The 131261-nt window shown below is 38.7% G+C and overlaps 2 protein-coding genes across 5 annotated transcripts; both read right to left on the bottom strand.

Annotated features, from left to right (window-relative positions):
• Positions 1-4111: 4111 nt before the first annotated feature.
• On the bottom strand, positions 4112-16011 carry LOC142398251 (noelin-3-like). Its single transcript, XM_075482210.1, has 6 exons — positions 15535-16011; positions 12891-13034; positions 11497-11652; positions 8839-9058; positions 7757-7863; positions 4112-5762 (listed from the first exon to the last, which is right to left on the bottom strand). The coding sequence occupies exons 1-6, from the start codon at positions 15601-15603 to the stop codon at positions 5085-5087; spliced, it is 1374 nt and encodes a 457-aa protein (XP_075338325.1). The 5' UTR covers positions 15604-16011; the 3' UTR covers positions 4112-5084.
• A 10586-nt stretch (positions 16012-26597) lies between these two features.
• Positions 26598-103796, bottom strand: col11a1b (collagen, type XI, alpha 1b). 4 transcript variants are annotated; one of them, XM_075482955.1, is made up of 68 exons: positions 103406-103796; positions 96968-97132; positions 93779-93992; positions 92430-92592; positions 83057-83185; positions 77852-77941; positions 76913-77011; positions 74114-74401; positions 72968-73033; positions 71620-71661; positions 71199-71261; positions 68780-68854; positions 68257-68340; positions 66975-67031; positions 66368-66421; positions 66201-66254; positions 65748-65801; positions 65577-65630; positions 64799-64852; positions 64648-64692; positions 63853-63906; positions 63711-63755; positions 62668-62721; positions 61655-61699; positions 61295-61348; positions 61165-61209; positions 60781-60834; positions 60642-60686; positions 59742-59795; positions 59557-59664; positions 59206-59259; positions 56709-56762; positions 55806-55850; positions 55553-55606; positions 55286-55330; positions 54891-54944; positions 54720-54773; positions 53240-53293; positions 53017-53124; positions 52372-52461; positions 49451-49504; positions 45955-46062; positions 45769-45876; positions 44882-44935; positions 44409-44462; positions 41095-41202; positions 38336-38389; positions 36950-37003; positions 36759-36812; positions 36446-36499; positions 35268-35375; positions 35051-35104; positions 34814-34867; positions 34364-34417; positions 32764-32817; positions 31599-31706; positions 31380-31433; positions 31081-31134; positions 30471-30578; positions 30181-30234; positions 30057-30092; positions 29905-29958; positions 29433-29694; positions 29175-29287; positions 28902-28970; positions 28312-28545; positions 27143-27328; positions 26598-27050 (listed from the first exon to the last, which is right to left on the bottom strand). In XM_075482955.1, the coding sequence occupies exons 1-67, from the start codon at positions 103518-103520 to the stop codon at positions 27182-27184; spliced, it is 5454 nt and encodes a 1817-aa protein (XP_075339070.1). In that variant the 5' UTR covers positions 103521-103796; the 3' UTR covers positions 26598-27050; positions 27143-27181. The 4 variants fall into 4 exon arrangements, with proteins under 4 accessions (XP_075339070.1, XP_075339069.1, XP_075339068.1 ...); XM_075482954.1 differs by having other exon boundaries at positions 26598-27053; XM_075482953.1 differs by having other exon boundaries at positions 26598-27328.
• Positions 103797-131261: the final 27465 nt, after the last annotated feature.

Consider the following 131261-nt stretch of genomic DNA (forward strand, 5'->3'; position numbering starts at 1 on the left):
AAGAAGGCTGGTTCTGTTCTGGGGACGGCTGTGGAACCTCTGGAGACAATAATGCAAAGAAGGATTTTGCATAAAATCAAGAGAATTATGGACAACCCTGAACATCCTCTCCATGAGACTGTTATCGGAAAACAGAGTCTCTTCAGTCAAAGGCTTCTTCAGTTTGGATGCAAAACTGACCGCTACAGGAAATCTTTCCTGCCCACAGCCATCAGCATCTATAATAACTCCTTGATTTAATTGAGCTACATCAACATTTAATTTCCCTCTGGGATAAATAAAGTATTTTTGAATTGAATATAGTTCATCATGTTAAATTAATATATAAACAAAAATGTAAGGACATTGAGGTGTTGTTTACCAGGAGGGCTGTGACATGAGATATGTGACATTAACAGCTTTGTTAAAACGTTTGTTTCTAATGATGGCATTCAAGCATTCAGACACTGGTCACTTTAACACGGTTTCATTCAAGTATTCCTGCGAAAGTGATGAAAATACCCACGGTGTGAAAGGCAATATTTGCCATTGAAGCATGAATAAAAACATTTTTGGTACGGCACTGGTTTGAAATGCAACTTTCAGGATTGATTTGTGTTTTATTTCAGCCGAACATCATCACCGATAGGAAAAAAAAGACCAGAAAAAAAAGTAGTTTATTGAATACTGCATTCATCTGTAAATCTACATAAAAAATGTGCAGTATTTGTCAGTGAGAGAAGTTTGAGCTCTTGAGAAAACTAAAGCAAGCACTCAGCTTTAGAAAAAAGTAAAAACTGGAGGAACATAAACTTCACTGAATCAAGCACATTACTGATCGAGAGAAAAAAGTTTTGGACCAGAGTAAAAGTAGGTTGGTTTGTAAAGTCTATATTTTTCATTGAATCTCATATAGTATACCACACAGTATTGGGAAAAAAGTACAGCCTAAAACCTAATCAGATGATAAAAACCTCAGAAGAACAACAACATGACATATTATAATGTTTTAGCATGTATTTAATCAAAGCTAACCTGAAAAGCCAACACTTTTTGAGAAGAAGTAAGTACACCCTCTTTGCATGAACAGTTAAGAGTTAAGTAGCAGCCAGGTTCTTCTAGTCAAATGTGCTTAATTCATTGATCATCAGTATGAGCACTTCCATAAAATCAAGTTATGTGCAATGATCTTAGAGAAGCAGTTGATGCCACCCATGAATCCATAAGAGTCAATCAATCTACAGTAAGATTATTCACAAGTGGAAAAGGTTCTTAGACAGCTGCCAATTTCCTAGGCCACAGTTAGCATGTTAAACATTACCCAGCCTGTATTTAGGAACAGCCTCTGTTTGTTTTTGTCAACCCCAGCCCCGGCTTTCAGTTGAATCCTGATTTTCATTTGAGTTCATTTTCAAAAATTGTAACCCAAACTGTGAAATCTTAGAATTTCGTACAGTACTCAATTCATCACACGATAGGATTTAACTCCGACACCTGCAAGTTGATTCACTGGGAACTGCTTGACATCGGTGCACTCATGGGATCAATATCTCTTGAGATCTTTACTGTGTTTGTGAGATATAGACTTTGTGCCTGCATTTTGACCTTTTAGATACTTCCAGCCTGGCGGGCCTGCATTGATCTGATATGGAGAAGAGTTTCTGCACAAAACCTGGCAGAGATTGAGGTGTTTGCGTCAGCACTCTCATTGTGGTTGTTACTATGACATTGATGTGGGCACGGATACTTGTGTGTACATTGTGTACCTTTGCATCAGAGGATGACTGAAAAAGTCCACAAGGTCATCAGACACGCTCACACACTGTGCTATCACACCTCCTCAATGATGGAAGGTTCCCTAAGGAGGGAACCGACCTTTTCTGCAAGAGGGTGAAGTTTCCCACTTTATTTAGGATTCAGACTATATGTAAAATTTCCAGCAAGTGTTGTACAGTGAAAAAAGTATTTTTCATTAATCTTAAAAGCTTTATTGTGAATTGTGTTAATGATGAACATAATATTGGATTTTACTGCATAAAATGCTATTTGTAGTTACTCGTTAAAAACAAAGTTCTTGTTTCGTTCTAATCTTGATACTATCCTCGTTGTGTGTCATGTTTACTGTTGGAAAAGGAAATTCTGTTTGGACAGAGGATAATGGTGAGAGGATTCGTAATTCCTGACACGGGTTTGCATCTGTTGTCCTTCATTCGACAAACAAGGAATTGTTTTTTATATTGTCTGACCTTCAAGAGCAGGAACTGCCTTTCATCCCTATTCAGCCTTCCCGCCACCAACATTTTTACCAACGTTAATATGCATACAACACACTTAGCAAACAAAGCGTGCATCTCATCAGTGGTGTGGTTCTTGCTTGTGAAATAGAAAACTACGATAACATCAAATGTTGTAACTGAGAACTTTCATATATTTTTTTGTTGTACTAGTTTAATGTTCACTGTATCAAATGGTGTTTTTTCACAGAATAATAAACAATTCTGGATGTATAGGTTGGAAAGAGGCCAGTTAAATCCCCAGAATCTTACACCGTAATGTTATGTTGTGTGTGTGTGTTATGTGGTTTGGCATTGTCTAGATGAAATATACACAGACCAAAATAAGCAGTTGCTATGTTTCTGTAACCTTTTAATATATCTTCGCATTAACGGTGCCTTCAAAGATAAATAAGTTACCCATGCTTTGCGCTCCCTTACCATTGAGAGCTGATAACACAGGACCTGTCCAAGATGTGCAAAAGGAAATGAAATGTTCATTCATCAACTGACAGGACAGCTTTCCATTTCACCTCTTTAATATGTAGGGCAGGATGAGCACCAGAATGTACTTTGGGCATAGTCAATACATGTTGTAGAAGGGTGAGGATGAGGACAGACAGACTAGCAAAGGGATGGCTGAGCATCCGGTCAATCTGTCTTTTTTGCTACGAGCCAGACGACTGTGTGAACTGACCCAGAAGAGTCGAAGTGATAGCTGTGGTAAAAGTTGGACATAATTCTAAGATGCAATAAAAGAAGCTTCTATACTTTCTCTTTTATGTCCTTCAGCATAGGAACTCTGGACTATTCTAAATTACCGAAAAGGACATAGAGTTGTCCCAGAATTCCTTAAGGCTGCAACATCCAGATTACTGATTAGTTCTTTTTATTTTTTATTTACCTCCACCAATCTGGATTTATGTAGAGATGAATATGAAGACAGGAGGATGAGTAATCATCGACATTATTATGTTAAAACAATGTGGTTGCCTGTGTTTTTTATTACCCTGTCTGAATGAAACAACATGGTAAAAACACTCGAGTGTCTCGCTGAAAGAGATTCTAGAGAATTGTCATACATTTGTTATAATTTGGATTCATAGATAAATATGAGGGCAGGAGGGTGAGCAACCAAGCTCATTTTATGTCATTTTTCCATCTTTTTCTTAATAATTACGTTGATAATTACGTAATATTTCATGTTGTACTTTACATTGCCCGATGTAAAATAGCCTACTTGAAATAACACAAAGCACATGCATTAACCAAAGTACCCAATGTGCTCCTAATAAGTGACCTAATAAAAGCTGTAGTTTAACTAACGCAGACCACAGTCAGTGCAGTCTGATTCTCTGCAGTGCAGACGTCTTTTCCCAAGTTCTTATTAATTCCTTCCAACAACTCTCCCCTTAACCTCTTGATATTTACCATCAAATCCAAAGAGAGGTACACAGGAGAAGACGAGAGTATTATTATTTATTTTTATCTTCACCATTCGACCATACCCGAGGGAATTTTTTTACTATTGAACTGTACTCACAGAGACTACACATTATGAACATAGAGACAAACTAAAGCTGAACCCAGTGAAATGATTAAAAGGGTGCGGAAAGACCAAGGTGATCTACAGTAGTACTGCAAGAAAAGAAGAAAAAGCAAAATAATCAAATCATTTCCAGAAGAAATACATGGATTCTTATTTTTTGTTGCCACTGTCACAATAAACTGTCAGTATCCTAAACAGGCTAATTAAACTCTGGTAATGAAGATACAAACAGACGATTTCTTAATTAAAACAAGACTTTTATTTTTGTTATGAATAACATCTTATTAACACAAACAAATACATATCAAACTTATCTACTGCCATGTGTATAAATGGATTTTTATCTCAAGAATAGCAAGAATGGAGTAGAATGGGATGCTGTGCAAATACAAAATACGGAGATATACAGTTACAGAAAAAAATGCCCTTAGGATAGCCAACATTCATGCACATGAGCTGTTATCCTTGGGCTTACGGAACACACGGCACTGAATAAGGCATACAAACTGTTGCTGAAATGACAAAAAAGTCAATATCTTAGAGTACTAAGTTAAAGGCAGCCAGATTCGGATGTTTGCTAAGTACTTTGACTTGGTACTTCAAGATATCCTTAACCACGATGGCTGAGAATCTCGACAGACAACAAAAGCCAAGTACATTAACTATACAGGTGCATTATGGTTCACCACATATCTCATTGTCTTGTATAAGGTCAAGTGCGAAACTTTTGAAAGGAAAAGTCCAAAGATAAATTGAAAGCTAAATGCAGGCAGTGAGAAGCAGGAATAAATGAGCAGATCATGATGAATTGATGGCAAGGAAAGAAGGAAAATAAAACAATTAATGAACACAGTCAAAACGTGAATAAATTAGGGAGCATGAATAGATGAGTAACTGAACGGGAAAACCATTATGAATATGAAATTCACATTCTTGGACAAGCCTTTATATAGAGTGAAAAAGGAGCTTCAGAAATTACTCAAAGTTTGTTTGTAGGTGTCAGGCAAAAGCGTCATTATTCAGTCTAGAATGAGTTTGCAGTAAGTTTTTGTTTTTTTTGTAGTGTGGTCATTTATTTCAATGATAGAGTGTTGTTCCGGGTCAGTTAACGTTTCCTAGTAAATGAGTTAAACTGATGTTAGTGAAATGTGAAAAAAAAAGTGCCAAAGTAGTAAGAAAGCTTATATAAATAAACAGTTAAAAAAAAAATCATGAGAATGTTCAGGCACAACCTTATATTTTTCCATGTTTTCTTTCTTACTTTCATAGTGGATGTTTCTCCTTTAAGAGTCGTCCTCTGTTTTAATTATGTGGAAAAGTGTAACATTAAACAGGACCTGGTGACCGTTATTCCAGCCATAGAGGGTACGGTCCCTGGCATTGTAGTCCAACATAGACATGTGAAAGTACTGGTTATGAAAAGGAATGTCTGTATACTCGTAGGTGGATGTTTTGGTGGAGTAGGCGTAGTACACCTTGGCGCCCGTCAAGTGCGAGTTAGTGATGTAGAGAGTTCCACATATCATAAAAGACTCACCGGCGTTCCTCTTTGAGTATTCTGTGTTCCACGTGTTGACAATCTGGAGCGTGTCCGGGTTCAGCTGACTGATGACGATGTTCCCCGCATTCTGGTTGGTTGCATACACAGCCCACAGGCCCAGCTCATCTGCCATCAGGTCGATGTCTGAAAAGCCTCCCCAGGTGTATGGGTACACATTATGGAAGCCTGCCAACTCCAGCGCCCTCTGCGTAACCACACGTCCCGTCTCAAAGCTGTACCTCACGAGGATGTTACTCTGCATCTTGTTGTAGTACAGAGAGCCATTGTACACCACATGGTTGGTTCCAGCCCATTTGAAAGGCAGATTGTAGGTTCTGGATTCCACTCCTGCCACAAAGTCAGCAATGGATTTGTACTCTTTTACTATCTTGTTGTTGGTATAGCTGTCCATATACCAAACCTGGGAACAAATACATACAAACAAAATTCCTGTAATGCTCAGTTCCAAGAAACTGTGCCAACTGTAAGTCTACATGAAGGACTGGTGTCTCACATCCTCAGACCATTGTAAGCAACACATTGAACCAAATATATTAGTTTCCGTATACAACAATATGACCTTGAAATTATAAGAGAATAAAGTTGCTACAGAGATCATGAACCACCAGATGAAAGCAGCATCCTTAAGGATTTGTAAACCTCAAGGACCCCTAGATTTGGTGTTGTCCATCATGACCATAATATGATACCATAGGAATGGCTTCTTCCTCATCAATAAGGCCAAAGGCAACCCAGTGACACATTACAAATTAGACAAATGTAAGGCCTTTGAATATGTCACTATGCATTACATTAACATAATAGAAAAGATTATAACACTTCTTTAAGAACATAGTTAATGTCTTGGATTTTGGCAAAAGGTATTAGTTGTTAATAAGGTAGCTGTGAATAAAATTTGAAGCAAGTGCAAGGAAGTAAAACCAAGTTGGACATCAAAATATCAGGACAGAAAACTAAAAGCAAAATGCCTTGAAAATAGGAAAAAATGCACAAGAAAAGAAATGAAAAACAAATGGGCAGAAACAGGAGTCAAAGTTTGTGACCAAACTGTAAGAAACCAGGTAAAGGAAATGGGATTTACACCTAGAAAAGTCAAACATAAACCAATACTAACACCTCAACAGAAGAAATAAGGTTACAGTGAAATAAAGTAAAGCTGTCATGGACTGTGGATGATTGCATGAAAGTGATATTGAGTGATGAATCACCCACAGTCTACACTGGACAAGGAGCTGATGCTGGAACTTTTACTTGGTGCAGGTCCAATGAAACATATAAAGATGACTGCCTAAAGACAACAAGCAAATTTCCACAATTATGAATGATAAATGGGTTGATCTCAGGTAAAGGACGAGAGAATATGGTCGTCATAACCTTTACAGTAAATGCACACGTGGAGTTTGCAATTCTGCACTCGCCTCATTACGCAATTCAAAAGGAGGTTTGGTGATGCTGAGGTAGTTTTTCAGAGTGATAATACATCTTGCCATTGAGCAAAGAGAGTTCAAACTTCTCTTCATGAAAGAGATATCCCCATGTCACTCAATTTTAAATTTTAAACACGCAGCAACCTTTACATGCTAGTCATTGATGTGTCAAGCAGTCCCTGAATAATTGGTCAAGTTGAAAGGCATCTTGTGCCGGCTTTGGTGTATTTGCTTTTATCAGTTCTGTGAAACAAGTGAATGACAGATCAGTAGTAGTCACACTATGAACTCCTCCAGTGAGTCTTTTTGTTTGTTTGTTTCCCCAAATTCAGTTAAAAGCAACCGCCGTCTAAACTGCTTCATGTATGTTGACATCAATTGTACGTCTGAGCTCAGCTGTCAAGTGTGCAAAGAGGCATTATATGATATAATTTTATCGAACATCTCTCCCCTCTGAAGAGGATTTCAAAACAGTTTTATATGAATTAAAAACCACTCAGTGTGGCTTTGAAGACTTCTATCGAAATGAGCAACAGATGCAGATAGACATGCGGATGTGTTTTTTGACACATCGAGGTTGACTTAACACTAAACATCACCCAATTTTGAACAGAAAGAAACTTTCATAATCATATTCACATTCAGGTGCTGTACACTGGGGTGTGTACTTAATTATTAAGATTCCATTATATGCCACATACAGTATACCTGTGGTCTGCATTAATGAGTAAGAAAGACTGATCCCTGTGGAAGTGAAGTTTAATTCTTTCCTCCTTACAAATTTCTACTTTCAATCCCTACTAGATCAACTTCTAAGAGAAGACCGGACAACCTTTGATTTTTCAATATTACGTAGATAGCCTTATTCTAGAATAAATGTAAAAAAAAAAAAAGTATAATACACCTCTCCTAAACAAACTTTTCAATGTCTAATTGCTCCGAGGAAATGTTGTGCCCATTAACTCACCCTGTTATTTCTGGGGGGTGCTTGTGGATCAGTCATCCAGGCTCCAAATCTGGTTCCAGAGGTCTTCACAGTCAGCGGCCCAGTGATCTTCATCAGCTTGCCACATGCTGAAAACACGCACAGTCCTGGTCAAGTATCTTCTGATGTCATAACTGGAATACATCTTAAGGCTTCTTGGTGTTTAAATCTGGTAGAAACAAGTTTAACTTCTGGATGGTTTGTGTGCAGCATGCTGGCACCACTGTGTTTCAATCATGTGTTTCCCTCAAGGACAGGATACCAAACAAGCACCAAAATACAACCTCATCCCATATGTTAAAACTAGGGAAGCATTTAACCTACAAGCTTTGACATGTGAGGTACTAGAGTTGCACATAATTAATCTTATCGGACACGTTTTATGTGCTAAATGACAGTAAGGGTATCACTTCCACTCAAGTTTACAAGTCCCTTGTTAAGCATTGAGACCAATCAAAGCCTCTGCACTATGAATGCTTAAGCAACCTTCTCAAGTCATAACATATTTCAAGCCATGTCCTATTAGCATGCACATACTAGTTATTTTTGTTAACATTTTGACAGACATTATCACTACTGATAACTGAGCAGCTTCAAACTGGAAGTTTAATCATGCACACATTTAACATAGGCAAGACCGCTCTGAAGACAAATTAATCTCATGAGCTTCGTTAAACCTCAGAGGGTGGAGTAACGCCCTCACAGCTTTTCTGTGCTAAAGTGCAAATGCCAAAGACTAAAAAAGAATGAATCAAAGAAAACCTCTAAGCTATACCTATAACTGAATGATTTGAATAAGCCTGAAATGCACTGTTCACTCCTAAAGCCACAGTACAAAGCTTCACAATTTTATCATATTATAGACCTTATTATACCCAAATAATACCCAAATCATCTAAACAATGATGAGTAACTCTGCAAATGCTGCTCTTCTCAGTCCAGTAACATTATTTTTAGGCTGTGGTAGAAGTTCTGCCATGCTTCTTGCTCCGTTTCTACAATACCAATCTGCCAGTGGCTGCAGTAAATGTGCTTATTATCCCATTGCTGGTGGAGGGACTCACTGAGTTTGCTCATGCATTTGTGCAGCCTATTCTCCAGGTTTAGCACCCTCTGTTGTAGCTCCTCATAGTCATAGGCTCCCATCTCCTCCTGGATACCCATCAACACGCTGGAGAGGTTTCTGATCTCTTCTTTGAACAGGGAAATGAGCCTGGCATCCGTCTTATACTGCTCCAGGACGGGGATCAGGGGCTGCAAGGATTCCATCTTTCCCTTCAGCTCCTAGAAGAAACAAAGAGGCGGTGTGCTGTAGAAGTAACAGTTTCATTTTGGTAATATAGAATTAGTGCAATACCTGCATCATCTCTTGTGTAACAGTTGATACTTGGTAAATACAAGAGATTATCTGCCTACTTTGTTTTGCATAAAATGCAGGTTCTTCTTTCACTAATTTCAGATTGATTTGCACAAATAGCATTGTTTACTGAAGCAAAGAAGGGTATTTGAGTCATTTTAACAAAATAAAAACAACAGCAAAAACAGAAATTATATTTGCAGATCAGATTCTCCATCGCAAAGCATGCGAAAAATGTAAAAATACATCCAATAGATTTGCCTGTGAAAACGATTGGAATTAACTTATCAGGTTCAAAGTTGGAGTTAGTATAAGTATCAGAAGCTACAGTGGCAATATAATCAGTCCACAAAATAAAATCCCCAAAGTATATACACAGAGCACAATTCAAACATAATAAAACAATAAAAAAAAAAAAAAAAAATTGGTAAATATGTTCCTTCAGCACCTGGTGTCACATCTTTGTGCAACATACACTGCAACTCAACTCTTCCAGTTGCCAATCAGATGATTGAGATTCAACTCACAGAAAGGTTTTCTCCCACCTTTCGCTGGTACAGCATTATTCATCAATCATGACAAGCCTATTAATGCCTGGCTCTTTAAGTGATCTTTGTTGACCCCTTCAGGGAATAAATGTCTTGAATTTTCTTCAATTGTACTAAATCCGTCTTAATGTGGACCGGTGGAGTCCAAACACGTCCACAAGCAGCTCATCAAGATAAAGCAGTGATTAAAAATAATAATTTAAGAAAAGAAAGTATGCATGGATTCAAACTGTTTCAATCATAACTGCTTTGTGTTGCTCAGGTGAGCTGGTCTAACAGTGGTGCCCGCTGGAAAAAACTTAAATGACTAAGCTTTATGTGTACACAGATTTCAGCTGGTGTGATCCGTTGTTATGATCGGAGACCTCTCGTTCCAAGTTTCGAAGCAGTGTTTCTTTATTGTGTGTCTTCATTTAGGGATGACTGATGGAGTGTGGCAAATATAGAGCTTGATCGCTCACAGAGCATTCAGTGTTGTTTTTTTTGTCAGAGCTAATTTAAGTCAGCTTAATTCTGTGCTTTTCAATACAGTAGAATTCCAATATGTACGTTGGAATGAAAGGAATTATTTTGCTTTCAGCGAGCATGAATGGGATCACCAGCATCATGGTGACCTTAGATTCTCTGAGTTATGAAGAAGAGAAATTTTAAAAAAGTCAGTCTGCTGTCAGTGAAAGACATTTGCAGTGATAATCTATCAGGTCTTAATTTCTCTCAACCACTACAAGTGAAAATATATATAATATCTGGAAAATTGTATTTGAGTTAATACATGTACAACAAAAACTTTCCCATACACATTACACACATAAACTTTAGATTTCTATAATTAGAAAATGCTGCATTTCATGAAATAAAATATGTGTTCCAATGTTTCAACTGAGAGCAAAAGTAACTAATTTATAATTAAAAATGCAGGGCTTTGAAATCCATTTGAAAACTTGCTTGAATATTTATAATGAGACAGACAATTTCAAACATTGCTTTGCATTATATTTAATTTGAACAAAGTTGAATGTGTTTATGCAGTATTTACTGGCCTTGCATTAACCTCAATTTTGTAATCTACTGCAGTACTTGAGAAATGTTTTTCAGATATATTCCATTGGTGTAATGTGTGAGATCTTTATTCAAATGCTATTTTTTAATTTTTGGCCTCATATTTTATCTATACCACCACCACCAGCTACTGAGGTGCCCAAAAACGTCCTTGTTCAACCTCACTATTCACTTTAAAGAGAGCAGGCTGAACACTTGCACTGACTGTCATCCTGAATTCACCTGCTCAAAATTCAACTTTCAATTTATTTGCTAATTTCACCGGTTGACACACTTTTCCCACTATCATATTTGTAACATATACAAAACATTATACACTTGTTTCATGTGTTCCACCTCAATGTCATAAATCTACTTCAAGGACATGTAAGAATTCCTGTGTAAGAATCTGATGTTTGGCTTCATATTAAGATTTCACAAACTTTGAAGCATCACTTTATCCATTTGCTGATGTCTCAAGTCCCAGAAAAGCAAGGAAGAAGAACTAGTAAACAGGCGAGCACATTTAATTGTAATGAGCTGTAACTGCATTGTTTGTGAGGAGGACATCTATGAAATAATTCTGTCCCATAAAAGTGTTCTCGTTGGTCTCTGCAGTCTCGACTTTAAACAACCTTCTCCCTAGTCGACCAGCGGCAGACCTGCAATAGTTTTATATGGAATGAAGGTTTATCATTTAGCATGCTTCTCAGGTACCTTTGGAAGAGATCCCTTGCCAGGTTTCTTGTGATGTTTCTCAACATCAGACAAAAACATACCTGAAAGTTTCTGTTGACGAGCGTCTTCCTGTCCGACTCGATCTGACGGAACTTTGACCGCAGTGCTTTGATCTGGCTCTCCATCCTCATGATATACTGAAAGTCTCTCTGCGTCCGCAGGTTCAGCACCTCAATTGACTGCGACATGTTCTGCACCTTTTGAAAAGAATAAAAAAAAAAAAAAGGCACAGCATTGATTTTTTTCCCCCCGTCCACCATCAGATTAAAATGTCCTTCTTGTTCAGTCGCTCAGTTGCCTGCCGTGCTGATGTCCCATGGAACAAATCAACATTTGACCTCCAACATGATTGCCTTTCACCAAACGAGCAGGATATAGCTTCAAATGAATCTGTTCCCCAGCAGATTATTTTTGTCGTTTTCTCTTGGTTCTTAAACCTATTTTCCACTTAAAAGCGATTTTTCTGATGTCACGGATAAACAGTTTCATATGTTGGTTTTAAAAACGTATTTCTGAGCAAAGACTGGATGCAGAGACCATACAATGCCTTTATGTGACATAACAAAAGTGCATTGGTTTTATGGAGCATGCGAACAAGAAGAAATGTTGACCTTTCACTCCTCTCCTCTCCTCTCCTCTCTCTGGCTCTAATTGTAACAAACCAGCATTATTGGAGCCCATCAGTGGCAAAGTAACAACACTCATACATTGTGTTCTTTTCTGGCTCTGGCAGAGGGAACCTGAAATGGCCTCACTGATGCCCTGAGGCAGCTTAGTACATTAGTGTCAGAGGCCCCTGTGAATGATAGAGCGCATGCATTGGCATGCAACATAAACATGTATAGCTCCACTATTGTTGCCTTAAAGTAAACGTCATCCATATTGAGGAAAGTGACAACCGTGCTCTGCTATTTATGTGTGTGTAGATGATGTGTTAGATCACCGCTGTCATGGGGGAAGCATGATATTATGGTTGATGGTTCCACGTCAATTCACAATGTTGTCAGTTGTGTCTAAAAGTGATTTGATGTTACACTTATTTTAAAAACAATGATAACGTTACTTGAAAAGCTCCATTTCTGATGATGGTCTAAACATTAAACAACATTTTCGTGAATTAGTTAACCCTTAAAAACATAAACAATTGCATTTGTAGTAAAAATGAAAGAACTCCAGATGTGTAAAGATAATAAAGGCAGTCTTGTTTTCACAAGCTGCCAGTCAGCTGTCATTCATGTAATATATGCAGAAGAGAAAAATAGTGTTATGGCCCAGGCTGGTGCAATCTCTCTGAGGATTACAGCAGCAGAGAGCCATAATGATTGAAAATCGATGTGGTGTCCATATGAATTCAGGTGTGCTGGTTGCTTAAGAGTGCACACGTGTGCTAGAAAATGGGTGTGCCTTCGTGTTTGTGTGTGTATGTTGCACATGCCTTCTCCAGGAGCTGGCGGAGCTGCCTGCCTTTGGCATCTCTGGAGCACAGATTCTGTTCAGGTGCGACCACAGTGCAGATACAACGCCCGTCTGCATCCTGAGCTGAGCTGTACACCTGCCACCCCTCCTTTGGCCTGATGGTCTGCACACAACAACTCATGAACAATCATGAATACACATCAGACATTTCTATGGACACACAATTTCATTCCACTGTTATGAAACTGCAGCATGCTGCTTGTGTTACTTTATTCCTCATTGCTTCTCGCCTCCAGAGCTTTGACACCAACTAACTCAACTGACTAAAAAAAAGTTTAAACTTTGAAAGAAGAAAGTGCTTTTCCTGTAAAATATCCCTGTGCTCTTGTTACACAATCTTCAATTATAAATAGCCTTTTTCTGTCTTGATGAATACCCCCCCTCCCACAAGCCTTAAAACTGAAAATCCTGCAGAGAGAGAGAGAGAGGGAGAGACAGACAAACCTGATTTGTTGGGAATTTGTCCTGCTCTTGATAACAATGCATGTGCTCCCCAGTGCAAAGATAAAAAGCCTAAAGCATGCATCATAAGATAGTCGAGCACCATCAACCAATACTCGTTCCAAATCTATTGATCAAAATGTGGTGAAGTGCTGAAAAACCTGAACTCTATCAGGCCTACAAACAGCATCAGTTTTTGAAGTATACTGCAGTTTACTGTCAGCATGGGAAATTAAAACAAGCCTCCAGCCAAATTCTGCCCACCTTTGATTGTGGATGGCAAATTTGTCTGTGCTGTCAGCCTCTTTGGCAGACAACCAGTTATTATTTTGACTTTGTTTAAATCCTAAAACTAAATCTTGGGGGAGGATAGCCTGTGAACTTTGGAATCCACTAGCTTTAAAAGCCAATGGATGGAAAAGGGTAGTATCCTGTTTTCATAGTGCAGGCATCCTTTAAATCTCTCATTCATCCTTGCCTAACAGTCTGAGCACTTTAAAGAGTGTTTGGCACCAGCCATGAAAGATCATGTCTCTTATGAGCAGGCGAAAAAGCACCACACCAGGGACACAGCTCAGCCTTTGACTCATCATTTTCACCCGGCGGTAGGCTGCTTTTTGCCACTTTATACTCCAATGCTGCCATAAAACATTTTAAGAAATAAATGATAGCCAAAACTATATCCGCCTCATTACTATTTTGTTTTTGTACTTTCTTGAACACTTCCACCCTGACTCCTTGATCAGTTCTTGGAATATATAAATACCACATCCAATGTCTCATATCTCATTTTGACAGAATGTATCACCTCTCCATTTTCATTTTCTTTTCATATAAATTAATACCACTGAAAAGCAGCAGGAGAAAAGATGACATTGCAGTGAAATATCTGGAAGTCATGGGAGTTCATTGCTGTGGTCTAAGGAATTATTTAAAAAATGTGGTGCCGTACATAATAAGTGCAGCAGAAATCTGCATCTTTTTTATGATACCATAGCTGAATGGGATAAAAGTGGGAGGGCTCTTCTTTTCCTTACTTTGCTTTGAAAGGCTTTCATTAATCTGTTTAAAGTGGTCTTTCTCCTGTCTCTTTGGTGACACACATCCTTTCTCCTTTTCTCATTCTCACATTTCCTCATCAAAATGATTCTGTCACCCAGCCAAGCCAGATGCACTCCCCACTTTGGCTTTTCTTTGTGAAGATCTCCGTAAAAAAAAAAAAAAAAAAAGAGTTTCTCTCTCATTAAAAAATTCAGACAGCTGGTTTCTCTTTTGTTTGGAGCTTTCGTGTCGACTTTTTCATGGATCTGAAGGCTTATTTCCTCCACTTGAAAACATTTCCTGCCTTTCTGAGCATACAAGCAATGCTCTTTCTGCACCCCACTTCTAGCCATTGCAAGGTGAGAAAACTGCTTTGCAATCAAGGCGCTGGCAAAGAAACTGTACTCTGCATGGGTGGGATGAACCTAATCGACCATTGTTCTTCTACGAATGGTTTGCAAGCTGCTCCTTCTACTTTCCGACAATGCTCCCAAACACGTACCCATTCAAAGGCTTAAACAGATATTTTCATTTATAAGAAAAAATAGCAAGTCTGATGATTAAAAATGAAGAAATAATTTGTAGGTGTGAAATTGTTTAACACAGCTACTTCTGTTAGGGAATTTTGGCAAAACTCACAGTTTAACATTGAATTATATATATATATATTTCACATTTATCAATTTAGAGGAAACTCTCCCTTAAAAGTGAGTTATATATCCGGCAATGCTCCAGAATCAATACCTCTGTTATGATGTAAGCAATAAACAAAGTGCTGAGAGGGTGGCTCTACCCCAACCACTATCAAATACATTGTTTCTACTTCAAATCATTTGTGTGCATACATTTTTGCATGTTTGTTTAAATTCTAGCCAATACTGGAGTGTGTACAGGTGACAGTAGCCTGTATAGCAATGAGTCCGCCAAATGTGCAATAATCCAAGGAAACTACTTATCCCTGTCTTAATTGGCAAATGTGAACCCTTAAGAAATGTGCTCCACCCAAAGTACAAACACCTAAATTAACAGTACTTACAGCACATAACAAAACCGAGCAAACGCTTAAGTTTATACTGCTCTTTCTGATGGAAACAAGAGGCAGTTTGTTGAGGGAAACTCACCACTGTTGGGCAGTATCCGAACAGTAGTAGAAACAGCAGCGGGTTAAGGACCACGGACAGCGGCCACATTCTGTCGGCTGCAACAGTGTTTCCCTCTTCCACCTCCTTTGCAACACCAGAAAAAAAAAGGAAAAAAATAACTAAAAAAAAAAAATAAAAAAAAAATAAATCACGCAAGTTTTTGTCCGTGAGCTCGCGCCACCACGTCCACTACGCTCTGGGAAAAACTGCGACTTCCTGGCAAGGAGGGGACAACATCCATCCACTCGTCCCCGTCACGCCTGCCATTCGGGCAACGGGGAGAAAGCTCGTCACTGCAAGGAGGACAAAAGTTTGTGGGCATGTATGCAGCAAAAATTCGGGCTGCGCTTAGGAACACTTCTTTACGGATATGACATCATCCAGCTGCCTCTCTTGACTTTAAATGAAGCCAGTTTATGTGTGAAGAGGAACAACCAGCAGCTGTGCGCTGACAAAAGTTGCAGCTGGCAGTATTCACGACAAAATGAGAAGCCAGGGGCGCGAGCTCTGAGACGCTGCTGCGTTTTTTGTGAGCGAGCAAAGGGAGAAAAACGAAGGGATTGGCTGCTGTAACAGCAGCGTGCCAAACATGCCAATTTTGTTTACTTTTTAAAATCCAATGAATGGAAAATCGTTACTGAAGCGTTGACTTTAATGTTTTAATTCAAAATATCAGCATCACATTTACGGTTTGGTGTTATTACTAAGATGGAAACCTATTAATGTCAAGACAGGGGTAACATAGGGGGTGGGGGTTAATTGTGTTAATGACATTACATGGGATGAGTGTTAAATAAATGAATACACACATTTCTAAAAAAAAAAAAAAAAAAAAAAAGTGCACCCTACATCAGCTGCAAGTAGTCAATCTAAAATCAGGCTGTCTTACAAAATATTGGAATGACATACGACTTACATTACTTTAAGTTTCCGCAATCGCAAAATAGATGGTTAATATAAATTAATCTAATTGTAATATTTATTAACATTTCGATGAGTAATTTTTAATTTGTATTTATTTTCCCTAAAAAACAATCAATAAACCCATCAATTCATCATGGGAAGGTGATGAAACTGAATGAAAGGGAAAAGGCAACGGAAAGTGTCTTATGTCTCTGTCCCACAGAGTGAAAAAAAAATTGATATTAAAAAATAAAATGGAGAGGGACACTGTATCTTCAGAGGGAATATAATTAGCTGGTCTTTCTTTAAATTACTGTGTGGGCATTTATTGTTTCAGCACCATCAGCAGTGCTGGAAGCATGACACCCGGATGGACAGACTCATTTTTGAGTGTGTGACCCTCAGAGCTGCACGAGTCCGAGACAAGTTTTAAAAACGTGTTCCTCAGGCAGAAGCTGTACACATAGGTTCTAAAAGTGGCAGACGCACAGGAGAAATGACAGTTTCACCAGGCAGGAAACTCATTTTCAGTTTGACTGTGTAGGACTTGTTCGCACAGTCCACTAAAGAACTGCAAGTTATTCTCTCCAAAAAGCTGCACTTGTCATCCGCTACAGCCTGTAGGATGAGTGATTGTTTTCTCTTATTGTTGTAATGATGCAGTGGAGCGACGGAAACTATGATGAATATAGCAGTGGCAATGTAGTCAATCACACCATTGTTTAAAAAAATAAAAAGGAACAACAAAGATCCGTGAGGTGAAGGTTCATCATGTGACGTGAGTAGCATCAATACTCTCTTTTCATTGCGAAAAAAAAGAAGTGAAACAAATTCAAAGTCGATCTTGACAAAACCTGACATGAAACAACATAAGTGACGATGAGGACCTGAATATGAGCAAGGACAAACCGGGAGACTAAATACTGTGGAAGGTGATTGGTGATTGAGTGCAGCTGATGAGAATGAACACAGGCGAAGGGAGGGAGTCGGATGGCAGGGAGGAAAAAAGTGGCACAACATGGCAAAACTAAAGACAGAAACATAAAATGCAGAACATACAAAAAGAAAACGAGCTTTTAGTAACTTGAGTTACTGACCTGAGTAAAACACAAGAAACATTGCTGATTACTCGGATCTCATTATCACATAAATGGATTTAAAAGCTGTCATATTACTGAAACTAATGACACAAAGCTTTCTGTAGCGCAGCGCAGTTACAATGTCCCTGTCTGGCCAGAGCCATTCATCACATTCTCCAATATGACACATTGTTTTCAAATAACTGAGGCAAGGTATTAATAATGTGTGAAGCACTCATTGTGCATGCAAATAGTGCTGCAGTTGTTCTTCCAGCTTCTGTTAAAGCTTTTTTACCTCAGTTAATATATGAGGTCCCTGGAAACTTGTTTGTCAGAACCAGAATTGTGTTTTAGAAATTAAAGTGGGCCTTGGGGCTTCTTTTGTTTGACATTTATCTTTTTTTCGAGAGTGTGCAGCAACATGATAGCAGCGGGCCGTATCAGTTCTGATATATTGTGTTGAGTTTGTTGGGTTTTTTTCCACTGACCCTTTTTTCAGGAAAAATATTGATTTTTGAGAGATTTTCTGCACTGGTTCATAAGTTGTGCTGCATGATTGGTTTCTCCTTTTACTTCTAACAATTTTTTTAACATCTGTTTTGCTGGGTTACCATGCCAACAGAAGAGTTGTTTTCAAACAGCAATTCTTTGAAGAGTTTGAGAGTAAATGCAATGGATATTGGGCAATAGCAAGACTGTGAAATAGGTGGAGGAAGTTTAAACTGCCTCATCATAGGGAAAGTGAGATCGCTGACAAATACAGTGGATGAGCTTGGACCGCTCAGGAAGACACAGCAGGAATACCAAGAAAGCTGCAATATGTGCATCACCAAGGCATGAGGGCAGAAGTATATGTCCAATGCTTTTCCAACTGGCTTTTAGAATATACTAGCAGACAGAGGCATCATAAAACGTTGCAAAAGCAAAGGCCGAGCTATATTAGTGCATGTTGACAACATCTGATGTAATCTTGAGCATGTCACCATGCAGGAAAGGATCTGTGCCCCAGACACTGAACTGTTAGTGATTTTGCATCCATATTATCTGCTAATATACATCTTACTCTGCGCTGCTGTTGATGCTGTCTGTGACGTCATTTGGTTCAGTCAGTGCCAGGTCATGAATACAGCATTTCAATGAATGGATCTCTGGAGATACCAACCATGTCTTTGTCTCTGCTACACTTTCAACTTTCCGACAATTTGCCAACTGATCCATCAGAGTGACATAAAAGAGTGACATTTATTCTATGCAAATGAAAGAGAAGCATACAGCTCCTTTGCCTGCCCTTCATTTAAAAGAAATGCCCTTCATTGTCCAGTTGCAACCAGTAATCCAGTAGAGTTTGACGAGATGCTCTCAGTAAGATGACCATCCTGTAGGTGCACCTTTCAGTTTGTAAACTCCTTAATATACTGTAATACTAACATATATCTTCACTAACATTTATCTTTGTTTCTGTTTAATATGCCTGGAGCATTTTTATTGAATTAGAAAAAGACTTGGATCTGAGCCATGGCTACTGTGCTTGGATTTAAATTCAGACCAGAGACAGTAAGAAGGGCACATCCTTCTCAGCAAGAGTCACCTTCACCCTTCCAAGAACTTGTTTCCCTCTTTTACAGAAAACGAACACATTGTTTCTGAAAGAAACGAGAGGATGCAAAGCTCTGTCAGGCTGAATGAGCTGGTACCCATTTTTGGTTTCAGAAACGACTTAAGCATAAATCTTTTCCACTGGTGGCAATGCCAATGAAATAAAGGGTAGCTAAAACAAGATATCTGAGGAACAGGGGTGTCTCCAGACCACTCAGCAGCAGGGATGAGTTGATGGGTTGGGTGATAAAGCCCAGTACAGTGCAGATCGAATGTGTCCCAATGAAACTGTTTGAATGAAGAATGCTTCAGTGTCTTTGATAGGAGACGGAGATACACTCAAACAAAGGGGTTTTGTACAGTGAGACATGACCTGCATTCTGATTGAGTTTCCCTCTAGTCTTAAAAGTGGCTTTGTGCTAGCTTTGTGGCTCAATCCAGTTCAAATTCATTGTGGCTTATGATGAGCTCAATGTATCTTTTGTAGCTAAAACATACTTTCAAAACAGGTATAAATAATTAATTTGCAGGAGTAGTGAAAAAAAGGAGAATATCACCAGAGAGAACAAGCAATTATCTTCCAACAAAAGACACATAAGTCGATAAAGACTGTTTCTGGTGAATAACTGGAAATTACACACAGTTAGCCACTCTAAACAAGCCATCTTTATCCTCCTTTCTCTTGTAAAATGTGCACTTGCTGAATTTGTTACAATGTTACAAACTTTTTTACACCCAGCAGCGTTCCAGTACAACAAATGTTTTCTTCTCTTATTCAAAAAGCTGTTCAGTGGAGGAAACTGGAAGGTACTTGTCTTTGTCAGGAGCAGCAGCAGCAGGAGATTCCCAACAGTTACCTGTCCAGATGTTTGCACCATATCTCCAGGGCTACAAGCCAATGTAACACACAGTGAGTGGTGTTTTGCTGTAAGGTGAACTAAGTGTAAAAAATAAACAAAGTGAGGAAATTTTGAATTTCCACAAATCTATTTGAATCAACAGGAAATAAGCTCTTCTCTTCACATTTATGGGCACAGATAAATGTAACATGGGAATTATCATTTCATGTTACTGAGATCCAAGAGAAAAGGTTTAGAGGTAATTTTCTTACTGCCACGTGTTGCCAGATGCTACACTGTCCTATTGCATTTGAAGGGAAATTATTGCACTTTCAAAATCCTGATTTCATTGTGCCACCAAATGCTATATTAGAAAATCGCAACAAAAGGTCTGTAAGAAAAAGCCAAATAACATTCAGTGTATTAAGAGATATGGATATCCAGAAGGCTTGGATGGTAAAAAACATAGCAATGCCTGAGGGCGACATTATGTTATGTTAATTAAACTGTGCTCTGCAACATGTAGATGGGAATTTCAATGGACTATTCAATATGCAATTTATGTAACTACATGATAAAAAACACAATAATAGCTACAGTATTGCTAAACTTTGGATTTGGAAAGTAGGGTTGTCTGTCTTGGTGTCCTACTGGATCACCATTGTTTAATCATGAAAAACAGAGCACTACAACATTACCAGAAAAAAGTATTCATGATTGCTGTTTAAAACATATTTAGTGTCAAAGAAAAACATTGGAAATCAGCAGGGATAACCAATCTATGGTCTGTGCTTTTAGCTCCAATAAACACCCAAACAGTTCCTCACTGTCCTTCCACTTCCAGGATCTGTGTGTTGTTTTTCTATAGTGGTGGCAGCGGTTTGTGTGGCCGACTGAAATCGGTTTCCAAGGTGGATAAAGCCTTAAGTGCAGACCCTAAAGTTCCCCAAAAATGAGGTCAACAGGTGGACTCTTCTCAACATTGTCACTCAGTATCTCTATGAATTATACACCCATGCTCTACACCTGCCAGAGGTGAGGTAAAACAATGATCAGTGGGCACAAACTACTGAGTGTATCATATGTAGAAGCCAACAGAAACCAACAGACTAAACATGGAGAAGCAGCATTTAGCTGTTATGCTGCTAACAAGTGGAACAAACTGCCAGTGGAGATTAAACTTTCAGCAAATGTAGACATTTTTAAATCCAGGTTAAAGACATTTCTGTTCTCATGTGTCTATGCATGAAATATCTTTTAACTTATCTAGACTGTTGCCTGTTTTTAAATTCATTTAAATGATTTTATTTGTTTCTTTTTATATTCTTTTATGTATTTTTAATGCTTCTTGCACTCCCTGCTGCAATGCTTTTATTTTATGTAAAGCACTTTGAACTGTTTGTACATGAAATGTGCTATATAAATAAATTTGATTTGATTTGATTTTGATTTGAACATTAGCTCATTGGTTTATAAAAAAACTAAATCTATTCCCTTGAGTATTTTTAGATATTTGAAATGTAATACTTATAGTGTAGAGCAAAAAGTACATATGGACACTACTGCTCATAGTGATATTTTGGTGTGATGTGAGATAAGAAGACACATATCCGCAACTGTGAAGATAATAAATGCAATCTAATACTGAGATAGTATAGGAGATGATATAGGAGAGAATCGAGGAGGATATGGAGGATACAAAAAGGGAAAACACTAGGAACAGTAATAAGGGTGTTTAGGTGGCTGAGGCTTTCTTCTCTGTGTGTGTGGGTTGCGTTTGTCTCATTTGAAAGCCCCCAGGAGAGGAGCCCTTAAATTGTCAATTTCCTTAAATGTGATTGTATGTCTCTCAACTTTAGCCCTTAGACAGAACATTCTTTTTTTTTCTCATTGGTTTAATTCAAGCTTAGATGGAGTTCAATTGTATAGGTGTAAAAATAATGGATAGAGAAACAAAGAAATGAAAAATAATCACATATTCTTGGAAAAAAATTCTTATCTAATGTGACTCTTGCAACCCTGGTGATGTGATGGGAACAGTCCAACAGAGTTTGGAGGGGTTTTGTTTAGTGCAACCGGCAACTTACCCCAGCAACAGCCTTTGACATTGATCTGCAGCTTTAATTCCTTTTCCCTGTTTTGATCCTGTCACCGTTTATACTGAACAGAAAAAGCATCTTTTTTGCCCTCCAAGATGAGAAACAGCCAGCCTCGTATCAATCTAAAGAAATTGGAAAAATTATGACCGTCCATCAGCTACCGCAAAATTGTCACACACACAAACTTAATGATTACTCATCGCCATATGTGCTTTCACTGACCGCAACATGATGACAGTGTTCAGGTGTGAGAAGTACACAGAGAGCTGAACTAACAGATGCAATGATTCATCCGGCAGAGTGAAAACGGGTTCAAAAGAGTCAGCCAAAAGTTCGGTATCTTTTTCATCATAAAGTCAATTTAGAGCAATAATAAGGCATTTCAAGCTGTGAGGCGGAGGTTTGTACAATACGTGTGTTGCTTATAAATGAGGACAAACAGAAATTTGTATTCAACAACCAAGATCTTGAATGCATAACTGGTCAAACAGCCAAATTTCAACCAGGAGACCAACACAGCTTTTGAAGATGTGTCAAATGGTGGTATTATAGTGCATTAAAAAATATCAACAATGTGTGCGTGCTTATGAGAAAATATTGAGTCTCCAGCATGGATCTGTCTTAACAGCATGATATTCGCCATGGGGACAAAAATACAAAGACAAGCAACAGCATGCTGCTACTTTTGACACTTTAATAACACCATATTACACAATATAAAGCCAGCCTGGCCTGACATGTTTGTAAAGATTTCATGACAGTGATGCCTCGAGGGGGCATCAATGACTTTGTCAAACAAGCAAACAGTGGCTGGCCAGAAACAGGTTTAGTCATAGTTGTGTCATTGGTGCTGCTATGTCAAACAATTATATAACTGTATATCTGCCAAACATTTTATCATGAGAGCGTTCTGATGTTTGCCTCTTTATCACAGAGTATCGCAACAATCAAAACCTGAAACTGCGCAGACCTGTGCCACTATCAAAATGAGTCTTTTCCCTTTTCCTGCGGGAAACTTAAACAAGAAATGCATGGATTGTTTTTGTTGTTTTCAGTTTTTCTTGTGATGAGAGCAATAATTGGTTTTCTTTCACATCTATTTTGTAACATATTACCAGTGGTTGACATGTTTCATTTCCACAGATTTTCGTACCTGCAGTGTAATACTGCTAAAATCACAAACTCCCTGGAAAGAAAAGATAATTACTGTCGATTTGCATTTTCTGTGGACACTTGAGCGGCTCACATAAAAGCTGTGAGCTATTATCATGCCAACATTATGCAGATCATGCTGTAAATTACACTTTGTGTGATCTTTGTATGCATTTCATTCACAGTTAAGAGCAAAATAAAAAAAAAATGAGACATATCAAGAAAAGCACAGAGGCCATTTCTGCAGTTAGTTTTAGTGTGGATGGATGTGACCAAACTCTGAAATGACACAGTATCCTGTTATATGTAAGTGAACTGATGGCATAGCCTCAGAGGGTTGAATGTTTTTAGCTTTTTTTGTGGATTAAAATAGCTACAGATTAATCAAATCCAAAATTTGAACAAGAACAATAATTAGGACAAATGGTTTTGACATGTGGATTTAGTGGATCAAAATGGCTGAAAATATAATGTAACACTGAAAATGAGAAAAAAAGTGATGTAGTAAAGAAAATCACGATGGAGACAACATGGAGGAAAGTACTTGGACAAACTACTTGGCATTTAATTCATTGTGTCAGGGTGTGAGTTTTGTGTTTTGCCTTTGACTCTGTATTTGGTTTCTTGGTTTTCCCTTTTTTTTTTATCTTCCTGCACTTTAATTTCCTTGTTTTTCTTTTCTTTTATTATTTTGTTGCTCTCACCTCTCACCTGTTGTCCATTCCCCCATGACTCCCAATTTTTTTTTTTTTTGCTTCTTGTTGGATCATTTCATGTTTCATGTTGCTTGTTGTTCTGTTCCCAGTGGATTCTTCCTCAGAGACCGTTGCCTGTCTTTTATCACTTCCTTTTCAGTCCTGCTTTTGGGTTTGCTTCTCCACACACTGTTCTGAGTTTGTTACAGTTTTATATCGGAAATTCATTGTAGTAAATAAACTCTCAGAAAATCTACAAGGCAGTGAATGTAAATATATAAGAAAAAAAACGTTTGAATTTAAGGACATTAAAGCCAAGAGGAAAGTTCTTATTGCATACAATAAGTGGACTTTTATCAAAACAAAGATGAACAAGTTATGAGATAAACAAAAACTGTCAAGCTTTTAAAGCTAAATATTTGTTTAATTCTTCTGATTTGCATTTAATTTACTAGAAAAACACATTGTGCTATGGTTTTGCATCTCTCTATACACATTAGAATTGCCATCTGAGTACATCTTTGAACTATCTGAAGACTGCATGGATCGCGTGACGATCGAGCGTTTTGAGCTGCCGTTGTCAGTAGTCAACTCGTCTCAAGTGCTGGTTGTTTAACTCAAAATTAACACAAAGGACAAAACTGGACCATTATGAGAAGATAGCAGATCATACACATGTTCATTTATGTGTGTAAGTGTATGTGAACACGTGTATGTGTGCAGTGCATAAATGTGTGTTCGTATTCGAGTCGTCTCAAAATCCATTCATTCCTCTGGAAATCCCCATTATCCTTGTGTTGTGTGGACTTCTACCTTCTTCTTTTTCCACTCTGCTATTTGAAATACTTTAACTGGTGTGGTGGATAAACAGGTCGCGATTGGGATACTATTAACAAACTACTAGCTTTAAAGTCAAACACAGTTCATGTGTATTTTAATGTTCTTCATATAAGCAATCGCCAGACAAACATAGCTCTTTTGAATTACCACTCTCCTTGTATTATTTTTGTAGATCTGTTTGGTTAAATCATTTGCATATTTGATAACGTTGGATGGAAAGACTTGCATTTCCTTACATCTAACACTAGGGGGCAAAGTTCATAAATATTAGATAGAGTTATGGACTGAAAACCGGTGGAAATGATGCATAAGGCCTTTGCAAATCATATCCGTTGTGCATGCTTTTTAAAATCCACCATACGACAAACAGGTGGAGCCTGTCCTGGACAGGTCACCAGTCCATCACAGGACCACACAGAGACGCAAACATACATTCCACTAATGCTCACTATTTGGGTCAATTCAGAACCACCAATTAACGTGACATGCATGTTTTTGGACTGTGGGAGGAAGTCGGAGTACCAACAGAGATCCCACGCTGGCACGTGAGAACATTGAATCTCTACATGAAAGATCTCAGCTGAGATTCAAACCGGGAACCTTCTCGCTGTGAAGGGACAGCGCTAAGCAGTGCTGTGCAGCACAAAATCAGATGACATTTTAGATAGATATTTTTGCATGCATCTTGCTACGTGGGAGAGTAATAAAATTGGTTATTATACCATATTATAAGTGTTTTTGTTAGTAAAACCACATTTTGGCCAGTGGTGTAACTAAATGCCATTATAAGTATCAAGTGTGGTTAGATCTCATTATGCATTGTGGAAGCAAGCTCCTTAGTAATGTAAACCCGTCATATGGAGTTTGCTATCATACAGTTTAATCTGCAAGTGAATGCAAATGATTTCCATGTGCACTTAGCAAAGCACCAAATATTTATTTCAGTTGTACATAGGTTGTAAACATACTATAATTACACAGGTTTGAAAGCGGCTCTAAAGTTTTGGCTATCATAGCTTTAAGCTAAGGAAGTGAAGATGCAAACAGATCTTGAGCAAAGTCAAATCTGAGTCAGAGAAAAAGACTGAAAAGGTCAATCAAGTGAACTCAAATGCGAGGAACCAGTTGTTCTCATTTAATAATCGCAACAAAGAAAGGTCATATGCAGCGCAGAATCACAAAAAAGAGCACTACTAGTTTCTGCCCTCGAATAGCCAACAATACAGACATCCAACTAAACATTTTTAGAACCCAGTTTTTAATAGTTTTGAATGAACAATTCAAGGCACATGAAAACGTCTAGTTCACTGTTACAAAGAAAATATCCACAGGGCCTCTCTGTGATCTGCTATTTTTCTTTTCTGTTTTTTTTTAAACAACTGAACAAATTTGAATGACATAAAACAGTTTTTTGTAAGTTAAAAAACTACAAAAAATTTAAATTTAACTGTGTTATGAAGATCATTGTTGTAGAGACAAATACGTCCACCTTTTTAAAAGAAACTGAGGTATATCAGCTAGCCGGAAGAATAAGCCCTGTCTTAAAATATTTATATTACTGTCTCATTTAATTATGGCTTAATTTCCCGATGGATATTCTATCTGGTTTGTCACGTCAAAACATACAAAATGCTTTATTGCTTTTGGTGTTTGTGTTCAAGTTTTTTGTTTAAGCTCATAAAAGTCAAATGATGATAGTGATATTATTTACAAAAGGATTATTTCAGACAAACATTTGGCTTTTGTCAAATGTCAGCTATGGATGTTTACAAAAGACATATTTCTAATCAAATGTGTTCTTGAGAGACATTAAATATATTCATAGGATTTATTCTAGGATAGTTTACCAAATATTTATTCAAACTTTAAGAGCTGGCACATGCAGGTTTTTAGAGTGGATTCGAACAATATTGTACAAAATAATTATAATAATAATTACAGTTTTTATCAAAAAGCACTTTTGTAGCACCTTGAGTGTTTTGTGATTCTGCACAAAAGCACCTCTGTGGTTGTATTCAGAGCAGCACCTGGAGCATCCAGAGAGGGAGGTGTGGTGGGAGGATGCTGGAGGGGGGCTGGGGCTTGGGGTGAGTGGATTCTCTCTCTGTTGCTGAAAGTGTGCAACTGTCCGCCACGGCATCAAATGTCCTTTTCCTGATGTCACTCCCATTACAAGTTAAAGTCATGTGATTCTGGCCCTACAAGGGCAAGGAGTAGTTTCCCCTGGGCAGCGCTTACATGACAGGGCCTGGGGGCAGATGTCTTCTTTTTCTTCTCCAGAAATGAGTGGATCTTCTTGGCAACAAAAGAAAACACAGGTTTTTGCTTTGCGTTGAGAGAAGGTGATGGTTGTCAGAACTCAGCATGTGGGTGTTAATATGTACCCTCTGACCCTGTCCTTCAGCGGGGGTCTAGGGGCGCGTCTAGCCGAGGAAACACACGGGGCCGACCTCGAAGCCAAACCTCTGGTTGGACTCCCCAAAGTCATTCAGCATGACGTCAATGATGGGCAACTGGTCGATGCGGGGAGTGTTGATCTCCATCACTGACTTTGAATAGCCCTGCTTCATCTGCAAACAGAGAAGGTGCAAAAAAGCAGATTGTTAGACAGTTCCAACAGTGTTTTAACAGCAGATACATACATATATATTCATTTATATATCAATGGTAAGATCTTGTTTTTACTATCGTTTTTATCAACTTGCTTTTATACAAGAAGAGTAGCCAATTGACTATTCATTGAAGTTTAAATCAGATTAAAAAAAGTCCTCTCCATGTAATTTATATGCGTTACAGTGCTGGTGCTGTGCAGATAGATCCACAGCTCCATGTTTTTTTTTTTATATATAGGATAGGTGAAAGTAGAAATAGACACAGTTTCATATAAACATTTTCTTGGAAAAATGCAAAATTTAATTGTATTTAGTCTCCAATTCCAGTAGCTTTACCAGTTGATATTGTCATTAAATCTGTGTCATACAAATGAAAAAGAAAAACAGGCAGCCACTCATACGTACTGTTGACAAAAACATACATACAGGTTTTATAAATACCAAAATACTCATGTTAATGATCTCCTTTTCTTTCTTTGAATGGTTTTTCTTCTTTGACAATAATAATGCAGCTTGTGGTGCTGCATTGACTTCCGATATACAAATGTATTGGTTTTTAATTGGATGGTGTTACCACTGTTTCTCAGCAGTTAGGTTGCCCATTTGAGGTTGGACATTTCTTATGTTGCAACGCGATTTAGAGAATGACCATTTGAAACAGGTTATTCTGTGCCACAGTTCCAAAAGGACTTGGCAATGACTTCACAAAAAAGATTAATATAAAAGCAAAAGCTGCCGCCCAGACATGGTCTGTACCTACTTTTCAGAGTGCCCACTCCAACTACTGACCTGCGCTTGATTGCACCATTGCTGTTACGTCAACTATAGACAATTGCCGACACTTTTCTGAAACTGTCTACATATTTGTGAGGATTAGTTGGGATTTCATGGGATTTAGAAAAGTTTAATTGCAAACTCAGAGCTTGAAAATGAATGTTTACCGAGCAGCCGTCCATCAACGGCTTGATGAAGGGATTATTGTCATAAGACATTTCCTCATCATTGGAACCCAGGAAGCGCAACGCCTTGTCGTAGTTGTCAGCCTTGGCGTCGTACCAGGCCACAGACTGATGGCAGATGTAGGTGAAGTTCTGCCGTGCCGAGGAGCTCAGCAGCTTCAGGAAGGTCATCTGTACTGTGTTGATGGTGTTTTCTGCCACATCAACATAGTTCAGCTGGGGATGAGTGGAGAGAAAGGGTTAGAGAAGGAGAAAAGAAAAGCAAAATAGGGTGGTAAGGAATAAAGTAAGGTGAGCGTAGTTTAATGAAAGGGCGGAGACAGGAAAAAAGAGGATGGTAAGAGAAGAGAAGCAATGGGAGAGAAGAAAGGATGTGGATGATACAGGAGGTACATGTATGACAGGAAGGCAGGGATCAAATGAAGGAGATTAGTGAGAAAAAATTATTGGAATGCCATGCCATTGAGATGCCATGATAATGGAGCAAAACTGAAAAAGTTACATAAAAAGTGTGTGAATGCTGACTTTAAGGTAAGAGAAAACAAAATAAGAGGTTGTGTGGGTAGACTCACGATTTTGCCCCGTTTAAATTCACTGAACCATGAACCTGGAGCCTCCTTGGGCCAGTTAGATATTCTAACCTTCAATGAAGAAAAACATTTTATTTAAATTGAATTAATAAGAGAAATGATGAACCTGGCAATGTTTCAAAAGTAGACTAAATTTACTTTAACCTCAGTCAATAATCCCATTCCCGTTTGCAATTTTGTCAAAACATTACATTACCACACTCATTTAAGGCTGTATAAAATGCTGGCAAAGTGTTTACATTGCTGATTACTTACTCCTGTGGATTTCTTGTCTGGGTGGATGCATGTTTCTCCACCTGCTGTGAAGTTGCAAAACACTTTGATGGAGTCTCCAATGCAGCCTTGGTTTGGATCGATCCAGTATTCACCTGAGCAAGATACAGATCCATGAGACACGGCCAAGGCAACAGGGTTAAGAACGTAAAACAAGTTTCTGTAATGTTCAACTAGTTCTTGGTATAAACTTTTGGTACCACATTGTTAATACTATGATAAACATTCTCTCCATTGTACCATCTGGGTAGTCAGGCTGGCTGAGGTGCAGGTCGTTGCAGGTCCTGGCAGGGTTGTCTTGGGTGCCCATGGGGAACTTCATGCGCTCAATGTCCTGTTTAAGGTTATTTAGAGAACCAAAGACATCCTCCATTCCCTCCATGCCCACACCAGCTATGCCGTAGTCTGCCAACGCCTCATCTTCCTGCATATCAGCCTGCCGCCTGGTCTTTCTGGAAGCTTGCTGGATGGGCAGAGGCTGGATAATATCACCAGGAGGACCCTGCAAAAAAGATTAAAAATGAAGCATATGATCTCTGTTTTCTCTGTATTTTACATGCAGACTCTTCTGTCCAAGAGTGGAAGAGTCTGCATGATCAATAGTTAGTCAGCAACCACAGCCATTATTTTGCTGATTGTTTTTTTTTTTCTGAAGTATTTAAAACAACCAAAATATTCAAATGGAAATAAACACAATAAACGGGTAGCTTACAGGTGGTCCAGGTGGCCCAATCAATCCAGGGTCTCCCTTCTGGCCAGTTGAACCCTGATAGAAATCAATATATCATAGCCATGTCAAAAACTGAAACAATTAGTGGTAAGTGAATGCCATTGGAATTCTGAGAGATATACAAAATAACTTACAGTTGATCCCTTAGATCCCTTCTGTCCTTGAGCACCCTGATGACAAAGAAGGCAATATTAGGAGATGAATAACAGCTGTGTACAGATAAAGTGTCGCATTTGTTCACCAAGAAAAACAACTTACTGAAATTCCAGGGGGACCAGGAGGGCCGAGAGGACCTTGTCCACCTCCAAGGCCCTGGTGACACACAAGAGGTGAAATTAAACAGCATGTATTGTACGAGGGTCAACAATAAGACAACATTTTATCGATTCATTTCTTCCGTCAAATCATTGTTTGAATATTTATTTTACTCCTCATTTATCGCAGCATGGAAAATGGATGCAGAATCACATTTACATCAAATTGATTGGGTTTCATGCAAGTAAAAGAATACTTGAAAAAATCGTTTAAAGACTCTATAGGATACTTACAGAATCACCCTTGCCACCTGCTAAACCCTGAGGTCCAGGCAGACCTCTGTCTCCTTTCTCTCCGTGTTCACCGGGAGGTCCGATCAGACCGATTAGACCAGGATGACCCTGGAGCAGTCACAGAAGCATAGAAATACTAATAAATACAAAGTAAGCAGCAAAAGTTTCAATTTGGTCTCTTCATCACTAGGTGAAAATGAAGATCCTCTTTAAAGTGAAACAAATATGCAAATTCACCTGCAATTATATAAAAAAAAAAAAAATAGATGGCCAGATGAACGTTCCTACATCCGCCTATAAATAATTAGTATTTAGTGTTTATTGTGGTCGTCATATTTAACAATGGTGGTGTGTCTCAGCACCTGCTGTTAGACAGAGTTATGATCATCTGGCCCTGACTGCTGCATGCTGGCATTAAACCAACCGCCATTAGAAAGATGATATAATTGGACTTATACATATTCATTCAGTGCATTAAATCACTGGGTGAAAAAAAAAAGTGAATAGGCCAAGTTGTTTGCTTGGTTCGGATGCCTCAGATAAGGAGCATAATCAGACATGAGAAATACACTACAAAGCAATTTGAGATTAGGGTCTAATGATGTCTTGCCTTCTCTCCTTTGTGTCCAGAGTCACCTTTCATGCCTAGAAGTCCAGGGGGTCCCTGAGCAGGGAAGATAAGTTTGTCAAGCACAGCTGACAGCACCATTAATTCACTTTATTTTACAGTGAAAGCTAAAACGGATGTCTATGCTATTAGCTAACAGAGATACTAAAACAAGTATAATGAGTATGACAAACAACAACAAAAAAAAACATTTCTGTGTTACCAACAATAACAATCCTAAAAATAACACTTTTTAACAGCAGTACAGAAAAGTCCAAGAAACATGGAAAGAAATGCCTTACAATAGGTCCAGGAGGGCCATCTTGACCAGAAGCACCAGGGAGTCCTTGCTCACCCTGAAAATAAGAAAAAAACATCACAGTTTTTGGCTGATACGGTATGGTCCTGTGATTACTACAGACAGGACTTCACTCTAAAAGAATAAATCTCTGGGATGTGTCACTGGCATCTAGTTATTCGTTGGATTTAGAAAAAATTAGATATTGATCTTGAAGACTCACAACAGGGCCAGGGATTCCCCGCAGACCCTCAGCACCAGATTTTCCAGGGGGGCCCTGAGGTCCCACAGGTCCAGTTTTCCCAACAGGTCCCTCTGCTCCAGCTTCTCCCTGAAAAACAAGTGGACATTAGCAAGCTATTCTAATTTCATGGTCTACATTCAAGCTGTGTGTAACCTAAATGCATTAAAGCAAAGCAAAGCATAACAAATTACATTGTGTAAATCATTTTCTAGATCTAATGTACAAGTGAACTGAGCAGCAGATTAGCCGAAGGAACACAACTGACAACAGTCAAAACACTATCTTGAGAAATTAAATAATCACCATAACACCATACAATGTTTTTTTTCTTAGGCTAAAATCAGGATTCAGGGATCTGCAACATTTAAAAGATCAAATGTCAGAGCAGGAACAGCTAGTTTTTATGTATTGAAGCGCCAAAGTTGCCATATGGACTGGGATGGTAAAAGTCAGGGATTAAACTGTTCTGACAACCAATTAGGTCTGGAGTGTGTGCACGTGAAGGCAAGAAATATCACCACAACAAAGGAAAGAAGGTACAAGGGTAGAGCGAGGCTATCGCTGAAATTTGTCAGAGTTTCTACATGTGCATATCACGGAACCATCCGAGTGAAAGTTTCACGACTTCCTTAAGGCTTAAACAGATATTCTTCCTCTTTTATGCTCCTTGATTGTGCAAACACACGCAAGTTATAGATTTTTAACAACGCAGTCAAATGTGTCGGCAGCCTTGAGGGACCTTATTGCTTCTCATGTGAAACTAATTTCCCTATTCTTACAGGGATATGGAAGAGCGGAGCAGAATACCAGGGGAATAAGGCTGAATGTGTGCGCCACTGGAGATTTGTGTTTCCAGACTTTCATTCATCTTTTCTTGTAATGCCTTTTTGTATGATTGTCTTTTTGATGGAGTTTTGGAGTGTTTTCAATAAATAGGCCGATCCCTGTCGCTAAAAGCAATCCTCAAAGCAGTTAGAGTGAATCATGGTACTGCTAAAAGAAGAACCTGAAAGTTGCCATAGAGTAATGTAGAACTGAGGGGGCTGCAGATTCGCAAACCACAAGCCTCTCAGCCCAAAACTCAGAAAGAATGATGTCAACTCTTAAAAACTTGATTGTAATTTATAAAGTTAGTAGAACTTACTTTGGATCCTTTCTCTCCTTGCCTGCCCTCCTGACCTGCTAGTCCAAGAGGCCCCTAAGAAAAACAAACAACCAAACACAATTCGAATTTTAAAAATCATTCCACTCCATCACGTTAACATTTTGTAGACACCGATTAAAAAATAGCATCACTGAGTTTCTCTAAAGTGAATTTGTCCAATATGTACTTACTTCAAATACAAACAAATCATTCAGCAGCAGAATGCTCTGACCTTGAGAGAGGGATGGTTATGCAGCACCAGGCGGCATCAGTGTGAGCAAACTGTCCTACATTCCAAATATACTGTGATAAAAATGCATCAGCATTTTCAGCAAACAGCCTCTGGTCAAAACCTTATGAGTGGGCTGACATGTACCATTAGAAACCATAATCAAACAGACCAAACAAAAGCCACGGGCGCTCAGTGTTGGTTTTTAGCCCTGGCAAATGTGTGTGTGTAGATTTGTGTCAAAGTGCACTTGTGCGTGTATGCATGCTGATGTAGTCAAGCAGCCACATGCATCAATAAACACCAAATCTGACACATTTCTATGGACATATTGCGAAAGGGAATATATCAGAATTACCTTGGTGAGGGATGAAAAATTATTTCGCAGGGTCTATTAACATGGACATAGAACTGGGGTCTAATATGTTCTAAATCCTCAGTGACCTGCATATCATCCAATGGAATTGCAAATTCTGGGAATAAAAAGTGACCACCATACCAGTGTTTTTTTAAAACATATGATCCTCTATCCTGTCCTTCATTCTAATTGCACTGAAAACGTGCAAACTACTGTGCATGATGTCTAAACGCTGTCATGAAAAGGCCCTCAAGTAGATGTTTTTTTAGATGCGGGGCCCTATATCCCAGACAATGTTACTGTAAAGTATCTGCAGTATGCAGTGATCATTTTCTATCCAGCAACCACCAGGACTAACTACTATCCCTAAACCTAACCCATGATAAGCTTGTGCTTTCGTCCTTCTTCTTTGTGTACATTGACTGTTTTAATATGCAGGGACTGAGGAAGAGTTTGACTTTCATGAGCAGCATCCCTGCTACAGCAAACAGAAAATGAGTCCATTCATGAAAGTGTCCTTCCTCACTTGCAATACTGTGTCAGCCTACATTGATTGCATGCTTCATTGCTCACGGCAAAATATTATCAATGTATTTCAAAAGCAACATAAAAATGCTTTGCTAGTGAAACGAAATAATCTCAGCTCAGGACACTTAATGCCAGAGATTAGATCGACAAGTTAATTTCCTGACATTAGGAGCTGGACCAGCAGCCATAGTGCTTTCACATTACTGCCAGTCATAATATCACAATATGTTGATATTCCCTTACAGAGTAAGAGTGGTCTCTGCGATCATTGGTTACTCTCGTTACTCGGGTTCTACTAATGGAAATAGTTTCCTATCAAACAGATGCAGATCAATTCATAATGTAGCCTATGATCATAAATATGTATCACCCTACAGTGGGTAATGAAGTAGCTTGGGGCTTGTTAAGAGCACTCTGAATCTAAAAATAGAGAACGTCTCAAGAACCGAACAGAAGTATCATCTCATGCATCACTCTGTACTCACCCTTTTGCCAGGAGGTCCTGGTACTCCAGCTTCACCAGATGGACCCGGAGGACCCTAAATTAGAGCAGATAGAACACTTAACTCCACTTCATGGAAATTAGGTAGTGTGTTACAGGGAGATATCCCGGCATTGCAAAAAGGGCTATGTTATTTCACAGGATGGATATGAAACATTAAATAAGACAGTGTTTTAAGTCTCTGATGTTCTGACAACCCTTTACTATATTTGAAAAACTGGAAAGTGTTGTCAGATGACCCTGACACGAGTTTAATTACAATTTTCCTCTGAAAGAAGTTTTTACATATTTAAGAAACGTCAGAATAAAATGACTATTTATATTAAGTTTTCCTCTATTTTTCCTCACAAGAATCAATCTTAGCAACAAAATTTGATTAGATGATGTATTTCTTGTTTCTTAACCAACAGTTTATAGATTATGTTTGACTTACTGGTTGTCCAGCATCTCCATCATCGCCTTTATCACCGGATAAACCATCAACACCCTAAACATGACACGCAAATCGAACAGAGATGAAAATGTCAATTAAATGTCAAAGTAAATGCATTTTTGACTATCATAAATATTTACTCACACTCATATCAGTAATTTTTGTAATGCATATTTATTGCACTGTATAATGACTTAAACATAAACCCATTAACTGATAGGTAAATCCAGCACTTACAGCAGCACCAGGCTCACCAGGGGGACCAGGGTCTCCTGGGAAGCCAACAGGACCCTGTAGACACAGAGAAGATTGAGCTTCACTCGCATATTTGACATTGTGTCAACAACAGCTCTCACAGCGGACAACTCGACTGAGAAATATGACACAATGATGCTGTCGCTAACAGCTTTAGTAATGCATCAGTCATGGCTGTATGTGTCTCCTGCTGACGTACAGGGTTACCCTTGGGACCATCATCTCCAGGTGGTCCTCGGCCACCGGCTGGTCCAGCAGCTCCAGGGGGGCCGGTTTCTCCTTTCTCACCAATCTCTCCTCGAGGGCCCTGAGGAAAAATGCATCATAGTGCTGTAATCACAAAGAGCGCATAAGGGCCATCCACACTACTTTGAGAATAGGAGAGTAAATACAGCACAAGACAAGTATGTTATAAAATCTGTCACCACAGCTGGCATTAAAACATGCTCAAAAATGAAGAGGAGATAACTGACATAAAGACTGAGCTTTAAGCACAAGTTTCAGATCATCTGCTACAGTTTGACATGAAAATATCATTTCCGTCCACTGAAATGATAATACTAAACACTGCAGCCTAATTTATCACTCTAGAAATAGCACTGACAGTATCTTAAAGCATTGCATATGACTTAGAGCAGCAGCTGAAACATAATTATGAGCTCAAAATCATTAGTTGGCCCATTAGAGCTGAGCGCTTCTCTAGTCAATACAAGCACAACACCTTTATTATTGACCTCGATTTGATGTGCAACACTGGGTCCATCTATCATTGTAAACAGATATTAGGCACCAAACGGATAGGTCAATATATTCTGATGGACTCAGACTCAGGAGGACTCACGCCCATAACTATGGTGAGACATCCCTGGTCTTATACAAGCAGTGGCCACTGCTCAGCCTAGATTTATAACACTGCTCTGATCTGAGATATTCGTGATCAGGAAGCATTCTGTAAATACTTATACATTCGTTTATGCAAGTGAAAAGTGAAAACCACAGAAACTATTGCAGGAAAACTCAGGATGAATAAAATTATTATGCCATTAATATTAAAGGGCTGGATGCAAGTGATGCTTATATATATCATTCACCTACAAAATGTTATTTTACAAAGTTGACTGCTGGTTGTGATGCTTTTGAGACCAAAAAACAGCTTTTGGGATAATCAGGTTTTTGTCTGATACAAGAGGTTTCAGCAGACGGATTCTCTTCTAACCTATCTATAGACTTTTTGAATAATCACATGTACATTTGGGAGGTATTTTAAGTGCATGAGGCTAGTGTGTGACTGTAATTGTATTCTATGTACAGTTTTTAAAGTGTATAAATGGTTGGATGTTTTGTTTCTGATTATAAAAATCCAAAATTTGAACTTACTCCGATACCAGGCTCTCCATGTGGTCCTGGGTTGCCAGCTTCACCATTTTCTCCCTGTGAATTCACAGTGAAAAGTTTAATTAAAAACCCAGAAATAGCATCGAATGAATTGGTCTGACAAGCACCTCCTCAGTGTTCTTTGCGCCTGTCATACCGTGACAGCGTCCTTTAAATGTGGAAGGAATAACTCCTTCCAGGAGTAACTTCTTTTTGGGCAAAATAAATTGAAGGCAATAAAATAAATTTATTTTTCTCTACTACAGAAGCTGAAAGGTATGCATCAGCATCCTTCTGTTTTTTTTTTTGTTCTTACCTTCTCACCAACAGCTCCCATTCCACCAATACCTCCAGGAGGACCTGGTGCACCCTGCAGATGAATCACAAAGGCACTTATCAGATTAAGAGAATCATGTGAAATAAATGCATTTTTAAGAATATTAATTTTGAAATAGTAAGTATGGCAGAAGCTTAACAGAAAGGTAATTGAAGCAAGTAAAAACTTACATCAGCTCCGCTGGAACCCTGCGGACCTCTGGGGCCGGGAGGACCAGGTGGACCCTGTCAGGAAGAGTGTTCAGAATTGTTTTCTCTTACTTAACTTGTTACCACATTTGTACTCTACCTAATACAGTCATTTGTAAAAGCAAAATAATTACTTGGCAGTATGTATTTTATTTGGATATGACAGTGCAGCACTTTAAGATGTATCTTTATGCAACTTTAGCAAGGGAAAAAGCATGGTAGCTAACACAGTAGTAGCATTTAAGTCATATCTAATTCACTGATTTACTAAATATCTAATCGTATCTTTCTTTTGCAATAGTATTATATCAAAACATACCAACAATACAAGGAGGAACAGAAACAATTATTAAATGCTTTTGATTGGATTGCTTTTGGAAATTTATCTGAAAACATTTCATAACTGGTCACTTAACCTGTATATTACCTGGGCATATAGTGACTTGGTAGTGATAAGTAGGGAGAAATTCAAGCTAAAAGCTAATCAGAATGGGTACAGGAGAAGAATGATTTTTTTGGCTGATAAAGATGAATCAAACCTCTAAATTTCACAGCTGTTCTTGGACTATTACTCAATGCCACTTTTGAAACATATATTCACAGGGGCTAGGTCTGCATAACATAGACAGTAAAAAGCTGTCTCATTAAAAAAGTATGCAGTTTAAAAATTAGAATGTTTTACTGTTTGCTCAAACTGAAATTACATTTTTTAGGTTTTACTTGTTGAAAAAATCACTCTTCCCATGTCCCCACTCTAAGCCACTATTCGCTTAGCTGCCATGTCAGAATTAGTCCTTGCTTCTAGTCCAAAGTAAGTTACCAAATTCCATCAAAAAACATAAAAAAAAAATGTAAAAAAAGGCCTGAGCCCAGTGTGTATATTTGGATACAGGGAAGGTATTGTGACTAAATCTAAATGGAAATATTTTTATATGGAGAGAAAAATTGTCAGAGTCAAAGTATATAGATAGAAGATTAAAAAAAACAACACAAGAAAATGATACAGACTGCACCATGCCTTTGTTTGCGGTGATTGAGTGCTAGCATGAACTTCTTGCATCAAATAAATTTCCCATACAAAAGACAACTTTTTTGTCCTTAGAGTTCAACTCGTTCCGTAGTAATGCTAAAAGAAGAAAACATACAGCATAGAAACAGAGCTTGCAGAGTTTTCACAAGTTGCTCTATTTGTGTCAACACATATCCCACAAACGAAACCATCTGCTATGTAGCTGGTAGAGTTGCTAAAACTCAGCCACCAGCCAAAACTTTCAAACAACCAGCACAACATTCCACTTCATAGGGTTGTATGTGAAGACAATGTGAATTCCTGTAACAGAGAAAATTCACAGAAAGAGCTGCACTCACCATTGGTCCGACGTCTCCATTCTCGCCTTTGTCACCGGGAGGGCCGGGCAAACCCTGTGAAGTAAACAAATATTCTTCAGAACGCACAAACAAAGGTCATCTGACGCAGCACCTGAGATAAAACTCCATTAGAAAATCCACAGACAGGAACATGTATACATTCTTGCTGCTCATTTGCAGGTACTTTCAGATGACATGCTTTAAATGGTGGGCTGGAGGATGCAAAGTGATCGAGAATGCATTAATACAAGCAGAAGCCCTGAGTGTAAACACACAATTAGTCAAAAAAGACACCTATTGTAATTAAAGGGTATGGGAGGTTTGGGTGTAATCAGCCTCTGTAAATTGCAGGCTGGAAACTCCATCCATCTACGTCCACAGCAGCACGGAAACAAAGGCGAGTGTGCAGGCGGTGTGTATTATCCAGTTTTAGGATTCACTCATGCTTAACTAAAACAGGTTGTGTACACTTTGGGATGGTGTGTCTGTAATGAAAATGAAGAGGCTGTCACTTGTTATTGTACCTTATTGTCTATCTGCATAATTGCAGTTATTATGTGTTGCGTTAGCTTTACCGTGATGATGGAGCATGCATAATCAATAGCTGTATAAGAAGCAGCAGTAATGATAAGTTACTGTAAAACAACAATGACATGGATATTGCACAGACATATGTAGTTTCAGGCCATTTTCTTGATTTACTGTACCATTGTAATGACAGAAGGCTAATTTATAACAAGTTAGTACTGGGCTTCGGGGCACAGTAATAAAACATGAAGGTTGTAAGAAAAGGGGGGGGGGGTAAACTAAGCATCAACTCATTGCATATTTAATGATTGGAAGTAACGGAATTGACTTCCTGTATGACTTGTCATGCTTCTTTGTAAAAATGCATGTACTGATGGATAAGACATGTTAAAAGAGGTGCATTGGTAGTTATATTAGCAAATGCCACACACACATAAACTTCTCCAAGCATATATATGAGAAGAAATACATAAGTCTTACGACTTGGCATTCCCCTCTATTTTCTAAACTAGCCTTGAATTATAAGGACACTTTGAAGTGAGCAAATCTGATATTTACTCTTTACTCTCTACGTCCCCATCTTAACCTCTTAGCGAGGACTTCACTATTCCTCAGCAAACACAGCACCAACTGATGGAAGGCTTTCAGACTGAAGCCATTCATTCCCCCTGGTCAAAAATCATTAATGCTACAGATAATTGCATAGAAGAGCTGAGCTTGCAGCTGCTGCTGCCATGTATTGAAGGGCAGCTTAGCCAAACATAATTAAAAGAGTGGAGATGGAGTGCATTATGCCCAATTAAAAGCCAATTGCATTCAATAACAACGTTATCTAGACCTATTGACCAGTGGGGCTTCACTCTAATTTCATCCTCAGCGAGTCTTTGGATAATTGACTTTGAGATATTCTGATGTGTGCCGTTTCTTTCTTCATTGCCACCAAAAGAAGTTTCCTGAACTTCTGCTTAAATTAGCTTGTCAACTGCCTTTCTTCTCTTCTCTCATATTTGGCCACTTTTAGGGAAAAGGAGCTGAAGAGAGCAAAGCAGAGCAGTGCAGCGGCAAAATAAAGCTAACTGTGAAAAACAGTGATGCAAATAGTAGTTAATGGAACCAGTCTTTTAAAGTCTAAAGTCTATTTATCCTTTGCTAAAACATGTATATGTGGTCTCATTAGAAAACTGTGATTGTGCAATATAAGTATGTACAATATATATTATATATATCATTATATAAAATATATTGCACAAGAGTAAGCTGAGCGAGTACAATAAGGTTGTATCAGCAATACCCCTGAGAGGATGGAATTAAGGAAGAGTGCATATTGTGGTTAATTTATGATGCTTTTATCTGCAGATGGACAAATGTGTTATTGTTTCTTTGATTGTTCAAAGTAAAATCAATGAACTACTACCATTAAAAATAAGAGAAATACAGATCAATGTGTGCTGAGCTGGAAAACAAATATGTGGATCAATCATTGATAAAAGCCCTCACATGTCACTCAACATTATATTCCCCATGCAAAGCCCATGTTTCTGATAACAGGGAGTTATAGTGGACTTTTGAAGGGTGACGTGCTGGATAGGTGTGCTTCTAACCTATTATCCAAATCAGACTGAACAAAACCCTGACTCACTAGGTCCTCTTGATAATGAAACCTGTATCTCCTTTTGAATATCTCTCATATGAAAAATACTTGGAAAAAGATCAATGGATTTATACGAAACATTGATTATAATATATGATCAAATACACGTCCCTTATTTGAGACTGAGGGGAACTGCAGGTTTGTGGTGTACTGCAGGATATCGATGTAGTCTGAGGAGAAAACCCAATGGCAGCCCCCCCTCTACCATTAACGTCACAGCAAAGTGCAAAATGCAAAATGAAAATAATGTTGATGGATTTTAAGCACTGTCTATACTAGAGAAAGTCCTTGAGGGGGAAAAGCATTATTTGCCCAGGAGCTCATCAGAGTGCTATTAAGAGCCAAGGCAGCATTAATAAATGATGGTTTGTTTTGATGTAATGTAAATGATGTAAAGGGAGATGAAATGTTATAGGCTGAAGTTGTGTGGATGAAATCATTCTGCTCTGGATGGTTCTGACAGGAGGAAAGTTATGTGCATACCCACGAGGCGACGTTCAACGTGACCTGCTTGTCATGTGCTTACAGACTGCGAGATAGCTAATCAACACATGCATTTAAAGATTTGATGTAGACTTGCCTGCAATCCGATGGGTCCCGGTAGCCCTGGGAACCCTCTGGCTCCTTCGTCTCCTTTCTGGCCAAACATACCCTGCTGTCCTCTTGGCCCTGACTCACCATCACTGCCCTGTGGGAGGTCAGGGTTCACAAAATCTCATTAGCTGAAGCTCTGGCAAATGTGATTCCACAAAAAATTGTATCTACTTTTTCCCTCTTTTCCCTTTCATTTTTAATCATTTTCAAGGTTGTAGAGTATCTCCAAGCTCACATGATAGAGCTTGAGTCGAAGGGCACTTTTGAATGGGCTTGGATGGTCAGTCTGAGGGTCATTTTATAGCAATTATATCAACTCATTAATGTTCTACAACCTTGTGCTCTTCCTCAGGGTTGTGAAAGGAGAAGAGTTTTTCCAAGGGTTACCCAGTACTTATCCTGGATAGGTCAACAGTCCATCTCGAGGTTAACTAATGAGGAAAAATTTGCTTTCATTGGCCATTTAGAGAGTAGAAACAAGCTGCATGGTGAAACCTATCATATTATTTTGGAGACACTTGAACCTGAAGTAAAAATGGACAACGATGAGGCAACAGCTGAAGCCAATGATAAACCCTCCTGCTGGGCTGCCATGGGGAAACAGTAGCATTCCTCCATGAAACTCTCATCAGAGAAGACAGGATATAGTACCGAATAGCCACAGGGTTATGATAAACTGTATATGAAAGATGCTGAGTTCTGTGAAGTGAGAGGTGTATGAAGCTACAGAGAGCAGAAAGGAGAGACTATTGGCAAAGAGTGAAGTGCTGACAGACTGAGAGTTTTTTAAGTTCAAACAGGCATCAGCACTTGAAAGGGCTTGAGGAGCTCTGGCTGAGCCCTGGGACATGTAGGCAGCCTCAAGCGCTAGTACAGAATTTAGAACAGTTTAGATGGAAATAATAGTTGATTACAGGTAACATGAGTATAGCTTTGGAAAAAAAATGTCACAACCAATGTGAACTTAAGCTTGGAGACACTCTTACAAAGTAATATAAATTATACTTTCACTCGATTATGTCGTTTTATAACGAGTTTAATGAATATTCATACATACACCTGATCCAATGGCAAGAAGTTTTTAACAGCCACAGGAGGCTCTATGGCAGTTATTGTTCATCACTTATCCTTAAAATGATCTGCTGTTGGTGTCCATTAATCAGTATTGTTTATGCTCAACAAGTCACAAAATGCCATTTAAATTTTTTGAATGTACAGTGAAGTATTTTCTGCAGAATTAATAAACATTTTTCTCTGAAAACTGCATCCCAGTGCTCTTGAGACAATCTTAAGACACTTGAAATATCGTTCAACTGATGCTGAAGTTCAAATGAGAAAATGCTTTGTTGAGAGCTAATATCATAACAGGTCAGTGTGTAGTGTCTTGCACTAAAACTTGCTAAATGGGTTGTTTATCACACAATTATGAGGATCAACACTGCCCTGCCATAGACTGTATGCGTGCCTCCTGGAGACAACATTGCTTCTGGCTGATCGGCTGTAAATCTTTTCTAAGTTGTCTCGGCTGAAAAGGAAATTAAATCATTCAGTTTCTCCTCAAACTCTAACATTTTCATATATTGAGGTTCATTTATAAGAACTTGCACTAATAAAAATCGAGCAGATAATGTTGAAACTACACAGCACGAGTCGAGATTCAGCAGTGACGACATGACTGCACATAAGCAGACTGGCTCTCCAGGACAAACAACTGTTAAATCCTTTGTTATTCACCTTGGGTGCACTACCTGCTCATGGCAATCCATCTCACCAGGTCTATTCTAGCCCCCACAGAGCCCTGCAGATGCTGAATTTTTGCTAGTGCTTGTACGGCCTTATAATTTACAGCAATGAGCTGTTAGTAGCCCTCAGGCCATTAGCTATTGCAGAAACAGGACTTTCCCTGTTGTGTCAATGAGATGGATGAGTGCAGGATGCTCTGCAGCGTTTTCATTTAGGACTTAGATGTGCAATTCAAGCTTATTCGAGGAAATGATTGGCAGCTGGCCGGTGCATCATTTTGGTTAGTGACACAGTTTTCTAAACAAAGGGTTAAAAATTTAATCTGTCATGTCTGTGGGTTTTTTTGCCATGTTTTTAGTTTCTGTTTAAGTTCTTAGTTTTGCCATGTTTTAGTTTTTCATCTTAGTTTAGTTAGGTTTTAGGTTCAGGTCTTGTTTTTAGTTTTGCCTTGCCATGCCACCTTTTTTCTCAGTCTTTCTCCTAACCTGCCATCAGCTTCACTTCCTTCACCTGTGTTTTCTCCATCAGCTTCACTCACTCACCAATCACCCTCCTCAGTATGTAGTTTCCAGATTTCCCCATACACTTTGTCAGATGCTTGCACCTTCATGCCACGTCTTCATGCCAAACCTAGATCTCTGAGTCCGCATCCGTGTCCTACCACCCCACCCAACCTGACATAATCCAAATTTCTATTTGGAGTGTAATCGACGACTGGATGCAAAATATGTTTTACTAACTTATATTGACAAAAGTCTGTCCGAGGTAATACAGTATTTATATAAAACCTGAAGTAAAAGCAGTGACTAAAATCAAAGTTGTGCATAATGATGAAAGGATGGTGATTTAAAAATGAAAAAGGACTACAGCCAAAGCTTTTTGGACGGCAGAAAATACTGTAAAAAGCAATGCTGCCCTTGGCTATAACGTGTCCCCAACTTGGCTGGGATCTGACTTAATATGTGCTGATCAGGGAAATGATGCACATTATCTAAATAAAGTCATCTTTTTTTTATGGGGATCTCCAAACAAAAACCTTCAAGAGCCACGTTTTTCTAAATTTATCTAATCAGCATTTTTAAGACACAACATCAGCCAGATCACATAATCACACATAATTATGAGCTGCGAGTTTGAAGAAGCTGGTTTAAAAATGTGTGCAGCCTTTTCCTCCTTTTTATAATATGGAGGAAAAAGCTGCACCTTGAATGGAGTAAACATTTCAAATCTGACAAACGTACTGTTTTTACCCGGCGGCCACTATTATAAGCAGGGGCTGATATTTGCAGCACAGCAATGATATTTTTATAGAATAAAAAAAGTTGTAAAAAAGTCGTATTTAAAAATTCAGCATCAACCAAAAAACAAAAACATTATTTGGAGTGAATACTGATGTACTGAAGGATGCCAAGTGGGTATTTGCAGCGTTCTTAAAATCTAAAGTTTGTTTCCTGAATGTGAGATCTCCACAAGTGAAAAGTTTAAGTAAAGTAAAAGTGCATGGTGATGTATTTCATGGGCAAATTTTGACATCCTAGTGTAGGAGGTGATACTTACAGCTGGACCGGGAGGCCCAACCACACCCTGGAGACCGCTTGGGCCAGGAGGACCCTAAAAGCAAATTGAACAATGTTATGTAGTCTGACTTTTAGAAAACATATGACATACCAGCAGTTTGGGTTGAGCTGGGGAATTTTGTATAAGCTATTGCATGCTAAAGCTGGTCATTATGACCCAAAATGTCTGACTGAAAGGATTGAAATACCATTTCAGGTATCTGGTGTTATCCATTCAGCTAATATTCTAATATAATGTATATAATATTCAATGTAAGCTACAGACCATTTAAGGCAGCTGAGTTTATTGTCAAGTGCTTTTTTTATACATGTATGTTCAGCTCACAAAGGAAATCAGCTTCTACCATTAATGGTCTTTGTTCAATTAACCTGGATCATAATTAAAAATGTATCACTTGAAATTAAACTGTATTATGAAATGTAAGTGAAGGAGGCAGGGAGGGAAAGACTCACAAGTTCACCCTTGTCTCCTTTGCTTCCCTTCTGTCCAGGTCCGCCAACTTCTCCCTGTGGTGCGACACACACAGCAGCTGTCACATCCCCCCATCTTAAAAAGCTCTTGCCTCCCATGTTTAGTTAAAGTCCGCAGTCTTAAAGTGTCACCTTTTGCATGATTGGGGCAGTAAATATTTTTCAACAGATTCTAATTTGATTGGCCCAGAAAGACCTTGGGTGAGTGTTTGCAATTAATTGATTAGCTCCCTTTCTCACCCCGTTGGCACTATGATTGACAAAAAGGGATGATAGAAGACGTGACTGGGATTGCAGAGGTGTGATGATTGCAAATGTAAATATGCAGATCTGTGGCTCAGTGTTTCAGCTGTTGTTGTGGAGTAATTGGTGGCTTAAGGGTAAACGGGGTATGTGGACAATTGGCTGGACAATTGGTTGACAACTGGCACTTGTAAAAATCTTTATGCTTATTTTGTTAACAAAACATAAACAACATTCGCTTCTATCGAGGATACAAATTTCTGCCATAGCAATCTTTGAGTCTAAGCAGAAAAATTTAAAAAACAAATGGGTTTATAAGTGGAATGAGGTGTAATTTCTGTTTGTGTATTGTATGTTAAGTATTGCAAAATGTTGTTGTGGCAAAAGGGCAACAGTCTGATCTTGAATATGGTGTTTCATGGGTAATGAGGATGCTCATCAGAAATAGCATACTAATCTAAGAACTTTTGAAACTTTTCGAAATGATTTCTATTTTCCTATGTTATCAAACTTTTTTTTTTTTTTTTTTATATAAAGAGGACTCTATTGGTTCTCAGATCTCTTTAAGTAGGAAATAAAAGAATCAAATGTTTCTTCAAAAATCAAGTGTTGTACTTTTACTCTACCTTGTCGCCGTCCTCTCCAGGGGGACCCTGAGGACCAGCTGGACCAGGAAGACCAACAGGGCCTTGAATGCCATCACGGCCAGCGGGACCCATGGGACCTTTCTCTCCCTTCAAATAACATTGATCACAATTATTTGACGACACAGCAATAACTTGAGCCTAAATTATTCAGCCAGAAAAACTCACAGGAGCTCCTTTTTCTCCAGCAGGGCCAGGTGGTCCTTGTGGACCGTTCCGTCCCGTCAGGCCAATGGGACCTCCAGGGCCAGCTGGGCCTCTTTCACCGGGGGAACCCTGTCACCAAAGACCCATCAGTTGTTGATTAAGTGAAACTTAGAAGAGTCAAATTCCTGAAGTAAATGTAAGAGGTCAAACTGCTTTCTGAATCACATAAAGTCTGACTACATTACACAGGCTGCTTCGGGAAATCATTCAAGTTTCCACAGAATACGGCCACAATGATTTGCAGTGTCCTAAATACATGGAAAGGAGAAGAGCTTCATATACAGTCAGGAAAATGAATTATTTTGTTCCTACACAACTAGAACAGATTCCTTTAACATCACACCATACACTTAAGTGTACATGCATTGATTTGCAACAAGCACACATATGAAAATAAGGAAATTAAACTTTTAATTTGTTTAGCTTTCATGCGATTTCTGTTTGGAGCCAGACAACAATAATGTAAACTGTGACATAACAGCATATCTGCATATTTAGGTTGACAAAAAGTGAAAAGAGAATTTACGCAAAGTATTTTATTATAAATGTGACATTGGGAAGTTGTTGTTGTTTAAGTTAAAGTAGCCCTTAATGTGGCTAATACAGGCTATTCTTGGGCTACAAAACTAATCAAATCTATCCAAGGTAGCATGAACATCAGCTAAACCAAGAGTTTGATAAGTTTTAAGGGGGAAACACTGCTTAACTCAGAAACATAAAAAGAGCCTGGTTGTCTGAAGAAGACAGCCGCAGTGGAACATGGCAGGATTCTTTCTGTAATTAAAGAAAAATCTCTTCACAACTTCCAGCCAAGTAAAGAACACTTTGCAGGAGGTATGCATGTAATTATCCAAGTCTTCTACAAAGAGCAGACTTGAATACAGAAGGTCCCCCACAAGCATCAAAGCATTTAGAAATTGTACAAATCAGACGGGCCAAATTAGACTTTGAAAGACAAATTAATAGCCAGTTCTGGAGCAGCATTCATTGGACAGATGAAAGTACAACATACCTGTACCAGAATGGTAAAAACTCAGGATATAAGGCATGCAGGAAAAACTCAGGAAGTTTTTGAGGGGTGATTAATGGACCAGGCTGCAGTGGCTGAATTAATAACCTTATCTAATCTCATCTAATCTAATCTTAAAAGATTAACATTTTAAGGTGGGGATAAATTCTCAACTTAAATAGATACAATATCTGTCTTGTTAAAAAGCCTAAATGTGTTGTACGATATTTTTTTCAACACCTTGAATAAATGTTTTTAGTTTCCTAATCAATGACATTTTGTTTTTATTTGAAATCAACTGAAAAACATGGACAAAATGATCAAAATTGCACCTAATATTTCAGGATATAACTGTATATTGGCGGTGCTGACAGCATCACAGCCGGCAGATGCTTCTCTGATGAGAAAACCATTTTCTGACTAACAGAAGTGAGCTGACTTTCTCTGTCAAGGCCTTATGTAAGGTCAGACCATCCTTCTTTCTTCCATTCTTTACTATTCCAAGAGGGATGCTCTTCACTCTGTAGGAGACCTGATCAGAAGGTTATTATGGCATCCACATACCCAGGGAAGGTCTAAGGCTTCTTCCAAGCAAAATCAAATATGCATTTGTTAAGGCCAAAGTTTTGACCTGATTTGCTCTCACACACACAGAGATTCAGCTGCTGATGTGAGCTGCCACCTGGCACTCATATGCCTGGCCTATTTCATGACCAACATTGCTGGTGACACACTCACAGCGCTCCAAACTGTCGTCCAAGCTGCCCACTAGGACAAAAACACACACACAGGCCTACACACAAATTCGTTTGACTCAAATAACTCCTTATTTTCTCGTTTTCCTTCCCCTTGTTTTACTGATGTTTTTCTCCCACACATTTAATTCTCTGGTAAGAAACAGAACACAAAAATATTCAGACACACAACCCGCAGCATTCATTCTTTCTGTTATTTTTTTTGTGTTTTTCTTTTTTGGTGTGTCTCTTTCAGACATGCCCAGGCCTCTAAAAAGACAACGAAAAAGCATCGCACACACACACACACACACACACACACACACACACACACACACACACACACACACACACACACAGCACTCAGACTTTCCCACAGCACAACAGCAGCTCGATCTCTGGCAGGAAATCGATGGAGGAAAATATCAGATCTCTTGTGTGCGTGGGCACAGCAAACAGGCTTCTTTTTTTTTTTTTTGCCATTTTCGTTTTTCAATCACTAGCAAAACAGTTTATCACCTGTATTCCAGCAATGGCTCACTTTCAAGCCAATTTAAGAAAACTATCTCACTTTGCAATGGAAATGGGTTCACTCGATCAGAGGACGTCCCTCTTCCCACTTTCATCATCTTTTCATCCCTGCTCTGCATATCCGCTGTCATCCAATCGGGTGTTGCTCTGTCACTGGTGAGCATGGGGCAATTATGGGGAGATTGCGTTTACCGCTTGAACAAAATGTCAGACAGTTCAAAGCTCCCTGTCAGTCAGCTTTCAGCACACAATCTCCACCAGAGCTCCTGAGGCTTTTCACTGCATATATTGCTAACAGAGGGGCTAGAGACAAAGGCATGGAAAAAAGTGTCCCCCTTTTTTGTGGATTGCCCTGCCACGCCTGCTCCTTTTCTGGGAGGAGAGGAGGTCTCATTTGACACATTGCATTATACAGTATAATTACAGCTATGCAAGAGGGCTTCCTTGTACTTTGATTCATGGCAAATTATAAGATGTTAGATTCAAATACCTGACTATAATCAGAAAACAACAAATTCTTATTGCATTCAACGGGATTATCAGTATGTAAAATATTTTTCTAAAAGTAATAGTCACCTAGAAAGAGCGGCAAACGAGATGCAAACTACCTCCATCTATGCCACAACGGTTGCTATAGCAACTGTTAAGAGTGAGAGGAGAGCACCTACAGCCAATCAAGCATCAGGGATGGCACTGGTTGTTCTTCGATTTGGTAATTAAGCAGTGATTAGGCCATGTTTCACAGCGATGTTGGGTGAAAACACAATAAATCAAGCAGCACATGCCTTTTATCAAACTGTAGTTAAATGTTGCAATAAATTTCAATATAAGGTGGTGGCTTAAAACAAATGTCAGTTGACCTCTTAGGACTTCAAGATCCAAACTGCGGACAATCAGTTTAAACAAAACGTTTTGCAGCATGGGAGAACTAATATAGTAAACGATACAAAGTTTTGAGAGTTAATATTGCTGAGTTAATGTAAAGTTTTATACTTTTGATTGACTTCAGTCACTCTGTCGTGTCACTTTCTAAACTGCAGTTTGCGTAGCATGTGCTGCTAAATGACCAGAGAGCGGAGCTGTGCACAGCATGTGCAGCTCCATTTTCCAAACGCACAAGTCACTTTTCGTTGAAATCTCTGTAGATAGAGAGATGAGGTTGCCATAGTAACAGGCTACTTACAACGGGGCCAGGCGGACCCTGAGGTCCTTCTCCTCCCTTTAAGCCAGCTGGACCCTGAAAGCAGAGAACAGGAGATTATTAGATATCCCCCACTGTGGGCCGCCACTCAATGCTATTCAAAGAGCAGCTGTCAAATGGCCCTTGCTAGTACATGCGCATGCCCATACATGATTATGTGTAGATATGTGTGTACACCTGTGTGTGAGGGTGTATATGTGGAGGGTTTGGATCCAGAAAGGCAAAGTGTGGTAAAATATAATTCATATATGATGGGATGAAATTTTTTTGCAATAAAATTTTTTGGTTTGCTTCATGCAAATTAGACAAAGAAAAAGAAATTTTAATAAAAGGATAAATGACAATGTATTATCTAAATACTATGAATGTGTCAGACATAGTTCTTTACATTTGTTCAGCTCATACAGCGCATTGATCAACTGTGGTTGTTTAAATGCCCCCCCCCCCCAAAAAAAACAAAACTATTGAATTGACTTGATTTCACAAAACATTATCCATGTTTAGGTCATTCGCCCATCTTCTGAAATGTCTGTCTTTGGGGCATCTGTTGCCATGGCAAAACAATGGAAGGGAAAGGAATGTCATTGATAGCATCACGACACTAAAAGACTATATTTATTTCGATTTATTTATCCTATTCATCATAATGAAGGAGCTGGAGCTTATCCCAGCTTAAAAAAAAGATCAAAAATCCAATTTCTATGCAATGAGTAGACAAGATCGAAACTATTCTGAGAAATTGCTGGATAATAATTTCAAAGTGGGGTTATGTGTGGTACTTATGAGCAGTTAGTGTCTTACGTCGTGGAGATAGTGGTCAGAGTGCTCTCTGTTAGGAGAAACAGATGGTTTCCTTTTGAATTAGCAAGCACCAAAGGCAACTCAAATGGGGGACACAAAAAAAGCAAAATTTCATCATCTAAAGCACCCCAAGGAAGCTATGAATTCTATAGCAGTTGAGAAAGTATAAACAACTGTCTTTTCAGAAGTGGCATAGTATAAACATCCACAATGTATGTTTTGCTTGAAGCACGATTAAGTTTTTTAGGTTTGAGTTATTGTAGATTGTGAAAAAATTTGCTCTTCTGGTGCCCCCGTTCTGGGTAGATTTTAGTTTTGGCTCACCTGACAGTAAAGCTTCTGACTCACCAAAGCAAGAGCAGTTTGACTACTGTTGGTAAGACCCTGACTACTCGTCCTTTGATAATGTCAAGGGAAATGGTTAAGACATGAGATGAAATTTGATTGTCTGATCTATTTCAAGAGCAGCTTGATGTCTCCTGAGAATCTGATTCCAACTACACAACTCCACTTTGGAAGTGACATCGCTGTGTGTCAAAATGGGCAATACTGCTTTACTCTGTTTAAAAATGTTAATGTCGTAACAAAAAAAATGAATGCTCATTCATGAAAATGCAGGTTTTCAAAACATTTAATTAGTCTGCAGCTAAGTTCTCCATCCAAGAAAAGAAAGTCTGCAACTTAATAAGTTATGATTTGGACTAATCTGTAGGCGTATTTATATTATTAATGCAATGTGAGTCATTAAATGAGCTTCAAAGGAAATGAAAAGAGTGAAGAGATGGCAAGGTTCTGAAGCCCACTGTGAGTTACAAGCTAAGGTATTGTCCATCCATCTCTGGCCCCTTGTCATCTCCTCAAGTTCCCAATCCTTGAATGGCAACGACTGCACTAAATCACAGGATGAAGAGGCCGAGACTGGATATGGAAAACACAGCTCACCAGAGGCGGTAAAGACTTTTATTATAATAACTAATTTACAGATTCCAACAGAGCCAGGGGGTGCGGAGGCTGCCAAGCAGACTCTCCACCTCTCTGGCTTTCACATTTCTCTACAGTGTTAAGAGACTAGAATCATCTTTCTTTGCTGGACACACAAAAAGTTGTGTGTTGGCTCATACATAGCCACTGTATCTTTCCTCAAGACTGAGATAAAGAGTGTGTGTGTCTGTGTGTGTGTGGGGGGGTATGTCTAAAAAGAGAACATTAAACTGCATTTGCAGTTACACTCTTTAAACATTGAAATTTCTACTTGTTTTCACTCCTACAACAGGTGCCTAGGCTTAAATATTGTATCAACTGTGTTGATCACTTCAACAGAGAGTGGGAACATGTGCGTGTTTGGTCACATATATTATGTGTGCTTCCGTTATGAAAGGAAAACCATCCCTCTGTACACATGGGACACACACAATGGTGGTAATAAGTCTGGCCAGTGCTGTCGTGTGCTCTCCTAATGGCCAGCCTTGAAATGAGTTTTAGCCACATTCCCTCAAGCTAATCCTCAGTCAGCCTCTCGCCATCCGCTCTCACCTTGAACTTTTTCTAAACTTACACCCACTCCTTCTGAGAAATAACACAGGCCTCTCAGCAGGCCAGTGTGCATGTAATGTAGTCACAACGTTGTGGGTTTGAATTGGAATCAAGAGACTCTGACTCATTCTTTGTTTGAAAGCAAAAACAAGTCTCCCTAAAAGAAAGGATCATTCACCAGAATAACTTTAAATGAGGGAAAAAAAAAAAAAAACACGGGTCAAAAATGCAGGCAGCTGACTGGAGTGATATTTTAATGACAGAAATGCTTTCTCAAATACATATTAGCAACAACTTACCCGAAAACTGCTGATGTTAATGAGAAAAACGTGTCAATATTGCATCTGGCTTAGTTCTCTATTAGTGCTATGTAAGCCAATCCTGCACCTCTTACTCCAGTCCATTGCCAAGCCTGACATTTGGTTTAACAGCAGGTTGTTAGCCTGGTAATTGGGGTATGGAGCTAAAATCAGCTGGGTGCATGCTCAGGATGTGGGATAACACACTTCTGTGGGCATATGTGAGGATGTTTGCACAAGTATTTGTCATGAAGGTGGTAAGTGTGTTACCATAGCCCCTGGAAGACCTCTCGCTCCTTGGAAACCCCTCAGGCCAGCTGGTCCCACCTTGCCAGAGGGACCCTGAAGACCTGGATCGCCCTACAGAGGAAGAGAGAATAATCCTAATTAAATCAGCTACTCATCACCATGAATCTGTGAGAACAGAGTGAAATAATAACATTCTTTTGCTTGATATTAGTTAAAATACTTGGAAACAATGGCAATTGATTAAGGGGAAATAACAAAATAAAAAGTAAATACCTCAGATATTAAACCAAAGCAACATAGGTAAATATTATTTTTCCTAAACTGTCTGACACTGGTATGTCACAAAGAATTGTCTTCTTTTGATCACGTTCACCCTCAACATTAATGTGGAATTTTGTTAAAACTGAGATAAAAAATATTCAAATCACTTAAAAAACAATTATGTACTCTGGTGTAAGGTACATTATACAAATCAGATCTATCAAGTGTACAAGGGCAGAGAAAACAATTAGAGCTACGTACAAAGACAAAAACCAAAATACCTTCATGAAATTATAGCATGAAAATAAGCTACATGAGCAAGACACAAGACAACAGGGTAGAGTAAATACTTCACTCATGACTGGATTTTGATTAAATCAACATTGAACATGCATTTTACTTCACCTTTCCGCCCTCTTTTCCAGCTGCTCCAGGTAGACCTTGCTCTCCTGGTGGACCAGGGGATCCTGGATGTCCCCGCTCTCCACTTGGTCCTGTCTCTCCAGTTGGTCCCTAAAAAAAACAAAAAAACATCAACCTGTAAACTTCCAAAATTTTAAGTCTTTTCAAGACCATTAGATGTGCTTTGGACACAAATTTTGGATGAAGTATATCTGTGTATGTGTACCTGAGGGCCAACCACCCCTCCAGGTCCTGGAGGTCCAGTCTTTCCTTGGAAGCCCTGAAGAGGAAAACAGAGATTTGGTTGACTGCGACATAGGTCTTTATTGTAAGCTGTAAAATATGTACAAAGCACAACATGTACAGCTGATTTCACTCGCCAAAATGGTTGCCATGACAGTTGGGGAGGGTCTATAACTCTACAGTCAGTGAATGCATAAATGTTCATTTTTGTTTGCTGCATTTGTGGTAACAGAGTGGTAAGTATGGTGAGTTCTTCCAGGATAATGGGAAGTTGTGAAAACAACAAACAATAATTACAAATTCAAACAAACCCACAGAATTCTGAATCATCTTGCAATTTTGTGAAAATATTCCAGCTTTCCTGCAAATTTGATAAATCACTGAATTACACACAACGCAAATAAACCTTTTCAGTATAACGAGGTCAATAAAAAGGGACAAATGGCCTTTTCCTGCATTTACTTTCTAATTTGCCATTGCTGTTAGAATCTGTCAGTTTTCTATTCAATTACGTTTTCAATTTGATGCTTGCTGTTTTGGTTTTGGTTTGAGCTGCAAAAAACTATTTCTCCACATTGTGGAATTATTTACCTATCTATCTGCTTTTGATTACTTTGCTGTAATTTCATTGAAATGAAAGCTTTACTTTTTCCAGTTATCTATTCATTCATTTTTTAGAAATCCTGTGGCAAAAGGAAACATTTTAGGCTGAAACTATCAGTCCAATTCTCATCTCTCTGCTTCGGCCAGCAGCTGTTTAAAAATATGCAGACAGGAATGTAAAGCAATCGATTATCACAAAAACACAACTTTGCTGTTTTACATTACTTAACTTGCAATCTGGATTTAGTGACATTGAATCGTTAACTTAAATTACTGTTATTCTCGCCTCCATACATTTTTAATTGTCATAGCAAGCAACTTATTCTGGTAACTGGTAACTAACTCCTAATAAAAGGTTACAGAACATGTAATGCAGAGAAAAAACTCATGCTTCAAGTCTGTATTTAGGTAGGTTGATATACTGGAAGGTAACAGAATACAGAATAATCTTTGATAAAAATCTGTGGCCATTAACAACATTGTCATGTCCACAGAGCATTTTCTAATCCTCTACTTCAATTTTGCCAAAAGAGCACAATTTCATGCTGCTTCACTTGTCCTCTTCAATCATTCAGCATTTCTGCTGTTTAATAGAGACACTGACTGGATAAGTGTTTGCAGCAAAAAAATTATAAAAAAAACACTTAGACAATATCATCTCATCTGACAGTTTTGTTGCAAACGAGTCCTTATAAAAACACAAAGCATAAAAAGCAAAATTCCTCTGAGTAAAATACTATTTTTGTTGTTGAAATGCCGTTACAACTCGATGTTGTAACGTCTCTGAGAGACCAAAACAAATGATGTCCAGGGTCAAGATGGCATGACAATGTAGTTTCTGCACAAAGGTATCCACTCACCGTCTCCCCCCTTTGTCCAGGATGACCAGGCAGCCCATCTTTCCCTGGTGGGCCCTGAGGGTGAACAGATGGAAGGAGAAAAGAAAACAAGATATCAGGTGTGTATGAATATTTGAAAAGAGTACGAATACGTGGATGGGACCAGCTCACAGTTTGACAGCAGCCACTTACATTAGGTCCTTTGGGTCCAGGGAAACCAACAGGTCCCTGTGGTCCTTGAGGTCCCTTAAATGGAAAGCACAGAAAGAAGAGAGGATAAGAGGCGTAACATATAATCGGAATTCAGAGTGAAATAAGATGGCAAATTCCCCTTTATTACCGTTGTGATTAAAAAATAATGTTGGGTTTTCTAAACAACATAAGCTATCTTAAAGAAAATTAAACCAATCATTTACGACTGGTGATCAGAGACTCGTTGACTGATGGGACCAGCAGCTGGTACAATTTGACAAAAAGCTGAAAATTCGCTTTGAGCTCAGATTAAAGAGCAACAATCCTACCATGCTTTTGCCATCACTAAAAAAAAAAAACAACACAAAACTGATCAAAGAAAATCCAACACTGACCCGCTCTCCTGGTGGGCCGGGAGGTCCATCATTGCCTGAGGTGCCCTGAGGAGAAAGCACGGAGAAACGGCGTGAGCTTTGTCACAACTGTCAGACTAGGAAACGTGATTGAAATTAATGCAAAGCTCTGATACTCAGGTTACACAGCAAGTCACATGCACGTTTATATTTGTACATGATGTGAAAAAAATGTGACTACTATGATAATAAACATGAAGACACATTCTTAATGACTGGTCCCAGAATATAATCGGCCTTGGCTCTCACCTTTGCACCTGGTTTTCCTGTTGGTCCTCTTGCGCCTCGTCCTCCTCGTGGACCCTTTATTAAATTAATATATGGCAATAAAGTAAAACATAGTAGCAACAGAGGACGTAGCTGTATAAAGGCTCAATAATCAGTGTCTTCTGTCATCAAACTTCCCACGCGGTACACACTTCTTCAAAAAAGACGAAAAGCCCTTAAACAAACTCACAAGGAATGATATTTTCATTTAAAAACTAAAAGTTTTTTTTCTTACCGTTGGGCCGCGTTGCCCTCTCGGGCCTGATTTGCCAGCAATTCCCTGAGAAAAAAAAATACAAAAAAAGCTTTGATTTAGGACAAAAACACACTTTGTACTACCACCCAGTGTGAGCACTTTCTGAATTCTCTTTCCAGAAGTTACAGTCGAGCAAGTTTTAGAATTCCAAATATACTTCGAAATCAGACAACAGCAAGTGCAGAGGGAGTCAGTGTCAGGAATGAAATTGAACCATCTGAGCGTTTTTTGGGCACAAATAAATAATCAAATTGCTGTGGTAAGTGGTTACCCGCAGGCACCTGACAGATACAACTACCTGTCAGTTCTGAAGCCAGGCGTGTCTGCTTCTCAATGTCTGAGAGCACAGATGAGCTTGTCTTGTCAATAACAACCCCCATCATTCAACAGCCCTCACTCTCCTCATCTGTAACCCTTTTTCCCCAGGCCACTCAAGTCAGTTCGCAGTCCTCCCTCAAAAGCTACATATATATAAATACACACAGACACAATATGTATCGAAAAAAAATCTTCCTTGATTTTGAAGAGAAAAATTCTGCAAATGCATAATTTTGGTGTTTGTTTGTTCATGTACTTCTGTTGTGTATTTAATTCACAAACAAGGTTTGAAAATAGTGATCTCCACAATGTCACTCACCTGTTTGCAAACACAGTAAAGCACATTGAATTATGCATATTGTAACTTTGCACAAAGCACATTTTAGAAGAACACTTAAAATGATTTTTCTCTGTCAAAGTTGAGTTTCGCGTCTCTAAGACCTCTCCGTGGCACTGAACAAGCTGTGTTTTGACATTTTGAAACCATCTAATTTGACTTCTCTTTGATCAGTTGTAAAGCTCTCAGTGATTGAATGTGTTTGCTGTTCAAAGAAACTTGCTCACCCTTGCTCCTTTTTCGCCGTTTGCCCCGGGGAATCCATTGAAACCGTTGGAGCCCTGCAAGACAAGTAAAGAAAAATTGGATCGGGAAGACATAAGTGAAAAATACATTAAAAGTAGTGAAATATAGGTAGTGGGAGTATAAAATAATAGATGACAACGGTCCACATGTCACTGAGACTCAGGAGGAAATAGTAGGATTCCTTTTGAACTGTCAGGAAAAAAGGCTCATTAATGGAGACAATGTGAAGGCTTTACAAAGAAAAGACTGCCATGCAAGTTGGGGGGCATTGTTATCATAGGGCTACAGGTTATGATTTGTGGTTTCCCTTAGAAAAATGAGCACCTACAGGCCAAAGGGAAAGTCTTTTTGTCTCTTCGTGATACAGACTGATACAAGTGTTAGGTTGTTAGCACAGGGAAGAGCCAAAAAGGGAAGATAAAAAAAGACATTGAGAGTAAATAGAGACAAAGGACAGAAAAACAGTGGATCCCCTTTGATACCCATCAGCAATTTAGTTACTGGGCTTTTACAGACTGTGCTCTCTGATAGTGGTGATGGTGCCAGTCAAACAAATACTGGGAGGGTAATCACTGTTGGCTAAGAGTACCAAGAGTTACAAATACAGCCTGACTTTATGCAGAATTGGGTAGCATCAACCATTCTAAGTTAAACATGTCTGTGCCTTGTCTGCAAACCAAGGTCATGTGCAACCCTTAAACATTTTCTGACGCAGGGCCCATCCATATTGCTCATTACTCTTCATGTGCATATGCATATTAACCATAATGCTGCGCAGCATAAGCAAGGACACCACCACAAAGTGGTGTGAGCAGAATTACAAGAGGCAAACAGCCAAACAATGTGCAGACAACAGGAAAGGGAGATCTATGCTGCTGGATTTGTTTTTCGCAGAGGTGCAGTTACCATAAACTGAAAGGAGAGTTGGTACTGGACAAGCATGACTTGTGCCACAGAGATAAGACAGTCTGCTGAAGCTTTGTGCAAATGGCACTGAGAATTAACGGTGTGGGAAAGCTGTTAACAGAGAGTGATGGGGTGCGGCAACCAAAAACAGTCAATGGAGGGATATGTGGGCAGGCTGATTGAGGGGGATAACGGCCGATGCCGGGCCAAAACTTTGACCCTGAAGCAACACATGAGGACATTGTGACATTTTAAAACATTGATGGTACTTTGAAGTTGAACCATATAGGCTTTGTTTGGTCCTATTTTGCATAGCAAAAAGTTAATATGCCTTATATCTACAAAGGTTTTTGACTCAGGGTGATAAAACCATCCGAGTTAAAAAAAAAAAAAAATGCTGCATATGTTCTTTGAAGTTAGATAGGATGTCACAATTTTCAAATTCAGGAAATTTCTTACATGTTTTTTCTTTGTATTGAGAACATGTAGAACTCTTTATACTTGCCTTTGCAGTCTCTCCAAAAACATGTTTTTGGAAGCATATAAATTGTAAAAGGAAGTGTTTGGTCTTGGATGAGTCCACTGGGGAACCGCTGAGGGCAACTTTTCCTTCCGTTTTCCAAACGAACAGTTCTTACAGCATTACTTTTAATGAATATCTGGTATACAGACTAAATTTATTATTAAATCTATTCAAAAAATAAGTATACAGTAAAGGAAAGGAAAGGGAAAGGGAAAGGGAAATTAAAAAAAACCCCACAATAAACAATTTAGAACAAATCAATGGGATTACTGGAACAAAAACACAGCCGATCTTTTTTAATCTCCCCGACTTAATAATTTGTAGGACAGCCTCAACTTAGGTTTTGCTGACATTGACAGGCAGAGCGGGAGCCTATCTGGTTGTTGTGAGAGTAGGTTATATCGGTGCCAAGATGTCAGTGCTGACAGCAGCAGAGAGGAACCAGCTGCAGCAGCACATCCTGATAGTGGAGCAGAGGCAAAATGGACAGCACTACAGCAAAAGGACGCCAGACACTTAGATAATGCCTGGAGTGTAAGAGGGAAGACATCTGATGACTACAGCAGATGGCGATGCCAGTCATGCTTCCTGGTAGAGTCATGGAGTGTGTGCATTGGGTATCTGCTGGGGTTAGTGTTTGTGGGTCTAAGGGTTAGTCAGCAGACCCTAGAAAGGGGTATTAGTGTAAATTTAGAATTAAGTGGATATTGATCTATACAATTTTGATAAAACTTTATAAAGTTACTGAGGAGGCAATATAGACATAGAGTCACGTGTAAATACGTGCAATGTTGCAGAACAAGACCCTCACATGCAAATGCACAAATATAAACAAACGGAGTATGGAGTGAAATCAGAAAGATTTCATTTGCCACACTGCTGTGTTTCCAAAGATTTTCTAAGCCAGTGGTCCTAACGTTACTGATAAATAAGGATTGTTCAGGCCTTCAAAGAAGGTATGCAAGAAAACAAATTTCCCTTGACTAAGACAGCTGGCTCAGATATTACATTGCATCGTCAGGAGACAAGATTAAACTCTCATCACACACCTTGGGGCCTTGTCTCCCAGGGTACCCAGGCAATCCAGGGACTCCAAGTTTTCCCTAAATGGAAAAAAAGGTATTAAAAATTGTATTTAAAAAAAACAACCAAGGAGGAGCGTTAAATTCATCTCGTGCCACCAGGAACATTGCAAGAGACTACAAATAAAGTTTACAACGACTTTACAAAAACCAATAAACTTATAACCATGAAGTCACAAGTATTCTGCTTTGGGAAAATTTGTAATACCGTATTTATATCTCTTTATTTTTATTTCCACGAAACTGTGATGTCACGGTGATGCCACGAAAAATGAGGTCCATTTTGGTCAATTCAGATGATGTATGGTCTTTACTTACCTTCTCTCCTGCTGAACCTAAGGGACCAGCTTCTCCATTGGGTCCTGACTTGCCCTTGGGACCCTCTGGACCGTCCTCTCCTCTATGTCCTTGAACGCCGCCCTCACCCTGCATGCAGAGAAACAAATGTGATATCGCTCTGCAACTGAAAACCTCAGCTTTCTCTTTAAAGGAGGATGACCCACCTTGTCACCTTTGATGCCCATGTCACCTTTGAAGCCAGGGAATCCATCTTCTCCCTGCAGTTGAAAGCACCATTATTTTTTAGCTGAGAGCATGAAATACAAAACTGACAAATTTCTGAAATATGTTTCACATCTATCTCTGTTATTATATCTGAACTTGGTCTCACTGACAGAGTTTATCATGGAGGTCTTGGTGTTCTATCGAAAAATAGTTTTATACAATACTGACATCTAGTGTTCATTTGAATCAAGCTTCAATAATATAAGAGGTTTTGAAGATTTGCCTCTCGGGCTTTTCATGTCTGCGTCACTCTGCTGACACCTGGTGGTAAACACTAAGAATTCAATTTTCAAATGTTTTTCACCTTTGTTTTTATTTTCTCTACATTTTCATACAAATGACATCACTCGAACAGAAAATACATTACAACAATACACTGAGCCTTTTAGCTCGTGCCTGGTTTGCAACTTATCTAACCTGATCTGACCTGAGATGATGTGTCAAAGTAAGAATCAGTTTTAACAAAACATTTGGTGTATTTATTTTATCTCTCAGAGGAGCCTTCATTTCCTGACAACACATAGAAAACTCTACAAAGAGCTGGCAAACAAGCAATGGCCAACCAATTCCATCTGACAAAACAAAGGCAATAGATCAATCCTCACTGAAACTACCCCACAAAACAACTTAATTCCAGTTTAATGCTCCACACTCCATTTCATCTCAGAGGCATGAGTACTTAACTGCCAGCCTGAAGGGCCTTTAAGAGTTTTCCCACTTGCCACATTCAAAGGAAGGCTCATTTGAGAAGGAATTACAACTCAAATGGGCCCATTTCTAGAGGACTGACATCTGTCAACCATGCTGAGGAAAAAAATATGAGATTGAGCGGTTTATACCTTTTCTCCTCTGTCACCTTTAAGGCCTCTAATTCCTTCGGCACCCTGGAGAGAGATAAAAAAAAACAGTCAGAATGAAATGCGCAAACAATGGAGAGTAATTTTGTTGCAGCATCACAGCAACTTTTGTTGCTCTTACTTTAACACCACGAGGCCCAGGATATCCGATGGATCCCATAGGACCAGGAAATCCCTACAAATAAGAAGAAAGAAAAATACTTGAAACCCCTTTTCACCACTTTGTGTATAGCTTCTAACTACAAGCCATGATTTGCTTTACATGGGTGCCATGTTTATCATATAAGAACAAGTCATTTGTCACCCATCAAGATAAGTAGGTCAGTGCAGTGTATTTCCATTCATTTTGCCTGATAGTGTATACATTTTGTGGTAACTTTAAACATTGGCCAGACTCATGGTTTACCCTGCGTTGTGCCACTTTCGATGAAACTTTTGATCTGAAAAACTAAATAGATACTTGACCGTAAAATCCATTTAAACCAAATAATTCAATTCAACTTACCACTGTTCCTTTCTCGCCTGAAGGACCCTCTTTGCCTGGATGACCCTATAAAATCAGATTTTACAAATCGCAATCTTGGGTTATTTCAGAATGACAGAAATAATAAAAAGACATCAGATGTGATACTTACAGGAGGTCCATCGGCACCGGCAAGTCCAGCCAGACCTTGTTTCCCTTGAGGCCCCTACAAAGAAAGCAATAAATATAGACAGACAAACGGTCAGGCAGGGAGATATATGTTCAAGAGATTGGCATATATTCTCAAAACCACAATGAAAATGCTTTCCGTTTGACAAAGTAACAGCTTACGCTTATGACGTGTGTATTTTCTATGCATGTTTCTGACTTCAGAGAAGCCAGTTAAGGCCTGAAGCTCACAGCCGCAAATCTGCAAAATCACTTATGAAGTCTTGACTGAAACATGCACTTATCTGAGCTGCAGACATGTGGGGGAGGGCCACAAGAGTGTTTGGGTTCCCTTTTCACTTACTTTTTCACCAGGAGGCCCGATTGGACCTTGAGAACCAACAAGACCCTGAAAGACAGAGGACACAGAACTGTGATGCCAGCAAGAAGATGTGGCACCTTTTTGGTTGTCAAGTCAGTTTGGGAAGGCCCATAACTATTGTTAGTGATATGATTGTTTTTTAATTAAATCACTTTATGCTTTCAAGAATTCAATCCGTTTGCCTATTTAGATAAGTTCATATCTGTTTATTTAGTTGTGCAAAGAAGGTTTATTTTCTGCAGTCACTTTAAAACCAAATCTTTGGAAGACTTCCTGACAATTCCACCCAACCCATTAAGAATAAAATACTCAGAAACAGTTAAAATAACCAGGCTGTGTTATTTTCCAATTGGCCGATGCTTTCGCTGGAAAGTATTAATGTGGCTTTGGCCAGGTATACCTACAATGTATGAGTTATTTATGCAACCTGTATACCATCAGGACAGGTGCCTGCTAATTCTTTCCAGGGGAATGATGCTATCCTGTTCACACTGTGAGCATCGGCAGAAGTGAAAATCTAACCTGGCAATGGCATTTTAGCTCTGGATAAGATATCAGAAGCACTGCTTTGTACTAAGCTTGATACAAAAATGGAATATTTTGCTACTAACTGGAAAAAATCAAGCAGACTGAGTGGAAATATATATACAGTGAGACAAATGTCAGCAGGACAGAAATGTTCCTTTTTCTCGGTTGTCATGGAGATATACTGCTGATGGAGCCTTATAGAGTTTTTGCTCTTTTCTGTGGGAGTTTTTTTGATAGACAGCAGCTTAAGAAATGAAGAACAAAAAAGGGAGAACGTAGGGAAAGTAAAAGAAAACTATGTCTATGGAGCTTTGATGCAGAAAACAGGACCACAAGAGAGCATGAGGACACATAGGCAAGGGGCGGTGGAGAGAGAGTCAGAAAAAGTACTGTACGAGACACAACAAGAAGGACAAACATCAAAGAAATCTCTGGAACAGAGAGGTCGATACACAGATAAAACTTACATGTGGACCAGGCAGGCCCTGTTGCCCAGGAGGCCCCGACTCTCCTTGTGGACCCTTTAGACATAAAAGAAAAAACGAATAAGCAATTAAATTTAAAGTCCCTGCACTTGATTCTATTTCATTCACTCTTTGAATATTTTACCATTCACCAGAATTTAATAAATAAAGATTAGATAAAGACAAAGTTAATTTATGGAGCTGAGGAGCAAACCCTTTGGTGACATAAGGCACAAAACATAACTTTGCTTATGACATTTAGTCTGCAGGGATGCATTTGTCATATACAAAACACATAAAAAAATCTCTGTGAAATAATCTAGTACAGCTGTTACAACAAACACAAAATAAATCCTTTCTACAGAGAAATTTAGATTCCTTGACGGTGGGTGCAAATGTACTCAGTAAAAATCTTTTCTAGGTAAGTATGCCTTAAAACACCCTTTTGTTCAGCGATTATGTGTTTACCAATGAGGCTCAACTGCTTGGGATGCTGTATTACAATGGATATCTTCAAGTTTGTCATGGAAGTTTTAGAATATGTTGAGATCACTATCAACTTTCAATGAGTTTTTGAGAAACAACAGATTCCCATTGTTCTTAGACTCTCCTATAGCTGCTTTTTTTTCCCCTCTGACACTAAACTGACTCTGACTCTGTGGTCACAGACAGTTTGTGGACCTGTCATACTGTCTGCACAAATTATCTCATTTAACAACCCCAACCTCATTTCGCAATCCCACCAAGACCCTCTGTGAAGATAAATGCATAATGGTACCATGGAAAGACAGGTTTTTCGTTTTAATCTCTCAGCTTTAGACTGCAGACTTTGCCGTCTGAGAATGATAGTAAGAAACTACTTGTATCCATTTACAACCATTAATCAACACTTGCGTTAAGACCTCCATGTTTGTCATGCTGCACTGATGTTAAAGGTCACAGACTTGTAATGAGGCAAGCCGATTGACAAACTTAGCTTAGGTGGTCCTGACAAATGCGATTTTCTACTTTCCTATTAAAACAAACAAAATGTAAATATTTCCCACCATGTTTCCTTTGGGACCGGCTTGCCCATCAATTCCAGGAAGACCCTAAAGAGATCACAGTTTGGCAGTAAAAATCACTACTGAGCAAGAACAACATAATGCGAAGTATGAGGATTGAGTGTTAAGGGAGAAGCATACTTACACGCTGTCCTGCAGTACCAGGAGATCCTCTGGGGCCAAGCAAACCTCTTGGCCCCTGCAAATGAAGAAGATATCAAAGTTTAAAAAAGACGAGCTAAATACATATATATGATAATTAATCTTATCGTGTGCAAAATCCTTTTAGAACTATTTTACAATTAAATTAAACATAACATATGGTAGTGTTTAATTGATGGACTGAAAGTTCCTTGCAGTGAATATCAATGATTGACCTGAATTTCTAAATAACTGCCCCCCTGTGGTCATGCATGGAAACTACAGATGCAGAATGAAATGAAAGTTGTTCTCCCTTTTCAGTTAAAGATGAAAAGTCAGTACAAATGCTTCCCTCTTACTGCCAGGGTGTGATGAAATGCTGTGCAACTGTTCCTTTAAAATGGTGATGCTGTTTTGGGTGCGGCAGGGAGCAAACTGTTTCTCATGCAACCCTACGCACCATTTGAAGGGCGCTTGGCAGCATATGGAATTTTCTCACGGATATTCACGGCAACAGCCCATTTCTCATTTCTATTTCCTGATCTGGTATGCAAAGCCATTCTGTCCTGGCAAGGTCAAGATTAGAAAGGTACTGGTTCTTCAGACCGGAATGTCATTACAGTTTTGGGGAAGGGAGGATGTTTAAACAATTGCAGGAATTAATGCTAAAGAAGGAATAGGTGATAGGAATATGAGTAGGTGAGGAATAACATTATGGTCAAATTTTCATTTCATTATTTAAGCCTATTTTTAACAACCCTGCCAAATGTTGTTATCTGACAACAGTAAGTGTACTCACACTCTCTCCTGCCAAACCTCTCTGTCCAACATGGCCATCTTCACCCTTTTGTTAGACATAAAAAAAGCAGTGTGTTATTTATGTAATGTAAAGGGAATTTGAAGTCAGCTAAGAGAGATGAAGGTCAGATGGTAACTGAGATGCTGCTTACTCTTGGGCCATCCTCTCCAGGAGGTCCTGGAGGACCCGTGGAGCCATGTTCTCCCTAGAAAAGATCAGAGAAAGGGAACATCAGTGAAGATTAGAAGTGGTAGCATCAAAACCGCGTCAACGTGTTTGATCTCAACAGCTGAGAAAAAAAAAATCCTAATTTCCACTTTTTGAAAAAAAAATTTGTGGGTCCGATATTTGGAAAACTGATGCTGTAAAAAGTACAACCAAAATAGGTCAAAGGCACCTTTAATCTACAGTAGGCATGGTCACCACAGCTGGCATGGTCCTCTATAAGGACTGCCGTACCTCTGGTGGCCCTGTAATTACTCAGTATAGGATAAGGCTCGAAAGGCCTGTCTAGAAATACCCCTCTGTGATCTCTGTCTCTTTTTGGGCTGTGTATGTAGGCCCAAATTCCACAAACACTATACTCAGCTCTCTTCATTTGCCTCCAGGCCTGGTTAAAGACTGCCTAAGTGGTTCTGGAATTGGCCCCACCTCTCGTAACTGGGTCAAACACCCCAATGAGTTCCACTGGTTCAAAATTCACATCTGTCAACACTAGTGTCCATGATATGGATGGAAGGTGTCCTCTGAATTACCAACCCTTGGTTCTACTGAAAAGGCAGGCTATGGGGCAGCAGTGACTGTGATAATAAGTATTTGGGTCTAGACATAGAAGACTGTGGGATATTATTTTTGGAGACACGTTTTTACTGATGTTTGTCCTCTGACCTTGAACATTTACAAAACACAAAATTGTCTTTCATACTTACCCTGTGTCCCTTCTCTCCAGGGAGACCAGGGAGGCCATCAAAACCTCGGTCACCCTAAACAAAAGCAAGCAAAAAAAAAAGAATATCTATCAATATGTCAGATGGAGTGAGGCCCAGGCAACTTTATGAATGCAGCCAAAGGACACTTGGAAAATCTGGATTACACCTTACCTTTGTCCCTGATTCTCCTGGCATTCCTCGAGCACCATCAGCCCCGTTGCGACCCTAAAGGATATGCACAGATCACGTCAAACCGCATGGAAATCACATTGGAAAACAATTTGTTATCTTTGATGGTTATGGAGAATAAATACAGGGTTGGTGCTTTAACTTTTCCAACTAGTTCAGAGCGAAATAAACATGACTTTATGAATTCAAACAAGACACAGAGACAAATATTGGGTGCAGCTGAATTATTTGAAAATGGGCCATGCTTGGAACTAACAGACTCTTTCTGTTTGGGCAGAGATCTGAGAGTTCTTACTGTTTTTAAATAACAGAATCATTTCAAATCTATATTTGTTCCTCTGGTGCGGTACAGTGAGGTCCTGGACGAAAATGATCAATAAATGTAATAAGTATCAAAACGTTCAAACGTTTGGCCTGGTAGGAAAGTGCTCTCACCCTTTTTCCTGCTTTGCCTGGTGGACCACTTGCACCCTGAAGACCTCTGGGTCCCTATGGTGAAGATATGAATATTCAAATTTGCTTATGTTCAGATGTTCAGGAATAAAAATAGGCTTTATATACAAATGAAGAACACAATGATAAAAAATAAGTAATCATCGTACCTGTGGCCCTGAATCACCACTGTCACCTTTAAGTCCAGTAGCCCCAGGACCTCCCTAGATAAAAGAATAAACATACACAGCAGAGTTTGGTGAATGAATACATCTTCATTGAAGACAGATATTTTGCTGTCTCATCCTAAGAAACCAGAACCATATGATTTGTACTTTAATTTACTAGAAATCCAAACACTCATATTACAACATTTCAAACTTGGATTATGAACCTCCTGAAGCATATTTCCATTCGCACAAAATCTCTCATGAATCCATAAATTACAAGACTAGTGTAATTCATATGTTGTTCGAGATAGGCAAAATGACACAGGTCATGTGGAACACACACAGATGGTCAAGGATCGGTTCTGCTATTGTGGGTTCCTGAGATAATGTGAGAAATCTCCAGTTAAATTATCAGGTAATCTGAAATAATGCGACAAAAACGTTTTGTGTTTCCATTCTTTTAATCTTTCACTATATGCAAGAGTTTTCCCGCAGTTGCTACCTATGTTCAGAAATGTGTCAGAAAATTAAAAAAAAAAGAATTGTTGGATGGTAATATTTTCCATAAATGTGTTTGTATGTAATGGGTGTTTAAAAACCTACTTACCACAGGACCGGATCTTCCTGCCATGCCTGCCGGACCTGGTGAGCCTCTCATTGTCAGCTGTGGATCAGACCAACACAACCCATAAACCATACCGCATGCTTAAACCAGCAGGACGCATGCAAATAAAACAAATTTTTCCTCTGATACCATAATAATATATCTTTTGGATTAAAAGAAGATAGTTTTATTTTTAACTTTTTTGTCTAAAGGTAAAGATCAGCCCTTAAAAAGCCTTAAATATTATTTGTCCTCCAAAACAAAGGTAAGCATATCAGAATGTTACATGTTAGTGCATTAAATAAAGCAGTTACTTTGGATATTAAAATGGACATGACTAATTGAACTAGCTGGTTTGAATGCTATAAGATCTGCGAATAATGAAGAATAGAAATACCCATTTAGCCTGTGTAAGACGTAAAGTCATATAGTTTGTAGGCTTTACTTTGTTCCTGTTCACAGCTTACCACTCTGGTCTTTTCTTCTGTCAGTACTGACCGCAGTGCAGAAAAGCCAGAAAAGTTGTTTGGAAATTATTTGCACTGTAATTACTCAGTGATGACAAAATTTTCTAAATGTTAAATCAATTCAATTCGTGCCTCGCAGTGTTCTGCTCAAACAGTGAATACAAAACGCCGTCTGTATACTGTGGGCACTTTATCTTTTTTTTTTTTTTTTTTTTATTTATTTTTTATAGCATGCAAGGGGAAAACAAATTAATACAGAAGCACGGCAAAGCATTTCGTTTAATATTTTCCCCTCCTTCAGGCCAAACCTTTGGCACGACAGGCTTGTTATTGAAAGGTGACAATTACTTTCTAGACATTACTAAAAACCAGCAGTGGCAGCCATTCAGCTCCATAGAGTGTTCTTAATGTGTAAATATTCAGTGTTTGTGCAACACATAATGATCTCCATGTGTCCAACAAAAGATCACACCTTGCTTAAAGCACTAAAATCCAATGTGTTTTTAAACAGCGCAATGGTTTTCAGGACCCCTGGGTCGGTGTGAACATCTGTTGTAGCTATAACAGAGATCTATATCGTGGAATTTACTTGGTGATTGCAGACTCATGAATAGTGATTTCTTTGTTATTTACTACAATTTCTAGGTCACTGAAAATGTGTCTTTGATGAAATGTTGAGTGAATAATCAGAACCTGAGATTTACACCAAAGTTGCATCTGGTTGAGGTTCAACTAGAGCGACTATAGTACACAAAGTGACAGAATATATTGATAGTGTCCATTGAACTGAAAAATGTGAGTATACAAGTGATACTTACTCTAGCCTGAGATAGGATGGCCTGAGCCTGGGCTTCCTGTGCTGTCACCACAGGTCCCTTGTGTGCCTCACCACCTGCACGGAACTGATGGCCACAAAAAAAAAGAGAAGGAAACAGTTAAAATGAAATGGACTTGTCTCATTTTTACAGAGTATGACATCAAATGGTCACCCTGGTGAGCGTTCTCAAAATTTTCCTGTGTTCGGCAAAAGCTATAAAACTGTTCCCATGCCACACACACACTCACAAGCACAGATGCAAACTCACACAAATATGTGTCACTTTGCATTTCAAAGCCTCCGTCAATGGTTCCACTCCATTGAACAGGCTGACATTTACAAGGTAAGTGATTTGTAACCCAAAGAAAATAAGGTTGCGAGCCTTGGCCTACTGGTGATGCAATGAGGTAAATGCACCAAGAGAAGTGTGTCCACGGGCTTGTGCCTGAGATGAAGGGTGCGCAGCATGTAAGGAAAAATAAGACAGACAGCCGAGTGGGCATGTGGAAAACAGCAGGACTTACTGGAAGCATCAGAATGGTACCTGGAGGCCCAGGGACACCATCTGAACCAGGAATACCAGGACGTCCTGGAGGACCCTGCAGAGGAAGAAATAAACATGCTTTTTACTAAAGTCCAACATATTATATCTCAGTATGAACTCACAATATATCTGAGCTGAGGGCAAATACCAATAAGTTAGCTAAACAGAACAGAAAATCTTCATAAATGACTTTAGTCGTGTTCCAAAAGGACTTAATGCATTACTGTAGTGAGCAAAGACTCAATTAAACTCAAATCATCAGCTTTTGTTATGTAAACCTGAATAAGAAGCCACATATTTCTATATTAGCTGATATGATAATATTGCTGTTCCTCTTATCCTCATGAGGATCTCAGCACAAAAAACCTTATCCGTTCACAGTAAGCCTCTCTTTAATAACAACAATAGTTTAAAGGGGAAGTTACTTTTGCTGCAGTCCACATTGTTGAACTGAAACAGATTTATCCCACCAAGAAGAATACAATTGGGAATTCAGTTACAGGCGAAGACAAAGAATGCATTCTACTTTAGCTAGCTGAAGGATGTAAATCCAATACGACAATACTGTTCATTAAAAGAAATCAATAAAACTAAAGTAATTCCATGGATGAGAAATTTAGAAAAAGTGTTGTGGGTGCTATTAGAAAAGAAATCATGTTGGTGCCAAGTGGCAGCCTTCAAGAGTAGAAAAGTACGTCAGTGCTGTAAAATGCAATTCCTTGAATGGACACTTAAGACTGACTCCAAAAGTCAGTTCCCATAGAGCTCCATGTTAAAATACCAATCTTTACCGATCTTTGTAGCAGAAAATAAATGGATCTCTTTGGATGATTGGATAGACAGATACCCAATCTAGATGCGTAGTATCCTCGGGTTCTGAGTCAGATCCATGCCCTGCACATCCTTTTTGGCAGCAAAACCCAAACTGGCGACCAACGCTGGCATCCAAGTGTGGGGCTATGTTTTATACTTTCTGTCTGAATGTCTGTAACTGTTGTGGCTGTCTATCCATGGGCTGTTGGGATATTTCAGAGAGATAATCTAAAAATCAAAACTACAGCATAAACTTTCTTTTTACTGAATAATGACTGTATGAAATTCTAATGTTACAATATTTGGATTATATAAATCAATAAGCATCATAAATCAGATGAAGCATGAGCAGTGTACACTGCCTCCAGGGAAACCAGGATCTATTTAGCAGGCTCATCATGTGCCACAATCTCATACTGGCTCAAATTATTGCCATCTGTTCTCATTTGCCTTCTCCATGTGGTGGTGAAATTTCTCATCCCTTGTTGTGATTGTGAGCATAGCGGCCTCTAGTGTTAGCGATGGTCATACATAGCTGGGAAAGTGGTGTTTGAGTGGAAAGGAGGGATGCAGTGCTCGCTAGAGAGATGAGATGATCAGACGTCGAGCGCAGGCGAACACTGCGCAACGGAAAACCGCAAGACCACAGAACCCAGTCGATTTTAATCTCCCTGTCAGTCCTCTGTGAGACAGTCATTCGTGGGAGGAAATGAAGGGAGGAGGGAGAAACTTTTGAACCAACAATATAGTTTTCAATCATTTTGACCCTGTAGAACAATAAACCTTCTGTATTGTGGACTGTTGATCATACCGGGGGAGGGGCATTTGAGTATTGTTTGGCTGGCAATTAAACAGTTAAATTCCAGAGAGAGAATAGACGTTGATGAGTGGCGAAAAACCAAAAAAAAAAAAAAAAAAAAAAAAACAACCAAAAAAAAAAGGAAAACAAGCTGAGATCCAGCTTTCTAATGGGGGAGGGACAGGCACTTTCTGTGTCATCCAATCAATCAAACAGATGACTGGAATCCCACTGTGCTGGGGGAAAAAAAAAGGTTTGAGATTCTCAGCTTCTACATATTTTACAACAAACTCCTTGAACTTTGCAGCGATCCCATGGCACACCAACACAGCTGTTTCAAAGAACTATTCTTTTGTCGGTGTATTGGCAGTTTTGTGGGCATCTCATTTCCCCACACGACTCCTCACTGTTCCCTCTTACTGCAATAGTAAGCCGAGTTGAATTGCATTATTCACTGCGTGGCACTGAAACAATCCCTCACAGCTTAACGATGAAAAAGAAATGATTAGATAAGAAAAAAAAAGGGCTTGTCTGTACATGCAGACCAACAAGATCCCTGGAAAAAGATGACATTTCAGTGTGCATGCATTAATTATGGTCTGAACAAATATGTTTTAGCTGAAGAAAAGGGTTTCGCTTAATAGTCAATAGGGAGTCTAAACTGACTGTTGCAAATAAATGCCTTTCAGCTAAATTAAAGTATCACATGTTTTAATTCAGGATGTATAAAAGATGTTTTTCAAGCACATCTACAATCAGCTGTAAAATGAAGCCAGTCTTCACTCACCCTCTCACCAGGATCACCATGGGCACCTAGGGGTCCTTGCAACCCTGGGGTACCAGGAAGACCCTGAAACCAGATGCACATACACTTACCACAGTACCACAGAACGACTGCTAACCATTTTTTCTACCCCACTCAGTCTCCCCAGTGCTACACATGCTGAAGCCAACAAAGACAGAAGCAAACCCATTGGTTTGAAAGAAATAAGCCTCAAAATAAAGTAGCCCCCAACCCCCCATCTTTCTCTTCATTGCACGCACAGACAAAAACATCCATGCACAAATACACATTTTGACAGTTTCTCCCAACTCAGGCTTCATTGGCAATCAGGGCTGACGGTCTTTCCATAAAGACATTTTTTCCCTCTTTAGCTGTTCTCCATCTGTGGAAGGCAGACAGGAGTGTGGGAGAATGTGATACTCACTGCCTGGCCAGGGGCTCCTGGGGGTCCTTCTATAAGCATCCCCTGCGAAAAGAAAAAAGTGCATACAGTAGCATTAAATAGCAGCCTGTAAATCCACAGGCTGCAATGGAGAATGGGGGGGAAAGGGAAGCAGCGGGTGTTTTGGGTTTGAGGTTGAGGATTTTACTCGTTAACAACACGCTAACAATGCTGAAGCTGTATTGGTTGCATTCTGTAATGTCAGTGTGTGAAAGATTTGGTAGCATAGCTGTGGTGGTACAGATGGTATGGAAGTCAGTGTTTAGCCATACAACGTATAAGATGGCCCTCTTAAGAACTTCTGTGGCATTTCTATTTAAAAAGTGGGTGTTTTATCACTTTCAGGTGAAAGTTAAACCTTATCAGGACAGAAGATCGTTTTAAAGAAAAAAAACTAAGACCCTGAGTCCAGTTGCACTAGAAAATGAATGATTTTCATATAGATGTGAATCAAATTTGAAAGAGATAGAAGAAAATATATCTCTCAGAAAATATGCATTAATGTGATTCAGGCCTTTTATGGTCTTATAAATCACTCAGAGCAACTGAAAATGTAAAGTTGAGATGAAAGTAAAAATGTGAATTTAATAATGTGACAGAATGTCACTGATCTGAAATCTGTACGGATCCCAGGGAATTGTCCCTTACAGGCAATACAATTGGCTATCATTATCATTGACTTATTTTTAACAACATAGTAACCACTAAACTGAAGGATCCTAGCTTTTATTTCAGTACTGTAAAGGTAGATTATCTTTACATTATGCAGCACCTTTGGAACAAAGTGCATTGCTGTGTTTCTTTAATGCTCCCTCACAGAGTTGTGAGCCACAGCCATGTTGTTTTTGTATTCACATAAAGTTTGAAACCATTTTTAGATGTTTCTGTTTCCAGTACATTCACAGCAAGCTGAATTGGGCCAGTTGAGGCCAAGTGTTGGCACACCTAGCTATGTTCTGGCAGCTGATCACCAAAAGTGAAACTTCCTTGGTCGACTATTGGTTGAAAATCTGGCTAGACTTGGGTGTGTGGATTTGGAGCAGTTGTCAAATCTGGCTGCATTTTTAACTTATGTGGATTGTCTGTGGTAACAGAAATTATGAAAAGAAAGAGCCCTGGCTCAGTTACAGCAGCCAGATGTGGGCCATTGTACTTGAGCCGATGCTGAGTTATTCATACTATACCTGAGTCAACTTGCTTTCTCTTGCCTGCCAGATGTGGGCCATTATGTATACAAACCATTTTGGCTTACTGGGGTTTTGAATGTGACTTTCAACCCTTACAACACTTAATTGTTAAAATAATTAGAAGACATGAGAGTAATATTTACCGGCTCAATGACAGCAGGTTCACCCTTCTCTCCTTTTTCTCCCAGGTAACTCTGACCTCTACCCACCTGAGGACATAAGACACACTATGTGAGTTTTTTTTAACACAATAAGTGAGATTTTTTTAACACAATAAGTGAGATTTTTATGCATACAGACATAACATCAGTAGTTTGGGAGTTAAAATGTGAACTATGATGCGGTTACATAAAATACCAACAAAGCTAAGAAAAGAACAGCCAAATGCTGCACAATGTGGTGTCCTGCATGCTAAAACAATGTACATAGTAGTAAAGGGGAAAAAAAGATTGTCTCTGCCTGATGGAAAAATAAACCTCAAGAATCATTTAATTTTCAAGAAGATATAATTTTGGATTTGGCCAGACTTTTTTTGTTACGAGTCCTTCAAGTGAAAATGTGCCACAAAAAAAAAGAAAAAAAAGAAAAAAAAAAAAAGCACTTATATGGAAGCTGTTACCTGACACTACCCACACAATGACTTCACAGAAGAGGAATTCAAAAACCAACTGCAGCACTGTGACCAAAACCTGTAGAGTTTAGGCTACAGAGGAAACCGGTACTTAATGAGAAATTCATAAAGAGGGGCTGGGAATGTGGACTGTAGAGCGCTAACAGAGCAATTCAGAGCAGACAGATCTCAAGCCAACATCCAGATTGAGACTGTGTCACTTCCTCTCTCTGAGAATTTGTTTCCTGAGGAAAAAGACGGAGCTCAACACAAGCTACGATAGAAAACTAGCTCAGCAATTTATCTCTGGTTATAGAGATGGATTTCATGAAAAAAACATTTGCAAAGACTGTCTGTCATCGGATAAACCAAACAGATTGGTGGTAGAATATCCATATATAGCCATGCCTCTGATAAACAGTCGAGGCCACTGAGGTCGCGAGGTTATGAGGGCGTGCTTGTGCCAACAGCTGGGCCGACATCTGTTTATCTGTGAAAGACTAGGTGTTTCTCCTGCTTGTGTGTGCAGATTGCTTGGAGCTAAGATCTTTAAAAACAACAAACAAAAAGGGAACAGCAAACACCCCATCAAAAGAATGCTGTCCTCATCTTCCACATCTTTTCAAATTCCTAAATGCCACCACTGTGATACCCCCCTTTTAACCATTCCATCACTTACACTGAAGTCTGTCTCCGCAGGAACTCCTGGACCAAACTCCTCCTCGTATGTTTCAGATGGAGGCTTGGCATCAGTTGGACCATAATCACCATAGTCGTAAGCTTTGTCTACAGACTCTTTGTTGTCATATTCCTTCAGGTCGTATTCCTTAAATTCATACACGTCAGTACCAGGATCCACCTTCTCTTGGGTTTCCACTGGGACAACAGCTTCCACGGCAACAGTGGGGTCAACACCAACCTGTTCCACACCGGTGATGTAATCATCCACTATTTCCCCTTCATAAGTCTGGGATCAATCCAGGCATTGCAAAGGGGTGATAGAAACATGGAAGTGTGGTTAGAGCAATGTAAACATGTGAACAGCTTTAATATGTCACATTTTTTTAATACTCATTTATCAGATTGAAGGATTAGCAGTTAAGCATGTTCTAAATGTAAAATTACCGAACACCAACTGAGTTAAACTTTTGAAAGTTTCAGCAAAGTTGTGCACAGTTCCATGTGACATCCAAAAAAAACATATATGGGAATATGTCCATATATACAGTATTGTTAGAAGGTATTGTTGCTGCCATGGACATCCACAGGATAATTGCAGTTTCTATCAATAATTGTTTCTCTGCAATGTAACAGGGATGTGAGATGTCTCAGATTGTTGGAACAATGACAATCCCTATAAGCAATAAATGTGGTTTACAAATGAAAAAATAACATATTGATATTTATGCTTTATGTAGTTTATAATATTTAGAAACATTACAGAAATTGTGCAGTATTATGGACTTGGTCCTTTGAATTATATATCCTTTAAAAATATAACTTTTTTTTTTTCAAAACGTAAAATGCAAATGTTGACACACATTCTGAAAGAACTTTTAAAGACCCAGTAAAGTGAAAACAAGTAATACATATGGAAATATCAATGCTATTATTTACTTGACAAGTTATTGTACTGATATAGAAAGAATGATTTGTAAAATAACATGGTGGAAGAGGTCTATGGGTGTTTTAGTCAAAAGCACAATTTGATAATAGTAAATTGTGAGAAAACCTAAAAAACTGGAAACAGAATAAAAATTCAGACATCTCATGCAAACTTTTCTCATTAGGTATAAGATGATGAAACTGTTTATTCCAACGTAATCTTTGTGAGGATGGTGCTCAGACTACTTAAAGGAGAACTCCGGGGCATTTGAAGCGCAATCCCATTGCTAGAGGTTGTCAAATACTGACAGTAGGACACAGACTGGTGCAAATCGGCGCTCCCTGTGCGGCGATTGCGCTGTTTGTGCAGCCTGTCATGCTAGCCAAATACGTGGTGGCCAAGGGGCAAATTCTAAACCTTCCATGTAAAACAACAACTTGCACACTGCAGAAACGTCACACCACTTTATAAACCATCCGACAATAAAGTCACAAGCCTTACCATCAAAACCATATGCATGGTTCTCACATTACTGGCATGGGGACGTTACAAAACAACTTTATAAACAGCATGTCACTTACCTGTTGTTTGTATGCGCCCGCATGTGAAAGCCCAAAAGAGTCAATGGACGATACTCCCATATACAAAGCAATTATCTTCTCTAGAAAAACTGCGTTCAAGTATTTAACAACAATACCATATACTGCTAGGTTAGCATTACTTCATGTTGTTTCATGCCCAGTAATATTGTTGTAATGTTTTAAATAGTTTATCATGGCTGTTCTAGAGAAGATAATTGCTTTGTATATGGGAGTATCGTCCATTGACTCTTTTGGGCTTTCACATGCGCGCGCATACCGACAAGAGGTAAGTGACATGCTGTTTATAAAGTTGTTTTGTAACGTCCCCATGCCAGTAATGTGAGAACCATGCATATGGTTTTGATGGTAAGGCTTGTGACTTTATTGTCGGATGGTTTATAAAGTGGTGTGACGTTTCTGCAGTGTGCAAGTTGTTGTTTTACGTGGAAGGTTTAGAATTTGCCCCTTGGCCACCACGTATTTGGCTAGCATGACAGGCTGCGCAAACAGCGCAATCAGGGAGCGCCGATTTGCACCAGTCTGTGTCCTACTGTCAGTATTTGACAACCTCTAGCAATGGGATTGCGCTTCAAATGCCCCGGAGTTCTCCTTTAATGGGATCCTATGAAAGCTCAAGGCATCTTAGGCAGAAGGAGGTCAAGGTTCTAAAAGAGTGCATCCATGTCCAAACAGCCAATGAATCAAACACTTTTGCAGATATCTAGACATTAAGTCCTCAACTTTTCACAAAAATACCCCCCAAAAATGTGTGTTTGTAGGGTTGAGAGCTGCAGCCTTTAACTGAAATTCCAAACCCAAAGCCCAATGCATGTTTTGCCAGATCATTAACTAATTTTTACCTTCAACTGTTCCTCATTAATTTGTGTTTTATGTGATGGTTTAGTGAAAATTAAGACTGGATTAAGATCTGCCAACATCAGGATATGGCACACACATAGATGTGACCGTCTACTGATTTTCCATTGGTTATGGTTAATTAAATTCTTATTCTTCTTATTTTTTTTTCAGTTTTTTTCCAGACTTCCTGATGGAAGCAACTTTTCAAGGATACAAAGGAGTGGAGTGAGATGTTTGATTTTTAGCAAAACCGTTTAGGTTAGGCCTCTAAAAATGATCAAAAGAACAGATTTTGTTGGTAGTGATGCAAAAACTTTGTCTATATAGTTCCACAGCTTAATTTTCAAACATATGGTTACATGGTTCGCATCTGATGCTGCAAACCAAAATAAGAATAATAATTTGTGATCTTTAGGCAAATTAAAAAATGTACCTGGCCTTGACCAGCAGTCTCAGTTGGAGTTTCAGGCTGACTTCCATCCATCGTGGTGTAGTCATACTCACCAGTGTAGTAGTCTCCACCCACATTTGTCTAAAATCAGAGCGGAAACAATAAAATCAAATTTGAATATGGGAAAATCCATCTGCAACAACCAATAACTTGTGACAATGCAGACGTGCCTGTGGCGTAACCCTACATAGCTCTTAAGGTGATATGATTTCCTCTATACATTTAGGGAGAGTACTTGTTATAGAGATGTTCTGGATTCAAAGCTTATACATCAGGAAAAGTAAATAAAGACTGTGAAATCCCCCTAAGGTTTTAAAGGTTTTAACCCTTTAAACAAGTCCATGCTTTTTTCTTCCTACAGGACTTATCGGCAAAATCATCCATTGATTGTATTGCAGGGGATTCCTAGATCTGTGCTTTGAATCTACAGAGCAGCACCTACAGATCCAGAAAGAAGCTAGCCCAAGTTATGAGGAGAAATTAGGTGTGGGTTAGAGGGGGCTAGCAGCCATTACAAAGGAGAAGCAATTGGCCACTAGCCACCATGTGTTGGCGGAGCAAGCAAGTGGCTGCCAGCCATACTCACCACTGGTTAACTTCACTTCTAATTTACTCAAGCTTCACATTTCACAATGGGTGTAGTTGTATACAGGTATAGTTAAAGCATATTCATAGAGCCCTGCTTATTAATTGAGTCATACCCAAGCCATTTTAAGGACATGAGAGTTTATTTTTTTTAAATGGTAAAACTTATATGAAGTACAATTTTGAGGAACACAGAAGAGTTTAAGGAGTCGCAAAAGAGTATCAATGGGGAGGAAAGAAGAGAGAAACTGCCAAACAAAAGAAAAGCCTATCAAGTTAATAGTGTGTAAAAGACATGGATGTTAAGCTATGAAAACTGTATTAGTCAAGTGTTACCTCAATCTTTGCTCCATCTGTTGGGGGAGCTTCAGTGACTACCTCTTCTTCACCGTAGTCATAGGCATCACTATAGTCATAATTAGTGTACTGTAAGGAAAATGCATGACAGGGCAATCAGTTAGTAGGTGCCATCATGTAAACAAAGCCACACAATGCCTGAGAGGCAAACTGCGCATCATTTACATGGCATGTAAGATGTTGGCTTTTTTTAACCATTTAAACCAAAAATGTTAAATACATTTATTCAAACGGGTTGTGTCAACATGCTTTTTCTAAAACAGAATGGTTGAGTGATGTGGGGAGATTAAATGGCACATCCATATACAAGACGAAACTGGTTAATATATGGATCAACACAACATTCCTTGATTTCTTTTTCCCATTTCCCTTTTTGGTGACCTTCACATGAGAGCACGAGTTCATGTAACCAAGCAAACACCAGTTAAGAGGGCTGTTTACTTCAAACAGGATGTTGGAGGGTTCATGCAATGCCAGAGAAAACTTATCTGCCTCCGCTGCTTAATCTTTATGCCAACAATGGCCTCCAGCACTCATTAATGGCTCATTAAAACAGAAATCTTATGCTGTCCATACATACTGCATGTTGGTTAATTATGGGGATCACAGAGATTACATTAGCAGGGGGTAAAACCACTATTCTAATACCATACTGTTTAAAAATTAAGGGGTACTGAAACATTAACAAGCAACAGTCAAATTATGTGCTAGGCTACAAAATCACGAAAAAGCATTTTTGTATGACATAATCCTGTTTTTTTGCATTATGTTGTTTTTTTGTTTATATTTGAGAGTGAATTTCTTCATGATCCGTCAGGTAAGAAACCTCATCAAAAACACCATTCTGTTTCAGACTGCACTGGCCTGGGGAATGTGCTTTTTCACTTTCTTAAAAAGAGTTAGAACTGGATAGCACCTTTATAATTTTATGATGTTGAATATTCAGCTGAAACCGGGAGACAATTAGCTTTGCGTAAAGACTACAAATAGAGGGCTACGAGGAGATCAATTCATTAATAAGACAAACAACCAGTATGTTAGAACCAACATGTCGACTACTGCTTTGTTCTATAAAAACTGTATGCTACAAAAAGCCTGATGTGACATAAATGTGTTTTACAGCATACTGTTTTTTTTATGTGTTGATTGAAATAGTACGCACAATGTTTTTTTATTCTCTTTCTATCAGTTTTAATAGTTAATAAAAAAATAAAGGATTTAGTGTAAAAAAAAAAAAATTATTTAAGAATCTGGTTGATTTCAACCAACATTGGATCTTCACCATTAGCCTTAATTAACCTAAATGTCAACTTTTTTTATGAACAGTAGTTTTAAAACAAATGAATTCTGTAAAAAATACATAGACTTTAATGAAATGTTACAAAAAAAAACCAGTTATTTTTGTGTTGCTGGGATATGTAATGAAGTTAGCATGCCAACCAGCTAGTTCTAGCTTGTATTGCGTTACAATAATTTTGTTTGTAGAGATGGGATAGTGAGTTCCTGCAGAATTCAGCCTGGTCTCAGTCTGAAATGACGAAGTAATACAACTCTGACAACAAAAATTACATAGAGTCTATGATTCCAACCTCGTGTCAATCATTTTAGATGACAAGTCTTCATGAATCTAACAGTAAGCTACAGATGGCTGAAGATTTAATGATCAGCAGCATTGTAGAGAGAGACAAGCTGTCTATTTAGTATTTGTTAATAACCTCAGCATTAACAATCGCTCTCTTGCCAGACTTACACTCGCTCTCGTGTTGCAAACAACATCTGCTCTACTAGGATCAGGATATGCTGAAGACTGGACAACAGCAGCAAGTCAAGGGTGCAAAGCCTGTGCCGATAATAATGCAGATTGTTTTGTTGGATCATTTCCATGTTCTCTCAGTGTTTGGCAGTATTAAACTATAATGCATTTAAATAACTCTGAAAGTTCTTCAATATCTCTGGCCTTTTTGATAGGAACAAAACCTACTTCTACTTAAAAAAAAAATCCACAAATTGTGCCTTTAAATCTCCAGTCAGAGCACATTCATAGGCACACTGCCCGGGACTTGGATACTATATTGTTAATCGGCTTCTTCAATCTTTTGTCAAAAACATTTAGATTTCCTCACATTGTCAAAACAGAGGCCATGTAGATTAAGTTAACACAGCAGCCCTTGATAAGCAGCATTCTATCAGTACAGCGATAAATACTGGTCCCTGGACAGCTGCTATGCTCATAAAAATAATATCCGCAGCCTGCTGCACTGCTGGCCTGGCCTCTGTTTTGTGGTCCAAAGGGGGCAAGGTCACATAAGAGAAGCCCTGGCCAGACCAGCAAGACTGACTGAGAAGGAAACACAGACCAGGAGCAGGTCAGAGAGAAATATAGCCAAAATTAGAGAACAAAGACAAGATTATAAAGATTTATGGTGTTGAGACCTTTGGTTGAGATGAAGGCACTTGACTGCAGGCTTGAATGAAAAATGTAAATAATGAAGGGCTCATAAAAAAAATAAAAGGTTCCCCTTTCTGCTACTGTATCACCCCTTCTCCCTCCATTTAAAACAGCTGCACACATGTGCATAATGATTGGAAAGGCAGTGAAGGAGCATCTTTCAAAGTAAAAGTAAAACTTTTGGGTAATTGTAGTAGTTTGGCTTAGAATAAATAGTGACTGAAGAGGGAGAAACTTGTGCTGTGAGGCTCGGAAGGAGTAAGGAAGTTTGTAAAATACTGAGCAGGAATGTAGGAAGAACATTCCCGTTTTAACTGTACAGAAACTGACAATGAATAAACCAGATTTACTGTTCTTTCAGGCAAACTTTTCTCTGCTGTCTATTTAGAATTGACAAACTCCTTATGTTGGTGCTGAAAAGTAACTTGATGATGAGGCAATATTTTCCAGAACTGGTACCCACTGTACAGCCAATAATTTTGAATAGAGAAGCAGCTCCTGATTTCTTTTTCTTTTTTCTTTAACTCTCTTGAACCAGAGATCTAAAGTCTATTTTTCCAGGTACTGGAAGTCTAGCTGGGGAAGGAAAAGCTTAAATTTCCCTGTGAGTCTGGGCAGAGCCTGCAGAACTCGTTAGTGATATAAATCACGGGGCCACTCCAAAGTGGGCTCAGACTTCGAGGCAGGGAAAAAAGAAAAGTTTCCAAAGTGAGCTCATCAGTTATTTTGTGAAATACTGAAGAAAAATGTCAACCAGCAGAAAGGCTTGAACGAGTGAAAGAACTAAAATATTAAGATGAAACAAAAAAAAAAAACAAGCCTTGACACAAAGCCCTGTATTTCAATTAAAAAATATGTCTAAAAAGGCACTAAGTGATGGTTGGAAGGCAGTGGCAATTAAACGTTTAAATTTCAAACTCAACCATGTATTTTGATATGTCATTGAATTTCCACTTGTAAAACACAGTGCAGAGAAAGAGATCTGATCTGACATAGAAACACAAGCTTTTCTCTCTCCGAATACTCACTTCATGGCTGTGGGGTACTTTTTGTTGTTTCTTTACAAGAAGTTTGAAGTTTATGCTACGAAACTTAATATGTTATACCAGGAATCTACATATCAGTGCACAGTCATCTAAAAAAATAAGTACTTTTTTTTTTTTCTAAGTTCTTGCCGATCGGACATAAAATTCAAAAGAAACTAAATCTCTGATCACTAACAAGTCTTAAAATATATGTCACTGTCCTGGATAATTCGATTTTAGCTGAACTTTAGCCTTCAGATAGATCGCCTCACATTTGACTTTGGAATACTTTGGCATACAGAGAAGTTCATCGTGACTCAATGACTGCATTGTATCCAGGTCCAGAGGCTTTAAAACAACCCCAAATCATCAGCCCTCCACCACTGTGCTTAACAGTTGTTATGAGGTTCTTGTGCTGATATGCTGTGTTTGGATTTCACCAGACGTGGTGCTGTGTAGTATGACCAAATATCTTCAATTTGGTCTTGTCTGTCCAAAGGATATTGATCTTGAGGTCTTGTGGTTTGTTCAGATGCACTTTTCCAAAACTACGCCATGCTGCCATGTTCTTTTTAAACAGAAGAGGCTTTTTCTTGATAACCTTTTTTTTTTTAACAAGCCCTTGTTCAGTTTTTATCTAATTATACTGTCATGAACTTTTGAAAGTTTCTTGCACAGTTTGACCTTGGAGTGAGCTTGCTGGGATGTATACTGCTTGAAAGATTGGCAAAACGTCTTGAAGGTTTTACACTTCAAGACTCCATATAGATTAGAAATGGTTATATAACCCTTCCTAGAATGATAAGCAGCAACAGTTGCTTCTCTAAGATCATTGCTGATGTCTTTCCTCTTTGGCATTGTGATAACACACACCTGAATGCTCCAGACCAGCAAACTGACAAAGCTTCTGCTTTTATAGAGGCGCTCACACTTGCTGATGATCAGTTAATCAAGTGCATTTGATTAGTTTTTCACATACTGTCTCTGCATTTTGGATTAGTTTTTGTTAAATGAATAATAACATGTTATTGGTCATGCAGTGTTATTCATCTGAGGTTACACTGATCTAATTTTATGACCTTGTGAGAACCACATATCCTGATATGTAAAAAAAAATAATAATTGGAAAAGGGTGACTTCTTTTTACCATGATTGTAAATCACAATTTGACAATAGGGAAACACAGAAAGCTAAATGCTACTGCAAGTTTCGAAAGAGGGTTTTTTACTATCCATTCATTCAGGCCAAGAAAGATACTTCATTCTTCTTTTTATGATGTAACACATCAGTCTAAGACTAAGTGACTCAGCAGGAATACCTCTTAAAAGCATTCAGAATGTGGAATCTTTTAAAGGAACAAATTTCTTGAATTCTCAACCAGCGCTACGCCTTGTTGAAAAAGGGGCAAAACACATCAAACGTTATTTTGTTAAGAGCTTATAACATGATAATTTTCCACAAAAGTGACAATTGAATATCCTTTCTATTAGTATTATTGAAAAATTCGAATTCCTAAAAAGCGCCTATTGAATTGTCTTGCTTAATCTTTTGCTTCTTAGCTTAATACTCCTCAATCTAATTATCTGTAAATTCCTCCTAAATGCATTAAACTCATCCTTCATCCTTCTCTTTGAACAACCACTCCTCCTGCCAGATTGCTACTCGGACATCCACACAGCCAGTCTTACTGTTCCCTTCCCAGATACTGACCTCGTCCAGGGGTTCCTGAGCCTGTGGGGTGTCGTGATGGCTGGGTGCTTCACAGTCAGGGCTGTAGTGTTCACAGTAGTCATAAGCTGCCCTTGGATCTGCCACTATTAACAGCTGTTGGATGTCACCCTGAAAGAAAAGAAGAAGTATGTAAGCAGAGGCCAGTTTAAAAAGGATTTTTCTCCCAAAGCAAATTCCCACATCAGTGTTAATTTTTATTCTCAACAGCCCTTAACAAAAAACATGGAGTTTTCAGGATAATTTACTATACCGCAACTCAAGAAAATGGCTATAATGTAATTTATTTCAACTTAGTTTCTGTAAACTGTACAGTTTGGGTTGGCAAATTTAACAGCTGCTACCAGAAAAACAAAGTCAGAGGGATGAAAAGGGCTAAAGAGACTACTTTCCTTTTGTATTTAAGGGAAAAATACACCATGTCATTTGCTTAATCCACCCAAAATCACTGAAGAACCTTAGTGAATTGTCAGGTTTCAACACAGCTAAAATTCAAAGTTTCAGCCCATGTGAACACACACACACACACACACACATATATATATATATATATATATATATATAGATATAGTAAATATGTGCAAAAGATTTGCAAAGTAGCCACTTTACAAGCATTATGCAAAGGTTTCATGGTGATGCAGATAGGAACAGAATAAAATGCTGGACTGTTGTACAACAAGGTGTTATAGGAACTTGGGAGCAGTGTTTCAGTGGGCTTTGTAACTCTATAGACTATTGTATGGACAAAAAGCACACAACACAGCAGAAAAGGGAAAAACCCAGAAAGCATTACAGGTAATCTTTAATGTCTATGAGGTATGCACCTATTTCCTCTTTCTCAATTGTTGAAGGTTTGCACCAGCATGGTGGTGATAAAATCTCACAATAAAACAACAAGACAGATGTTGAGAACCAGAGGCAATAGTCCCTTGACTATTAATTATACATACGTTTATGGAATGAATCAAGGCTTTAGGGGAGTCTGTAAGCTTTTAAAGTACTACTCTACAATCTCCCTCACTTTGCCATCAAGAAGGGCAAGTCCCTGTACACAGCAGACAAATAACTAAAGGTCTGTACTTATCTGAAGCCGTCTGTTTTTCATGAGCCTTTGGAAAAGGAAATTAGATCCCCAGTCCATCCAGGAGCCAAAGGCTCTTTTTCCATGATAGTATCCTAAGGAATTCCTTAACCAGGAACTGCTATAACCACTGATGTTGAGAATGCTATCAATACCAGTCTACCATATGGATACCTCAGTTGACCTTTTTTTTTTAGATTCCACCTGTGCTACATCAGAAAGGGGACTAAATAAATGGGGAAAATACGTGTGAAGGGTGATGGGAGGCCACCATCAGGGTGGCCCCTTAAGAGGAAGCACATCCATGCAGAATGCATTACACTACAGAAGGCAACATCTGTACAAGCTTAGATCTCTGGAACATATTAGATACTCACCACTCTATGCACCCATCATACGTGACCAGTAAATTTCAACAGGCTATTGAACAACCCAAACAAAATATTAGTCTATTGGACATATAGATTGATGGAAGGCTTTTAAGTATTCTTCAATCCAGCCACTGTTGTTGACAGCTGCGCCATTTCATCCATGATTACTTTTGGCTATCACTCACTTGCAGATAAACTTTCCCACATGAAAACGTTTGAAAATGTGTGTTTTTTTTGTAGCATTCATCAGTGTCTTTCCTATATCAAGAGTTGAAGAAACCCCAAAACATAGATGATTTGGCCCCTTTGAGTGGCAGGAAATAGTAGTTACAGGTGTTCACTGTGCACCCACATAACTTCCTACAGTAATAGAATCTAGTGACAAACAAAATCCATCAAAGTAGTAACCACGCTGCTGCCACTGCAAAACTTCTTTTTCATAATTTAGTACAAGCAGATCCACAGTCAAAATCGGAAAAGGAGAGAGGCACTTTGCATTTGGCATAAACACTGTCTGTTTCCTCCGGTCTGTCTTCCTATCTGTATGTGCAAACAGTCATTTTACAGGCTTTCCTATTCCATCATTTTAAGCATTGTTTGTACGCGTATTCACAAGTAAAATAAGCCCAATTAGCTCTGGATATTACTTTAACGTTGCGTTAATTTGGATCACTTATTACCCAAGTAGTTAGGTCATCATTTTATAACTCTACAACTGTTAACATGTAAGATACTGAAGTCACAGAGAACATGAAACACCAACTGGCATTTCAGTGTGGACTTTTGGTTGAAAACTGGTTGATTTGCTGTCCAACTTCCTTCAGTTGTGAGATGAAAGAAAAAAATACTGGTTAGTTAAGATTTTTTTTCCAAACACGTATTTCACTAATAGATGAATGTAGTCTATCTGACGTTTTTCATTTCAACACATGTGATGTTTCTTTTGAAATGTGGAACTATAAAGACAGTATGCTGCCAACAAGATGCTGTTGGGACACTGTGAAAGAATTGTCAAATACATACTGTATATGTAAAATAACAAATTAAGCTTCATTGCCTTAATGTGGCGGCATAAGAACTTAATGTTTGTTGTCATGACGTTATATATTTATCGAGACTTATTTGGAGCATAGAGAAGAATAATTGTAATTTAACTTGATTTAGGAATCACAGCCTCAGCTATTCCACAGACCAAATGTTCCCTTAGATCAGAAATACAAAACTGTGGTGAAGCTCGTGGCATCATCACAGCTGCGTTGCTCATTAATTTAGCACAAGTAAGGTGAAGGTCTCAAGTACAGTATGATTATCATTTAAATCATTTCTATTCATATTACCAATCCCGATTAAATGTTGCCTGAATGTGAACATGTAATCAACAACATTGAGAAAACTTTTGAACTTTAGCCCACAACCTTAGACGTCTTAGATGTCTTTTCAATAAAAAAGTGCTCAGTGGAAAAGGAACTGCATGAAACAACAGTGCATTTACCATAACCTGAAATAGAGGGCTTTACAAGAGACGACTTAAACTAAACCCACTAATACAGGCGGGCAGTGATTCATTTACCCCCACACTCACTGATCAGCACGTTCAGTGCCCCATTTCCATACTTTATCTCATGTAGGATACTGTGGTAACAACCACATGTAGGATACATATAGATAAGTATTGTCTACATATCAGGGCTTTTGTTGATGTTAGTAACTGAAGTTGTATTGCACATATCTTCGCCACATGTTGAGGCTCCTCCTCAGAATTCCACAAATGACCTACAGCAATAGCGTGGATCTGCTTAGCAGAACAGATATAATGGCATATATCATCTATCTAGGCTGCACTGCAACAAATCGATTAACCCAGAATGACCAAAGAAAAGAAAAGTCTGAGTCAGATATGAGCTTCTGACTGACACTCAAAAGTGTGTGTGTGTGTGTGTGTGTGTGAAGATTTGGATAAAGCAAGTAATTGACATCTGAATATAAGCCCACATTATCAAGCATACAATCACTCTCAGAAATGAAAACTTTGATTAGATGCAGATAGTTCCTGCTGGCACAAGATCACAGATGATAGACGGTGCACGGGCTTTCCCGTCCTGTCTTTGCTCAGCTAATTTAGAGACATAAACAAAGATGCAGTTGGTTCTTTGACTCCACAAAATTAAGACCATACTTGATTTACAAACTTAATCAACATCTGAGAGTTAAAGGCAGCCAATCTTCTCAGGCATCTTTTCCACAATATTTTCGGGGATTTGAGGGTGTGTGTCTTTCTAGATTTGTGTTTGTAGTTTATTCATTGCGACACAGCACTTCTCAACACCAATTCTTGTCTATAAAGTTTTTGGGAGAGGTGTGAGCTGGTCAACTGTTGAGAGAGATGTAAAAGAGTCTCATGATTGTTACAAAAAAATGGAGAAATGTTGAGAATTGTGTTGTAACAGCCATTCAGTTTGTTCTGTGTACTTTCTCTCCCTTTGAAAAACTGTTTGGTTAAAGTTATTGTCTTTGTCATACAACCAAAAGAAATGAAACCACGGACTGGAACATCAGTGGTGTGAGCCCAAACACAGCAGGGACAGACCATGTGGCCCTGGAGATTGAAGTCAAGAGTGCGGAGCAGCAGAAGGAGAGCACCGGTTAACAGCTGGTAAGGTGAGCCAACTTACTCCACCCAGACAAAAACACTCATCCATCTTGCCTCTATTAAATGCATGGTACTATCATGTGGAAACCTTAAGACAACAGCCATTTATGGGTTCTGTTATTCATATAATTTGTGTTTCCTTGACTGCAGTGGTGTCTATAACAACAGTAATTTATCAATGGATTTACTAGTAATTACACAGAGTATTCAAGGACTAGTTTAGTGTTTTTCTTAGCTTTTTAATCTACTGTTTGTATTTCCCCTTAAAAGGGTTAAATAACTGAAATCAATAATCTTAGGGAGGACCGAGACAGGAGAAAGGGCTATCATTGGGTTACCATAAAATACCATGCAGAAGAACTTTTGCATTTGGTACAGATTCAGCAGGCATATCCAAAGTACACAAATCCCCATAAATCTGTATGCAATTACAATGAACTAGTAAAAATAATCAGACTATGCAAACCTACAGAAATCTGTTACTTCCAGCAGAAGTACTAATTTATCTATGCCATAAAAATTTAAACTGGTTATGAACAGATTTGAATGTGGTCAAATCCATCTATTCCAATCATAATTAGTAAAAATAAACTTGTTTATCAATTAATTCATTGGTAGAGCCCAGGAAACTTTGTGCACACAATAGTCCTGACTTTTACAAGTTACAAACAAAAATGCTGCTAAATTAAGTGTGTCATTCTTATAGATGTTTCAGCTTTCAATACAGAAGATGTGTAATTTCATATTATCTTTTGTACACTCACCAGTAATTCATTTTACTGTTACCTCATGTACACACCCCTCAACAGTTTTTACAAATGATCTGAAAATGCTGCTCCTCCAAAAAAATGCAGAGTTTAAATTGAGAGAAGGAATTTCAAAACTGTTGAAGGACAACAATTAACCAAGAAGCACCGAGCAGGAACAACATCTAATGCTCTCCAGATTTCTCCTTGTGTTTTATGAAATGCAGCCTTTGTGGTCAACACAGGGATAATGTTTCCTTTCAAGCACTCGGGGCATAGAAATGGCTTGCGCCCTTCAAATATTAAAACATTTTGCTTGCCAGCAGCTCACAAAACTGTTGAACTGTTTCAACCATCTGCTTGCTTGTCTGCCCGCCCTTTCTTCGCTTCTCTCCATCTGTCTCGTTTTCCTTGCTCTGCTTTTTTCCATCAGCATATGCTTTTAGGAATCGCTTTGGGTTACCTTTCAGCTGTGCAGAGACAAGGCTGTCAGACAGAAGCAAGAATTAAGTATACGAAATTAAAAAAACTTTTTTGAAGCCTCAGACTTTGACTACATGATAAGCAGCAAACACACCTTACATGTTTGCAGAAATGCATGATGGAAATATGACATGTGCAGTGAGTGATGGCATTCTCAGCAACAATAACACAAAATAGGAATATTCCAGTTGCACAGCCCTAACCAGCACATATTGTGACAGGCACTGGGAGGTGAAAAGTGAGGCAGATGAGAAACAGTCATGATGTTCCTCTTCCTGCCAACTCAACCATAAACAATGATTCACTTTAAGGCTTTAAGCCAATCAGGCTATTGCTATTCTCCTGCCAAAGTCTGTCCTGCTCGAGGGACAGCATTTTGGAATGATGTGCTATGCAGTGATGACAGGCACATAAACAACGTATCCTCACCTCCCTCTCTGCCTGTCCAACTGACACAGACACAAGCATTCAATGCAAACAAACGATCTGTTTAAGTCTGAAAAGAAGTATTAAAAAAAGATTAAAAAGGCTTTTGGAGACCCGGTCAGTGAGCATCTCTCTGCTGTGCAATCCCAGCCAAAACTAAGCACACTTTGGTCATAATTTCCCTTAGCCTTCACTCTTCTGTGTGCTTCCAGCTCTGACACCTGCTCATGCAATCTAGAGCTGTAAGGTAACCATATGCTTCGAGCTCATAGGAAATTTAGTGAGAAAACTCACTGCGAACCTCTGTAATTAGGCTGAAGCCTGCTTCCCACGCTAAATTTCTCTATATCTTATACTGTGTAAACTGACAAATCTGTTAACTCACCACACATCTTCTTCTCTAGCTACACAATGAACATGCAATCCTATCAACAGTCAACAGTGATAGAACTATCTTTCTTTAAAAGTAAGTCATCTTTTATCTCTGAAGGAGTTAAACATGAATTAATAAGATTTTTCTAAACATATCAGACATTCAGTTTGTTCTTTTTCTTTTCTTTTTTTCCCTATTGAGATAATACAGACAATTGTGTTGTGTCCGGACCGTGGCCTAAAAAGGAAAACATACCTAGAATAGATACCAATGTTAAATCCTATAAGCAGAGTTTAAACCAAACATTTGGCTTAGATCTTTGTGGAAAAATTCATTTAACAGACTTTTCAAGCCTCAGCAGTTTAAACACATTTTTATCTTTAGGGATTCACAGTAATTAACCAACAAGCTGTGGCAAGTAAGAGTGTTTTCCATGAAGTAACCATTTTGTAATCAGCGAAACTAAGGTTATTAAGCTTGAAGTGGAAATAATCACAGCTTATGATATTGGAGCAATTCTGGCTGGGCCACCGCAGCGTTGCTATTGTGTGATGCTCAGATTAAAACCCTCCAGCAATGTTCAACAAGCCTGAAATTTGCAGGAAGAGGTATTATTTTCCCCTCTGAGTTTTAAAAAAAGAGAGCAACACAAATCACTCTGGTATTAAACACAATTTAGTGTAATGCGTGTTCAAACAATAAGAACTCCAAAAAAGCCAGATAACTGTTCTTGAGTCCAAAGTGAAAGTGCTAGGTCTGATATAATCCTATCCTCTCTTAATTACCATAATTACGATCCCAGATCTTATCATTGCGGTATTCAATTTTACATGCTAAAGCTACTTTACTTTATCACACTAAATCTGTACAATATGTACAAAACAAAGTTGTAAATCATAATAACTTCATCATGACCTTGCACTGACTGTAATGTTTAAACCAATATATGAGAGTAATAATCTGATTGCCTAAAACCTATCAGTGTAGAAAAGCTGCATCACATTTTCAGCTGCCTTCACAGTGGAAAGTCATCTCTGACCTGGAGGCAAACATTTGCAGGCTGCTCTAGTTAGCCAACATTCCACATGCAGACATCAAAGGGAGCCTATTGTCTTCTATGCTTGCATTCTGTTCACTTTTTCCACTAAACTCAAAGTTACCTGTACTAAACCAGGGAGCTACAGTAAAAACCTCCATCTCATAACTATCAGATCAGCAACATTTAGTTTGATATTCTGAGGTCTGATTATCTTAGTTACTCAAAGAATGATACCTCAAAGCATAGGCAGCTAAAGCCTAAGAGACTTCTGCTTCACTTTTACAGTTAAGTATTTCAATATTTCTAACCAGTGTTGAGAAAATGAGAGGAATACTTTGAACGACACACTGTGTAATTGGCCTTGGCAAAGATATACACACAAAGCCAATATTGTTGTTCTGGCCAATGAAATTCCATTTACTCTGTGCAAAAGTTAATGACAGACAAAATCAAATGTCTGGCGTTAAAGAGTTTGGACTGTAAGTCAAAGAAACCGATAGTGTTCCTTTTACAATGGAAAATGAGATTCAGTGAGAGTGAGATTCACAGTGTGCTTTCAATTACGTGCAAGCACAATCAGAACTGTGAAATCGCTGATATCTAGGCAATATAGTTGTTCATGTCTATGAAAGATGTGTCTTTAGGATTATTTCACGGCAGATTTCAGTCTCAAATGTGTGTTCCTTTGAATCTTTTAAAATTGTGCATATTCACACCTTTATAAGAGTCTTACATGTTGAAGGAATGATACATTAGCTCCTTTAGATCCTTAAATTATTCTCAGGTTTTATAATATGCAACCCATGAAAAAAATATTTTGGGAAACAAACTTTCTTGCCAACACTTGGATTAAAAGATAAAGAGATAACCCCTCTTATTCTTGTGTCTTAAGGTTGAGAACGAAGCTAGGCAGGAAGCGATTAGCCCAACTTTGCATAATGATTATCAGAAGGAAGCTGCTATCTTTACCCTCAAAATTCAAAAGCACAGCTACCAACCCCTTTGAAGCTTGGTTGTTCAATCCAAATACTGAAATAAAAGTAATAAATTGCATGTTTCTGAATAGTTAGGACACATGCAGCAAAAAGTAGCTGCCGGGTAAACTGGTATAAAGAGTTTTTTTTTTTACCTTGACAATCTGTTTTTGAACCAATCTTAGGGTAGAAGCAAGCTGTCCTGTCACTGAATCTTAACTGCCATTTGATCTTAAAAAGCTAGATTAAGAGTTAGTTTCTGAGTTTCGTAAAGCTGGGGAGCCACTGTACTTGAAGGTGCTGTCATGTCGCCTTCTTCAAAGCCACTAAACTTCATTGATAAAATCAATAATGTTTGTCAAATCACTAAGGTCTAGCTTATGATTGTCATTGTGTGGCCTTATTGTTCACATATTATTCTTCTAAACAGGACTTAACAGGACAAGCTCAAAGAGACAGATACAGATAAAGCAATCTTATCTATAAGTATGTCATTTATTTTGTTTGCTTATAAGATATCTATTGATATCTTATGTCTTCTAACCAGCATGGGAAAAAAGACCTGCATGAGAGTGGCCTAAAGGGGAGAGGTTTAAGATGTGGAGTTGTTTAAAAAGCGTATGTCCGGTGCTTTGCTAACTTCATCTAAAACCGTCTTGATTCTTCCTTCATACTAAATAAATCAACTTCCTAAATTCTACCTGGGAATTCATCAGCTATCGTCTAAAACCAACAACCAATGTTTCAGGAATTCTGGTGCTGTAAGCAGATATCTGACAAATGATGAGTGTATATATCTAGGCCAAGGCTTCCTTTTTTGTGTCCCAGTCCCTGTTTGAATGCAGATACATTGTAAGAGCCAAAAAGCTAAAGCGTCATCACAAACAAAAACATCTCATGCTTCAAGATGTTTTTCCGAAAATATTTTCCATCTCTTTTACTATCCAAATGGAGTGTTTATTGAGATTAAACTAAACCCCACTCAAACAGTGTTGGTCAACTGCTCAGAAAATACCATACACCAGTATGGTGAAAAAAAACTAAATCTGGAAGTATCCTGAATAAAAAATCTTGCCTTTGTGTACAACTATTGCATACTCAAAAAGGTATTTGTAGTAGTAATATCCACAAATGTCAAACGTGTCCCACCAGTTCACATTCCAACCTTAATAACACAGTGTGAGTTCTCAGGTGAGAGGCATTCAGTCTTACCTCAAAGACCTCGTCATCCAGGATTCTGGTGCCAAAGACGGTAATGCCTTCAGTGCTAATTACCGCCTGGTCGCTTCTTCTGAGTGGCTTGGTTACCTTCTTCTTACAGTCCACAATGATAGTAACACTCTTCTTCTCCACGCTGATAGCAACTCGATGCCATCTGTGCAACAAAGAGGGAGGTCAGAAATCCACCAAAAACACTCCTCCATTTCCTGTTTAAGAAAATCTTACTTTATAATTGCAGTAATGATTGTATGTGCATATCTTTCCAGAGGTTGTTAGTCTGGCCTACAGAAACTCGTTCTTGCAATTTTTTTTGCTTTTTTCATCTTTGACAGAGCCAGACAGTAATGTAAGCCACCGACGCTACAAACTGTTATGTTTTTATCATGTTAGAATGAACATTTTAAATCTATTTGTGGTTCCTTCACAGAAGAAAGTTGGTTGTTTTCGCTGCATTGACATTTAAGTGGAAAAAAAAGAGGCAAAGATCATTCGAATAGGAAAAAACTGTAGAATAAAGTACTGATGTGGTGTTCAGAGTGATGCAGAAGTTGCTTGTTTTCGCCCTAAATTCAAATATCAGCAGTATTTGTTTAAAAAAAATAGGTTAACATGAGTCTTTTCATAAAAACTGGGGCAACAGAAAACAAATTGAAAAAAAAAGATAACACACCTGTTTCAAATTGTTTGACTTGTAAACTACAAAAAGCTACATACATTGAAAAAATTCAGCTAAAAGATCAACTGTGCAGTACAGCTAAACTGAAATGTGCGATATAATTTATTACAGTCAAATGCGTGAAATCACTTCAAGACATTTCTGTCAGCATTTATGTAAATGATTAATGGTAACTTTTAACAGTCATTTGTATTGGTTCCATTGAAGAGATGCTATTCATGAAGATCCTAAACATTACTCCATATGTAAATTTGGAGTTACTCCATATGTGTGCTGTAAATAATCTTGAAAAAAAGGCTGCGAACTCCTGCAAGTAATTTAATTGCCATAACTGTCTGACTTGCTACATGTGGTATTAATTACGGAACAAACACATGATGATAATAGATGTGAAAAGTCAGTTCACCAGACCAGAGTAGTTAAACATGTTCTTGAGAAAATACTTCAAGCAGACTAGTTTTGTTTTGCATGAAGTATATCCAATAAATCTTGACATAATGATCATGATGAGCTCCAAACCATGCTGCTTTGCTTTTGAGATAATCTCTAAAAGCTTTACAACAAACTCAAGATTTTTAAATCAGCTTTTAAATGCATGAGCGAAGCCACCCATATTTTACCTCCAGTGTTTTAAAGAGTTTCTGAGAGGCAGTCAGTCACTTACTTGCCATCAGCAAGGTTGATGGAGCGGAACAAAGGGTACTCCTCTGGGGTGGGCTTGCCATGTTGGTCCTCATACAGGAAGACAGGGGCTCGGCCCACCTCCACACCGAGCTGCTGGATGCCTTGCTGGTTGTACACGGAAAGAAGGAAGGACTGAAGGCCAGCCTTGGGCTTGATGGTAAACAGGACAGAGAAATCCTCTGGGAAAATCCCCCCTAAAGGTGGAAAAAGAAGTGGGAGAGCAGGTTGTTAGTAAAAACTAGTGGATGTGTGATTTAAGAAATCAGGGTAAATGTTAAAGCTGTACAAAGCTGCTCTGCTTGAGATTGATATAATTCCACATGTGGGAACTGCACAGTATAACCACATCATTTCTAATTACATTCAAGAAATTATTCCCATGAGAAAGTTAGGAGGGGAATGTTTTCTCAATTTACAACTGATCTGCGTTCCTTTTTTAGTTTAGCATTTTAGACTACTTTGATCTATGTAAACTATTAACATAGGAGATAGAGCAAATTAACAAGACAGCTTGAAAGGTACTGATGGACATTAACCACCTTGTCATGGACTGTAACAGCACGGGTGGACATGTATAAGCATTTTGGTAGTCACCATCATCCCCTCTTAACTCCGGGGGATTAGCAGTGAGTAATGGAACAGACAGAGAAGCACAGAAAGACAAAAACTACCCACTCTCACAGGGTAACAGCGTGTCAATAACACAGCCCTGCCCAAAAGCTTAACATGTTTTATCATCTATTTATTCAGAACGGGACGATATTTCACAGAACTGACAACGCGCTCTATTAAATAAACTCATAAACTTTTAAGAAAACATTACAGAGGTCACAAATTAAGAGGAAGAAGGGTTATTTTCCCGTACACATAAATACAAACTGGCTTCTTTTTGCAGCCATACGAGTTGCCCCCGCTGGGTTCCCGGATAGACAGCAGGCTTAAAGCTGCTCTAAAGTGTGGGTTATTTTTTTCAAATTGGAGGCTACTGTACATCCATCTTTTAAACATGGGGTATGCTCTTTGGACAGCGCCAGACAACTGTTTGTCTAACTAATTATTGGCTCTTCAAGTTTACTTTGCAGACATTTAGCTTGTTCCCATATATCTCATGCCTTACAGTTTGGAAGCAAATAAGCATATTTTTTCAAAATGTGAAAGCTATATTGCTGTAAATATACCAGCCTGCCAATTATGTTTGAGCAAAATCAGAACGAGAGGTATTCCACTGCACAGCGTGCTTGTGCATAGTGTTTCATTCAAATACACTGTCCTTGTAATCATGCAAATGCAAGGGCAACTATATAGCAACAGCTAAAGAGAGCACTGGTAAGTTTATTAGCTCCTTAACTTTCTCTTCTCACATTAAAACTCAAAGTCTAGACAACTGGAACTGAAGCAGTGTTTATTATGGGAGCAGAAAGCAACCTTGGCATGTTCTGAAAGAAGTCAACAGTGCTGATGCAGCCACCATTATTTTACAAGGGCTGTGAATACAAAAACTTAAGCAAATGTCATATTCTGAAAACCATAACAGTTCGGTTCAATGAAAAAATAACTAATCCTTATCAAATAAAAGTCTAATTATTCCGACCGAGGACAATGTGACACTTTATTTCATGGCAGACCCAACGCCTCACCTCTCAAGTTTTACTACATTTCTCAAATTTATGTTTTTGGACATAAAAGATGCGGTGGAAGTTTAAGCCAAAAATACAACCACTTTGTAACACCTTAAACTGCCCTTTTTCACTTTAATTCTGTCCTTTGAAATTCAGCCAAATTCAAAATGACTTATATGTACTACACAGACTGGGGTAATTTGTTTAACAGGCTCAGTTCTAAATAAGTTTCTCTGCGCTTGCTTAACAAATTAACTTTAATTTAGCAGACATCTTGGAGCTCTTTCTGCACAGAATAAAATTATTGGGATTATATTGTCATATATGATCCTACATTAAATGTTGGCATAGCCATGTATATTCCCAAGCTAAATAAAAAAAACAATAACATCACTGGAACTGGGTAACAGCTAAGAGTTCTTCTCTTCTGCATTTTATTACTTTATATTCAAATAGGCTGATCTATGTTTCTCTGGGTGGATCTCTTCTTAACAAAATGGATATGAGTTCATTTTTCACAACAGGCTGGACAATAGATGTTAACCCACATGATGCACATTTATTATGAAAATGCAGATAGATTTTACTACATAAACTACATATTGCTTATTGCATACGTCTGACGGCAATCAGACACAAGGAAAGACACTTCATTAAACACAGTCCGCAAGCATCAACAGACATCCCCATCTCATTGATCTTATGTAAGAGATTTCAAGTTTTTCAGTTTCCCCAAAAATCAAATAACAAAACTCTCTTTCTGGAGAGTTTACATCCCAGTCCACAACATGTGCTGAATGACTTTAATACCCTGTAGCTTCTTGAGGCCTAGTTAAACTCCACTGACCTTTATAAGGATCCAATAGATAATGAATACCAAATGTTTGCAAGATTAGTGTCTGTAGTGAAGGACTGAACCAAAATGTACTGATTGCATAGTTCTAATTTCATGATGAAACTGATTATTCATTTATTTATTCAAAAGATTCTAGACAGTAGAACTTCCAAATCAATTTGATGAAACAGTGATTGGTATGAGTAATCATGAAAACATTTGTCTTCACAGATGTCTGTCACATTGAGAGAAACTGTATTATCTCTGCCAATATCTAATAATGTGTTGTTTAGACATTCATCTTTCCCTGTAGATGAAGCGTACAAACTATAAAACCTTTCATGCATCACTTCCAGCAGGTCAAAATGAATGCCTCACTTTGTTTATTATGAATCACTGGCCTTCCTTTCAACCACAGCAAATTATTACACATTAGTAAACTTAAGCAGAATGCAATATACCTCCCTTATATCAGCATCTTAAAATCCCAACTATATTGCATGGCTGCAAATGCTCCTAGGTTGAGGTTAACTTGATGTATAAATCATGTATGAATATAAAAAAGAATGAGGAGACATATCCTATGTGCAGTTCACTGACATCTTATTTGGTTCATTTTGGAAGATGGCCTTTCTCATGTCTGGAACCACTCTTCCTGATTCAGTTTTGTGTAAATTGTGATAATTAAAGAGAGATCAGAAATGTGTTCACCAACCTGGGAAGAGCTGTTTGGTTGGGGCACTGATCTGAACCTTTTTTCCAACTCGGTAAGCTACGTCGGGTTTGGATCCTCTCCGAACTGTGCAGAAGCCTGGTGTTTTCCGCACTCCTTCAGGAGAGCTCTTGAAGTCTAGAACCTTCAGTACATCAACCGGTTCAGCTGAGGAGACAGAGATTACAACCACATTATACTTAGAGCAGCAAAATTAAAACCAAGTTAGGCACTCAGTGGGTGTTTCCCATATAAAGAACATCTTCTATTTACTCTCAAATTGCATTCAATCAGTCAATGGGTATTAAGTTTTTCAAAGTTTTATAAGTTAAAATGCAGCTCAATACAAGTTTAAATTCTCTGAAATTTTGTCTTTGACGTTGCATTTTAGTGCCACAGAGAAGTTTGGAAAAACTACGACCCTGATCAGAGGCATACAGTTTCATAATCAACTCTAAGTAAAGTCTGACAGAAATACTGGTTGCATACATCACATTGAAAAGAACATTAAACTGACTGCGAAAGCTACACTAGCTGCACGTAATAAACCATAAATTAACCAATTTGAGCTGCCTATAAAAAAGTTAAACGGTATAATGCATGCAAAGATATCCAAGTATACATTAAGATAATGTATGTTTGTAATTTTACAGTATACTTTGAGCACAGTTTGGTTGTTAACAGTTAATCTAATAAGACCTGGCACGATGATGATAAATCAACATTTGCGCCCATTATACCCCATGCCCGTTTAGAGACCTCTGGCAAAATCTCTCAGTTCAGCCGGTTGTTCCTTAATGAGGTGCCTTGGCAGGGCAGCAGTAAAACTGTTAGCAACCATTCAGCAGACCTAATTCCACCCTCCAAACCTCTATTCTTAGCCTTGTAGCCAAAGAGCCACAGCTTCTCTGGGATGATAAAACTCACTGCTGCTGATGACCGGCTTTTCAGAATAAGGGGAGCACAGAGGGAGGCAGCTTTACAAGCGTCTAAACTCTACTGAGCTCTTTTCTATCAATGGACCTGGGACCTGGGTGAGCCTACTGTACAGTCATAAACACTGTTTCTCAATTCTTCACTCTACGGGTGCTGTCTAACTCAGAATTTTGATTTGATGGTGGTGAAGTGGGAGCTTGGGGGGGTTGGAGACACAAGTAGTACAGGTACAAATCCTAAATAAAAGGCTGAGTATTTTGTACATCCCATAGGTGAAAAGTGTCAAATAAAATAGGGAATATTAGTGCATGATGCAATAATATTGCCCTGATAATGGCCTTACACCTCAATACCTCACGGTCGGGATACATTTTTCACAGTAGTCTGATCACGATTAGATTTTTGGAGTATCCGTGTTATGCACTTAAAACATCTCAATCCTGCTTTCAGAAACTTGGACAAAGTATTGTCCTGGTTTTGAGAAACCCGGATATGCTACCAAGAGTACTGGATAAACCAGGTTACTGTGGCATATAAACACGTCAAACATGGTGTTTTTGAACATTGTGTGCAGGTAAACATAATTTACCAGATATATAACTATACTGTAGAAATGTGATTAGAAACCTGGATATTTAAATAACCATATAAAAAGGGATGTAGTTAACAAGGTTTATTGTGTTACATGTACAACACCACATCCAGAGTATGATCAAACACCTGATTAGAATATGAAGCCAGGAAACTAATGTGCATGAAAACCAACACATAGTATAGCTGTAGACTGTAGTTACAGTCTGTGGAAAATCATGCAGAATTCATAAAAAAAAAATCAACACTGTCTCACAGTATTTGTCTCATTGTACATGTTGACCAAGTGGTCACATTTAGAACCTAAATTCATTAGAGTTCCCCAAAAGAGCCTGTAGATTCAAGAACATATCTGTACTTATAGAGCATCCAGCTCTTGTAAACCTTACAAGCTCAAATATCTGATACTGAAAGGCAGGAGAAGTATCTATGTATACATCTGCTGACTTTACAATGTCCTGGAAGGGCAGTGTTCAACATGGACATGTTTATAACTACATATATCTACAGTATGAGACAACAGTTCGGAGACACCTCCCCCCTCATTTTGAATAGATAGATGTGTTCCATATGTCTTCTGCTGCAACAGTTTTTTTATCCTCACACTTTGTTGTCCTCTCTTTCTAGAGGCACATCGTCAGTTTCAGATTATTAAAGCAGGATTTTGGAAGCCTAATAGTGTATGTTTTAAAGACTTTGTGTAAACAGCAGTGGTGGTGTCATTTGGGATTAAAGGCATGAAGTTGCATTTGCTTGAAACTGCGCACTTAGCGGAGGCCATTAATTCAAGATCATTAAGAGGGCTATAGTAGATAGAATAGATATTTTGCATCAAGGAGCGATTATGTGAAAAGTGTAGATTTTAAGAACTAACAGATTGTGGTCCGAGTCCAGATTATCAGCCACCATACCGGTCATACAAGATGAAATAACACAGTATAGACAAACTCTTTAATTAGGATTTTTTTTTCACATGAAGTCAGGAATTAAAATGATCATTAAATAGTCATGTTGGTTAGCTCAAGAATTTGGGATCAAACTCTTTTTGACCTTTTAAATGCACCACATTGAATAATATCTGTTTACTGTTGTAATGCAATGACTCTGAAATTAGTCTGATATGCATCAGTACAACAGTATTGCCGTGGTTTATCTGTTAAAGAAACCACTACAACTAAAACCAGCAAAACTCTGTCCAGACATCACATGACTCAGTTGTCTTTTCACTGAGTCGAGAGGCAGGATGTGTCGTCTTCAAAGGCCCAGCAATGATAAACAACGTCTGACTGCTCAGCTTAAAATCCCATAGAGTCAACGTGGCCTTTACGGAAAGGCAGATAACAGACTTATTTTGGAATCTCCCTTCCCAAAAGAAGGAGCTAGATTCATGTGTCTGATATCAGAAAGAAAAAAGAGAAACTTTCAATGAAAGGTTTTTAAAAGGATCAGACAAAAGCACTTTTTGAACTTTAAACTCTATGAACCTCAAAGAAAGCTTTTATGAAGATGCAAATGTTTTTTTTTTCCATTGATGCAAGAACCTTAGAAGGTGTTCCATACTTTTCTGCAGCATCAAAACAGCTAACAAAATTTAATTCTAAAAAATCCTCGACTGTACATTTTCCATTCTCTAAGTCATGTGGCACAGTGAGACAAGAAGTGCTGATTGTGCAGATCCTATTCGCTCTCAGTGACCAGGAGGGGTGTTGATGGGTGGAGTCATGAGTCCACATGCTGAAACCATTATAGCACTGGCACCACTCCCTTTACCCCCTAACTTAAACATACATGAGACTAAAGTGAGAAGGCCCCATCTGTGTAGCTACTTCTCCTGTGACCAAAAGAATAACAGCTCGAGCGGTGAATCAAACCTGCCCGAGTCAAGCACATGCTCAGAGTCAGGTTTCAAGTTTTAAGATAAAGAGGTCGTCCAGATCTGATCTTTAAGAGATGGAAAGGACTCGAGTGTAAATACTGGTCCAGAAAATCAGATGCCATTATTTGCATTGAAAAAAAGTCTGCAGAGAAATGCAACATTATAGATGCTGCATATATATCAACATAGAATCTTTTGGGATTGTTTTATATCAAGTTCAAGCTCACAACAGTCTCTGTCAACAAAGGGAGTAAAAACGGCTTTCTAACTGACTCTGCCAAAGATTAATTTAATAGACTGTGTTCTTATTTGAACAGAGGACGAATAAAAGACACACTTGAGGCACCAAATGCCAGGTTTGAAACCTCACACAAAATGCCTCATAAAAAGGAAAATAGTCTGTGGCTCCTCTGAATACCGTCCCAAGTACAGAGCTACTGGTTCTTAAAAAAAAAGAGAACGAAAGAAAGAAAGCTTGGACTGAAGGTCTCTTTGTGAGTTTCAGAATGCCTTTCTGCATTACTGCATACCTCAGGGCCTCATATATTCCAGATGTGCTGAATTGGCCAGGAACCCCCCACAGACCCATCCCCCCACCCCTCCCAACTCTTTAGACCCCTCTCCTTCCACAACCATTGCGCCACGGAAGCCCTGAAAAACAGGCAATATCCCAAAACCATTAAAGTCCCCAAATGAGTAGGCATGTCTTTAAAGAAAAAACTTTTCAGCCTTTGAGGGGATAGAGCCATTGTGCTATGCCCCCAACACGTCCTGAAAAGTATTTTATCCTTCCACCCGAAAGAGAAATAAACCAAATTCTAATGATATGGATGTGAAACCACAAGGGAGAGAAGACAGTTTTATCATCCAAAAGGTACCAAAGCCGTCTCTCCACGGTTTTGTCTGAGGGGTAATTTGTCAGTCTGATTTTTAATGACACCTCTCCAAAGTGGCTTTCAAGGACTTTTGATTTACTATATGCCACCCAAACAAGCAAAGATGTAGCATGTAGTCACATGAGACACCTCTGTTGGAATCATCAAAGCAATTTCAGCAGACACCAACACCTTCAAATACCATTTTCACTTGCACAGACAAAAAGTTTCACGACTCCCCATCCTGCAACTCATCAGAACTATAAGGTTTGATGTTTAAGTTTAGACTTGTGATTAACTTTGAAATCTGTGACATTCTAACTTAATGCCTCTGTGGCTCAGTGGTCATGCAGCAACTTCTTGGGATGTCTTGTCGGTCTTTTTCGTGTTACTGCCATCTACTGAGAGTTGGCAGCATAGGCAGCAATTAAAGCACACTGGAAAGCCTGTAAACGTTTGCTAGCACATCATACAATTATGGTTAGCTTAAATAGAAAGATGGGCAAATTATGCCACTGCAGATTTTTTTTCCCCCTTTCATGATAATTTTACTTTGGATTCCCGTGATTTGTCCTCTGCTAAACAATTTATTTTCTATTCTGGGAAATGTACAGTAATCAAAATCAATGGACAATGATGGTTATGATGGGGTAAGACTTGACTTCAGGCTGATTATTACAACAAACAAAACAGCAACTCCTGTAGCTTTTAAATCCCATTTTTAGGAAACCACATTAGATATATACTTTCTAAATTACTTTTGTGTTGCAAAGGTTTTGATACAAGAGAGTGAGTCTTTGAAACGTTGCATAATGACTACTCCGATGTCAACACTACAAATACGAAAAACATAATGCATTCAAATAGACTTAATTAACTTTGGAATATGAATTAATTCTGGCAAGAACTGCACTACAGTGTGGAACTCAATAATTTCACAAAGGAAAATTTTTCATGTGACCCACATATGGGTTTTAAAGCAAAGAAAATACTCCAGATATTTTTTTTCGTTTTTTTTTCCATCAACGCCCCTTCTTGGCCCTGATAAAGTGGAAAGATGGGGATCCATCAGGCCAGAATATGAATTTCACTCAGAGAATTCCACTTTCTTGTGCCCAGTTATTATATAAACCCTCAGAATTTATCACAACACCTTTATGTTTGGAGTTACACAGGTATAAATTTATGATATAAAAAAGGCAACGCATAGATGTGCCAATTTTAAACGTTTTGTGTTTTTCATTCAGCCACTAGGCTGCTAGTAAACTGATATTTAGTACAATACAATATATATGAATAACTAAAAAAACGTTATACACTATTTGTGGGCTGGCTGTTTCATTGCCAAGTGTCATGCGTAAAAGTTGTGCGTAAAACCAGAACTGTTTCCACTGGTACTTTCAAGATATTCAGTACGAACCCTTTTTCTGTGACAAACTTTGCCTGTGGTCTTATGTACTACTATGCCTATGCCTATACTATGCCTATACAGCTAATGAGCGTCATCATTGCTGCAATGATCCTTTTTTTACGCACACTTTTTACCCACACTTTTTACGCATAGCACAGGAGTATTTAAGAGTAGAAACGAAATCAACACTTTCAGCCCCCCCGCTGCTGACCACACCTGAATGGCAGACATTACCCACTTTGACACTCACGGGAAAAAGACAGCAGCAACCATGTCCGATTCAAAATTAATTTGGATATATTAACACCTCACAAAGTTAAAGTTAAATGAGACTCATTCAAACTTCAACAAAATACAGACGCACTAATTCTACTAGCACAGCAGACCCATATACAATAATCTTCAGTCTTGAGTACCACTGCAGGCACTTAACTTAATTTTATTATCAATCAACGAAAAACTTGACGAGACATTATTTTAAATACCTTAAAAAGTCACAATAATAATACAGAAATAAGATATTTTGGACAGTATACATCGCAGGTGAAAGATGTGCAAACTGAGTAAAGGTGAGTTTAAGTGGCTATCTTATCTATTAGAGTAGTAGTTGAGAGCCAACTTTCTACTATGAAGGTTACTGTAATCCCACTGGCATCTACGGGCTGTGTGCCAGCCCATACGCTCTCGAGCTGTCCGAGGTGACCTGGACTTGACTCAGTGGCGGAGATGGATAACAACAAATAGCCTCTTACCTGCTCTAACACTGGCAGTTTGTAGAATTAAAATTAACGTGATCACAGCGGCTAGCGATGAATCCCATAGCCACCTTTTCGTTTTCCACCTGGTGGTCCATCTTTGCATCTCCATTGTAAGCGCCCGCAGCGGCACAGAAAACGGGCGACTTTGTTTAAAATTCGGTCCTTTCCAAAATCCAAAGAAAATGTGCTTATATTACAACGCCATGTGTGGAAGTTAGAAGAATGTATTTATCAGCCAGACTGGACCCTTCAGAATTGCTCCCCCTTAAGCCCAGTTTGCACACTGATGGTAAAGGGCTTTCATGAAAAAAAGCGCAAGTTACTTCTCTCCCTGAGAGTTGCGCGCACCGTGAGGAGGCAGGACAAACCCCGCAACTCTGAACCTGAACAGGCTGTGGGTTACTGACACTGGAAAATCCTCTGCTCATCAAATCACCAGCTGGGAAAGTTGTCTCTGGGCCCGCCCTCCTGTGCAACGACAGAGCATCAGTCGGAGCATCACTGCATCCCAACGTAAGATGCCAACAGGCCAAAGTGTCTTGCAGATAGTCCAACACGACAATAAGAGATATACACAAGACAATTATCGAACAATCAAAGGGAATTGCCTAATTTCTCCAATTACATCAAGAAAGAAAATCTTAATGGAGTGAAGCAGGAGGAATAGAAGTTATTCTCTTCCCAGAAACACTAAACTAAATCCAACACAATATAAGCAAATTAAAAAGTGGGGTGGAGCTGCTACTTTAGACACTTCCTGAAAGAAAGTTTAATAGCTCCTTTGTGGGCCAGTGGCTAAAAAAACGCCTCACTGACCAAGATTAAACGTTTTCCAGACTGGGAGTTTCCTCAAGCCCCCCCTCCACACACACACACACACACACACACACACACACACACACACACACACTTTTTTTCCCCTTGTCGGGCCTGATAATAATTACTGTTCAGAAATGACTGGGACAAGAATAGAAGCACAGGTGGTAACTATAGAGTTCACCCCTTGTTTTGATTTTCAATGTGTACACTGATAGATGGATTTAACAGTGCAATGACAGCCACTGTACACAAAGCCAAACCACATGGCAGAAAGTTTGTTGGTGTTAACTTGTTTATCACAAGACAGAAATCAAAACAGTGAGCACTCTGGATATTTATTGTGTTGAGCTAAAATACATTTTGTGCTGCATTGTCAGGTGGGAATAACCAAATATTGTAGTTATGATTTGGATCCTTTATAATGGAGAAGAATAAACTTATCCAATTCAGAGACAATGTGGACTTCCGTTCACTGAGGTGAGATGCAATTTGTGCATGTAAATGTGACTTTGACAAGTTATGTTAGACCCCATATTGTTTAAAAGATTAGGCTTGAAACATTTGTTTATCCAGGACAATTTGCTGGGGATTTGCCTATTTACGTACTTTTGCGTCCGACAATAAGCTGTGTACAATTGTGTCCAGCTCATGTACTCTTTAGAGGCAGTTGCTGTTTTGAAGGACGGGTGTTTCTCATTTCCTCATAGCGTCCCTATCTACTTGGGAATATGGGTTGGCAACTTCCAGTTTTATAGCTAATGGGGGCTAATGGCAGTGCTGATGACAACTGATGTCTACAGCCACAGTAGTGCCTCTGCAAAATTGTAATTAGGCACAATGGTCCTGATGGCAGCAGTCTGACTAACACAGTTATCATGGTGACATGCTTATAAATAGAAGATGAAATGTTACTAATGTCTATCATGTGGTTCAACAGAGTATCCTGGTAATTTGTGAAATCATGATGAAAGTTGCGGTTACTAGTTTAAACAGGAGAAAAAAGTCTGTGTGTGAAGGCTTGATGATGTTTGGTTTGACATAATGTCGTTTCTATGCCAGAGACCAAAGTTTGTCTCCCAGCCGACTCAGTTTTTTTTAACTCTTCGTTTAATTTAAACTTTGATTTTAACTGGATTACTTTAGCATCCATGAGATGTTTGGTTGGTAAGAATATTGCAAAGTACAATAATTTATCACTCAAATGCATCAGAAATGATGGTTTGCTTTCAATAGACCCTCTCACAACCCAGCGCAGCCTTTAAACCCGACATTATATGGTGATGGCACATAGTATCTAGAAATTATATGTAAGCTGATAGCATTAGTGGTTAAATTCTTACACTGACCTATTCATCTACTTGCTTTGTTTGATCTGTTTTTCATCCAATTTTAATATATTCATATGATACATAATTAATCATATGGCTCAATTTGTACTGTTATTTTTAAATGTTGTCATCAATTTTGTTGTGCACTGGTTGTGGTGGACGTGTGAAACACAATTGCATTTTTATGTAAACCGTAAAGATGACAAGCTATCTATCTATCCACTGAAACGACGGCAATATATAGTCAATTAGGGACCAAATTCTATTATTGCTTTTAAGCAAAACTTTCACTATCCCTGATTGGTTAAGTTTAGGAATATAGTTATTTTGCTTTGTGTTTGTGCTTAATTAGCCTTTGTTAGGTTACATTCACTTGAATAAAACACATAGTGCAGATGAAACTTAATGTTCATGATTTGCTGGAATCTGGTCAGAAAGCAACATATTTGACAAAAAAATACACATTGTAATACAAACATTACAAATGTTCCTGGAGTGCACATGAAAGTCTAAATTTTATGGTAATCTCAGGGTCATGGTGTTTGGAAAGTTAGACATAGAGATATATCAAAATTATTTACAGTGGGATTTCAATGACTACACAAAAATATATGGAAATTCACAGTTTATTTGGGATTTTCTAGTCTGAAATAAAGTTGAGGAACAGTTGATTTGACAAACATTCAGTATAAGCCTGATTAAATTTGATTACATTTGAAAAAATATATTCTGATCATTGTATTTATTGATCAAAACATAGACAGAACAGGTCATTTTCTTAAATGATTATGTGATTAAATTTACTCTGTGGAAAATGTTTCAATGATGGGTTGTTTGACTTGCTTGCAGTACTTATTTATGATTTTGAATGCCAAGTTGAATGACATTGTGCTTGCTCAGCAGAGGAAAACTATATTGAGACCAGCCTGACTGCTGGTGTCTGGCAGAGGGATCACTGTTTTGCTTTGTCTTATTTGGTTTCAAGTTGTTTGACGGAGAATGTCAGAACTTCTTGTTCATGTTGCTTCCTGGGAATGCAGCCCAAAATGTTTAGTTTAATTTCAGTCTCTGTGCACTGGCAGAAAGGAAATGTAAATAACCAAAACTGAAGTCCTCAGTTCTCTTTCACAAGTACCCTGGTTCACTCAGCAGGCGAAATGTACTGACAAACATCCAGATTCTTGTTTCTGAGACAGTCTACAATTTTCAGGAACGCTTAACTTTGGAGTTGCCCCCTTTGTAGTTGGAAATGTATGATTACAGCTGATGCATTTTCTACAAAAGTATGCCAAGATGACATTGTATAATTATTCTATAATAAGTCCCTTGTCTATGCAGGCTTCAGACCACAGCAGCTATAAAAACAAAAATGTACTCAAAATGTTGCCCAGTGACTTTGTTTTCTATTGGAAGAAGCTTTTAATCAGAGTGCTTTCAAGTTTCAGACTAAAATTCTTCTTGCTGCTGTCCAGAAAAAGTAAACTGACAAGTATTAAAGATTTTGAGTCGCCCAAGCTCTTTAAGTCAGCAGAAAAGTCTCTCAAAGCACCTTGGGCTAACATCTAGATATATTATGTTATGTTATAATGGCATCCATATAAGCTTTATGCAGTTTGATATATTATACTGTATACACACACACACACACACACACACACACATATATATATATATATATAAATGTATGTAATATTCTGGCTTTCTCAACTTTAAAATTTTACTTAATGGAACTCAAACATTATTATCATAATGGATGTGAATATAATTAAGTTTCTACAAAAGCATTATAAATCATCATGTGAAAACAACAAGAGCTCTTATGAGCTCTTATCACAAAAATAGGCCCTCTGTAAACTGTCAGCGGTTTGCTCTGTGACCTTATTCATGTTGAAGGATTCCTCTTGACAAATCCAAGTTAAACCCATAGCAGCCCAAAGAGGCCATTTCATCAGAGATATACTAACATCTGATGGTGGATAAATTTAACAGGACATCTCTTATTCTTTGCTTATTATCATTATTCTATTTTTCAAAGACTGTCACAAAACAGAAACAGCAACCACTAAATTTGGCACAAGTACTGACACCTGAAAAACTCGGTGGCCCTTATGAGGAACTTCAGCTTGGAGCCCCGTGAAACACTACACAATCTTCTGGAAACTTCCTATAAGTAAACAACATTTCCTCATGAGACTCGGTACTTTATCGCCTGGGAAAAATTCTCTTTCCATTTCTTTTTGCAACATTACAGTCAGCAACCATGTAACATGCTGAAGTTCAGTGGGTGCTCAAAGTTTTTTTTTCACGTGGCTGATTGAAAGTCCTTGAACCTCGGTTCTCTGTTTGAATCACGGTTTCCTTCATCGATACGAAGATCAAATCTGCAGTATGAAATATGTACAACCAGCCCTTCTGAACTTAGAAATCTTTGACCACATCACAAGCACATGCAAGCTCAAGAGCTCTTCATCACTATAAATTATCAAGCTAAAAAGCAGTGTGCAGCTGGGTGGGGGTGGAGATGGATGCATACTAGACACTGTACACCGCATAACCACTGAGTGGAATGTATGTTAGTCTGGGCATGCTTAATTATAGGAGCACGTGGTATCCAGATAGCTTCACCACCTAAGAGTTCATTAGAGATATGAAAAGGTTTCACTTTCGATTTTTTTAAGGTCATCATTTAAGCTGTACAATCATCACACACTATTACAAAGAGGAGACAAGTGGCAGCAAACATTACAGTGGGGGCCAGCAGTATTAGAACTAAGCAATTAATTGAATTAGTTGAAAATCTGAACAGCTTGTCAACATTACAACTAACTTGGTACAAATATATTCAAAGCAATACTGTATGTTCACTTTGTCTGTCAAAGTGGGTTATAATGATGAAGTACCATTGCTTTTGCACGTAACGCATCACAAACAAAGATAATGGGACAATAATTTAACAGCAAATGTTAAGGTGTCTTCCTTTAAAGCCCAAGTTTCTTCTACTTAGCGGAGACTATAGAAAACACATGGCATCACAAAAATACTTAAAGATATACATGGTTATAAATGTGTGCACGCATTTTTGTGTCAGTCAAGTTATTGTTGATGATCTCGTTGCATAAGCAATCCAGCTGGTGGAGTAACTTTATAGGACTAATGAATGTCTGTAATCTCAACATTTCTTAGCAAATGCTCCAGCAGCATGCACAAGTCAGGCCAACAAGTCTATATCTGTTGGTTGAAAGGGTGGTGGTGGAATAAGTGAGTCCCCTGTGAAACCATTGTGTTTCTTTTTTTTTTTCTTTTCTGTACTTCCATTCTCACTCACTCAGTATGTTTACACGACACACACACAAAATGTGTCGGTCTGGCTAAAACTGGACTTTTAGGATAATTATGTTAGTCTCACTGACATTGTATAAAATGTAACTTTTCCAAGGCAGGCTAACTCACCGAGATCAGCTTGACTCAAGCTGGCTTTGGTGCTCTGAGCATGCTTTACAGTTTTAGTACACAGAAGAAGAGGAAGTAAGTAGCAACAAAGAATAGCCTTAAATGAATAGTGTGTAAGTGTACATTATGTGTATGACGTATATGCAGCTGAAATCCCAATAAAGTGGCTATGTTAACATGTTTCATTAGTCATGTCACAGGAATCAACCACAGTTTCAGTCTCCTGTGATTTACAGCTTCCACAGAACCGAGGGAAGAATGATCATGATCGTAATCTTACATCCGTCAGACCCTAACTCTAGACGCTTTTAAATCTGCCCTTAAGACTCACCTTTTCTCTGTGACCTTTAAACACTTAGCTTTCAAGCTGTTCATGAAACACTTCAAGCGACCTCAGGTTCTTTGAAAGACGCTATATAAATTCAAGTTGTTATTATTATCATTAATCTGTCCATGAATTTCAACCTATACGCTCACAAGTTCACCGACTGAGCAAATGTGACAGAACGAGAGGTGATCAGTTATTCTTTATCAACATCAACAATGAAGCTAAGTTTGCATCTGCCTGTCATCATGTTTGGTTGTTTTCTGAGCTCCCTCCGGCAGTAAAATCCAATCTGATGTTTATTCTTGTCCCATGTTTGCGCTTTATCTCTTCTTCCTCACTTCTTCCCATAATTATCTCTTTGTCCAATCTGCCACTGAATTTAGTTGTATTTTTAATTTTATTTGCAAGGTCAACAGTGTCTTTTTCCCCCTCCAACTTGATTTGTAATGGCGACGATGTTTTTCTTTTTTTCTTTTTCTTTATTCATTATGGCGAAAGTGTGTTTTTATCTAGTTGCTGGTGCATTGCATGGTATAGTAAAGCAAAATGTTGTCATGCCAGGCAGAAAACTAAAGTACTTCTGAAGTGCAGTATCTCAGCCACTTGGTTCTCCCGGGCAGTTTCAGGCCCAGGTACGTACATAACAAAGTTTGGTGCATTTCAAAACAAGTCAACCACACGTACATAAACTTCTCTAGCATTGCATTAAAGAATTTTGAGACTGTCAGTCTACTCTCATAAAATCTCAATTTTATAACTACAGTATCATCTGAAAAAAATATAATTTAAGTAGCTTCAAGACTAAATCTGTGCTGTGATTTGAGAGTTACTTCCATCTACAATGACCTCCCACAGAAAAAGAAGCTGCAGAATATCTTGAATGTTTTCTCACACAGTCCAAAGAGTTGGGGCATCAGACATACTTTGGTCGATAAATCCATGCCCTTCCCAAACAAGCATAACGAGACAAAGCAGAGTAGTCCAGTTAACTGGCGAGAAATAACTGTAGTTTGACTTAACCGTACATGTAAAGAAATCATTGTTTGGCATAAAATTCAGCTTTGAAAAGTCTGTATGTTTTCACATAGAGTCATGCGACGAGACAAAGGCTATTTTGGCTGAGAAACATTAAGATTATCATCATAATTTGCATATGAGGCCTATGTTGGTAACAAACGGGCTGAAAAATAGGCTCCATGAGGGACTGCAGGATTACACTGGGTTCTAGGTGGGCCTTATTTGTGTTTACCATTTTGAACACATGCAAGTGTGTGATTCCAGGACTGAAAAAGTCCCCCCTAGACAAAAGTAAAAGAAAAAATAGACTTGATTCTGCACGGCAGTATATACTCAAACTGCGATTAGATATCACAGTGCTTAAAGTGCAAGAGGGGCAACAAGGGAGATGAGAGGCAATCCTCACGTCTCTTGTCAACTTGTGATGGATGCCCCTCTTCTCAGCAGTGAGCTGAATGTTGTGGCGAGTTAAGTGGAGAAGTATGTGATAATGTAAACATGCCCCTCGCATCTCGTATTTCATGGGCAAAAGTCTCCCTGAGCCTCGTCTCCAGCTGTCAGCAGTAAAACTGATAGTCGAGAGGGACTGGCTGACTCTGGATGTGGAGGACTTAAGCCTACTTCTGCATCACATCTTGCTGTCTCACTCGGCGAAGGCAATTAAGGTTGTCCAAGAACCCATTTTATTGAACACTACTGACTTTGCGTGTGTCAATGGTTATAACAAAGTCAAACTAGACTGTAGTGATAATGCCACAGAGATGAGATGTGTAAATCAAAGCCAAACCCCCCCCAAAAAAACAGACAAAGCAGGGGACAGATGGAGATGGCTTGTTCACTGAATACACTCAAATTCAAGAACCTTGTTGGACTTAGGGCAGTTTGGGAGATGCTGCTTTCATATGACAAGGATGTTTCTCATTACTCTTGTTTGTTGCTGCCAAACATAAATCAATGTGTCATCTTTGATGCTCGGCATGAAACTTTTATTTAGAGAATTCAGTTTCACTCTGACAATTGTACTACAGCCGTTGTTTCAAATTACTCTAGTCTGACAGTCTTCTGTGTGTAGGGGAGGGTTTTTAGAAGGTTGGCTCTGAGAACGAGACACAGTTTTAAAAGTTATACAGTAAATCAAAAATATCAAACACAGATTCTGTATCAACAGGTCATTAGTTAGAAATAGCTGGGTATAAAATAGTTGCAGTGACATCCCGAAGCATTGATGCAGAGGGATTCAGCCTTCTGTGACAATCCTTAATGACAAATAGTTTAAGGATAACATTTCCCATTGCACGAATTTGGTGATTGCATCATCTACAGTACACAATGTAACAATAAAACATAAATCTCTGTAGCAAAGAGACCAAGCCAAAAGCCTGATACTGAATGTTCGTGACTGATGGTTGGGGCCTTCAGGCAGCAATGCATTAAAAGGAGACTTGATTCTGTGGTGGAGATTACTGGATGGGCTCATGACACTTCTGAGAACAATTATCACTGAACTTTGGATGCTGTATAAACATCAATAAAAACTGATTTACAAGTGATTTAAACCCTGAATTTTGACTTAAAATAGACAAATAACTGAAAAAGACAAATTAAACTGTTTCACAAAAAATATACATGTGCATTCTGAGTTTGATTTCAGTGACTCATAATAATAAAAAAGTTGTTTTAGGGAAATGTTTGCCCTTGTATTGCATCTCTTTTTTTTTTTTACAACACTATAAGAGTTTATGAACCGAGGAGACATGTTATTGTTGGTTGTTTGTGACTGCAGCTAGAAGGCCTTAAAGTTCCCTCCAGTCAGTTAAAACTGAAGAAGTCTTTTGGATGAGAGGTGAAACTTCTTCAAGAACCAAAAAAAGAAATCCAGTTGCCTTCTGTGAAAGCACTTAGGAGAACTGAGGAGTCCGATTGCTGTAGTGCAGACTTATTTTCTACTCTTTCTTGTTAAATGATTTCAGATGCTCAATAGTTCTAGGTCTTCTTTATCTTAATTTTTGTTTCACATTCACATTTTGTTTTGATTGAGTGACAGGTATGGACAACAGGCAGGCCAATCTCACACTCTCCTACAACAGAGCCATGCGGGTTTAATACATGATGAATGTGGTTTAACATTGTTGATGAAATAAACAAGGCTTTCCCTAAGGAGGACGACATCTGGATGACAGCACATGTTGCTCCAGAACCTGTATATATCATTTAGGATTTATTATGCCTTAACAGATGTGCAACTTACACTTGCCACGTACACTTAGGGATACCATCTATCAAAAACTAACAAAGAACTCTCACAGCACTGTCACTGGTCAAAAGCTCCAATTTACTGCAGATAAACTTGTATGTCTCTCTTCTTCTTTGTGAATAACTGCCCAGACACTCAGACCTCTGTTGGACTTCACAGACGTCATGTTTGACTTTAAGTTCATTGCTTACAGTTTAGTGACTAAGCAAATATCTGCCGACTAACTTTTTTTTATTGCAACAGGTATATTCCGCTTGACATCTTAATGAAGGAGTATGCTTGTGGAGTTTCCAGTCATAAAAGAAATCCCTGGGAAGACTCCTCTTCCAGTCAGCTATTAAGATAACTGCTGTTAAGATAACAGTTCCACACAAATACTGTATGCTTATCTGGCTCCATTTAACTAGATTTTTGCAGTACACAAAGCTGTTTAGACCTACAGTCTTGTGACAATGTTACTGCCAATAATTAGTAACAATGGGAGCAACTGGTGTCCTTTGTCACACCCATGGACTCTTGTTTTTAGTTTCATGTTTTAGGTCACATTTTTTGTTCTTAGTCCATGTTTAGTTTTTAGTTTTGCCATGTTTTAGTTTCCCTTCACTTACCAGTTCATTAGTTTCACTCACTTCACCTGTGTTTTTTCCCTCAGCTGCACTCACTCTCCAATCACTCTCACTCCCTATTTAAGTTCTCAGTCCTTTGTGTTCTTTGCGAGATCATTGCCAATCATACCTGCCCTGCCCTGCCCTGCCCTGCCCTGCCCTGCCCTGCCCTGCCCTGCCCTGCCCTGCCCTGCCCTGCCCTGCCCTGCCCTGCCCTGCCCTGCCCTGCCCTGCCCTGCCTGAGTTAATTCCCATGTTCTTCCCATGTTCTTCCCATGTTCTTCGTCCCCCTTGTAAAGCTAAGAATTTATTTATACCATGCCATGCCCAGTTCTTTGTTTGTTTTGTTCTCAATTATGTTTTTGAATCCGGCTCAGCCGCGCTTTTAGTTTGAACTTTGTTTTTTGTTAATAAATCAGCTTTTACTTTTGAAATCTGCATCCGTGTCCTGCCTTCCCCACCTTCACCCCCAACCCCAAAACTTGACATCCTTGTCCATTTCCCATTAATGGATTGTCATGATTTCTATGGTGTAAATGAAAGATGATAAAGTAAGATGCAGATCAATTAAAAGACAAGGTTTCCTCTTGTAAAGCAACATCAGAAATATGAATGACACTGTCTGACATGGTGGACTGTTTATCAAGAAACATGAAAACCTGGTAATAATCTGATCAGTTTGATTCACAGCACAGAATAAGAAAAACAACTATTACTGACACTATACAGCTTGTTATTAAATTATTATATTCTGTGAGGTAATCATTTATTTACAAGCACTTCTGCCTTTGTATTGACTAAAATTTATGTTCTTTTTCACTCTACATACTACTTAAGTAGTAATGTGATCAGACTTTTGCCAAACTGTGGCATTTTGACAAAATTGTACTTGTGAAAGTATTTCATCAGTAAAACTGAATTTATTCACATTCTAACCAGGTGGAGAGTTAATAAATGCAAAATAGTCAAATTTGGGCCACAGCAGAAGTCCCCGTTTGGATTTGGCCTCTGTAAAAATGATTAAGATATGAAGAATTTACTTCATGACTTATTTTCCCAACTGCACACCCATGTTTTTCTGTTTAGTCACATCTCTGAGGCTAACCCAGCTATAACTATGCGAGGAAAAGTTGCAAATTGAATATCAAATTACTGAAATAGTATTTGTAAGATCTTGGCTCAGAGCTTTTCCACAAATTACTGGCATTGTAATCAGTTGACTGGTGTGTTATGCATGCACTAATGAGTGTTATTAAATAAAGAAAATTATGTTAAGAGTCAAAAGATTCTGATTTGTCAGCTTGCAAGATCTGTGGCCCCAAAACAATGTCACAATACTTCAATGATAAAAGAACATTTTCCAAAATACAAAACGACGCTGCCATAGATATTTGATTTTGTCAATGTGTGTTTCCACTGTGGACGAAATAGAGTGCGGTTAAAAATATGGAAAAAGGGACAAAGCAAGTTGTAATGTGCTGCACTTATATCACCCCCAGCTCTCAGAATAGGACTGAGTTATTTTGTTCCACTGACATCTTTCAATAATGCTGCTATAACAATAAATTGTTTGAGGAAAGTACCATAAAAACAGTATGATGAGTAATTTTGGAAGCTGGTCTACATAACGTCCTCATCTTTGCAGACAAAAGATTTTTATGAATTCTCTTCATTCTGACTTTTTACAGTGAAACAGACAGAGATGGTGGAAAAGGTAAACCAACTAGCCGCAGTAGCTCACCATTTTCCATGTACACCTCCCACGGTGTATGGATTGGGTGATTTCCAACACGGTGGTTTTTGGTTACAGTAACCACGTAAGTAGCGTTGTTTCCACAGTGCCTGTAATCTGTGGTGCCTATGCGTCCCTCCACAAACTTCTAGAATGAGCCAATTGACAGCAAGCATTATAGAGACAGGAGTGAAGTGAATGAGTGGAAAGTTGAAGACAGGAGTTTTCCATTAGTATATCTACAAAGGTTCCTCCTCATTACTTTCTTCATTTTTTTTTTTTTTACATACTTCACTGAGCGCATCTCGATCTTGCTGATAGAAACTTCATGTTGCTCCATAGTATACTTAATCTTAAACAAGAATAAAATATCTGAACCCCTGGGGGATGGGGAATTATCTACGAACACTCCTTGCTTTCAGTGAATCTAAATGTAGCTATCTCCTGATTGCACTGATACAGAGGACAACATTAAAATGGCACATTCTTCGCGCAAGTTCGTATCAGGAGTGATATTTCGCAGTTGGGAGCTTTGAAAGTACCTTCGTTTGCTTCTATGATCTCATACTCGAGCTCCAGATACAATTCGTCTTGGTGAGTGGGTCAATTGGGAACTCAAACAAATAAGCAAACAAAATAAAATCCCATATAATATCAACACTGGTGTTGTGTTGTGTAAAGCACCCCTGCCAAGGAAAGCACCCCACATAAGTTTGAAAGCCGTTGTCTTTAAAGAACATGAAAAGGTGCCCAAATACCGGAATTACCAATAAAATTGTGTGAACAAGACACAATAATCTTCAAATAACGGCAGTAAGGTTTATCATTAAGTGGGCATTTGCAAAATAGAGTAGCAGTGAAATATTTGGGCACGCTAAAGGTTTACAAAGTTTCAACTGTAATCTTTATTTTGGGATAAAGATAGGGTACACCCTGCTATCTCTGACAAGAGAAGGGTTAAAGGCATGAAACTCACCTCATCTTTGAGTATCAGTCCTCTGTACGGATACTCTCTGCCAAGATATGCACCCCCTGCTATCTCTGACTCGGAAAGAATTACAGTCCCGCCAGTGAGCAGCACCACTTGGAAAATATGTGTGGATTGGTCCCAACAATGAATACTTACAGCAGGACGGATACTGATAGATGGGGTGAGTTTTGTAACTGCATCTTTTTCCTTGTCAGAAGTAGCAGGAGATGCAACCTGGCAAGCAACCCCATTCAGGGCTTCATCCTGGAAGGCATGTGTGCATACAAGGTCTTGTGGTAATTATTTGTATATTCATGTGACATTTACAGTCAATTGCCTTCAGTGAAACATTCACCCAACAATGGGTCTTTTGTGGCATCAATCCAGTCCCTTTCTCTTCATGCAGTCACCGCATTATGAAGTAATCTTCGGCTTGAGTCTCCCTTGGTGTGTTCTACAATTTGAAAACCTCTCCCCACCACTGTCTCCCAGGAAAAACATCTGGGTTTTTAACTGTTATGTCTTCACTGTCTCTCCCATTTAAATGCTAACTTTGTCTGTGCACTGTTTGATGTTGAAAAAGAAATGTATCATCGTTTTTTTCTGTCAAACATCAGGTGCTGGAATGAGTGAAGCTAATGGGAAAGGTGACAGTTTACCAAAGAGAAGCACCTTTAAGAGAAGAAAATGCTCCACAAAGATTGTATGACTGCAGAGTTGGGAGATAAATCTCCATGAATTTGTTACTACCAGCAACACCATCCAACCAGCAGTCCCCTCCAACAAAAATGTTGACTGGCTTATACCCACTTAAAGTTAAGTTTTTCTTGTCTGTATTTCAACCTTTTCTGCTATACTTAATAACAGAGGTTGGCAACACCCAAGTCTTTATAGTCTGGTTCCAACATCTGGCTGTCAATGAGTGCCAAATCCTGACTTTAAAGGAAGGAAGCTTTTGGGTGGACTTTCAGAAACATAAAAGAGCATTATGAACATTTTTGAGTGACATTGATCCATTGCCTTTTCCAGTGAAGGTACTTAAACTTTGAGTATGACTCAAACACAGAGGTGACAGAACAGCTGGGTTTACATTCTCTGTATCACTGCCTTGTGCTCCCTGATGCATAATGTTATAACAGGTCACTGACAAGTGATGCAGCAACAAAAACCTCTGCCGATTGGTGGGTGCCATAAATACTATGTGTTGAGAATGGAGGAGGTGTAGTGTGTATGCATGTGCGTATCTTTGTACGTATTTATGCACATGCATGCTTGCTATCTATGCACCCGTGTCAAGCTGACAGGGCGATCAGGGTGTCTGGAATCATTTAAACAGAGCAAGAGCACATTCCCACATGTGGAATCACTCCTCCCAATAGGACTGTCATTGTTTCCAAAGGCAGCTTTGCTTTCAGTATGATTCAGGTAGCATTTTTTCCTGTACATTTCATTTTTCCTGTCAGCTATGAAGGTCTTTACAAAAACTCTAGAACTGGAAGTTGTAGCTGTTGTGTTGTGATATGTTCAATTAAAGACCCAATTTGTTGACACTTCATAGGTGATTAACTGACTTCTGTTAAGAACCTGCAAAATGGGCACCAAAAGAACAGTAACAATAGCTCTGATGTGAATCAACAAGTCAGTTTAATACCAATTTTTTTATAAGTTATTTTGTTATTGTCTACAGATCCACTGGAATCAAATCCAATAATGAGTTTGTCCATCTCTCAATACTTTATTAATGCCCTATTCCTGAAGGCCCAAGGCTGCAGACAGAATTAAATATGGGATGCCAGGACTAGATCCAGGAGGAAGTTGCAGCTCCCACTGGAGAGAGACAAAAAAACAAACAAGATAGTCTTTTAAGTAAAAAAACAAAAGAAAAGGAAAATCTGTAGCATCATTTAAACAGCAATTATTAGTGAATCTGCTGGAGAAATCTGTAAGCCTTTTGATGTGCTTGTGAGTATTTACAGCTGCAGGATGTGTATGCAAGTTTGACCTCTACAGTTTCCTTGTTTATAGTAACAAATGAATGTGTCACACAGTACAACAGTCTTGTTCACTAATGTGTTTTTAGCTGTCTGTTTAAGCTACAGGGGAATGAGTTACATCTGGAATTATACACAGATTGTGTGTAATTGTGTGTAGGATCATGTTATTGTAAGTGCTAGTCTTTTCATTGGATTTATTGACAAGAAGAATAAAGAATACTCTCACATGGTAGACATTTCAAGCTTTTATAGGATATTATCGCTATTACTTTACATTATCGCCTAGTAAACTGAGGGGAAAAAACAAACAAAAGATAGGTAACTTAAAGCAAAAACATGTTTATCTGCATTTAGATATTTTTAACATCATAAGACAGTCCATGACGTATGTCAATGAAAAGCGGGGTGTCGCAACAGAAAAATGTTAATGATAATTGTGATATTATAAGAATAATACACTTACAGTTTGATATTTTTGTGATTTGGTCTCAGCTGTTTGCAAATAGAGTTTTTTTTTCTGGCCTTTTTAAATTCAACACAAAGAAAAAATAAATATATACATGTTATGGCATCATGATAATGATATTATGAACGTTTATGGCCAAGATAAGTATGCAGTGAAAGTCAGATACTGGGACAGCCCCATTAATAAACACTGTAAAAATATCCAATGGTTATGCAAATTGTATTCTTCAGGATTGATTTGAATATTGTTGACAATTTGAGATGTTATTGAATCTCAGCCCTCAAAGAAAAAGTCAGTTTAGTCAATTAATAGAATTGAAGTGTAATGTATAAGCAACACACAACATCAATAAAAGGACATTTTCTTTCTGACCTAAGTCAGCTGAGCAAGGGCCAGCTCATTATCATTATTGTCATCTTTGAGGACTTCATTGTCCTGCGAGGCAGTAGAGGTTTTTGATGAACCGCTGACTTTGTTACTAGAGTGATGAGTCCCGTCTCAACGGTTTTCTAAAAATAAAAAACAAATAACTCATTTTAAAAAGTTAGATGTCATTTCTTTTCAAAAGTATCACCAGCTGACAAAGTAATGGCAGAAATTTACGAATTTTTCACTTTAGATCTGCATACCTGAACACATATTAGTAGAGATGACTCAGTGAGGTTTACTTATAAATCTAAAGTAAGATATAGTGATTAAATGTGCTCTACAGAATAGTTGAGCAACACATAAAAGGGTTAAACTCTGTCTTTCCTATGGTTCACATTAGTTTTAATTTGCTGTTTACTTTAATGTGCTCTTTGGTTAACTTTCTGAACACTGTAAACCTCTTGGTTAATGGTATAAAAGAGTTGCATCTAATTTGGCTAATTTGTTGCTCTTTTGCTCCCCCTACAGTTGTGGGATGTGACACCATAGCCATACACCTGAATTTGTTGTCTCGTTGAGGAGGCCAGCCACAAAGACACCATAAAAAGCCCAGGAAAATAATAAGCCACCATAAAGAAACAGGGTGTGGTGAAGAGCCGGAAAAAGGTGTTGAATTGCTGTATCTAAGCCCTCCGGGCACTCTACCGCAGTTTCAGGCCCGAGAATTCATGAAAACTCTTTGTTTAAGGTTCACATACTTCTCTTGTGTAGCTTTATAGGCCAACATTGCTTAATGGGTTCATGATTCCAGTCCCCATGTTAAAACTTCATACTTTGTGTCAGACTGCATGAATACCACCATTTTCTTTTCATAACTAGTTTACAATGCAAAACTCCTGAAATAATTAAACTAAACAAACATTCAAATTTATTAGGTTGAAGTCGGAAAATATGCTTAAAAAAATAGCCACGGCCAGAATACTCACTTGCTGAATACTTGTTGGTCCTGTCACATTTATTATGTTACGTTTTTTAAATCACAACATTCATTTTTACAGAATTAAGATTACTTAGTTGCCAAAGACTGAACTGTTTTCTTTTAATTCTTTAAAGTTGCTCATGGCACATAACTTTAGTCCTCAAAGAACTACATGATGGTCTTATTAGGAGCATTATGTAGCCTTACTAAAGTTCTTTAAAACCATCGAAACCATCAAATAAATTCTGTTTGAACTCGAATTTGCTTTGAAACCAGATAGCTGGGTGCACCTCTTTGTGGCTCTGTGTCAGAAAGTTGTAGTAAGCCACAGCTGACTCACACCCATCAAATGTATGGCTCTCCTTGTGGCGGCACGGGCAACTGGCCACATAGTTGCCTGCGGTGAAGGCCACTGCACAGGCAGCACTGGAATAGAAGTTTATTACTGGCCACCAAGTCAAGCCCTGCTCACCAAATTGATACTTTGGAACAAATATAACATAGAAAATCACATACATGCATAAACTGTGAAGCAAACGTGCATGCACCGAGAAGAGAGATGCCTACACACAACTCACACGAGCTAAAGGCTATACTTTTAAAGTTCCTGTTTAGGTGTAAGTGGGTGAGAAATGTGGGCACTTTGTTCAGTCTCTAAGAAAAGGTCCTGTAGTTCAAAGAAGAGAGAAAACTAAAATAAGTATTGAGATTGAGGGTTTTCTAAAAGATTGTGAGAAATGAGGAGAGAGATTCTATGCAAACTGAACAAAATATTCAGAGGTGATACACCTGTGACGTAATCTACTTTTATATGTATTTTATATATTATATATGTATTTTATTTACGTTCTGTTTTTCAAGGAGGAAGAAATATCTGTAGTTTCGTCAAAAGAACTTAGACAAATATGGCAGGTGGCCCCGTCAGCCCACGGCCATCCCAGTATAATTGAAGACATGAAGTCACATCAGTGCCTTGGAGCTGCAGCTGTTTTACAGAGACTGTTGTCACCCACATTTCCCAACACTGGGTGGTTTTGTTAGACAAGCTGCAGATATGTGTTACACACACACTTAATAATGGTCTGGGCTTAGGTTTGGCTCCAGACGTTTGGCTAGAGCTCAATCACACTCAATAAAGAAGTAAAACAACTGACTGACAGACCACGTTTATTGCAACATTCAGGACTTCAGACAGCGCAGAAGATGTGATGAGCTGCTATCTAATTTGTGATTTTTGCAGAGCACATGTTTGAAAAGAGCCTCAGCTGTGAATATCAGGTGATGGTGTGACTCGGAAAAAAAGTTTCAGCAAAGGGACTTTGTGTGTTTTGACACTTAAAATCAAGAAATTGTAAATAAACTCACTTTATGGGGAAACATTTTGATTCATCAAAATCTCAGCATTTACATGTCGGTACCTTTTCTTTTGTGTATTTATATGTCAAACTTTCATGTAAATGGTTTCCTATTTGTACGCCAACTGGTTCTTTCACTTTTCCTGTATTATGACACCACAGTTAGTTCTGGATTTTTTTGCAATGTCTTGACAGATATTGTACGGGTTACCATGGGACTTCGTATTAAAACATCTAAGTAAGCACAAACAGAAATGTTATATTTCAACGTTATTTTCCATAATTTCATAGAATTGACACCTTATGGTCACCTTGTCACAACTCTTCTTTTGTCGTGGACACTGCATATCTGCCATGTACATTTTTTTTTTGTGACATTATCACAAACTTCTGTTCACCCTTCCTACATTTATTAATAGATTAGTCAATGGAACCAAAAATGTGCTTTACACCTTTTCTGCTTACACTTTGATATTTCTGCTCAAGAAGTGTTTTCCACCCAGGAATTCTCAGCCCTACGCATGGATAAATCATGTAGGCTATCTTATATGACTATTAAATGTATCACAATATTTCCATCAAAAATCAAAATATATTGGAATTGTACACGCACACACACTGTTTAAACAATAAACTGGCAACTTACTACTTTTTTATAACTTAGCAAACTGAGACAGGGACATAGTGAGCATGGAATCTCATTCTAAACTTGTCTCCTTTGTTGCTTTAAAATCTTCCTCCCACTTGCAGGCTGCACTGATGGAGCCAAGGGCACAACATTAGATACTCGCCATCCCCTTGCTTGATTAGGTGAGTTTAATGTGGAACCGAGGGATTTTCTAATAGACGGTTTGCTCGCTAGGCAAAATGGCTGTCACTCAGTAAATCCTTAGAGAGACCTCTAGTGTTTAAATCTTAAAAGTGCACTCACAGGCCCAGCTGATGATCTCTTGTGGCTGTGATCAGTTTTAAGATGAGCAGATAAAGGACTGATAATAGACACCCAGGGACAAGTTGGACATGATGAATCTTACTGAGCTACAAACTCTCACAGCTCTGGAAGCTCTAATTTGATTTGGGCAGAGGGGATCTTTCCAGAATGGCTCATGGAAAAGCTCCAAAATTAACTTCCTGGATATTCTACAGGGCCTCTATGTCTACATCCATTCTCATACAGAAATGGTAGAGGAGGCAATTGTACTGTGGTGCTGTGTGGAAAGGTATGTGTCAGGGTTTCAGAGAACAGCAGAGAGTGGATAGCAGGGAAGCGGGGAGAAGTAAAAGATATCACAAAGTTTATTTGATGGTGTTATTGTTGGTCTAACAGTTTCAGTGAAAAAAACTTGGTTAGTGGGACCCCAAAAAAAGATATAATCAAGGGGTTGGGAATGGTATGTTGGCTGCAGTGTCATGATTCTCGAGATTTTTCTAAACTGTGCTTTTGTCTTGTAAATTGTTAAACAGTTTTAATTGTTTATGACCCAGCAAGTGTATTCCTATAAACAAAGTATGTTTAACCATTGCTTGAGCAGTTGAAATGTAGTTGCCATATGAGAGCCATGAGCAGGAGTACCAACTATATCTCGATCTCTTTTTATTAGCCCATAATGAAACAATTAACCCTTTACTTTAACTGAAAGATTCAATTTCCAACAAATTTGACGACGCATACTGCATAGCAGCATAGTTCTCCATTATTTCTGTGATAACTGGGTTAAGTTTGTTTCAATGTGGAGCTTGGATATGCTTCATACTTCATTTCTCCACCCCCTATATTTCCTATTCTCTGTCCCTCCACCCTCTCCTCTCTTTGTCGCTCTGTTTCTCTGTGAAGGAGGGCATTGTTTCTTAATTAATACAGCATGTGCTTGGAGCACACAGAGCTGAAGGAGGAGCAGTACAGGAAAGATTAATAGCTGAATATAGCTCCAACACAGACTATCTCTCATGAGTAACAAGTATTTCCACTTGGAAGTGTTTCAGCTTTAAGCCTGGTTTATAGTCGGTAACGCAAGACGCAAAGCAAGACGCAAGAAGAAACGCAAGCCCTTGCGCGGTTGCAAGCCCCCCATTGCGAGCTTGCGTGTGTCACCTCAATTTTCTAAACTTCACGCAAGAAAAGACGCAAGCCTACTACTTGAAAACGACATACTGATCGATCAGACAGCATGCAGAGCGTTTACACACAGTGCACTTCACTCCTTCCAGAGTCGAAATCAGCCGGCCTGAAAAGCTGATTTCGCTTAAGCTATAAACTCTGTAAATATATAACTTTAGCAACATTTGAAACATTTTCAGGCGAGAAAGTAGTCGTTTAGACCCCCAAGGTGTTGAAAATCTGACAAAATACCGGCTATTTACAAGAAGAAGAAGCATGAATCACTCGAAGAGGTCCTGGCGGTGAATTTCCTTTCATCACAGTAGGCTTGTCATTGAAAAAACCCGCTACTCCACCTACTCTCCTGGCAGTGAATCGCCATGCAGCACACGCAAGCGCCGGCAAAGCTAAATGAAGTATAAACGTCTCGAGCCATTAACATACGCGCAAGAAGAAAGCGCAAGGGCAGTTAAAAGAAGTATAACTCAGCCTTTAGACGATGTGTTGTCTGTGACAATTGGGGTGAAGAAGAATCTGAGGTAAAAGTGACAAAATGATAAAAGTACCTTATCCCTCCGGTCTTGTTTCATTTTGAAAGCCATGCCTTTTGTCAAATATCAGGCCAATTTCATCTATTTATCCAGCTTCTTCCACTCACAGCACATGTGGTAGTGCCTTGCATATAGGTGGTGCTTGGCTACTGTGTTGGCAGCGAGTACAAGAGCCAGTTAGATGAAGACAGGAACTTGGACGGATCCTGCAAACCTGCAGGACCACTGTACATAGTTTATGACTGAAAACAAATAAAGTCTGCTCAGAACAAATGATCAGTGCTTGGAGTATACCAAATCTCATTAGTGAAATATCAGGATGAGTTTTACAACCAGCCTTTTCCTCTGCATGCCATCTACACAGACCGTGATTATCCCTCTTTGAAAATACCTCTGAGACCTACAGCGCACAGTTTTCTTGCTTAAAGACTTGCTGCTGTTCTCTCCTCGAGGAGAGGATAGGAGTGTTTTAAAAGATGATTTCAGTGTACCCCCTGCCCCACAGAAAGACATCTGTGTCACACATTTCTGCAGTTTTGCAAGGGTATTCATCATGTGGTGAGCATTTAGAAGAGCTTCCTGGTTGCCAATTAAATACTTTATATTTCCATTCACCTTGTTTAAATATTGCAACCGCAGTGCTGTCTCACTCTTGCTTTAGTTCAAGTGACCTTTTGTAAAAACTTGAGATAATCAAAGGAGAGACACTTAAATGATATTGGTAGTCATGTTTGAGCTGAGGTAACATTCGAGCTAATAATGTGTTATCGTGTGCTCTTCTACCTAACTGAGCCTCCTTACATCTTCAAGTCGAAAAGAGAGTTGGGCTGAAAGGGATTATTGAAGCAGAATTTTAATAAAAGTCTTACAACTGTAGTTTGGGTTCTTTTCTTTTGGAATTCACGCTGTGCAGATTTTTTCTGAAAATTTCTGTCAATTTTCAGGAATGCCCAGTTATTGCCCAATTATTTCATTTCTTTAAAACATTATCAAATGCCAGATGAATAAAACACTCCACATTTCACTGAAAAGAAGCTAAATGAAGATTGAAGTACCTCCCAAAGTGTGCACCCTTCAGTTCTCTTTGATTACAGTATAAAAGGTAACAAATGTCTGAGGAGGAAAACTTACCGACATTTCAGAAACAGTCAGAACAGGGGCGCTCAGGAATTTTCTTCACAGTAAAACTGTTGCTGAGCTTAGGAGCATGAAAGCAAAGCTCTTATTTCCTGCTGACTACTGTGAAAGGGGATCATAAAATTAACTCCATCTGTAATTTTATGGCAAACTTTCCAGTTACCAGCAGTAAGTTTAATTCAAATTCGTTATTTTTGAACCGATGTATTGCAAAGTGTGTCAACTAAACTTCCCATGAACAGCTATCTCATATTCTCTAAGTTTCAAATTAGTCAGTATTTATGTGGGACAAAGGTGGAGGGGCGTCATTTGCAAAATCAAGCTGGAGTCAGATCTCTATCCACAGCATCACAGCTACTTGCTGAAATATGGTGATTTATTGAGAGTTTCAGTTTCAGTTAATTGGTTTACACATTGAGAGGCACACCAGCTTGTGAAAACTGTTACGCAATGTCTTCTGTGCCACTGGAGGGAAATTTATAAGCTCTGACTAAGTAACTCTATTGATGTCATCAGATTTATAGCTGACTTGGCAACTTAAAAAAAACTACAACAGAAAAGGTTGTTACACACTGCAGGAGTGCTTATGTGGCATGTCCTTTATAGAAAGGTTCTAAGAAAAGATGTTGTTTTACAATGTAGTAAATGTAAGATCCATTGTTAACACAGTTAATCATGTTGCTTAAAATTACTATGTGTGTTATATGACTGTTAGTTATATTCAAATGATATAACTAACAGTTTTGGTTGTCATTTTAATGGAGAAGATGGGGGTTGTTATATTATGATATTCATAGATCCTCATTCATTGGATGAGGAGAAAAAAGTTTACAGCCATACGCAAGCCACTTTATGGTCATGAAAGGTATTTCATGGCAAAAACTTCAAAATGTGCAATTTTGAGGAACAGAGAGGAATTGTTAGGTTTTACTCCATAACCACTGGAGTTTAATAAAATACAGCAAAACTCATACATGTGGAGTTCATCTCATGATTCTAAACTGACTGCGTGAACCTGCATGGTTTTAGCCCTGTGCTCGGCAGGTGAGCTGCCATGTGACACCTTGTAGTTATAAGGACCTTTAGCCCTTAAGAGGATAAAGTATGAGGGTTTGTAGGTATAGAGAATGGAAAAATTGTTGTACACAACTAAAATGATTATTTGCCTCCTTTGTATTCCTTTTTTCACCAGACTTCTACTGTTCTAAAACCTTCTGTGGTAAGACTCACTGACATGTACATATGTGAAACATTGTAACATATGTGGTCAGGATACTCACGTCTCCACATGAACCTGAGGGTGGAAAAAGGAAGACTTCTCTGACTGGACGCACGTGAGAGAGAAACCCAAGAGGATTGATTCAATAACTTGTTTAAAAAATGCAGAGGTATTTGTCGTTGTGTCTGCAGCTGGGTGTGCACGTTCCCAGACGTGTGTGCACGTGTCTGACAGTGTGTGTGTTTTTGCAGGTTTCAGAGTGTGGGACTCTCCTGGGGGACTTCCGCTGCTGCTGTTATTCTTTGCAGTGAGATGGAAAGCTTTTCTCAACATCTGCACAACATATCATCATGACAAAAACGTAAAAAAAAAAAAAAAAGTGGGGGGAAAAAAGGATACAGGGCTGAAACTTTCCATTGGAGGCGCCTGTGCATTTCACTTTATAGGTCTTTCTGGTTGACGAAACCTGGTTTCCAAAAGCCGATTCATTTATTGAAAATCATAAAACTATAAAAGAAAAAATGTTGTGACATAATTATTGTCAGGCCAAAAAATCACTTGTCGGTATTGCTGGTATCATTAAAAAAAGTGATGCAAAGTGAAAAGTAATACATTTTTGCAGTAACAAGTGAAATGACAAATGCTTCACCTCTGATTACTTTATTTCCTGGATTTAAAGTTCATATCCAACACCTGTTCACTCGATGTAGTGCGTATTATAATGGTTCCAACACCAGTGAGAGATGCTTATGGAGAGCTTATTAGACTGAACATTTCTCTCTTTTGGCTGCAATATTTCATGAGATCTACATGTGTATACCCACATGTCTTAAATCTGTCTGAAAGAGTGACCTGACATGCAAGAATACAGGATTCATACAGCTACGTATCCTTCCCCTAACTTAATCTTTTATGCTTTCTACTCACCCTGTCCTTTTCCACAGCCTTGTTTTTTTTCACCTGATTTGACTTCATGCAGCACCTCGATCATCTCATGCACCCACTCTGCTCTCACTTTTACACATTTATTATGCAAGACCATACACTGAACTCTCCCTCCTCTCCCCCTCTGCTTGCTTGTCTCTCTCAACCTGCTGACCTCATTCCTTCACGCTTTTCTCGCTATCTCCCTCATCCTTGGCAGTCCCCAGCCCCACCCGCCCCACCCGCCCCACCCGCTTCCTTGCCTCTTCCACTTTCCCATGACAGAACCAAGGGCTGGAATCAAATGACCAACTTCTCTCACTTCACCTGGGCTCCAAGCTTGAGTTGTGAAAGAAAGCTTTGTCCCCCAAACCCTTCATCGCCTCTGGAGGTATGTTCTGTGTTGTCCATACAGGAAAGGACTTTGGTTTGACTGGAATTTTTGGGGCCCATGGGAAACTGTGAGTGAGTTAGAGCCTTAAGTCTTCCCCTGACATCTCCACCCACAGAGTGCTACGTCATAATGGTGAGAAACCTCATGCCAGTAATCCAAAAGAAAACTGAAAAGGGCTAAAATCAATATCTTTCTACTCACAATATATCAAATAAAAGTGATCATGTGAACAGATATATTTGAGGTGATGTCAGCACCCGAAACATGAGCTTTCCTAAAATTTTTAGAGTGAGTTTAAATTCATTGCTTAGCTTTTCTGAAAACATTTTTGTTTTTCAACAAAGTTGTTTACTTTTGAAGACCCAATGTAAAATAATTGCCAAGGACCAAATGAGACATAAACACAGTTAGAGACAAGCTTGATTTTGAACAAAGTACAGCAAGATGCAGCTAAAAAGTCAGACATTTTCCTCGGGAGTTAGTGGAGACCAAAACCAGATGAATAATGATGCTGCATGACAGCTGGATATAATGATAAACATTTTTAAGGCAAATTTGCTGAAAGGTGTATCAGTGTTGTGTCCATATTGCCTTTCTGCTGTCCTCTAGTGGCTGCAATTGTTAGATTGTTTTTAACTTGTTTGACCCCAAAAGAGCTCAAAAACTATTCTGTAAACGTAAAAAACTGGTAATCTTGTTTTCTCCAGAAAAAAGTACACACACAGCAATACATCACCACACACATATGGGTCATAATTATTTGAACTCTTTTCTTGAAAAAACAAAGATATCTAAATTTTACTGTAACATATGTACTCAAGTCAGTGTGTTAAGTGCTCTCTGTCAAAATCATAAGATCATTATGATTATGATTGTTGTTATCTTACACTCAACATCAAAGAAGCCAAGAAGTGTACATCTATAAACACAATACATCTGCAAGCCAAAAATCCTTAAACTTTTTAGAAATGGGAGAATATCTGTTATATCTTATAATCTGGCATAGCTCACTCAGAAGATCGTGAATATGCCAAATATACTAAGGGATACATTTGTAAAGCATATCTCCAATAAGTATATGAAAAGCAGGCTGAAAGGATACTTTCTGATTATTATAATAACAGAAGTATTCTGATACATACATGCAGGTATTTTCTGAAAGGATTTGGCTTTTGCTTTTACTCCTCATTAAATGTTTCCCAGAATAAAATCTACGAGTAACTGAGTATATGCTTGTTTCTGGACCATCACACTGTGAGCAAGGCATCACAACTCAAGAACAAAGTCTGCACTGTAATATTAGATCTTTATCCCTCTGGCCTGTGCACAGATGGGGCGGTAGTGTTTGTTTCCAACACAGACGTGTCACAGCCCTTTCACTTTAACATGCCTGTGTCCTACAGACTCGCCGGGAGAAGTGACCCAGAACGAAACTCAGTAAGGCAGGTCAGATGTTTGTTTGACATGCTCTCTGCAGAAGGGAGTGTGGTGGGGGTGGACCTGGGTCAGATAGTAAGCAAGAGGGAAGAAGCTAATCTTTTTTACAAAAGCTTCAACACAGAAAATAACCAGGTTCTCCCCTTTTAATACCGAGTACCTGCAGTACCACAAGTAAATACATCTCTTTTCTACAGTTTAGTTTTAGGTACTCAAGTACAGCATATGTATATCACCATAGAATATGAGTACAGTGACTACAGCACAAACACATCAAACCTCTGGATCATTTCCTCACAGTTTCAGATATGTGTATATGTGGATTAATTAGAATGAACAAAATCATAATGGAGTTTGCGTGTTCTCCCTGTGTATGCAAGGGTTCTCTCTGAGTACTTTGGCTTCCTCCCACTGCCCCAAAACATGAATTTCAGGTTAATTAGTGAGTCTAAATTGTCCCTCGGAGTGAGTGTGAGAGTGGGTGGTTGTTTGTCTCTATGTGGCCATGTGATGGACTGAAGAACTATCTAGGGTATACCTTGCCTCTCACCCAATGACAGCTGGGATAAGCTCCAATTTAGTTAATTATTGACATTTTGAGAGATGACTAAATCGCACTCCTCACCTGCTTATTCATTCTCTGGCTGTGCTTCACCTGCAAAACACAGAGGCAAGTCACTAAGTGCCTATTACCTTAAATAAGGCTCTGCTAACTTACATTTTATCCAATGAAAGTTTCAAATTGAATGAAATATGTTGGGACACACCTGTCTATATACGACCAGAATGTCTATCAGGGTCTTTGCCTCCTTAATTTCACTAACAAATCCCCCTTTAAAGTACCATCAGATATCCAGACTAAAGGCCGGCGCACACCTTTACGATGTCATCGTTGCATCGTTTGTCGGGTGATCGGCGTAACAATTTGGACCGTATTTGACACGCTCGCACGTCCACCGCACACACTTGCGAACCTACGATTTTTTTGACCGAATGTTATCACATGACCGAAATAGGAAGCCACAAATCACGTGACTTTCAAACTGGAGGCAGACATGTTTGTGTCGTAGTCGTCCAACGTGACTAAGTGCGCTATTCCCATTGGCTGTTTAAATAATCCTGCGCGATGACATCGGAAAAGGCCGCACACACATACGATTGTATTCGGCACAAGGAAAATCCATACGGAAATATCAAACATGTTTGATTTGATCCGATGAAACGACAAAATCGTTTGTCGGCTGCTACCGCACACCTTTGCGATTCCCATGCAAAGTCATCGGGCCGACAAAATCGTACACGAATCGTAAAGGTGTGCGCCGGTCTTTACACAACCATTCCGACTTTGCTTTGTCATTTTCCTGACCAAGAAACAAGGTACATATTAAAACATCAGGAAACCTGATTTCTTCCCAGATATTAATGTCCCAAAATAGGTGGCGCACCATCTAGGAAAGTGAATATAATTCTTTTTTTTTATACATGTTTATGTGTTGTTCTGCTTACACAAGACAGTCAGTCATTTGTAACCTTCGTGATCCAGTGAGTTTGGATATGTGATGAAGCTGACAAAATGTCAATTTTTTTTACCATATTAGCCCAAAGTTTGTAATGAAGAGGAAGACTTTAAAGCACATATGTTATTTTACTTGATGATAATACATTTTTTGTGGAAGAAATATGCAGTATGTTACACACAGAAATATCCGCCGCTAGTTTTTTCCAATGTTGGATAGAGCCTGTTGGGCAAGTTTTCTTGGTTATTTCTGGGAAGTTTAACAGGTAGTCTCTTACCAAGTGGCTGGTTTATAGGTTTTACAAATGACATATGAGACTGCCCATCATCTAGATTTATGAACTTTCAGCCACTTTGTTAAGTGGGCCTCTTCTTTAGGTTCTTCTACTCTAGAAACAGTGCATCCGGCTTGAGCATCAAAGGAAGTAGTTTTCGAGGTGCCAGTTTAGGGAGGCAGGATTTGATTAAGGACTGCATATGATGACTACACAAAACAAAACAGCCCAAACTTTTCCTTACTGAACAGCTTACTAAGTATTGAAAGCATTACAGTTCAAAAGTTAGTGTTTGGAACGTGTCTGTTCAGAAAATTCTTATTTACGCTTGTAATGTATTTCTGCATCTTTATAGTGATTTACCTGTTAGTAATGTGACTGTACCGTCTGCTGTATTTTCTCACTACAAGTGCTGCAAGAATAGGTCATGGTCACTGGTGGGAGACTTGAAACTCTATTCAAATGAAGTCCATTTATCTATGCAAAATGCGAACCTTACGCTACGTTGCCATTTCACATTTTAACCACGTCAACACTACTATGTTTTGAACATGTAGATAAATACACTGGTTATACACTCTGATGATACTGGGATTGGTGTGCAGACACCAGTACGTACAGTCAGCATATCCA

This window comes from Odontesthes bonariensis, chromosome 14, assembly GCF_027942865.1.
Source record: "Odontesthes bonariensis isolate fOdoBon6 chromosome 14, fOdoBon6.hap1, whole genome shotgun sequence".
In the NCBI taxonomy this organism is placed as follows: Eukaryota; Metazoa; Chordata; class Actinopteri; order Atheriniformes; family Atherinopsidae; genus Odontesthes; species Odontesthes bonariensis.

Excerpts from the sequence above, each read along its gene's own strand:
- LOC142398251 (XM_075482210.1), bottom strand. The coding sequence starts at position 15,603 with ATGTGGCCGCTGTCCGTGGTCCTTAACCCGCTGCTGTTTCTACTACTG. Across the intron at positions 9,059-11,496 it reads TCGTCAACAGAAACTTTCAG|GAGCTGAAGGGAAAGATGGA; the intron begins GTATGTTTTTGT and ends TGTTTCTTCTAG. Across the intron at positions 7,864-8,838 it reads CAAATGCATGAGCAAACTCA|CATGTGGCAAGCTGATGAAG; the intron begins GTGAGTCCCTCC and ends GCGTGTTTTCAG.
- col11a1b (XM_075482955.1), bottom strand. The coding sequence starts at position 103,520 with ATGGAGATGCAAAGATGGACCACCAGGTGGAAAACGAAAAGGTGGCTA. Across the intron at positions 83,186-92,429 it reads TGGATGACGAGGTCTTTGAG|GGTGACATCCAACAGCTGTT; the intron begins GTAAGACTGAAT and ends CTTTTCTTTCAG. Across the intron at positions 63,756-63,852 it reads CTGGTACTGCAGGACAGCGT|GGTCTTCCTGGAATTGATGG; the intron begins GTAAGTATGCTT and ends TGATCTCTTTAG.